The 123,320-nt window shown below is 43.6% G+C and overlaps 14 protein-coding genes and 1 long non-coding RNA gene across 26 annotated transcripts; 9 read left to right on the top strand and 6 right to left on the bottom strand.

The window, feature by feature from the left end:
* Positions 1-11,513: 11,513 nt before the first annotated feature.
* On the bottom strand, positions 11,514-16,194 carry ido1 (indoleamine 2,3-dioxygenase 1). 2 transcript variants are annotated; one of them, XM_076164691.1, is made up of 10 exons: positions 16,041-16,194; positions 14,858-14,953; positions 14,657-14,776; positions 13,975-14,093; positions 13,847-13,861; positions 13,659-13,758; positions 13,433-13,550; positions 13,287-13,338; positions 12,785-12,933; positions 11,514-12,696 (listed from the first exon to the last, which is right to left on the bottom strand). In XM_076164691.1, exons 1-10 carry the CDS (start codon positions 16,110-16,112, stop codon positions 12,299-12,301), a joined length of 1,239 nt encoding a protein of 412 aa, XP_076020806.1. In that variant the 5' UTR covers positions 16,113-16,194; the 3' UTR covers positions 11,514-12,298. The 2 variants fall into 2 exon arrangements, with proteins under 2 accessions (XP_076020806.1, XP_076020807.1); XM_076164692.1 differs by having other exon boundaries at positions 14,858-14,949; positions 16,041-16,126.
* A 2,218-nt stretch (positions 16,195-18,412) lies between these two features.
* Positions 18,413-28,284, top strand: rhobtb2a (Rho related BTB domain containing 2a). Of its 2 annotated transcripts, none has more exons than XM_076164689.1 (10): positions 18,413-18,687; positions 20,623-20,824; positions 21,020-21,123; positions 21,222-21,407; positions 21,499-22,439; positions 22,528-22,646; positions 23,105-23,255; positions 23,378-23,466; positions 24,029-24,134; positions 24,648-28,284. In XM_076164689.1, exons 1-10 carry the CDS (start codon positions 18,638-18,640, stop codon positions 24,851-24,853), a joined length of 2,154 nt encoding a protein of 717 aa, XP_076020804.1. In that variant the 5' UTR covers positions 18,413-18,637; the 3' UTR covers positions 24,854-28,284. The 2 variants fall into 2 exon arrangements, with proteins under 2 accessions (XP_076020804.1, XP_076020805.1); XM_076164690.1 differs by having other exon boundaries at positions 18,413-18,894.
* A 246-nt stretch (positions 28,285-28,530) lies between these two features.
* LOC143011743 (phospholipase A2-like) lies at positions 28,531-30,285 on the bottom strand. The gene is made up of 4 exons (XM_076164732.1): positions 30,150-30,285; positions 29,611-29,764; positions 29,067-29,200; positions 28,531-28,739 (listed from the first exon to the last, which is right to left on the bottom strand). Exons 1-4 carry the CDS (start codon positions 30,205-30,207, stop codon positions 28,621-28,623), a joined length of 465 nt encoding a protein of 154 aa, XP_076020847.1. The 5' UTR covers positions 30,208-30,285; the 3' UTR covers positions 28,531-28,620.
* A 2,908-nt stretch (positions 30,286-33,193) lies between these two features.
* LOC143011744 (phospholipase A2-like) lies at positions 33,194-34,966 on the bottom strand. The gene is made up of 4 exons (XM_076164733.1): positions 34,799-34,966; positions 34,260-34,413; positions 33,716-33,849; positions 33,194-33,388 (listed from the first exon to the last, which is right to left on the bottom strand). The coding sequence occupies exons 1-4, from the start codon at positions 34,854-34,856 to the stop codon at positions 33,270-33,272; spliced, it is 465 nt and encodes a 154-aa protein (XP_076020848.1). The 5' UTR covers positions 34,857-34,966; the 3' UTR covers positions 33,194-33,269.
* Positions 34,967-37,761: 2,795 nt separating this feature from the next.
* Positions 37,762-39,743, top strand: pop5 (POP5 homolog, ribonuclease P/MRP subunit). The gene is made up of 5 exons (XM_076164709.1): positions 37,762-37,806; positions 37,888-38,030; positions 38,766-38,915; positions 39,252-39,335; positions 39,423-39,743. Exons 1-5 carry the CDS (start codon positions 37,787-37,789, stop codon positions 39,533-39,535), a joined length of 510 nt encoding a protein of 169 aa, XP_076020824.1. The 5' UTR covers positions 37,762-37,786; the 3' UTR covers positions 39,536-39,743.
* Positions 39,744-40,600: 857 nt separating this feature from the next.
* rnf10 (ring finger protein 10) lies at positions 40,601-48,043 on the top strand. Its single transcript, XM_076164675.1, has 17 exons — positions 40,601-41,163; positions 42,051-42,235; positions 42,357-42,562; positions 42,930-43,020; positions 43,230-43,414; positions 43,623-43,759; positions 44,049-44,203; positions 44,371-44,508; positions 44,622-44,856; positions 45,330-45,463; positions 45,751-45,868; positions 45,971-46,072; positions 46,178-46,318; positions 46,398-46,483; positions 46,623-46,680; positions 47,347-47,511; positions 47,598-48,043. Exons 1-17 carry the CDS (start codon positions 41,067-41,069, stop codon positions 47,669-47,671), a joined length of 2,307 nt encoding a protein of 768 aa, XP_076020790.1. The 5' UTR covers positions 40,601-41,066; the 3' UTR covers positions 47,672-48,043.
* A 1,564-nt stretch (positions 48,044-49,607) lies between these two features.
* On the top strand, positions 49,608-75,333 carry LOC143011701 (uncharacterized). 3 transcript variants are annotated; one of them, XM_076164673.1, is made up of 14 exons: positions 49,609-49,878; positions 49,999-50,149; positions 51,337-51,430; positions 53,160-54,463; positions 54,571-54,661; positions 55,953-59,063; positions 59,475-59,600; positions 69,144-69,250; positions 71,329-71,494; positions 71,733-71,892; positions 71,992-72,125; positions 72,256-72,401; positions 73,072-73,156; positions 73,258-75,333. In XM_076164673.1, exons 4-13 carry the CDS (start codon positions 53,175-53,177, stop codon positions 73,145-73,147), a joined length of 5,406 nt encoding a protein of 1,801 aa, XP_076020788.1. In that variant the 5' UTR covers positions 49,609-49,878; positions 49,999-50,149; positions 51,337-51,430; positions 53,160-53,174; the 3' UTR covers positions 73,148-73,156; positions 73,258-75,333. The 3 variants fall into 3 exon arrangements, with proteins under 3 accessions (XP_076020789.1, XP_076020788.1, XP_076020787.1); XM_076164674.1 differs by having other exon boundaries at positions 49,608-50,149; positions 59,478-59,600; XM_076164672.1 differs by having other exon boundaries at positions 49,609-50,149.
* On the bottom strand, positions 72,273-77,418 carry LOC143011704 (uncharacterized). 2 transcript variants are annotated; one of them, XR_012964940.1, is made up of 4 exons: positions 77,284-77,399; positions 77,050-77,132; positions 76,756-76,869; positions 72,273-72,379 (listed from the first exon to the last, which is right to left on the bottom strand). It is a non-coding gene; the product is annotated as an uncharacterized LOC143011704 (long non-coding RNA). The 2 variants fall into 2 exon arrangements; XR_012964939.1 differs by lacking the exon at positions 77,050-77,132 and having other exon boundaries at positions 77,284-77,418.
* unc119b (unc-119 lipid binding chaperone B) lies at positions 77,394-81,362 on the top strand. The gene is made up of 5 exons (XM_076164676.1): positions 77,394-77,744; positions 79,219-79,332; positions 79,713-79,821; positions 79,928-80,100; positions 80,205-81,362. Exons 1-5 carry the CDS (start codon positions 77,495-77,497, stop codon positions 80,315-80,317), a joined length of 759 nt encoding a protein of 252 aa, XP_076020791.1. The 5' UTR covers positions 77,394-77,494; the 3' UTR covers positions 80,318-81,362.
* Positions 81,363-83,051: 1,689 nt separating this feature from the next.
* Positions 83,052-84,478, top strand: cunh12orf43 (chromosome unknown C12orf43 homolog). Its single transcript, XM_076164694.1, has 6 exons — positions 83,052-83,174; positions 83,396-83,423; positions 83,531-83,629; positions 83,719-83,804; positions 83,882-83,969; positions 84,056-84,478. The coding sequence occupies exons 1-6, from the start codon at positions 83,060-83,062 to the stop codon at positions 84,465-84,467; spliced, it is 828 nt and encodes a 275-aa protein (XP_076020809.1). The 5' UTR covers positions 83,052-83,059; the 3' UTR covers positions 84,468-84,478.
* Positions 83,719-89,357, bottom strand: hnf1a (HNF1 homeobox a). The gene is made up of 11 exons (XM_076164693.1): positions 88,744-89,357; positions 87,511-87,710; positions 87,237-87,417; positions 86,926-87,128; positions 86,664-86,803; positions 86,551-86,577; positions 86,164-86,305; positions 85,880-86,068; positions 85,693-85,805; positions 85,516-85,600; positions 83,719-85,233 (listed from the first exon to the last, which is right to left on the bottom strand). The coding sequence occupies exons 1-11, from the start codon at positions 89,040-89,042 to the stop codon at positions 85,103-85,105; spliced, it is 1,710 nt and encodes a 569-aa protein (XP_076020808.1). The 5' UTR covers positions 89,043-89,357; the 3' UTR covers positions 83,719-85,102.
* Positions 89,358-93,742: 4,385 nt separating this feature from the next.
* Positions 93,743-110,952, top strand: msi1b (musashi RNA binding protein 1b). 7 transcript variants are annotated; one of them, XM_076164730.1, is made up of 14 exons: positions 93,743-93,804; positions 94,028-94,068; positions 94,449-94,530; positions 94,684-94,768; positions 102,263-102,304; positions 102,588-102,680; positions 106,484-106,532; positions 107,006-107,088; positions 107,186-107,303; positions 108,462-108,542; positions 109,503-109,559; positions 110,272-110,334; positions 110,452-110,606; positions 110,911-110,952. In XM_076164730.1, the coding sequence occupies exons 1-14, from the start codon at positions 93,746-93,748 to the stop codon at positions 110,950-110,952; spliced, it is 1,050 nt and encodes a 349-aa protein (XP_076020845.1). In that variant the 5' UTR covers positions 93,743-93,745. The 7 variants fall into 7 exon arrangements, with proteins under 7 accessions (XP_076020845.1, XP_076020842.1, XP_076020840.1 ...); XM_076164727.1 differs by having other exon boundaries at positions 93,746-93,804; positions 110,473-110,606; XM_076164725.1 differs by having other exon boundaries at positions 93,746-93,804; positions 110,272-110,337; positions 110,449-110,606.
* Positions 110,953-115,502: 4,550 nt separating this feature from the next.
* Positions 115,503-117,101, top strand: crybb2 (crystallin, beta B2). Its single transcript, XM_076164735.1, has 5 exons — positions 115,503-115,583; positions 115,696-115,814; positions 116,341-116,473; positions 116,698-116,840; positions 116,933-117,101. The coding sequence occupies exons 1-5, from the start codon at positions 115,503-115,505 to the stop codon at positions 117,099-117,101; spliced, it is 645 nt and encodes a 214-aa protein (XP_076020850.1).
* A 412-nt stretch (positions 117,102-117,513) lies between these two features.
* Positions 117,514-120,378, top strand: ctu1 (cytosolic thiouridylase subunit 1 homolog (S. pombe)). Its single transcript, XM_076164644.1, has 3 exons — positions 117,514-117,682; positions 118,325-118,842; positions 119,509-120,378. Exons 2-3 carry the CDS (start codon positions 118,347-118,349, stop codon positions 120,042-120,044), a joined length of 1,032 nt encoding a protein of 343 aa, XP_076020759.1. The 5' UTR covers positions 117,514-117,682; positions 118,325-118,346; the 3' UTR covers positions 120,045-120,378.
* A 134-nt stretch (positions 120,379-120,512) lies between these two features.
* LOC143011748 (uncharacterized) lies at positions 120,513-122,507 on the bottom strand. Its single transcript, XM_076164737.1, has 2 exons — positions 122,206-122,507; positions 120,513-121,883 (listed from the first exon to the last, which is right to left on the bottom strand). Exons 1-2 carry the CDS (start codon positions 122,393-122,395, stop codon positions 120,862-120,864), a joined length of 1,212 nt encoding a protein of 403 aa, XP_076020852.1. The 5' UTR covers positions 122,396-122,507; the 3' UTR covers positions 120,513-120,861.
* Positions 122,508-123,320: the final 813 nt, after the last annotated feature.

Genomic DNA, 123,320 nt, shown 5'->3' with positions numbered 1-123,320 from the left:
AGAAGAGCGTTCTGTCACACAGATTATGCAGAAAACCAACAGCCCCAACCAAGCATTTGGTCAGTGTAACACAAGAGGGTATCAACCTACAGCTCCCCTGGTGGGACGTCATTCAAAACGTACTCCAAATTTCCAGGGGTTTATGTTAAATTTCTGGAGGGGTCATAGGAGTTCAACCATCCAGACTACATGTGCTTTGTTGATTTAGGCCTACGACAGTGTCCTTTGCAGTGCATTGTGGGAGTCGCTGAGGGAATATAGGGTACCAAGCCACCAGCTCCATATACATGTATGTGTCCGTATTGTTGGCAGCATGAGCGAAGGAGTTGAACCATCACGGGGTGCTGTTCTCTAGTGCGGGTAGGATGGAGCGTGAGGTCGATAGGTGGATTAGTGCTGCAGTCGATGTATGTTCCAACCAATGGTCACAAGTTCTGGGTAGCGACTGAAAGAATGAGATTATGGCTGAAATGCATTTTCTCTGCAGGGTGTCAGACTCGGCCTCGGGGACGGGGTGAAAAGCTCAGTGCTGCTTCGCATTGAAAGGAGCCGTCTCAGGTGGTTCAGGCATCTATTCAGGACGTCTCCTGGGCGCTTCCCCAGGGAGCTGTTCCAGGCACGTCGAACTGGGAGGAGACCAGCAGGCAGACCGAGAATAGACTGGAGGGATTATATAACCCATCTGGCCTGCCGACGTCTTGGGAAAACCTACTGAATGCTACATTATTGCTGACTTTCCATGATTACTTCAGATTTACTGTCATTCCCAACAGTTCATCTTTATTCCTGAACAATTGATGTTATTCTGTTATTCCCAATTTTTATGTTTTATATTTTGTGTTATTGTTATGTTAACGTGTTTTGGGATACTTCTTTCTTGACTTTTCTTAGTTATTCATGTATTATTTTTAGTATTATACCTGATATTTCTGGATTGTTACTGATATCATCATCATCATTAATTCCATATATTTGATCAATTTGTACCATTGCTTGAAAAAAAGAAAACAAAAGACAAACATGATCTCTCATGTTTCCTTCCACCTTCATCGCCAAGCACAGATTTCATGTGGGTGCTTCCTTGTACACGTCAGTGCGCGTTTGAGTGGTGTGTGTGTGTGTGTGTGTGTGTATGTGTGTGTGTGTGTCTGCTGAACCTGGACTGACTTGTTTGGACTGACATACACACACACACACACATGCTGTCTTCTGACTGGAGCAGCAATTTTTTATAATGTGACAAGTGTATCAGTGTTTTTTATAAATCATCTCTAGAAAGACACACTTAAACATTCTCTTGTTAAGTGGTTTTATTGATGTATGTCTTGATGTTTGAGTTTATGTGCTTTCTTCCATGATAGAGAACTAAATGTCATCATTAGCAGATTATTTGCTCAGTTTTCCTTTTTCATGTTTAGTTGACTGCGTTTAATGTAATGTAAAATATAACAAACCTCTGAGTCAAATATGAATTGAAATTGTTTCTTTAAAATCTACATACAACTACAGTATGTGCTCCACCTATACAAACACACACACACCACTACTAAATACAAGTTTGCAAACTTTTTTTAAGTTCCTTAGAGACTTTGGGAAGTGTAACACTAACTGAAGTAGACAAATAAGGTTAAGGAGCACAATATCCAAAACTTTGTTCTAATCCAGTAAAAACATTAATTGTAAAACCCAATCTCATTCCCTTGATGACTGATTTGAGCTGCTTATTGTGTTTACTTTGTATCATTTGTATGCAGCGCCGCTCTTTCTCTCCAGCTTGTGCTGCATCCACCCCGACAGCACATTACAAAGCCGTTAATTGGCTTCCAGCTTTGAAGCCTAAAATTTCAGACACAACAGGAGTGCGGTGCTTGTTTCCAAGGTCCTCCGTTAATGGAACCAACTCGCTTGCATGAGACCATCTAATTCAAGCTGCTGCCTGATCATCTGTGCTGCGCCCACCTGGTGCCGGGCCAGCAGGTGAGGGTGACACAGTCAGAGTATCCTGCCCATTACCCACCAAGGGCCTCAACTCTCACCCTCTCCCACTTTACTGTAATTAATTCACCTTCTCTCGACAAACACATGCACTTGACTTATGTTTGAGAACAAGCAGATGCGTTTGCTAGCCTCTTCCCTTCATAATGAGAACAGGCAGCCATTAAGTCTTGTTTGTATCTTGGTGACTTTTAGGCTCCCTGCAAGCTTTGTAGAAATCTAGCATGAAGCCTGGAAATGTTTTGTTATGAGAAATTGCTATGGGCTTCATGACCTCTCCTATCTAAACTGCAAAAGGGGGTAAATGACAAGAAAGCTGAAATTCAAGCTCTGCAGCAGCTGGGGGCTTAGAAACACAGTCAAATTGTGCTGAATGTAAATTTGGTAACGCTTTACAATAATCCAAGATACAGAAAAACAATAATGGCCTACAAAACAAAGTGCTAAAGTCTATGTGGCGAGGGTTGATTGATAAGTTCTGAGCCTGGTACAGAAAGTGGAAGTTGGAGGTGCTGTGGTTATTTATGTTTGAAAATATTCTCATAAGAGGTCAAACTAAAGCAAGCTAAAAGCCTATTTAGAAGAAAATGTATATTCGTTAAAGAATGGCTCAGGCTCAGAACTTTTCAATCAATCCTTGATCATCACCCTATGGGTTTTCATTTGGATGCTTAACAAATCTTTCTTTGTTCTTTGATTTCACTGTACAATTTGTGTACATGTGTGTTAGTGTTTGTGCATCTCACTCAGAAAATACAAGGCATTGATCATTACTTTACGAGCAGACACCACATTTTGTGTAAAGCTTGTAGGGTGTTGGGTGATGCAATACTTTACTCGGGGAGCTCATAGTGAGTCAAACTGGTGACCAAAAGGTTTTATATAACTTTAAGTTCACCTATTAATTCATAATAATATACACAGAGACCATTTTTGTTACTACAACTTTTATTTTTGTATCATGTTGTATTGTGTTAGTGCTTGTGTTACTGCAGTAGCGCTGTGGGCTTAGAGCAGTGCAGTACAACTAAAATGTATCATTATCATTATCATTATTACTTGCAGTTGTTGTAGTAGTAGTTCTGGGATGAGGAGTGGTAAAGGTGAAGGCCACTTTTACTTGCAAAGCGCCTATCGATCAACAGAAAGAACAGCAAATGGCAAATGATAAAGGTCACAAACTAGAATAACACAATACACAATATCACAGTACACTTCATGCTTCATGCTTCAACAGAGCTGAAGAAGGAAAACAAAATGTCTCGGACCCACGGTGCCAACGGTCTTTGGTGGAGTTGAGGGGCAAGTATCCCTCACAGCAGGACAACGTGCTGAAGGATAATTAGCTCAATAAAAGTACATCTGCCTTTCACAGGCTGTACACGGGGCTGTGCCGGGACACGACGTCCTGCATTTCATTCCATTTCTTTTTACAGCCGTAAACATTGACAAAACATTTCCTGCTGGGGGAAGAACATTCATTAGTGTTCTTGTCCATTTCATCCTCCGTAAAAATACGACATATTTTACTCTGTTATTCCCCTCATTTTTATAGTGTAATATAGTGGGGGAGTGTGCTGAAAATTGTCAAAGTTGCCAAACTTGCGGTTCACGTCTATTGAAATGGATCCAATAAGTTGCACACTGTGTTTTTTAATGAGTCCTTTACTTGTGTACATGAACACATTTGTCATTCATGTTTGTGTTTCTTTGAAAGAGCAGTTTACAGAGGCTATGGTCTGTTTCCACTCAGTGTGCACACTGGTGCTGCAGCAATTGGGAAACACAAATGGATAAGTGTGTGTTTTTGTACATGAAATTACATTGCAGGAATTACAATGTTTTGAAATAGGCCATAATATAGAAATCAACACATTTGAAGCTACTGAGTTTAGGAGAGGTTCTGAAAAAGGAAATAACTGGTGTAACTGGTGTAGTGTATATTTGTAGCTAAAGTAATGCACAGATGTACTATAACTGTGTGGAAATGTGGCCACTGACTAGATGTTGTAATCCGGTGCGCTGTCAATATAGTGATGCTGTCAATATAGTGGTAACTGTTCTTTGCATTACTACCTATTATGGACAGCGTATGTTTTAATAATAAATTGGAGGTAATGATTTTTTGTTGAATGTTTTGTGCAGATCACAGAGTACTGCTGTGTAAGAGTCTGTTCTGGGTAATTGCATTTTATAGACCTCTGTTGCTGGAAGACTGGTGCTGGAAAGTGAAGAAGCCCCTGCTGTGGAGGATTTGTGTGTGTGTGTGTGTGTGTGTGTGTGTGTGTGTGTGTGTGTGTGTACATGTGGGGTCTCTTCACTCTTCAATCCCTGTCTACTGTTGCTTGCAATGAAATACCAATGTCTCTCAATAAGGACAAAGGGGGACGTAGAAAGCACTGCAATTTGTCAACTACATTTTTACAATCAGCCTGTTTAGAGTTATTGAATTAGCTCTGGCCAGACACACTGTCTTGACACAGAGGAGAATCATTTTACTGAATTATTTTTGGAAGCAGGTTTCATTCAGTGGAGAACGTTCGGTGTGTGGAGCTGCAGAGGAGAAGGAAGATTGGAAATGCTGTATGGAGATGATGAAGATGTGGGAGGTCAGATGAAAACTCACTGATATCAGGCAGAAATCCATAAACAGGCTCTTGGACTGAGCGCCTCAGGCTACCAAAGTGCTGATTTTCTCTTAATCTGTGCCAGTTTATTTTTAGCATATAAAATGTGAGATGTATTGAAAGGACACATGAGCAGTTATTTGATTATACAGAAACAGAATGTATTTAATAATGACAGATTGAAATATAAAGTAAGTGCCTGCGTTAGTGTGTGTTTGCACTCCACACCAATAATCCTGAAGACACCATGGATAAGGTTTCCAGAGCTGGAACAGAATCTTGGAAGGTTTAAAGTGAGACATATTCTACTTCTCAGAAACTTTGACCATTCCAAAAGATGAACAAGTTTACTTTGCAATGATGTATTTACATGTTTTACGTTGAGCCCACTGGAGGAATTCAAAACATCATCGACTCACATTATCTTGTCAATGAGACCTGACGTCTAAATTTGGTTGACTTTGGCTTTAAGGGACATATTTTGGCAGAACAAATTGTAACAGTTAGTTCTTTGTGAAAACAAATCATGTCATGGTGCTTTGGGATCAATCAATAAGAAGAAACCTCAAGCTGTTCAGGTCAGAGACTACATGACACATAGATATAGATTTACTTAGATGAAATAAATGCACAGTCTTGATATAAGAGATTATTTACAGTGACAAACTGTGATAAAAGACAAGTACAATTTTAAAGATCAAATGGATTAAAAAACAAATTCAAAAAGCAAAAGTGTAAGGAATTATAAAATGGTAGCAGCGAGGCAGAAATGTGGCAACAAGTCTCTCATCAAGCAGTTGTTATGGTTGCTATGTAATTCTCATCAGGAGAATTGTTTCCATAGAGAGAAAGAGAGAAAGAAAAAAAGGTATCTTATTTTGTCACACATCCAGCCCAAACGGAGCTCAGTGTCTCACTAAGGGTTAAAAGATCTGTGTGTTAACATTCTGTGTTGCATAACCTGTCAGGGTGCCTGAGAATGTCACAGCCATGGATGAAGGAATTGGGGGCTTTCAAAATATCCATCCATCCGTCTCTATACCGGCTGTTCAGGGCCATAGGGGGGGGGCGGAGCCAATCCCTGCGGCCATCACGCCGTGGACGGGTCTCCTGTCCAGCACAGGGTTAACACCCGGCGACGGCCAAACTCATTCACACACCCATTCACACCTACGGGCAATTTAGAGTTTCCAATTCACCTAAACTGAAAGGATAAAATCTGGGTAAAGACACTGAATACACTAAGTGGTGAATGCGGATGCCTCTGTCATTGTTCTGTTAAAGTCTGAATGGAGCCTTTATATGAGCACTCATCCTGGATTACAGCTCAATGGCATCATATCCTGGATTTGATCAGCAGAAATTTAAGCTGAAAGAAACACTTATAAATCGGACAAAATGGTAAATATCTACAACAGAGCAGCACCACATCACCTCTTGAGCTGCATCTGGCCTTTCCTCCCATCCACATGACCCCGTCCGTCTCCAGGGTGTCCCCCTCCTCGGAGCGGGCCCACCCTTGTGCCTGCATGTGTGGAAGTGGAATGTTTTTACTGGGAAGTGTGGGATTAGAAGACCAATGCAGGATTTTCATTCCATCTCTCAGTAGCTTCACTCCAAAGGAAGTTTCCCAGTCCTTACATAATGAAGCCATTGCCAGTGCGGATTAATGAGCTTTATCCCATGTAGAAACTGTATTATGTGTCCAAAACCTGTAGTACAGAGTGTCCACGTCTGAACTTCGGCAGGGTCTGTCTGTTACTGGGAAGAAAGAGTCCATTCTCATCGCTGCCTATTGACTGACTGCAATGCAAGGATTGTGCAGTGAATTCAATAATTTATCTTTTCTCTGCTCTGAAGGCGTCATTAATCATGTAGATATGCAGCTGAAGCTTGTCCATCTCCAGCCGAACAAAGGTTGTGGCCTTCATAACCTTGTGTCATTTTGTTGAAGACATTTGGCTCTGAACGCTTGTCACTCAGCGCGGGACAGAGCTGACAGTGTGTCTGCATGTGGAGGATGGAGGCGTGTGTGTCCCGATGCTGATGTTATCTTTGGTTCCAGAGGCTTTGCAAATTCTCCCTCCTCTACCCCACAGAGGTTGCTGGTATTATCTTGGAATACCTGCTCTGTAATACTCCACCCCAAGGCATAATCCCATTATCATGCAAAGCCTCTCTTTCAGTTCTTTCAATACAAGACGGGCAGGCAAACACGCCAGCGATTATGAACTTGCTGGCCGATCGCGGCTTCCAACGAGTTCAGCAGAAACACTACTCGCCTGATTTGCCCTCTCAGACTTGTTACTCTTCGCAGTCATGAAAAAGACTCTCACGCCCTCCATTCTTCACCAGGCACCACATCTCCAGCCCTTTGCCATGTCACAAGCCTCTCTGCAGACGTGATCGCAGACACCTGTTGATCATTGCCCTCGATTATCAATCCATATAGATAGAGCAGAGTAACATCCCTCCTGCATCATTGGCAGAAATCAGAAAGGCAGAAAGACTAAGAACTTATCAATCAACCCTAACAAGTGTATAAACTGTGTATACCAGAGAGGAATTGTTGGCAGGGAAACGCGGAAACAGAAAACACAGCGAGTCAGAGATTTATTTTCCACGCACGAGACCCCCCAGGGAACTTCCTGTATTTCTTTTGACCCGGATGAGGAGGCGTTGATAACATGAGTGTGTGGGCGCCAACGAGGAAGGTGACATTAGTGACAATTCAGAGGAAGAGGAAGTCAATCAGCGGGAGCGAGAGGGAGGAGCTACAGGGGAAAGCCAAGTGGGAAAACGGGGAGGAAAACACACACACACACACAAGGTATCTCTGGCAGCAGGTCAGGCACAGTGCACAGAGTTTACATGTACATGCACGCATTCTGATTTGGGCATGACGTGTGTGTGTGTGTGCATTTGCATCTCTGTCTGTGTATGTGCGCAATGGTCTGTTTCGCACCTGATGAGGTCGGTAGTGAGTCAGCAGCTCCCAGTTGTGTTAACCTTTAAAACAAAAGGCTGTGACGTGTGTGGGCCATTGTTAATCCGGTGAGGAAAACCTTCTGAATGTCACATATTCTTCTTGCTGCCGTCAAAATCAGATTTAAAATAACACTGTGGGGTGAGACGAGCCAACCAATCACAGATGGTTGTGCAGTTTGACTGAAGGTTTGGGCCTTTTGCACTGCAGGATCTTTTTCAGGTGGGGAGCCTGTACTCATGAGGTCATTTAATACTTCAACAATCATAACATTTCAAACAGTATTCTGGAAATATCTGAACGTTCTTACAAATACTAATCAGAATTTTTGGGCCTTGTATTTCCTATTAGTCTCAGTATCAAATAAAAAAAAAAAAAGCTACAGTTTCTCTCAAAGTTAGTTATTGTTTATATAACTTTATATCTGCTGCCCTTGAATTCACTGTCTGGCTGAATGGACTTAACCATCTCATTTCTTATGTAAAAAGATAAAACAGCACAGATCTCTTGAGTGTTGTTGTGTGTACACACCCATGATGAGAAGAAGGAGGCCAACTTAGCATTCTCAGGAGGTTTTGTAGGACAGAATATCTATCATTTTCTCCTCAAGATGTGTTGCCGTTGTGCCTTTAAGTCTTTCTTAGCTGTCACAGTTAGTGCTCCATCAAAACAGGAGCGACAGGATGTGTACATTCATCCAGGAAAATGACAGAATTCACAGGACTGAGGAAATGAATCAAGGTGGATCACAGGGGGCAAAGTCTCACAAGTGAACTCTGATGAATAATGGCTGCATCTGGTTTGTAGATTTTGGCAGCAGCTGTAATTCTACACCTGAAAAAGCCTTTCATGCCCGTGGACAGGTTTTTTTTTTTTAATGTGGGCATGCAGTTTCAGAGGAGTCAGTTGGGAGGAAGTGATAAAGTCGCTGTAAGATGACTACATCAAAAGTCTCAACCTGCTCCAACAGACTACACGAATGATGCACACAGACACATGTATGACTGAAGCCTGATGTGTTCAATTGCGAGACAGAAATCTGGAAAACTGGATATCTTTAGAAAGGAGCTGTAGGCGGAAGCTGCTATATGAAGAATGAATCCCCACTATGGCACATAGGAGAAAAGGTTCCTTTACTCAGACCACACAGTGTGAATATCCGGTCGAAAGTATGCGAGTTCTCTGTCTCTCTGTTCTCTGTGTGTGGATAGAAGAGGCTGTATCACAGTGACCTTCATTATCCTCTTTCCTGCACTGCAGTAATGCTGATGTTGTCCTGCACCTGATTCCAGTTCAGTTTGGATGTGCGCAATATGTGCTCTCTCACAAAAGTGCCCCTTTGGTCCCACGAATAACATTTTCATGTCACACAAACCTGGTTGGGAAACATGATGTTGTAAACGTCAACTGCCACAAAACTTAACTTAACAAAAACGACCGATACAGCAACTTTTGCATGCAGGAGTAAATTGTAGAGCAAACCATCCTCCACATATCCCACAGCACCCCACTGTGTGATGATGTGTCTGACCTGTAGGTGTGTAGACAAAGATGTGTGTCAGACAGTAGATAGCAGCACTGTGGGGATGAGAAGGAAGAGGAGAGTCACCTCCTGTAGGTACGGCCAATGATCCCAGCCTACATCCGTAATGTGTGTGCCAAAGACAATCAGTCCTTAGCTGACGCCGGCTCAGTCACGGGGTGAGAAAAGGTCCTGCTCGAGGTAAACAGCGTCATAAATTGAATTTTAGAATAACAGAATGCAGGATATCCCGTGCACAACACGCCTTTAATCCCGTCCAGGATGGAATATGGATGTTCAGACACCTTTCTGCCTCCAGGAAAATGCTTTATTTAGCTTGTTGAGTTGTTTTTTGCTATCTATTGCTTCTGTTGTGTAATCTTTCTAAACAATTCCTTTCCTGAAGCAAAACATTTATGCCAAAATACCATAATATTAGGTTACACATTTGCACTTTACATGTTAGTACTTTGTAAAAACACAGGACATCATTGTCAATACAACACAATGGATTCACTTTGAACAACTTGACATGTGTAAGTGCAGCGCAGGGAAGGGTGTGTGCACGCGTAGGCTATGTGTGTGTGTGTGTGTGTGTGTGTGTGTGTGTGTGTGTGTGTGTGTGTGTCACGTTTTACACTGAAAGCAGCCACTGTTGTTTCGACGCAGTGAAACTTCATGCAGGCCCAACCCGACTACACAATGAAGACATCCTTAGAGATGGTGTGTGTTTACTGCCAGGTTGTCAGGGAGTCCTCCACAGCCCAGCAGTAAGGAAGGGGATTATTTGCTTTGGCTGTGGGAGAGGGCTCCTTTCAGATCACCATGACATGTGAACACAGTGTTTGTCTTCTTTGCCACCCAACTCTCCCTCCCCTGGGTATGTTCTGTTAACCTCTCACCTTCTCCTCCTGTGCCTTCCTGTCATTTTTTTACTCGCTTTTCTCAGACAATAAATCACCTCTGGGGTGTGCAGTGTACAGTGTGTGAACTTGCACCACATACTTGCACCACATACAAACAAATCGTTTACACGAGTAGATCAATAAAAGCTCAGAATTGCTCAGATATGTGCATTCATTTGGGTTTGGGTTTGTTTTAATGGCAATTATGACAATGCTTGATTTCTGAGCATGCAAGGTGTCATTTCATTCTGTCAAAAGAAAAATATAAAAACAGTTTTCTATTCTTTACACACATGATTGTGATTGTGCTAATGTAAACCGTATCAGAATGTATTAACAACTCAGGTTTGTCAGGATCCCATTGTTTGACTTTTATCATTGTTCTCTTTTTATATATAAAACATAGTCTCAAAGATGTTCCATGCTCATTGTTATGTCATCAGAAGGTCTTCTATGAAAATCTCTGGCAGAAAAAGAGACTCAGATTTAGTTTTTGTCTTATATTAAAAGATGCACTTATCAGTTAGAGGGTGATTACAGCTTCTAATCCTGTGTTTTATATATTTCATTGTCGCAGCAACACCTTGGTTTACTTTTGTATCAATTTAGCCAAGCAAGTGACTGAGTAACACTGAAATCACGACAGGCACCATGTGTAATTTGTACTCCCTCTCTCTCTCTCTCTCTCTCTCTCTCTCTCTCTCTCTCTCTCTCTCTCTCTCTCTCTCTCTCTCTCTCTTCCTCCTATTTGCTCTTTCATTGTTTTTCATGATATCCTGTATATGGGAAGACAGAGGACAAGATACAGTAGATCGCTCAGGTTTGGGAGAATTGGATTGTCATGTCAAATTGCCACATCATCTGTCTTATCTGATCTGGCGAGGCTGTTATCGTAACGAAACACCAGTGGAGACGAGCCAGGAAAGGTGAAGATGATACAGCACAAGCCATTCATGGCACAATCCAGCCCTTCATGTCTCTGGGTTTTCCACACTCTATCAGTCCAGGAAGTGGAGGGGCATGTGAGGGCTGGATGTGGGCTGGAGGATGGCAGGAGTGCTGAGGTAACCACTCTGATAAATGATGCATCTTTCCACTGCATTGTGCATTGTGCTCCGAAATGACTACCTGCAACAAAGAAGCTCCAAAGAATCAAGAAGCAACAAAGGATGGTTATTGTGGTAGGTGTAAAGGTCGAGATCCAGCCATTGTACTTAGATTGCATATTTGTCATTATATACAGTGTATTTCAATTGGTGTGGATATGAACAAATCGCCCAATTTTAATGTATGAAACCAGTTTGTGGCGGTCGATTGATAAGTTCTGAGCAACAAAGATGTGTTGCAATCATATAATTTTGAACATAATCTCCCGACAGCGTGGAATTCAAAGGGTGTTTTTTATAGATTCCAGTTTCATATAGAAGCAATTTCCCCAAAATCCACCTCAGCTGATATGACATCATCAACCCACCATCATCAGTACGCCTGCTAATTTAATCACTTGTCTCAGTTGGTGCGTAGATGTGTAAAATCACCTAAGGAATCTTGTGACCTGCAGGAGAACAGTACAGGCAGTGCTGTTTTACATATGTGTCAGGTTCAGAACTTAGCAATCAATCAATGTAGCAGCCGCCCAAAAACGAGTGTCATCAGTGAACTGAATGTCCACTCAGGTAAAAGCCACTGAGCTGTAAAACCTTAGTCAAACCGAATGCCTCGGTCTGAATTATGACGCTGCCCTTTACTGCCCTTCAATGGTTTCACCTGGTATTGCAGTATTTTGTTTCACTCACTTAAAATCATATCAACAACATACAGTATGTTATACAGTATATCAATTATGTGTACAATATATGTGAGGTTACAGAAGTTTACAAGATGCAACTCCTCTTTGTTCTGTCTTCACTACATTTCTGAATCTGAAAAGTGCTTTCTGATGAGCAAAGGGGTTGAGTAATGACCGTTTTGGTGTCTAATGTCCACAAATCATCTAGAAGCGCTGGCTTGGAATACATATATGATGCGATTTTTACATTCCAGTGTAGATTAAAGATGAAATTAGTGGTTGAATTTAATGGGAGGCAACAGCAGTGATTTGAATTATGGTTTTGGACGAAACGATGGATCTCACTCATGTCTATCAAGTTGAGGTTTGTTTATGGGCACAGAAAAGCTACATGTACAATTACAAATTTGGTAAGTCATCCATTTAATGGTATATAAATTAGTGTAGGCTATGCTCAGCGTCCTCACTGAGAGTTCATGTCAGATTTCCTCCGTCCTTGCTTTTCTCAGACAGGTTGGCGTCTCTTGTTCGGTCTCTCACAGTCTTTAGAAAGCTCATGATCCCCGAGCCACCGGTGCCCGTCTCCTCCAGACCTCTGGGTGCTTTGCTGACAGTGTCACGCTCTGAGAATTGGCCCTTGGTGCGAAGTTGGCGGGCACGGGCAGTAGGCACAATGATGTATCGGCTGACTATGTTGATGTGGTAGCTCCGCAGGGCCACTACTTTTGCGACACAGAGTTGAAATGCCTGGTTCAGCTTCTGGTTGTCTTGTTGCTGGACAAAATCCCTCAGGGACGGTTGCAGCGAGATGTCGTGGATCATTTGCCTGTGTGCTGGTGGCATGTAATCCCTCATGCGGGTTAAAAATGCATCTAAGAGGACAGAATCATGACAGTGACCCCTCTCATTCTGCACCAGCAATGTGAAAACCATTAATAGGGAAAGAAATGGCCCATTTACCGCTTTGTGCTTCATGTTTGACTCCCAAAAGTTGATCAAAGCAGTGGAACATGCTGCTCTGAGCAGCACTCCCTCCTGAATACTCCAGTGGTTCTGTGAGGACCCCTTCGTAAACCAAACCCTTTGGCATGCAGGGGTTGTCTTTCCATCTATTCAAGTATATATAGATTATGAACATACAAACTTGCATTATTACTCAAATTATTTTGACTTGAATTGACATTAATAACCACAACTACTACATGCCTAACCCACAGCCTCCTTTAACTTTGACCCTGAAACCAAGTCTTAATACTGGAAGGAATGGTTAAAGTTATTTTTGTCCCCAGATGGAAGTTGAGTCCCCACATGTGACTGTATAACTACTACAGATTTTTTTACCCACAAAGTAATGAATACATTGCAACAACCACACGTACATGGCAAATACAGGTTTGACTTTCCAAAAGTCATATAACGCCAATGGAAACAAACTGTTTTTGTATAAAAGAGGTTTAAGTACCCAGACAGATAGATCCTCAAAACTCCATAGAAGGCTGATGGCTCCACATACTCTAAAAAAAAGAAGACATTTGCACAAAAATGCTATTTAATAGTAATAAGATGTGTACATCAAAGTAATGCAGCATATTTAAGTCACAATAGTACCGTGCATGAGCTTCAATCTGTCAGTCATTTCCTGTATAGACTGACTGATGTCCTCCAGGCCTTTAGCCACAGCATCAGCCTGACCACACCTGACACCATTGATCACCACTGGAATGCTCTGCAACACATTTACTGTCATCTACTGTACATTTATTTCACATTTGTGCAAACTCATACACACAGGTGCAATTTGTGTGAATGAGGTTGTTTCTGACTAGATGTTTACCCTCAGTGCTGGGGCTGCTGCCAGCTCCACCAGGAGCGTGACCATGAAGAAACCACGGACACTGTCTCCTCCCGGGAAGGTGAAAAGCAGCTCCAGGTTACTGAACAACATAAGTGCAACAGCCTTTGACATGATGGACAAACATCAAAATGCAATGTAATGGGTGAAGGAGTATGGGGGAAACTTACTCCATGTTGAAAGGTCTGGCACGGGAGACGTAAACACCAAGAACAAGATGATCAGGAAAAAAAGAATGGGCAGGTTTTTGCTTGTTTTGGATACAACCAAACCATGTATAGTGGGTAGTGGGCCTCACCGATCTGGGTCCCTCTTCCTCCAGTTTGCCAAAACAAGGTCTGCATGGGTCGCGATTGGGGGGAGTCCCAAGCGTTGTGACACCTCCCACAGTGGAACAGCAAGGTTATGGGGGAGCGTCTGTGAGAGAAATTGTACTCATGCATGAACAATTAACACGTACATATTCTGGTGCAACTCTGACATTCTCCACTTCTGTGTGCTCAGACTAGCTAAACAGACTCTTGTCAGAACTGTTTAATTCCCTTTACTATGTTGTAAGCAACCACTGGAACTGTGAAAATACTGAGAGACCATACACATGCTAATAGTATGTGCAAGGTTATACGAAGATAAGAAGATGTGACACCTCAACTTGGTTCTAAGTGGATAGTCTTGGAAAGTGGGTTCAGTGAGCGTTGGATTAAAGGACATGACTCCAACAAGAGTGTTTCATTGGCATCATAATTTCTCCTACAGAACCAATCTAACAAGATTATGAGCCCCTCCACTGTGGACATCGGTGGAGTCACTGTGGACATCAGTCATCAACTAAGAGAACCGGCAACGTTGGCCTTTGTCCGAACCCAAATCAGTAGTCGGAAAGCTCATATGTTTGAAAGGTGTTGGGTGCTGAATGGAACTGTAGGCAGAGAGGGAATGAAGCATAACAAAGAATTGGACAAATAGAATTACAGAAAGACCTCAACGGGGTCGTTCTCTCCCTCCTGCCAGACGTAGCCCATAGTCATGATGCTGAGGCTGAGGTGGGCCAGCCTCAGTTCCCGGTGTCTCTTCAGAAACTGGCTGCTCAGGAGCGGCATCTGGAAGCAGGGAGCAGGCAAACTGAACAGTGACCTCATAAAGAATGTTAAATATCATTGTAGTTCACTGGACCCACTTACGTTATGAATATGGGAACGCAACATGTGAGAGTCTACAAGCTCTGGGACACGCAGGGCAGCATCCATCCATGGCTGGTAGTACGGTGGAAGCTCTTCCTTGAAAGTTAAGTTAGAAATGAAACATCGGGTGCCATACTGAAGTCTTAACCCTCGTAATGCCCTTGGGGATAAATTGACCCCAAGGACACTACAATACTAAAAAAGATGATAAAATGTGTTTTCTTACATCAAATGGTCTGAAATTTATAGGGGTTGTTTGATACCATGCTCTACATGATTAGAAGAAATTTGGGGTGTTTTATTGAATTTTATAACTCCTTTGCTCCTGGGGTCAAAATGGTCCCGAAGCACAAAGTGGTGTAATGGGGCAAAAAGTCACACCAGACTGCTCTCCAACACATCTATTATCTTGGATGTTTGATGTGTGTGGTGAAGCAATGGTTATTCGATAATAGGACAACAACAGGAGGTATGGACAGCATGCAATGCCAGGTCCATTTTACATGCATTTTTTGGGCCTGCAGAAGCCCAAATCCCTGCCTTACTTTACCTACTTTTATTTAAACAAGCGCTATTGGCCCTAAATTCTAAAATTTGGACTGGAGTTAGACTAAAGGTGTTACACGAAAATTATTGAAAATGTATACTTTATGCTTCAAATAAACAAATAACACAATTTGGGGTCAACTTGACCCCAGAGGGCCTTATGTGTATGTAAGACGGGAGGGCATTACAAGGGTTAAGTCCAGGCCTACGATTAAACATTAAAAATGTTGTTAATGTGTGACAAAGTTAAATTTCAAATATTTGCTTACTCTTTTGTATTTTGTTTAAATCCATTCAATAATGTTTAATTCATAAATTGATTAATTATTTAATAAAAAATAATAATCAGCAGGAACCAGTTCCGTTTCATGACTGCCAAATAATAAAGAGATATTAATTTAATGACAAAAAAGGTAGTTTTAAAGGTAAAAATCCATCAATAAATACTATGAAACAAGTGTATGCATAAGAGTCGTCACACCACCAACAGAGATCAATGCACAGAGAAAAATCTGCTATACTTACAATGATTAACAGTTGTTATCATATACAAACAACTAAATCTGAGTCATTAATTACAGCAATGTAAGATTTGTTCAAATAAAATATTAAGCATGATGTATAAAGCTTCACCTACCAGAGGTTCGGGAAGGAGGAATCCCAGCTCCTCTGAGACGTGGTAAGAGTCCAGTGAGAGAGGAGATGCCATAGAGAAAACAAAGCAAACAAAGCCCCCACACTGCAGCCGCTCTATCTGACTACCAGACCGTTGGATGTAAGAATGTATATATATGAACTTTGACTCGCTTCTGCAAATGCTATTGCGTCATTGGGGGAAAAAAATCATTTACTAGTCACGTCTACACTGTTAAGGTCAATTACACAAATTCAGAAACTGAAAAAAGTATGTATAGATATATATGAATAGACTGAAACTCCCACTTGAAGTCTTAGTTTGTGTTTATTTTTTTTGGTCACATACTGAAGTGAATCCGTGGGATCGATTCAGGATTTGGTTCAGCTTGAGACACGATGGCGACATCGTGACTTTTGATATGAACAACAACAACTGGTATGACGCTGATTACACTGAGCACAACCACACACCTTTGCAAGGCACAAACAGTTTTAACACAGCTCAACTTTCATGTCTATTAGCTCTTTGTAAAGTTATTCCACAACATGGTTTTGCTGTAAGTGTATAATCGAACAGCGAATTTACTTTGAAAACCCCTAATGCATTTTGGTACAACCTTGTGCCAAAAGTCCAGTAACCCTTCCATTATTTTGTTCACTAGTAACTAGGGTTACAATCAGACTGTCAGCAACATCTAGTGGAGCAGAATGAACATTGCAGAATTCCATCAGGCAACTGAGAATTAGCAATTTATCATCCTGATGTAATGTTGTCATTGAGGCATCCAGAGAGGAATGAGTGAGAAGTTAATGATCTATTATTCCAGAAGGCAAAAGGTTAACATGCTGCATTAACCTTTCACACGATTCATTCACTTAAATATGCTTATATCACTCAGATGAGGTCAGTCATATGGCCTAAAGTGCAAATGTCATTCAACTGTATCTCTCTCTGTTGAGTCATTTATTTTTAGGTCTTAGCCTCTAAGTCTCTCTCTCTCACACACACACACACACACACACACACACACACAGATAAATGGGCTAGCATATCAGTATAAACATAAATCAGCCAGTGCTATAGGTCATAACTTACTGAGTAAAAATTAACATGTGGTCTATTGTTGCTTTAGGGCTGAACACCAACAAATGTTTCATTCAAAGTAACAACTTTGTTTTTTGTCGGCTTCCCGCCATCCTTGCACCATGGCTTTCTGTACCTATGAGTGGTAAGTAGCTGTTACAAAGTGAATTCACAAACTAGCACTTGTGGGCCTCAAAAAGCATCACTACACAGTGTTGTAATTATGTTTAGTAATTAATATGTATTCATTTATGTTGCCTAACCTTCCCTGATGGTAAGCACTATTTCTTTGCTTACTACATTACACAGACTGTTCAGTAACGTCCTTGTGCGCTTTTTGAAGTTTACTTATCACAATGAACACAAGTGCTGAACAATGAGCAAACATGCTGCTGACAAGAGCCACTGCTGCTTGTGTCAACACTATCCATGCCAAGAGATGAGCCATTCCTGAACTCATTAACGCTGTGCAAATAACCTCCTTTGAAACACACCAATCTAAGAAGATGCTAACTCACTAGCTTGTTCAATATTATCACCTTGTTATGTAACCTCGATTGACCTCTGGAGCCAAATAAATCAGTCTTAGCTAGAACGCCTCAATCAGTTATCATAAAAGTCAGTTAACTCACAAAACAGTGTGGGGTCAACCAGTTCCACATTACTGTATTTGTAATTGCCACTCACCTAACAGCAGCACTCTGCAGTTTAAGTAGTAGGCTGGAAATCTGGTGTGTGGGTGAAACGTCACCTGCTGCACCCTCACACTCCTGTGAGCCAGGACATGAGACATGAGTGACAACTGAGGTGTAGCTTCCCTTTGTGCCAAATGGTGGGACTATTTTGTGATTTTCCCAAATCAGATTCTTTCAGTAGGAGGTGCTACAGATAAACATATATTACTACATGTGTGGCTTCAATTAGTATTTCAACAAGTTATACAAAATGAAAGTTCTTGGAAGTTGTATACACAATGAGATCCGTGCCACGAAATGTACATGTCCATCACACCTGGATGAAAAATGACATTATTATTATATTTACACACAAACGAATTAAATATTTATTTAACATAGGGGGCACACACACGCACGCACACACACATAGGGACATAAACATGTTGAACTGTTCAAAAGTTAAATCCCAAAGTAGCCTCTAATAAAAGAATGAGCCTGTGTGGTGGGCGGGGTGAGGAGGCGGCCTATCCGCGCTGCCGGATGAGATTTATGCGACTTTAAAGTGGATCAGTGTTTTGTAATGAATGGGCTTTTTTTTGGTCCTATTATTAGCCGCGGAGGCCTTCCAGTAAGGTGACTGGCGGCTCCATGACGGTCCGGGCTGCAGCTCTGCGCCGAGCCGACACGCTTCACGCCCGCAGCGTCCGCGTCCCGCGCGTCCAGTCCGCGATCCCCGCCGACCCGGACGACTTGTCCCCCACCGTTTTCCGACCGTCGCTCACTTCGCCTCGAAGATGAAGCTCAATACGCGCTGCCTTCAGGTGCCAGACGCCTCCGATGGAGCCCTGCTCGCCCCGTTTACCGATGCAGCACTTCCTCATGTTGCGGTAAGAGGAGCACGACGCGTTTCCTGCGATGGAATCTATGAAACGGCTTTGATTTCCTCGCCGCTGCTTGTTTTTTGGTGATACGAACGCGGACCCGGATAAACAGGCTCGGTGGTCGGTGACGGAGTGTTACATAACGCCTGATGCAGCAGCTGAGCCTCTGGACTCGAGTGGCGGCGGAGGGACTGTTCGGTCTCGGTCCTTCTGGTAGGCTATTTGATCTGCACTATTCTGTCATCTTTGGCTCCGGCTGTAACTGCTAACATGTCGGCGATGTGTCTGTGAGCTTAGCGTGGATGCGAATAGACCCCCGGACATATCAGAATAAGGTGAATTAATTCGGGCATTGCGCAGTGTGGACATGCAGGGAAGGGCAGACGAATGAGTAATATGAGGCTGTGCATGTATAGGAGTCATACACGCCCTGCCTAAGGTCATACTGCTGCTTGGCTTAAGATGCTCTGATGGAGAGAAAGCAGATTGTCAGTGAAATACAAATCGGAACCATAAACCCCGTTTAGTCCATTGTTAATATCCTGTTAAGCAAGTATCCATGTATGACTCATGGGCGATGCTCTCTGCTTCGAGGTCCTCAAGAGACCTTGGATGAGGGGCCATGAGGAGCTCACCTTCATCTTTGTTTCCCATGCAGTGTACAGTGTAGGTTACACAATATGTGGTGTACTTTAGGAAGGCATTGTGAAGAGGTGACTGCACTGGGCTCCGGAGCCCCCCGTGGGTCCTGCAGGGATTGGGAGGGGGGACATCAGGAGTAGCCTAGTTTATCATCTCATTCATAAGACTTTGGCACTACTGGAGGATCGAAAATATGAATGACTTGTACGTTTGGAGGTTTCATTCATCCTCAGTGTCCCAGCGTGAACAAAGGAGCGAGATGTGGGGACAAAAGTTTTATCAAATGCCTGCGCGGGGCTGAACATGAATGAAGATTGGGTTTGAGATTGGGTCGAGCTTGATAGGAAGAAGTTTAGGAGCCCTGCAGAGCCGATATTCTGTATAACCTGATGTGTTATGGTGGCAAATGTTAAATTTAAGATATATAGACAACCACACCAGCAAAACATTACCATAGCACTTCGTAGTGGTAAGAGTAATTGTAGTAGTATTGCAAGCTAAATCTGTTAAAAAGTATAAATATTACTGGGCCTGTGATATGTTTAGGATGCTCTCATATACTGTAGACTGTAGCAGACAGACACGAAGGCTCCAGTTCCCTTGGAAACCAGTTTGGGTACCTAAGCCTCCATTTTCAAGAGATGAAGTATAATAGTCTGTTTACATATTCCCTCCATTTCCCATTTTCAGCCTTTACTGTATTTGTGGATTTCACTTTTCCATTACTGACTCATGAATATTGGATCTGTGATGATTAAAGGTAAGTCCAGTCAGGGTTGTAATGAGGTAACCGTAAATTCTGTCATATATAAAAGGTATATTTGGCTTTTAGATGGTTGATATGATTCCAGGTGTCTCCACTCTGCAGATGATTTTGCTTTGAATTCTTTCTTTTGATCACGAATTTAAATGTTATTTGTCACTTTTATGTCGCCTCTTTATTCCTTCTTTCTATTTCATGGGATAGCCGGTGTGAGCAGTGCTTGTCTGTACCTTTTGTTTACGTGGTTATAAATCCTCCTCTTTGTCCAAGCTTGACTCTTTAAATCCGTTTCTATATCTGGAACGAGGACAGGAAACTTCTGAATGGGCACAGGCGAGTCACAAGACTGCTCATTGATAGCTCTGCAGGCAGAATGAGCAATGCAGATGAGGAGTAGTCACACGGTCTGATTACCATATTGATCCATGTTCCCGTACTGTGCCAAGTGAATAGTTTAGGGTTGCAGGGTGCCGCTGCAGTTTTGTGCAAGCAGCTATTTGGCTGAAGCTTATCTGTGCTCCTTTGTGCTTCTTCAGGTCACAGCTGATAGATTCTGATATGGACTATGAGAGGCCAAACGTTGAAACTATCAAGTGCGTGGTGGTGGGAGACAATGCCGTTGGAAAGACCCGCCTTATCTGCGCCCGGGCCTGCAATGCCACGCTGACTCAGTACCAATTACTTGCTACACACGTGCCGACAGTCTGGGCAATCGACCAGTACAGAGTATGCCAGGAGGTAAGCATGCATGCCTTACTGAAGAGTTGTGCATGTTTTGTGAAGAAATGTGTTTGAGGATGACATAAACTAAATCTGTGCATGAATCTGAAAGCTGTTTATCGCGTGTAGTTACAGAGACTGGCACATCCAGACATTATTCAAGTTTAATTCTGTATTGATTTTGGTAAATATTTGTTAATGTGATATGTTTAGGTGCTGGAACGCTCCAGGGATGTGGTAGATGATGTCAGTGTGTCCCTTCGCCTCTGGGATACTTTTGGAGATCATCACAAGGACCGGCGTTTTGCATATGGCAGGCAAGATACTACAGACTGAATTTCACTGTTGTCCAGAAACACTCCTCCTCCTCCAGTGCCGCTTAAATTACGAGAATGTGCCTCTGTTCTCCGTTCAGGTCCGACGTGGTGGTGCTGTGCTTTTCCATCGCCAACCCCAACTCTCTGTACCACGTGAAGACCATGTGGTATCCTGAGATCAAGCACTTCTGCCCCCGTGCTCCTGTCATCTTGGTGGGCTGTCAGCTTGACCTTCGCTACGCTGACTTGGAGGCGGTGAACCGTGCACGAAGGCCTTTAGCCAGGTACCAAGCTTTATGTTTGGACACAAAGATATTTTTTGTTATTTACTCTTTCATGGCTCCATGAACTTTTATCCATTTTCCTATTTTTCAGACCTATTAAGTCAAATGAGATTCTTCCTCCAGAAAAGGGTCGTGAGGTGGCCAAGGAGCTGGGTGTGCCATATTTTGAGACCAGTGTTGTCGCTCAGTTTGGTGTCAAGGATGTCTTTGATAACGCCATCCGAGCCGCGCTCATCTCCCGCCGCCACCTGCAGTTTTGGAAGTCTCACCTCAGAAACGTGCAGAGGCCTCTCCTCCAGGCGCCCTTCCTGCCACCCAAACCTCCCCCACCTATCATCACTGTGCCTCCTCCCCCGACGACCACAGAGGAGCATCCGGTTGGCCTGCTGGAGGACCCGCACTGTGCCGACGTCATCCTGGTCCTGCAGGAGCGACAGAAAATCTTTGCACACAAGATATACTTGGCGACATCCTCTTCAAAGTTCTATGACCTCTTTATTATGGACACCCAATCTGAGGAGACTGAGAGGCCCCTGCGCGGCCCTCTCTCCGGGCGAGAGCTGCTGATGCGCGCTGCCAGCTTTGACGTGTGTGAGAGCAGCGATGACGGAGACCGGGCCAACCTGCGGGCCTGCACGAGCGACGGAACCTTAAAGGACTCTGAGGGTGGCCGACGGGGCAGACTGCTTTCCTCATGGAGCCGAGCCTTCGTCAGCATACAGGAGGAGCTGGTGGACAACCCGGTCACATACAGCCCCAGGCCCATGACTGTTGTGCACATGGACCAGTCCATGCAGCTGGGTCCTTTTCGAGCAGTGCTGCGCTACCTGTACACCGGTCAGCTTGACGAGAACGAAAAGGAGTTAATGCACATTGCACACATTGCTGAGCTGCTGGAGGTCTTTGACCTGCGGATGATGGTGGCAAACATACTGAACAATGAAGCCTTCATGAACCAGGAAATCACCAAAGCCTTCCACGTACGCCGCACAAACAGAGTCAAAGAGTGCTTGGCCAAAGGCACCTTCTCTGGTGTGTAGATATCATTTTTCCTCATTGTATTGATTTGTTCTGTAATAGAGATCCAGTTGCGATAATAATTCCATCTTTGGTACTTCAGATGTAGTGTTCAAGCTGGATGATGGAACGATCATGGCCCATAAGCCCTTGCTCATCTCCAGTTGTGACTGGATGGCAGCTATGTTTGGGGGACCTTTTGTGGAGAGCTGCACCAAAGAGGTAAGACAGCCTGGGATACAGACCAAAGTCCAGAGCAGGTCAGCCAAGAGTTAACTGCTGAAATGTAAAACTGTGCCATTTGAAAAATTAATTGTGTAAATGTGTATAGCATAGGAGCTGGCAGAGATCAATAAATGTACTCTATTGTGTTGCAAAACCATGCGGTCGGTTTACAAAGTACAATTTAATTACGGATTAACAATCTGTTGTAATTATATCATAATTATATACAATTATTCCTACCCTTTGTGATTCTAATACAGCTGTCTTAGCAACTCTGCTGGAAAATGTTCTTTCATTTTACTGTCACATCACAATATAACAACAAAAAATGCAAAACAGATGAAATGCTGTTTGTCGGGTCAGAACTCGCCCTTGTGTGAAATGCTATAGTCAGCACAGGCTCGGTCCCATAAGTGATGACTCGCCGCGCTGTGTCACGTGTTCTCGTTTCTAAGGTGCTGTTTCCCAACACGACTCGCAGCTGTATGAGGGCTGTGCTAGAATATCTCTACACGGGCCGCTTTTGTTCGCGACCTGACCTGGATGCAATGGAGCTCATTGTTCTTGCCAATCGTCTTTGCCTCCCCCACCTGGTTGCCCTTACAGGTGAGATGTTCTCTGTAGTTGTCACCCCTTTCTCTGTGAAATGGTCAGGATTGCGTCACGTGAATCCTTCACATGTTTTCGAGCCTCAGTTAGTTACCCTAATTTTTTTTTCTTCCTCTCAGAACTCTACACAGTGACGGTGTTTACGGAGGCAGCGATGATGGGGACTGACATTGACGGAGATGTTCTGGTGTATTTGGATATGGCTCAGGTAGTGTTACCTGTCAGTCGTGACAAAGGGTTTATTTATGAGAGAATTTCTCTCTTAAAGATCAGTTGATGAAACACAAAAAGCACACTTTGAAGGGTACAATTCAATTAATTGGAGAGTTAATTACCAAAGAATGAGCCCTTGTACCCTGGCTTATTACAGTGTCCATCACACTCAGCTACAGTGCTTAAGGTTCAGCTGTACTTCATCACTTTCAGCTTCCACCGTGTCAGCTACAATAATGCTTAAATGCTTGAACTCTTCAACGCTTGAACTTTTAGCACAGCTGCATCTAGATGAACCTGAGTAATTACAGCAGCTGATTTTAATAAATATTGAGTCAAACCTATAACACCCGAGTACAGCTTGGACGGAGAGGCTTAGAGTAAAGTTAACGCAGAGCTGAGCCTGAGATTAGTTTAAATGGTCACTGTGTTCCGATGAACCGATGAGATTTCTGAGCAACTTTGCCTCTTTTTTATTTTTCGCAGTAAGAAAACATCAAAGCATCACCACTTCTCACAAATTAAAAAATGACAAATTGCTGTTGTACCTTTTACAGTTCCACGGTGCCCAGCAGCTCACTGGCTGGTGCCTTCACCACATCTGTACTAATTACAACAGTGTGTGTCGCAAGTTCCCCCGAGACATGAAGGCCAAGTCTACAGGTAACACAGGTTATGTGGTCGAACCACTGGAAACACTGGAAATGTAACCGCGATGTGGCTCCGAAACCTCCCGGGCGCTCACGGTACTCAAAGCACAAGGCTGATTTGTGTTTGAAACGTCCTTAATAGGCTTTAAGGAAGTCAACCTATATTAAACCTTAAAACGCAGATTAAGGTCACTGTGTGCGCTCCACCTCAAGGAGCCTCCTACTTAGTATCACAAGTCACTGTGTTGTATAATCAAGGACTTGTAAAGTTAGATGTTTTTCTTTATGAGCACCATTAACCTTTATGGTGATATGAACTGATTATGAAAGGTTTTATATGTAGGATATCCTTTGTATACTACCACAGGAATACTATGAGTGTACAGTCGCTGTCTGTGGCGCTGGTCACCATGGCAACGTAAACAATGTGACACATGCATGCATAAAAACATATCAATTAATCAATCAATCATGAAAATCTTACACAGGTTGGTCCAAGTTTCTAACACTGCGTATTCTGATGCAGAGAACCAGGAATACTTTGAGAAGCACCGCTGGCCTCCGGTGTGGTTCCTGAAGGAGGACGACCACTACCAAAGAGCACGCAAGGAGCGTGACAAGGAAGACTACCTGTACCAGAGACGGCAATGCAAGCGCAAGTGGCTTTTCTGGAACCTCCCCTCCTCCCCCTCCTCGAACTCTCCTTCCTCCGGTTCATCTGCCATCATCTGACGCAGTGGTAAGGCCGGCGCTGCTGCACGCCATGCAGCAGACAAAAGCACTGCTGGCTAGGTAAGCCCAATTATTCAGGCACACCAGTTCCTCCCGCCGTCTGTCCGCCTCTGCAGTCCCACACTATTCCTTCAGGTGTGCACGGTTAAAGTTAACAGCTTTGCTTGTTGGAGTTTGATGTCGGTGTGCTGTATCCAAACCTCAGTGATTCAAACCTTACTGACAAATGGCACAGTATAACTGGCGCAAATAACAACAACTCACTGATTGTTATATGTTTCACTACCTGAGTTACATTTTTTTAAATAGAACTCTGCTGGCACAGAACTATGATCATATTTATCATCAGTTAACCTGAACTAACTACTAAGTGCTGCTTATCAGCTGCAATGACCAGCAATCCAACACAGAACACAAGTCTCAGAGATTTAACACTTTGCCCTTAAGTGTTTGTACTATCTATGAATCTGTACAGCATGATCTCATCAACAGAATAATCGGTACGCCAGAATGGTACCAGAAATCCAAGGTTTAAGTCAGTGACATGAACCATTATGATTAGCAAATGACATCTCTGTATGCATTCATTGATACTGGCATGGTTTGTAGAGTCATTCTGTTCTTGGATGTTTGTGTGCAGCTTGCAGTCTGGACACATTCAGCGTTTATGTATTGTTGTGATTTGTGGCCTCATGTCACAAAAGGGCTTTAGTTCAGTGTCCCGCGACACAACAGATCCCCAAATCAAGAAAATCTCTATTTTCTGTCAAATGCCAGCAACAGCAAACCAGATGATTTTTGTTAGTATTCCACATGTGATGCCTGATGGGACTCGTCTTATTAGCACATGTATATCCTGACTCGTTTGGAATTACAATGAATGTTTCAATCAGCTTGAACAGTGTTCTCCAGGAAAGTAACATCATGTCTCTGATGCATCTCAGAACTGATAGCAGCCTTTACAGAGCAGGAGTGAGCGCTCGTCCCCTCTGCGTCAGGCTTCATACGGTTGTCACTGGTGGGATTTTGGCCTTTACAGAGTCATTACAGTGATCATAGCGCCCCTCCCCATTGACTGCAGCTGGCTATGTAAGACTTGTACATGCAGGAGGCCTCCTCATGCCTGTGTGAAGTCATCCATCTTATTCTACACACCTCCAGCCCTTTCTGGACTCCACAAGAACCTCCAGTCGTAGCATTGTGGTGAAAGACTCTTAACTAAGTATGTTGTCCTGACACATGCTGCGGACACGTTCAGAAGGACCGGAGAGGCCACAAGATGATGACATGTAAAGTGTTTCACAACATTTTTTAAGAGGCTAAGAGGAAAAAAGTCTCTTCTCAATTTGTTTTGCACATTTCACTGAATATTCTGATTATTATTATCTGCTTATATACTTGATTGAAAGATGGACTACAGCATTGTTTTGATTTCGAAGCATGGTGCTCAGTGAAGATGGTAGTATTGTAAATTGTACTATATATCAAATAGACTGCAAGTAATTTGCGACACTCTTGCGTGCAGTTACCTTATATTGTGCACTGCAGGCAGTGAGCACATTAGTACAGTATTACTGAGTAATACATACACTGAATATTGACTTGACTTATCTGACTTGCATTTAGTTACTGTGCAGCTACACACTGTTGTTGACAAATAGCTGAATATTCAATGTGTTGGCCTCCAGTTACACCTACTACACTATATACAGTATACATGCAACCTACAGGTGGGTCAGATTAACAGCTGACTTATAGTACAATTGGAACTCGTTTGTATAGAGAAAATGAGTTTTCATGTTACACTCATTAGACAAACCATTGTTATCGAAGGTAAATAGAGTTTGCAGCACATGTTTAAGAAATGCTTGCTTCAGTCCTGCATAACATTGGCTAGACCTTATTTTCCAATTTTATCTTAGTTTCCTAAGAACAAAAAAAAAGATGAAGTGGTTTGAATCGATTCAAATTGAGTCAAAACCAACTTCTTATTCGTACTAAGTCCTAAACTAATAAGTACTCTGCATGATCGGGGCTCACTGATACAAAGATGTAGATGTAAGATGTAGGATATAGATAAGAGGTTGTGGTGGTGCCAGTGATCTAAGCAGCAGCTTTAAATTGTACTCAATCATGTTACATTAATCTTTCTCACCTTTCATTAATGAAATATAGGAAATGTCACAGCTGTTCTCATCTTTTTGCACACATAGTAAGAAATAAAGCAGAGGGACGAACCTACAGGAGCGTCATTCTCTTTCAGACACCTGTGAATGATGAATGTTTTGTTTCATCAGATCATTGACTAATAAATAATGTCCAGTTTTTCTACGATGCACTATTTATTATTGTAATGGTTTTACTGCAGGAGGTTCTAATGGCTTATTTGCCTGTGTAGTGTCTCATTCAGTCCTCAGTGTTGCATTGCATTTTTTTGTGAACCTTCTGCTGATGTTCTCCATCACGGACACCTCATGCCTTAATGTACAGTGCTGTGTATAGTACTGAATGTAAAGTAGTATTACTGTGGTTACTTGTTTGTTTGCTGTATGTTAAGTTACCATGGCACTCTAAGATGTTTATGTGTTTGTAAGTGTTGCTATTCTGTAAGTCATTGGCGTGTGATTTTGGGAGCCCTGTGAGTGTGCTGTGACTTGTCTGGATGCTGCTTAGGTTTTACTTCCTTTAGCCGTAAATACAAAGCGTATAATGATTCTGATCATTAGACTAACATAACAACATTATCCATCAAAATTAATGCAGGGATTTCAAATTAGCCTCATCAATTCAAAATTTGCTTTATATATAAATAAGCTCCAATTTTGGAGTTGGCAGAATTGGGCCATTACAAGTTAGATTGTAACAAAAAAAATGTATATAAACATTGTGTGGTGACTCGTGATTCAAACATAGCATAGTGATCAATCCAGGCTATCGCATAGTTCAACATAGATCCTGTTTTTGTACTATGCATATAGAAACTTGCACTGCTTTGTAGCACCACGTGATTCTGTTCCGATTGCATTAGATGATATAGCAACATTGTTAGATCAATAGACAACATCAGGTAAAACGATTAGATCATAAATGACAAAGACGTCGTCACTGAGGCCCTTTTCCGTATGTGTGGGTGCTAATTTCACCGCTGCAGAGAAGCACAAACCAAAGGGAGCTTTAGCAGCACCAGGAATATATACATATATGCTGCACAATCACTACTGCATAGATTAAGAGGCCTTGTTCAGAAATGGTTGATTATGAAATTTAGAAAATGAAAAGTGTTCTCAGTGTTTAAAGCCTAGATGACGTTTTCCCTTGACATCGGCTGTTTTCGTTCTCGAGAGCTGTTTTTATTGTTTAAGAGCTGTAAATCTGAGATTCTGTAGCATGTGTTCTTGAAAATGTGTACATAATGTTTAATAAATAAACAAAAGAAGCAACACGTAGTTTGCGCCTGGTGTCGTGTTTTCTTAAGGCAGCAGGCTTCACCTGCATCATGGGAGCACCGAGACACAATAAGCCCCCTCTCACAAACACACACACACACACACACAAGTCAGAAACAACCCGATTGCAAAGTTAAGAGTGTTAGGCTCTGCGGCTGAAAGTTGCTTCATGATCTGAGTCAACATTGCAAACAGATTTCATGGGAAATGAAACAATAATCATGCAAACCATGTTATTTGCTCTGCTTTATTGATTTTGTGTGTTTATATGTGTTTAATGTGGCCCCTATGGCCGACTGTCATGCATCTTCCTGCATGAGATTACTTGCAGCTAGAACTGGGAATGTTACGGTGATCAATGATATAAGGTGCCTTCTCGAAACACATGGCAGCTTTCCTGTCACACTCACAGATGAACATCCCACATGCGCTGTTGTCATCTGAAAGACAAAGACAGAAGAGAGCAACATGACACAAGGAAAACAACAGAGAGGAGATGACACACAGTTAAGCCCTGTGATAGACAGGTGACCTGCCTCAGGACCGGCTCCAGACCCCATGGTCAGGTATAGAGAATGGATGGATGGATGCAAGGATTGAGCTAGTTATCTAAAATATTGTATTTTCTGTCAATATAGATAAGATCCACACAGCACACACAATCATCATTTGGCTTCTCAATGTGTTCAAGAACATTCCAGGCTGGGTCGACGGCTGAAACAATGTGGGACAGTTCATTGTAGGACTCCTTGTTGTTGATCACTCACCCAGACAGGTAACAGCTCTGTTGGTCTTGTCACATTTGTAGTTGTAGTTCTTTATGTATGGACTGTCGAAAAATGGCCTACAGTCAGGATTCTTCTTGGCATCACCATAGCATCCGTCATGGACCTGACAGCATCTGCAATATGCACAAAACACAAAGAAGCTTATTAATTCAGGGTTGGGTTCAGATGACTCAAGGTGATTTATGCTAACATCTTATAAAAACAATGGGCTTGGCACACATCTAGTAGACTGAGAGCTAGATCTAGTTTTAATCAGTTCAAAACTTTGTAAAAACTGTCGCTATTCTCCTGCAGTAGCCAGGCCTCACCGGGAGGCTATAACGTACAGGAGGCTCACGCCATCCTGACGTCATCACTATTACCAAGCATTTCACATTACAATTACATTACAAGGAAATGCACCCTTTCAAAACTGGGGTCTGTTTTCGATGATGCCTCATGAAGGATCCAGCTTGTAAAGCACACTGTAGATCAGAAAGGAAAATGAAACAATCAGTCTATATTTCCATTGACAGTTCCTTACCTGTCGAGCTCATCAACAGGTGTTCCAGACCCTCCATAACCGCAGTAGCAGCCATAGTTGGCGTAATCTAGCAGCGGCCTGCTCTTAGGTATGTTGCAGAGGATAATTTTCCTGAAATTAAGCAGCGAATTGACCTCATCCTCGATGGCTTTACCTGTGCGACACAAATGAGACATTACGGTTATTTAGCAGACGCTTTTATCCAAAGCCACTTACATTACATTACCACCCATTACAGAGGGGGGAGCAGTTGGGGGTTAGGTGCCTTGCTCAGGGGCACCTTGGGACTCAAACTCGGACCGGCGACTCTCCGGTTCCCAAGCGGAAGCCCTACCAACGGAGCTACTGCCTCCCCAGACAGGGGAGTCATGTTCACCAAACACATAATAGGCAGAGATAAATAAAGTTGACTTGACATTCATCATAAAAAAATATGACTTTGGTTGCTTCTCTCGAATGCACGTTGTCGTGAGAGAGATGCAGCCAGGTAGAATTCCTGTAAAAGTAGGTGAATCAAAATGAAGTGAAAGCTGACTCACCGGAGTGTGACGAGGTGAAGCAGAAGAGCAAGATGAGAAGAGAGCGAGACGGCGTCATCTTGGTGCTGAAGATGTGCAGGACACCAAAGGCTTATATGGAGTCATGACCTTAAGAGGGCGGAGCTTCTTGACCAGCCTCCAACTGTCACCTCCAGGTGCAGCAAGAATTCTGTGGAACTTTGGTGTTTTATAGACACACCTGTGTCCTGTGTTCAGAGTAATGAGGAGGACAAATAATAAACGTACATATTTGTTGATGAAGAGTTCATACATCCGCCTCCTAGACCAAGAATAAATAGTGCCAGAACTGAGAGTATTTGACTAAGGAGCACCTCATACTGCATAACAATCTGGTCTCAAGCGAGTCTCACATCAATGAAACCACTTCATAAGCTCTACAAACAGATTTAAAGTTTAATAGTTAAAGAGCAAACAATAATTGATCATGAACTACCACAACACATCCGAACAAGATATGATCACAGTGCAGGGTCCAAGTCATAGACCTACATGACATCAACATTAGCTGACTTGGTAATGAGGTCATCCACAGTGACTGTTCAAGTTGGAATTCATTTAGAATTTGAAAATATACAGAGATTGATTTTTTCATATAAACAGAGAATTGTTAACTTTAACGCCGTTTTCTTTTCTTTCTTTTTCAATAAAGGCTGATGTCTGATGTGTACAGAGAGAAACAACTCCAATATGCATATTCTTATTCCAGGATATGTTACTTTTCAAAATAATCGTAATAATTGTATCCTTACTGTTGTTAGTATTATATATCATGATGATTATTTATATGACTTTTCTGGGTGGTAGGCTCTCTATGCATTGCCTGAACAGGTTTTCCTTTCACCATCCATGTGAATCTTTTTCATATAGCTAAAGAGACAAACACTTCAGCCAATGTTCTGTTAGTGTTTCCATGGAACTTTCGTGTGTGTTAATTACACATCTGTCTGAAGCCAAATAAAGCAGAGGTGTGTCCTATGTGCAGGCATCTGCTGTGTGAGGTGAACGTGTCGGACCGGAGCTGCCTCCTGCATACATGGAGACTCCGGAGCCGCTCTGATTCAGATTCTCCGGTATAATCACCACCTGCACGAAGTCAGAAAGAGTATGCGGAACCTGTGTTGAAGTGCCATTAGGCAGCACAGACACAGTTGGAGCTGCATATATTCGTATTTGTAGAAACCATGCAGTAATAAATAGTGTAAATATTAGACAGTGTACTTTCTGGTGACATTAGATACACATTTCTTGTAATATCGTTGTGTGTATTATCTGTATGTCTTTAAAACACTCAGTAGCTTGTAATATGACCATAGGCTGGATATTTTAACGGGGGTTTTGAGTGACGTCTCTGCCAGATTAAAAAGCGCGTACCTCCGCCAAAACCGAGTAATCGTCCGATTATGACTGATGGCATTGAACAGGTTATAGAATAGATCCCAATCACCATCGCTCCAATTACATACAACAAGTGTATGGTTGTAAAATCATAGAAAAATGTACAGTGAACCATGAAGTTTTGGCGCCACTATCAGGTCGATTGACTTTTCATTTTTTGCACACGTAGTGAGTACACACGTCCATCAAGTTTGGTTATGTAAGACTTATTTGTTCACTCGGCTTTGCCAGTCAATTCAGCAAATAAATAAGAAACATTTAAGTGCAAAGAATAAAATATTATATTCAATAGTCACCCTACCTGAAAATAATCTACATGTAGAAAATGGACTGTAGCAAAGTCACTAATCACATGATATGTTAATGTTACTGTGCTGTTGACTGAGTTCTCTGTACTGTCTGTTCCTTTTTAGTGAAATATCTGAATGCTTACACTGGAATCGTGATGCTGCGCTTCCCTAAAAGTTGTTACAAGCTCCTCTGGTCTGCATTACCTTTTATATTGAAAATCAGTTGCAGAAGATTCCATGTTTTCTGAACTGTTTGCATATAGGAGGTAAGGGAAACATGAGCTGAATCAAGCCTTCAGAATTGTCATTGTTCAATTAGATTTTTTTGGCGCATTGTTAATTTCAGAAGAGTTTGTCTACAACAGTTATCTTTTGTTAATTTCTATGCATTTTCTTCTACTGACGGCCTCTTTCTCCTGTGCTCCTTCAACTACTGATCCCAATATGTAATAAGTTAGTTGTTTGGTGACTGTTAACCATGAACAAACACAAAAAAAATGTATATAAACATTGTGTGGTGACTCGTGATTCAAACATAGCATAGTGATCAATCCAGGCTATCGCATAGTTCAACATAGATCCTGTTTTTGTACTATGCATATAGAAATGTTGACTTTCAAACTACAAACTTGCACTGCTTTGTAGCACCACGTGATTCTGTTCCGATTGCATTAGATGATATAGCAACATTCTTAGATCAATAGACAACATCAGGTAAAACGATTAGATCATAAATGACAAAGACGTCGTCACTGAGGCCCTTTTCCGTATGTGTGGGTGCTAATTTCACCGCTGCAGAGAAGCACAAACCAAAGGGAGCTTTAGCAGCACCAGGAATATATACATATATGCTGCACAATCACTACTGCATAGATTAAGAGGCCTTGTTCAGAAATGGTTGATTATGTAATTTAGAAAATGAAAAGTGTTCTCAGTGTTTAAAGCCTAGATGACGTTTTCCCTTGACATCGGCTGTTTTCGTTCTCGAGAGCTGTTTTTATTGTTTAAGAGCTGTAAATCTGAGATTCTGTAGCATGTGTTCTTGAAAATGTGTACATAATGTTTAATAAATAAACAAAAGAAGCAACACGTAGTTTGCGCCTGGTGTCGTGTTTTCTTAAGGCAGCAGGCTTCACCTGCATCATGGGAGCACCGAGACACAATAAGCCCCCTCTCACAAACACACACACACACACACACAAGTCAGAAACAACCCGATTGCAAAGTTAAGAGTGTTAGGCTCTGCGGCTGAAAGTTGCTTCATGATCTGAGTCAACATTGCAAACAGATTTCATGGGAAATTAAACAATAATCATGCAAACCATGTTATTTGCTCTGCTTTATTGATTTTGTGTGTTTATATGTGTTTAATGTGGCCCCTATGGCCGACTGTCATGCATCTTCCTGCATGAGATTACTTGCAGCGAGAACTGGGAATGTTACGGTGTTCAATGATATAAGGTGCCTTCTCGAAACACATGGCAGCTTTCCTGTCACACTCACAGATGAACATCCCACATGCGCTGTTGTCATCTGAAAGACAAAGACAGAAGAGAGCAACATGACACAAGGAAAACAACAGAGAGGAGATGACACACAGTTAAGCCCTGTGATAGACAGGTGACCTGCCTCAGGACCGGCTCCAGACCCCATGGTCAGGTATAGAGAATGGATGGATGGATGCAAGGATTGAGCTAGTTATCTAAAATATTGTATTTTCTGTCAATATAGATAAGATCCACACAGCACACACAATCATCATTTGGCTTCTCAATGTGTTCAAGAACATTCCAGGCTGGGTCGACGGCTGAAACAATGTGGGACAGTTCATTGTAGGACTCCTTGTTGTTGATCACTCACCCAGACAGGTAACAGCTCTGTTGGTCTTGTCACATTTGTAGTTGTAGTTCTTTATGTATGGACTGTCGAAAAATGACCTACAGTCAGGATTCTTCTGGGCATCACCATAGCATCCGTCATGGACCTGACAGCATCTGCAATATGCACAAAACACAAAGAAGCTTATTAATTCAGGGTTGGGTTCAGATGACTCAAGGTGATTTATGCTAACATCTTATAAAAACAATGGGCTTGGCACACATCTAGTAGACTGAGAGCTAGATCTAGTTTTAATCAGTTCAAAACTTTGTAAAAACTGTCGCTATTCTCCTGCAGTAGCCAGGCCTCACCAGGAGGCTGTAACGTACAGGAGGCTCACGCCATCCTGACGTCATCACTATTACCAAGCATTTCACATTACAATTACATTACAAGGAAATGCACCCTTTCAAAACTGGGGTCTGTTTTCGATGATGCCTCATGAAGGATCCAGCTTGTAAAGCACACTGTAGATCAGAAAGGAAAATGAAACAATCAGTCTATATTTCCATTGACAGTTCCTTACCTGTCGAGCTCATCAACAGGTGTTCCAGACCCTCCATAACCGCAGTAGCAGCCATAGTTGGCGTAATCTAGCAGCGGCCTGCTCGTAGGTATGTTGCAGAGGATCATTTTCCTGAAATTATACAGCGAATTGACCTCATCCTCGATGGCTTTACCTGTGCGACACAAATGAGACATTACGGTTATTTAGCAGACGCTTTTATCCAAAGCCACTTACATTACATTACCACCCATTACAGAGGGGGGAGCAGTTGGGGGTTAGGTGCCTTGCTCAGGGGCACCTTGGGACTCAAACTCGGACCGGCGACTCTCCGGTTCCCAAGCGGAAGCCCTACCAACGGAGCTACTGCCTCCCCAGACAGGGGAGTCATGTTCACCAAACACATAATAGGCAGAGATAAATAAAGTTGACTTGACATTCATCATAAAAAAATATGACTTTGGTTGCTTCTCTCGAATGCACGTTGTCGTGAGAGAGATGCAGCCAGGTAGAATTCCTGTAAAAGTAGGTGAATCAAAATGAAGTGAAAGCTGACTCACCGGAGTGTGACGAGGTGAAGCAGAAGAGCAAGATGAGAAGAGAGCGAGACGGCGTCATCTTGGTGCTGAAGATGTGCAGGACACCAAAGGCTTATATGGAGTCATGACCTTAAGAGGGCGGAGCTTCTTGACCAGTCTCCATCTGTCACCTCCAGGTGCAGCAAGAATTCTGTGGAACTTTGGTGTTTTATAGACACATCTGTGTCCTGTGTTCAGAGTAATGAGGAGGACAAATAATAAACGTACATATTTGTTGATGAAGAGTTCATACATCCGCCTCCTGGACCAAGAATAAATGGTGCCAGAACTGAGAGTATTTGACTAAGGAGCACCTCATACTGCATAACAATCTAGTCTCAAGCGAGTCTCACATCAATGAAACCACTTCATAAACTCTACAAACAGATTTAAAGTTTAATAGTTAAAGAGCAAACAATAATTGATCATGAACTACCACAACACATCCGAACAAGATATGATCACAGTGCAGGGTCCAAGTCATAGACCTACATGACATCAACATTAGCTGACTTGGTAATGAGGTCATCCACAGTGACTGTTCAAGTTGGAATTCATTTAGAATTTGAAAATATACAGAGATTGATTTTTTCATATAAACAGAGAATTGTTAACTTTAACGCCGTTTTCTTTTCTTTCTTTTTCAATAAAGGCTGATGTCTGATGTGTACAGAGAGAAACAACTCCAATATGCATATTCTTATTCCAGGATATGTTACTTTTCAAAATAATCGTAATAATTGTATCCTTACTGTTGTTAGTATTATATATCATGATGATTATTTATATGACTTTTCTGGGTGGTAGGCTCTCTATGCATTGCCTGAACAGGTTTTCCTTTCACCATCCATGTGAATCTTTTTCATATAGCTAAAGAGACAAACACTTCAGCCAATGTTCTGTTAGTGTTTCCATGGAACTTTCGTGTGTGTTAATTACACATCTGTCTGAAGCCAAATAAAGCAGAGGTGTGTCCTATGTGCAGGCATCTGCTGTGTGAGGTGAACGTGTCGGACCGGAGCTGCCTCCTGCATACATGGAGACTCCGGAGCCGCTCTGATTCAGATTCTCCGGTATAATCACCACCTGCACGAAGTCAGAAAGAGTATGCGGAACCTGTGTTGAAGTGCCATTAGGCAGCACAGACACAGTTGGAGCTGCATATATTCGTATTTGTAGAAACCATGCAGTAATAAATAGTGTAAATATTAGACAGTGTACTTTCTGGTGACATTAGATACACATTTCTTGTAATATCGTTGTGTGTATTATCTGTATGTCTTTAAAACACTCAGTAGCTTGTAATATGACCATAGGCTGGATATTTTAACGGGGGTTTTGAGTGACGTCTCTGCCAGATTAAAAAGCGCGTACCTCCGCCAAAACCGAGTAATCGTCCGATTATGACTGATGGCATTGAACAGGTTATAGAATAGATCCCAATCACCATCGCTCCAATTACATACAACAAGTGTATGGTTGTAAAATCATAGAAAAATGTACAGTGAACCATGAAGTTTTGGCGCCACTATCAGGTCGATTGACTTTTCATTTTTTGCACACGTAGTGAGTACACACGTCCATCAAGTTTGGTTATGTAAGACTTATTTGTTCACTCGGCTTTGCCAGTCAATTCAGCAAATAAATAAGAAACATTTAAGTGCAAAGATAAAATATTCAATAGTCACCCTACCTGAAAATAATCTACATGTAGAAAATGGACTGTAGCAAAGTCACTAATCACATGATATGTTAATGTTACTGTGCTGTTGACTGAGTTCTCTGTACTGTCTGTTCCTTTTTAGTGAAATATCTGAATGCTTACACTGGAATCGTGATGCTGCGCTTCCCTAAAAGTTGTTACAAGCTCCTCTGGTCTGCATTACCTTTTATATTGAAAATCAGTTGCAGAAGATTCCATGTTTTCTGAACTGTTTGCATATAGGAGGTAAGGGAAACATGAGCTGAATCAAGCCTTCAGAATTGTCATTGTTCAATTAGATTTTTTTGGCGCATTGTTAATTTCAGAAGAGTTTGGCTACAACAGTTATCTTTTGTTAATTTCTATGCATTTTCTTCTACTGACGGCCTCTTTCTCCAGTGCTCCTACCACTTGACATTCAACATAAAAAAATATGACTTTGGTTGCTTCTTTCGGATGCACGTTGTTGTGAGAGAGATGCAGCCAGGTAGAATTCCTGTAAAAGTAGGAGAATCAAATTGAAGTGAAAGCAGACTCACCAGAGTGTGACGAGGTGAAGCAGAAGAGCAAGATGAGAAGAGAGCGAGACGGCGTCATCTTGGTGCTGAAGATGTGCGCATCCTGATAAAAGGTGAAGTACAGGAGGTGGTTTGATTGTGTTTACAGGCATCAGTTCTAAATCAAACTCACTGTTGATATTCCGCCTGCCCGAGTCCTTGTGTGTGTTTGCTAGTTTATGTTGCAGTTTCCAGCTGTACTGGTCACACTGGCTTCCATCTCCAAGTTCAATGATCATATAAAGACACAAAACTGGCAAACAACTGAAACGGTTAAGTGTCAGTTCAGCACCTAAGCACTTCAGTTGGAGCTTGTTTGGCTATTTCTTTGGCTGCATTTAAGTTAATGAAAGGATAAGTTGATATGGATACATATTGCCACACAACTTTAGACAAAGTGCTTTTCACATTTGTTTATTACTATATTATTTAGAGCAGTGTATTGTGGTTTATCATTTTGTGTAGCTGGGTCCTTATTCTAACTCTCCCAGTTGTGTTCGGGGCTTTATTTCTTCCCCTTTTTTTTTTTAGCTTTTCCATGTTTTTATTTCATGTAGCTGAGTTTGTTCGGTTTGACAGTGGACAATAAGAGGCGCAACTGACCTGTGTTGTCGTTTCACGCTTTCTCCTGTGCGTGTCGCTGTTGCAATTTTCGGCGACTGTTGCTTTTTTTTGTTGCCGGAAGTTTTGAGGGAAGCAGAAGCAGCAAGGATGGTGCGAGTGAAGTCGAGGTAGGATGAGCCGTGTGTGTGACATGTATGTGTGCGCGCGGTGTCCGCTGCTCTCTGAGCGCAGTTACTCTGTCTGTGCAGGTATCTGCTGTGTGAGGTCAACGTGTCGGACCGGAGCAGCCTGCTGCTGCTCAATGACCGCGCCGTCAGAGAGGCGGTGAAGGCGGCAGTGGCCCGCATACATGGAGACTACGGAGCCGCTCTGTGCAGCATCAGATTCTCCGGTATGATCACCACCTGCACGAAGTCAGAAAGAAAGAGTATGAGGAACCTGTGTTGAACTGCCATTAGGCAACACAGACACAGTTGGAGCTGCATATAATCGTATTTGTAGAAACCATGCAGTAATAAATAGTGTAAATGGTAGACAGTGTACTTTGTGGTGACATTGGATACACATTTCTTGTAATATCGTTGTTTGTATTATCTGTTTGTCTTTAAAACACTCAGTAAAATGTCTGAAGTTTGTAATATAATTATAGGATGGATATTTTAACGGTTTTTTTTAGTGACGTCTCTGCCAGATTAAAAAGCGTGTACCTCCGCCAAAGCCGAGTAATCGTCCGATTATGACTGATGGCATTGAATAGATCCCGGTCACCATCGCCCCAATTAAATGCCAACAAATGTATGGTTGTAAAATTATAGAAAAATGTACAGTGACTCATGATGTTTTGGCGCCACCATCAGGTCGATTGATTTTTCATTTTTGCACAGGTAGTGAGTACACACGTCCATCAAGCTTGGTTATGTAAGACTTATTTGTTCACTCGGCTTTGCCAGTCAATTGAGCAAATAAATAAGAAACATTTAAGTGCAAAGATAAAATATTCAATAGTCACCCTACCTGAAAATAATCTACATGTAGAAAATGGACTGTAGCAAAGTCACTAATCACATGATATGTTAATGTTACTGTGCTGTTGACTGAGTTCTCTGTACTGTCTGTTCCTTTTTAGTGAAATATCTGAATGCTTACACTGGAATCGTGATGCTGCGCTTCCCTAAAAGTTGTTACAAGCTCCTCTGGTCTGCATTACCTTTTATAACCAGTATTGAAAATCAGTGGCAGAAGATTCCATGTTTTCTGAACTGTTTGCATATAGGAGGTAAGGGAAACATGAGCTGAATCAAGCCTTCAGAATTGTCATTGTTCAATTTAAATTTTATGGCGCATTGTTAATTTCCAAGTTTGTCTACAACAGTTATCTTTTGTTAATTTCCATGCATTTTCTTCTACTGACGGCCTCTTTCTCCAGTGCTCTTACAACTACTGATCCCAATATGTAATAAGTTAGTTGTTTGGTTACTAATAACCAAACAACTGATGGTGATTTTGTTTAACTGGAGGGGAATCTAATTCATAATGGCTGATATCTTAATTATCTTAACTATTCATGTAACTGAATATTGTTTATTCATATTTTTTTTCTCCTTTATTTTAGGAACTATTAGAACATGCCAGAAATTTCTGATCCGATACAACACCAAGCAGCTCCAAAGAATGCTCCCTAAATGTAAAAATGAAGGTAAAATAATCAAGTCTTAGTCTTAATTCGTAGAAGTCTGACACAGAAATTCGACAGGTGAATAATGTTCTCTTTCTCTATTTGCAGAAGAAAGAATAGAGATTCGCAGATCAATTCTCAACTGCACCCTGATAGAAGGAAAAAAGGGAGCACATGAAGATGATGATGATGAAGAAGAGAGTGGAGAAGAAGAACAGTGATGTCATCATTAATCTAAATTCTAGAGTAACAAAGTGGTGTTCTTTGACCAGAATGTCTTGAAGGTAGACATTCACAGGCAATCTGTCTACAAGCTTAGTACATAATTAATGTTATTCTAAGGGTAATATAGGATTATCTCCTAATAGTGTAGAAACACATATTTTGTTATTTCACTTACTGTATATATCTTGTGACACGTTAACTTGTGCTTTGTTCAAAAAATAAAGTCTTATTTTTGAAGATGTCATGGTGTTATCCTGAAAACAGGTGCTGTACACATTCAATGTAAGATAAATATTAGTAAATGAATTGTATACATTCAGTATACGATACCTTATATGCAACAATATCACTGATATTGATAATCCCAAAAAAAAAAGCATTTGTACTGCTACTGTGAAATATAGTTTATTGGTTGCACAGATATCAAAAGTCTTTAATAATTGTCTGAATTTCTACAAAGTCAAACAATTTCACTGCAGGTATTTGTCTAATTATAGATATCTCAATTTATTTGATTATAAGTAGTATGTCATTAATGCTAAAGAAAAGGTTGAGTTTGCACAATCGTAAACATATCTCCCATACCACACCACACCTCAAACCACACCTACCTGAATATAAGTTTAGTAATAAGCTAATATTAATAATAATATACATATGACATCAACATTGTAACTTTGTTAGTTTGATGACATCACAGTTGTGTATTTAAGTAGCTTTTGAGCCACATTGGGAAGCAAGTTTAATTACCGTACGTTTGACATAGTCATTTTGTGTTTTCTAATTATATTATTATACCACAACATTGAAAAGGAAAGTCACCTCGTCTTGTTGTGTGTGCGCGTCAGATTTACCCCAAGAAGTACATTTGCGGTGAAGAGGAAACGAGTGAGAACAAGATACAAGTTTCACTACACTGATATAATGTACACTGATCTCTGTTTTTATGTATTTATGCTCTTTCTAATTTGATAGTTTGTGAGTTAGAAAAATAATCAAGAACTTCATTTCCCACAATTCATAGCAGTCCTCAGTCCTAAACATATTTGCAGACGGTAGAAGAAACATCCGGGTCTCTCAGGTTCCTGTCTGGCGACCCGTCGCCATTTGTGCAAGTTCTTTTTATCGGACATCTATTTTGGACAAATTCTTAGCATTGCCGCGTTTTTACGCTTATAGGAAACATTCGTCGCCTTGTTCGGGCCATATTGTTTTTCGTAGCGAGGGAAAAAGCCTACTCTTTGGGGGTGTTGGCCCCGCGTGGCGAGCCTTCGTCCTCTCTTTCAACAGCCTGCTTTAGTTGAGACGCCGATATCGTGTCTCTTATTTTTCTTGGGTTATTTTGTTGTCAGGATGTCGCCGTGATGGGGTTTCCGCGTTTGATAGAAATGAATCAGGGCCTTCGTCGCCTGAGCCGCACTCACCGCAGCCCATTTCCCACAGTCGTTGTTCAGTTTGACGCTAGAGAGCTCGGCGGCTCTTCTGCCGTCCCTCGGCCTCAGCACCGCTCATTGCACGGATACAAAAATGGAGAAAAACCCCAACAGCAGCAGCAGCAGCACCAAGGTTCCGCCCCGCGCCAGCTCCGCAGGCCCGATACCTGGAGAATCTAAACCTAAAACAGGTAAGAAACACCACCAAGACAACAACATTGTTGAGAGTGAAGGTTACTAAACAGCAGCACGGAGCCCGGGGACAGAGCCTGCGGCCTGCTTAGGCCTGCCAGTAGCTCACTGTTTGTTTTTCTGGTCCGGCTGACGTCGCTATGAAACAATTCGACCCCGAACTGCCTGAACAAAAGCTGCAGTTTGCTCTCACTGCTGCCGGAACACTCGCACTAAGGCCTGCATGTCACTGACGCTCCTCAGCATTCCATTTATGGACTTCTCCGTTCAAAAACGGATAATTCTCGTAGTTTTCTGAATTCGTTATGGTCCAAAACTTACATTATCAACTCCACTGAAGTTCTGCAAGCTCAGATTCTGACATTCAAGAGTATTTAAAGGGTTTATAACAAGCATTAACAGCGGTAACCTATTTTATTTAAATGCATTGAATTTTGATTCAGAGCTAAAATATTAATTAATATAAAAAGTGGAGTTATATGTAATCTACTCCCAAATATATGCAGTAAACAAAGAAAGGTGGTAACTTAGTGCCCAAATTAATATTGAACCTTGAGCTAGTTCTTCACAAAGTTATTTGTATAAGTAGTTTAACGTGCTAAGTGCTTATCATATGGGTGAAGCCCAGTGAAGTACATTATCTAAACATGTGTAGGAGTTGTTTCTAGCATGATCAGATGTAAACAGCTCAACCATATGGCTACAGTTATGCATAATACAAGCTGGACTTTATTTTTGTGGGCCTGTACCAGGCATGATTATCACAACTGGCTCTGAAATCACTTTTTCACCATCATGCACATAAATTACAGTTACAGTTCTGCAAACATGAGTAGTGAGTAAATGTCAGTAATAAGACAATTCTTGGTTTTCCTTGTCATTTCAGAAAATAAGAGTAATGGAGGTTCTAAGCGCTACAACCGGAAGCGTGAGCCCTCCTTTCCTAAAGCAGACGGTCTCCAAGGCCCTCGTCGCACCAATTCACAGAAAAGCAAGAATTTTGACAAGAGACCCCCTCAGAGAGGTGGGGGGAGGCAGTATGGAGTTACAGGTGGAGGACGACGTGAGGAGGTGCGTTTTGGTTTCTATTTTTAAAGAAAGAACTATATATGGGTTGAAAACGTGTATCTTATAATCACCTTATCATAGACTGCACCAGTTTCACATGATTCATGTTTCTCTGCCCTTCCAGGTAGCAGAGTCGCACCGGGCAGAGTTTAGCCCGGCTCAATTTTCTGGACCTAAGAAAATAAATCTCAACCACCTGTTGAACTTCACCTTTGAACCCCGTGGAGGTAATGGTGGCACTGGAGACGGGGGCTACTCCTGCTGGGGCCGCCGGAACAAGTGGGGCCACAAGCACAAGCCCTTCAACAAGGAGCTTTTCCTGCAGGCCAAGTAAGAAGCGCCTCAACATAGTATTTACTTTCTCTAGAACAATACAATTAATACTGTTATGGTCAAGCTGTAGCCACCCCATCATAGCATGTTTCCCACACTCATCCAGTGTCCATGGCTCATTTCATTGTGTAAATGACAGAATGCATGTAAGCAGCCAAATGTACTTGATATTGGCCACATTTCAAGAGCTCTTTTGAGTGGAGCTGTGAGCAGACGTGTTCAGTACTCAAGTAGAAAACCAACAGGAGCTGATATTGAGCCACACATAGAGTCAAGCTAATACAAGCAGATCGTGGTAGCTGTGCAAAGGGAAACCTCCAATGGCAGAGTAAGAAGTAATCTTGCTAAAATGTCTTTGTTTCAGTTGCCAGTTTGTGGTGACTGATGACCAGGACTACAAGGCTCACTTCACCGACCCAGACACACTGGTCAACTGGGACTGTGTGCAACAAGTGGTGAGTGCAGGCCATGTTTACGTGCACATCACAACACATCATTACCAAAGCAGCAACGAGCACAACGTATTAAAACAACAACCACAAAATTAACGACCTGATTGTAGCAGTAATAAAATATGTATACTATGACATCATATGGACACAAAACAAATATAAAACCAACCTGCAGTTCTTCTTGTTGACCATCTATTTGTGTTTGTCTCCAGCGCATCTACAGCCACGAGGTGCCATCCTGCCCGATCTGTCTGTACCCTCCTGTGGCCGCACGCATCACACGCTGTGGACACATCTTCTGCTGGCCATGCATGCTGCACTACCTCTCACTCAGTGACAAGAACTGGTCCAAGTGTCCCATCTGCTACGAGGCTGTGAATAGCGCTGACCTGAAGAGGTGAGCGAGATGTGACCAGAACTCCTGCTTCAACTGCCCCTTTTCCATTTCCTCTCATTGCAGATGTCTCTGAACTACATTAAATTGTTGAAAATTAAATTTAAAGGAGTAAGGGAAGCACTGAAGGCTTCAGAGGCAGCTCGGCCTATTTTCATTCTGCTGTACATCTGTGACAGGAGTCTCTTGTGACACTGGTTTCTTGTTGCAGTGTGGTTGCAATGGAGACCAGGCAGTATGCAGTGGGTGATGTCGTCACCATGCGGCTGATGCGTAGGGAGAAAGGCGCTCTGGTGGCCATGCCCAGCTCTCAGTGGGTTAAAGTGGAGGAACCTGTTCGCTTTGGAGGTGAGGGACTAGAACATGAAATTTCAGAAGTAATTCATATTTGTGCCTTAAAAAGAATTAAGTCTACGTTAAAGAAAATGTATTGTTTGTCTTTCAAAAGAGCTCACATTGATTTTGTGAGCACAAACACATCAACTCAGAAACAAAAGAACTCAGTGACGCTACAAAGATTGATTCTACTCCATCATCCACTGTACTGTAGAGCACTATGCTGTTTTGTAGACTCTAATAAAAGATCACATTAAACTTCCCTTGTATTGCAGTTGTAATGTGTAATGTGTTTTTGTAGACACGCGTCTCAGCCAATACTCCAAGCTGCTGCTGGCCTCCCCTGCCCAGATCCAGAGCCTTGTGGCAGAGGAAAAGGCCATCCTGCAAGTTCAGCTGAGCCTGGAAGAGGATTCCCAAACCTGCTTCATCCAGAGCTCCCTCTGTCTCCTGCAGGTAAGCAAGGTTACTCGACTCTCATTGGAACTCTCACCAACATGCTTTTGTCTGTGCAGTGGGAAAACATCTGGCAGACATTTCATTGCTATGTAATCAGCTGCAGCATCAATTTAGAGTAATCTCGAGTTTTGTGTGTAGACTGACTGTGGCTTGCTCTTTGTTAGGAGCAAGAAGAAGTGCTGTTGAAGCAACAGAAGACTAATGATGGGAAAATCCCTGACCTGGCCAGGACTCTGAGGGATATGACTTTTGAGGAACCTGCCACGCCTGTGGAGGAAGTGGTGACCTATACCAGCTCCAAGGTTAGTTGCAGGAGGAGCTGCTGTTAGTATGCATTCATGTGAAATCTGTATTGGTCATACAGAAGACTGTTGACCTGTTGACTAAGAGGTGCTCTGACCTCTATCCATGTTAGCCTGTGCTGCAGTATGCCTCTGCATTTGATGATGAGGTAGAAGAGGAAAAGGCCACTGGAGAGCAGTCCGAGGTCCCTGAGGGTGCTCTGGACTGTGTGCCTGAGGAGCCTCCTGAAGCTGCGGCCGATGTGGCCTCAGGACCGTGGCCCAATGAGGAGAGCCCCGCCAACCTGGCAGAACCAGGCCGCCCCTCCGCCAGTGTGGTGCACGGACCTTACTACTACTTCTACCAAGGTAGGAGATTTCCTGAGGTTCTACCTGTATGATGCAGAGAATCTGTGTCGACGCAAAATGCTGACAATTCTAAACGTCTGTTAATTGGTTTTCAAAATGTTTTAAGTGATTTGATTTCTTCAAAAATCAGTGTTCTGAGTGTAAACATCTGGGTTCATTTTAAATTGCCATTTACTGCGGAAAACTATTGTGACTACTTATAATGTTCACATCACCATGACCAGTTATGTATATCAAGAATACATCCACTCATACTCACAAATAATTTGAAGCACATGCAATGAAAATCCCAAACTCATATTGTGTAAAGCACAGTAAAGTTTGAGTTGTGAAAGCAGCACAGCGTCTCTGGAAGCTGGTCGGTCTCGTTCCACTTGGTTTCCTCTGTTTTTCTCCCCCAATGCTTAATTTCCAGCACTGATGTAAAGTCTTTTCTTGTCTTCCTTCCTTCCCTCCTCTTCTTCGCTCTACAGCTGAGGACTGCGTGCAGATGTTCCTGCATCCTGTGAATGTGCGTTGTCTGCTGCGCGAGTACGGCAGCCTGGAGGCCAGTCCAGACTCCATCACTGGCAAAGTGGTGGAGATAGAAGGACAGACGGTCACTGAGGTCAGAAAACATGGAGATGCAGTGCAGATCCAAATGATTAATATAATTGAATTGAGCTGTTTGTTGCCTTACATATTATTTAAATTATTTAAAATATTATTTATTTGTTTTTTTTTATTTAATTGTATATTGAGTAAGTAATATAATAGGACTGCCACTTGCTGCAATAGTTTCTTAATTCACTAGAAAGGGTATTCACACACATGTCCTTCTGAAGTCAAGTCATGTAGCTAATTGAAAATGTGGAATTACTCAGACTTGATTTCTGGCGTCTGGCTTGGTTGCAGGAGATCCGTCGTCGCCATCGCTATCTGGCCCATCTGCCGCTCACGTGCGAGTTCAGCATCTGCGAGTTGGCCCTGCAGCCGCCCGTCCTGTCCAAAGAAACCATGGATACTTTTGCAGGTCAGAATGCTTTGCCTGAATTTAACTTATTAGCTCCACGCTTGAGCAAACACCTCTGGTGGATTGTACACTGAATGTGCAAATCTTCTTCCAAAAACAAAGATGACCTCGAGAAAAGAAAGCGCCTGAGGCAAAAGAAAGCAAGAGACGAGAAACGCAGGGAAAGGCGCATTGAAATTGAGGAGAACAAGAAGCAGGGGAAGTGTAAGTACAGCCAAGTTCACAAACCACCCGAAAACAGTATATTTATAAATTCATATATTCATAGATCTGGGAAATTACAAAGTTAGGCTCCCTGCGTTTCTGCAGATCCCGAGGTTCATATTGGACTTGAGAACCTTCAGCACTTCCCAGCATTCGGGTCTCCGCCCTACAACAGCAGCAGCCCCCCGATCCAGCCCGACTTCATGTTCAACCCGCCCTCCCCCTTGAGCTGCAGCCCCTCCTCTGGTGAGTCCGAGTCCTGTTCCATTATTACTCGGTGACCAAGCATCTCTGTGTTTTGATATAAGTGTTCTCTTTGTTTTAGATGGGATGAGGTTCCTGACTGGACAGTCCCCCTCACCCACTGTGGGTAGTGTGGAGGACGACTCTCACTGCATGTCCTTTGCACAGGTTTGTACTTGAAACTCAAACATTCCTCAACAATGCACGTTTGAAACAGACTAATTGATATGATGAATATGTCACATAACTGAGATGCCTTTACCTTAGTTTTTTACACGTCATGGTCCTGATTTTCTGTCTTGTTTAGATGCTTAGAGATGGAAAGGCCAGAGTTGATGCAGGACCCAGGATCACTCTTAAGACAGGTACAAGTGTGCTCATGTGACACATTATCTGAATGGGATTCTCTTGATAGAACTGCACAGTATACTAGCTCTATTTCAATGTTCATGTCTGACAGCCTGGTGTGCTGTCAGGCTGAAGGTTGGTTGATTCTATCTGATGGTCCCCTTGGCGTAACTTTCATCAGCTGGTTACTTCAGTGATGCCCACCTAAAAGCACCGACCATATTTATTGAAGTTCAAAATTATTCCAATTTAACATTTTTAGACCACAAAACCATTCAGACTCCTTGTCCTGTGTTTACACTGGATTACCACTAGATGGTAGCAGAGAGAAAGAAGGATTTGGCCAGTTTTTCAGATCAATAAAATTGTAATAAACACAGAAATGCGCGCTTTGAAAGTTTTGGAAAGTTGGATAAAAGTGCCTTCTGTTCTCTTCTCATGATGCCAGGCTGTAGTTTGAAACAGTTTCTTACTGTAATCTAACCAATTTATTAACTTGTGGTTTGGTGTGTTCTGTGGTTGAACATGTCAGTCGGTAAAGTGACATGCACTGATGAGTGTGGGTGAAATTACAGCAGGTTAGTGTGATCTGCATTACCGGGTTAACCAGTTTCTACTGAATGCAGAAAAGTGGAATTCCCTGAAGGCATCCATGAGTCTTGATTGTGTTTTGCACCACACAGACAAGCTGCTGGCGACTCCAGCAGCAGACAGCGATGGAGAGAGCGACGGGTCAGACCGAGTCCCAGTACCCAGCTTCCAGAACTCCTTCAGCCAGGCCTTTGAGAAGGCTCTTCTGCAGCTGGACAGTGGTCCAACTCCTTCTCCACAGCCTGTGGTTGAAACAGGTCTGTTTTAACTGCACTGTTGTAACTGAGCAGAGTACACAAGAGTGTTTCAGACTTACACTCATCATTTGTTTGGTTTCTTTCAGATGAGAAAGGAGGAAAGAAGAAAAAGAAGAAACAAAAGCTTCTGTTCAGTACTTCCATGGTTCACACAAAGTAGACATCACTGAAGTTCGTGTCATTTAGCCCAGTGTTTAAGTTGATCCTTTCATTGCGTGTGTTTTACTCCCACACAGACCTTTTGTAGGACTATAAAATAAGGAAATAAGGTTTTGGTTTATTGCCAAACTTCATGCTGCAGGTCCACAATCATGCTATCTGGTTTTGGAGTGAAACTAAGTCGAAGCTTTGCAGCCACAGCAGTCTCACAGAAGGCTTTAGGGATGACATTTAACTCAGACTAGGTACATAACTGTCTGCCAGCTCAAGTATTGTTTGTGCTCCAGGCTTCTTGTGGCTTCCGTATCTGAAAATAACCCTGGATGCCTAATTTGCATTGATTATTACAGTTTCCTGACTCCAGTTGACTCTACTGCATCGCAAAAAGGAATCCATGAGTAATGGGGAGATACATATTTAGGGTGTTGTATTATAAAGAAGCAGTCAGCCAGCTGCAGGTACATTGCACCCACTAAATCTTGACAATAAACTCTTACCCAGTGCTCACACGCTCGGCATGGAGCTCAGTTTGGATGGGAAAAGCCACATTTCATGTATTCAGTGTTCATTGGAGATCACTACTAGGTGAGCACATCATTGCCCTCCACAAGAACAAGTTTTGGGGATTGCTGCTTGAAGGCCAAAGCCCCAGTGTTTTGTAACAGAACATGGATCAGACATGTTCTTATACTGTTCTGAGGAAGTGAAAACAGTGTTGCATTATTCAAAATGTTGTCATGGTTTAATAGAACTCAAGTAAATACTGCCTGGTGAAACCATAATATGCACTTTCTGCTCACAGCTTCCCCTCTTTCCCGTTTCATATTCTCTTAACATTGCTCCCTGTAGTTAAACTTCAGTGTTGAAACTGTGTGACGATGGAGAACTGCTGAAATTTATGCTTGTTATACAAAGAGGTGAAAAGGTGTTTGTTTTAGGGTTCTTTTGTTCACCTTTGATTTTGAGCAGGTTTGTAGGCTAGTGAACATAGCTGGTCTGTTAAAAACAAATAAAACAATCATGCACAAGAAAGAGTCCACTGATTCTGTCAACAAGGTTTTTGATGTTACAGCACTTGAAAGAAACGACAATCATTCTTCTAACCAGATGCATGTTTAATTGTGACATTGCTACATTTGTGAAATTAATCAGAACTGTAGAGCTGAATACACCCACAGTGCTGCAAAGTGGGATATGAGGGTCAGAATGTTTTTACACCTGTGAAGTTTTAGCCGCATGGTTCACAAACCACACCAACTTGTAGCAATAAACTCAGATCAAAAGTTGGTTGGTTGGTTGTCGAGCTACGCAGATCATTATTCCATGTTTTATCTTTTCGTCATCTTTTCACAATCAGGACATTCTGTTCAGAGCTATTAAAACATTCTGGTCTCATCTGGAGGGGCTTTAAATAAATAAGTATTAATAGGTCAAACCATTAACTGTAAAAAACAACAACTTCTCTCTCTACACCGGGAAAAGTATAAAAGTGCTATGGGATAAATGTCACGGAATCAAAATATTAATCCCATATCTGTCGCGCTGTAGTTAAGTGAGCCAAGACCGGAAACGAGACCAGTTTCCGTTCAAAATAGTAGCGATCCAGCAGTCGCACATTTGTTTGCGTTTACAACCGTGACATTGATTAATGTTTAAAAGTTATTCTGTCCCTGCTGCCGTGATTGAACCCCAGACCATGTTAGTAGGTACCCTCTCATATAGCTAGATGCTTATATTTTGATGTGGCCTTTGCAGGGTGCCGCTTTTGGCAGAGATAATCAGCAATGCTAAATTTCATTCAACAAACACACTTAATTCGTTTACAATTGCTCCTATGAATACATTGATCTAATAAAAAATAGATCTAACAGACCATTATTGCAACTAAGTCCTCACAAATCTTCCATTCGGTTTGTTTTAAGCGTTATATGTTTTATTTTGAAATCATTGGCCGGAAGTGAAATTTAGCCCAATTAGCTTGACGATGCCAGCGGCTAACCAGCCAGGCGGCTTGTTCAGCGCTCATCAACAACACTGCAACCTGACACGGGATAGCCAGCCACTTGGCTAGCTAACAAAACCAGATAAGTTAGCCACTCTGCTAGCCAACGTCCTAGCCAACTGCCACGACTCGTAATTTAATAGTTTCGCTTACTAAATGTGTTGTGTTGTTGTTGCGAAAAACAAAAAAACGGACTTTCTGCGTTGGTAAGTTGCGTCAAGTTTCGGCTCCGGTCCAGTCAGTGTTTCCATTTTGCGAGTTCGGCTCCTGGAGTCGTTAGCTCAGGGCTGTTAGCCTGAAAGCTGTTGATGCATTTGTTTCTGAAGACACTTTTCGGCGTCTCCGGGACTATCACACGGTTTGGACTCGGCGGTGTGGACATTTGACGCCTGGATGTAGTCTTTTTCCTGCTTTACTTCATCACTGACCTGAGCGGATAACCGAGTATTCTGGACCAGGCTGCGTCCATCATACGAGGTGGGTGATGACACTTGTTGCGAAGCCCAGAAAGAACAGGAAAACGACCTAATGATCAATAAATCAAGCTTGGTTTGTATCAAGTTTACTGGTCGACGGTAAGGATTAGGTCCATTGGTCCAACAGGGAATCTAAATTTAAAAGAACTCGACCTTAATCTGCTTGGCTGAGACGTCATTAGTACCAGGAAACCATGGCCGGACTCTTGTCTTGGTGTTGACTGATTTCTGATTTGTAAGTGTGGACTCGGTGACTGTGGAAAAGCACAACTATGCTGCAGTTGTGAGAGAAGTGAGCGCGTTTCCCTCTGTGTGAGTGTGTGAGGACATTTCCTCTGTATAACTGGCTCAACCAGGTGAATGACTATCATTTTATTATCGGGCTCTGAGCCAAGACAAAACACTGTGCTTTGTTATTCCCCTCTGTTCTGCCTTATGGTTGTCGATTAATCTTGTTACTAATCCTAGAAATCTACATTAGCAAGTCATGAGTCACATCTGCTACCTGAAGGGGCAAAAGCTGAGGTTATTAGATATAATGAGTATTGCTCCCACACATATACAAACCCAGCTGTGCTGCTGGACTACCATCACAGGGAATGTTTAGCATTCCATCTTGAGAAAAGCCACTTCCTGTCAACATCTTGCGCTGTAAGTTTCCAATTTGTTCTCCAAGCGCAACTCACTCTTTGCTTACAATTGTTCTGCCTCTCTTTCCTTTTGTTTTCCAACTTTTGATAGAGGGACTTAAGGGAATTAACTGGAAGGAATTGGAAGTCAGTTGATGTACAGAACACAAGGTCTGCAGGAAAAGAGCTGACATATGAATACAAGACCCTCCTATAGAAACGCCAGAGCAGCACCCTGATGATGCTTTATGGTCACAATATCCATAGATTGAATATACATAGCTTAAGTATTTCAAATAAAAGAGAGCTAAAAGATGAATGATGAGTGCAAATCTGAGATAAGGGAAACATTTACTAGCGTTCACTTAATTACTTTCCTTGTGACTGTATAGGTTGGTGTCACTGCAAACATACTGTGTTTGCCTTCGTATGGAGGCGGGTGAACAGTGCCGTTGAAGCGCCGGGCCACGTCTGTAGTCGCCCTGCTTTGATTTGTGTACTGCAGTCTTGACAAACAGAAGTCTGTGTGCTTTGTTGATACAAAGTGTTTTCATCTCAGGACCCTTTCCCGCCGCCCGCCTGTGTGATATGACATCGTTGCACGGTTGTAACAGAAGCCAGAGCTCTCCTGCAGACGGTTGACATCTGGTCAGGTGAGTTATGTTAGGATTCTCCTCAGAGGTTTTAGGCAGGCCAACTTCTCTCTCTAAATCAAAATAGTTGCCTCAGCATGTGGCTCTGTATCTTCAGTGGCATACGAACATTCGCCATTATGAAGTATCTCCAAACAGGAACATGTGGAACACATTATCAGATCTTAAGAGGGAGTGTCTTAAAGGGACACTGAAACAACTAAAGCACTTCAGTTGTTACACAACAGGCACAAATGATAGAACAAACTATCTTAGCAGGCTATCTGAGGATAAGCAACACCTCTTAGGCTGATATCATATTCATCTCTATACTTCCATCAGATTGAAGCTCAAGCGGTTTTTAAGATAAAGCTGTGAAAGTTCATTAGAGGAGGAGCTGAATATTCATTCAGGGTCCATTGAAAACTCAAACCAGTTGGGTTTGAGTTTTCAATGGACCCTTCCTATTCATAGCTGATATGCCTGTGTTACGACATGATGGAAAAGAAAACAATTCTATTGTACGGTCGTCCAGCTCCTCCCTGTCTGAGGATCCACCTGAAAGGTACACAGACAGCGTCATTTCTGCACCATTCACTCAGCTTAGTGATGATTGGTCATGACAAATTAACAATTGATCATGAAAGGGGACAGTTCTAATATAGGACATCCTCATAAACACAAATTGGTGGCAGTACTTCTGTTGACTCGGGACTTGATTGTAATTGTTTATTTCCCTTCATTGCTAACTAATTAGGATAAAGTAAGTGCCACAATATGAAAGCATATGAATCAGATTTTCTTTCATACATAATGTATAAACCGTATTGCTATTGTTATCTGCATAAATCAAAGTACTTACTCTGAGCAACAGGCCCTACATTATGTGATTGTCGATTCATTCAGGCATGTTAATATCCTGCTTGCAGTAAGGCGACTATGCAACGCACTGCTATGTACTGTATACTTGGAGAGCGGTGAAATGCTATTGATTGTGTTAGTTAATGAATGTTTGTATGCATTTATGCCTTAATGTCAGTACAGACAACTAGTCAGTCTATTGAGTGCATGTAAACGTAGTGAGTGTATACTGTAGCTCTTGTTACATGTTACACTTTTGGGGCCACGACATGTGGAAAGTTACAGATTTCAGCTTTTAAGGACCCACAGTGACACTTGATTGTTTGAACGGTCCTGCTTCATTGATCCACATGTCAGCCTTTACTGAGACTGAAGGCCAAACATGAATAAAACCTATACAATAGGGGTAAACTGTTCTCTGAGTTTACCACATGAAGTGATACGCCATTGCAATATGGGGCGAGTCTGTCCTTTGAGGACATGCAGAAAGAGCCAACGTACTCTGATGAAGACATTTACATGCCTGAGTAAATGAATTTACAATAGCAGAATCTGCGTTTGTTCCTGTGTGTAAGTAGACTTTGCTTCGTGGCAATGTCAGTCACATTAAGGTTTATTCATGACATTTGAAAAGGACAATTTCTTGCCTTAATCGCACTATACCCTAAGTGTCTGTAAAGTTACTGACTGATGCAAATGATTATTAAAATGACTGATAACCTTGCTCAATTAAATCCTATTTGAGTGGAGACATTTTACAGCAGAGTATGACACTCCTAAGACAAAGTCCAAAGCTGACAGTGCAGTGCATTACATAACGCATCAAAAGTGCTTTAGCTATTAATCAGCTTTCATACACTGGTCCTAAAATGCTTTCTGTTATCTACAGATCCTGTTGAAGAGGATGGCTGCTCAGGTGGAGCTTCCGACAGGGGAGGTGGGGAGAGCGGGGGTAGGAGGACGGCTACACCTTAGTCCCCTGACTAACTCCAGCAACAAGGGCCCTGTTGAGAGCCCCTCCAGCAACCAGTCCCTTATTCTCACTCCAGGACCTAGTAAACCTGTCCTGTCCACCAAACCACGGCTCACTCCTAAACCATTTGCCTTGGAGAGAAACACCACTATTAAACCCATACTTGCCCCGAAGCCGCAAACCAGACCGCGACCGGAGTCCACGCGCCTAGCTGGATACAAACCCAGCCTTCCAAACACTCCCAAACCACTTGTTACTGGTAAACCCAAGCCAGCGCCAAATCGCCCCTCACCTACCTCCTTTAAATCTCCTGCTAAGAACCCCGGGCAAACAACCAAACCTGTGGTCCAACCATTTAAACCAGCCCCTCCTCTTGACCTTAGAGATGTCAGCAAACCTCGACCAGCACAGAGGAAGAAGCCTGTTGAGTCAAACGTGGCTTATTCCTGGAGCCCTGCAAAATCCCCTGCAGCAGAGTGGTCTGGAACCACTAAAAATGAAGAGGAGAAGGCCCAGACAACCTCCAGCACATCCATTATAAGAGCTAAGTCCATGGGTTTCCTCAGTCACATAGGGCAAGAGGAAGAAGAGAAAGAAAAGCATAGACCTGAGGCAACTGTGCCACTCCGGTCCCAGTCCAGGGGCTCGAGGCCGAGACCTGTATCAGCAATATACCTTGAATCTCCCACCAAAGCAGAGTCACCAACTCCTGCCCCCCGATGGACTGTGAGACGCCCCCTTTCAGCTGATCTCACGTCCAAGTTCGAGTCCATCGGCCTTTCATTGCACCGTAAATCCGCCGACACAAGCACCAAGGAGAACACACCAGAGGATGGGGTGCAAGTGCAGAGGAGGGAGCAAGACAAAAACCCAAAGGGTACCACAGCACAAGCTGTAGAGGGTGTGGCTAAGCCTGCTGCCTCAGAGCAAGGCAGCAACAAGACAGAGTCGCGCGATAAGGAGATGGATGAGGAGAAGGGTGGGGTTAGCATCAAGAGAAGGATCAGTCTCCTCCTCGATTCGTCTGCCTCTCCTGGGGCAGCTTCCACTGGCCAAGGGTTAGATCTTCTCCCTCCAGTACAGCCAGTCCCAGAGGGTGAACCACCACTGGGTGTTAAACAGCGAATCAAGCAGCTGACAGAGGACATAGCACCAAATCTAAGTCCCATTGTAAAGCCACCACTGAAGCCCCGCCCTTTACCCCTGGACCTGACCAAAAGGTGAGAGCTGTTCTCGACGTCGCCTTCCTCTGTTTTTGTCCCGACCCTTTGTCCAGGAGTTGACTGTCATGCATGTCGTGTCTATTGTGTTTTGTGTTCTTCATCAGGTTTAACTCTGAAAGGTCAGCCGACCTCGACAGTCCCTCCCCCAGTGAGGTGACAGAGCGCAGTGAGAGCAGCAAAGATCCTCAGAAGAGGGTAAGACAGGGTTTAAAAATTCTGGGAGTTGGTTTGTGCTTTAACTCCACGACTTGCATGCAAATAAGAGCAAACGTGAAGACATGTTCGAGGTCAGCCAGTCTCTTTAAGTTACATGCTGGTACATGTTTTGTCTCGTGACAAATCGATAATATTATCAAAACATGTACAGTTAGTGACTTCTTCATGAGGTACACCTTTTGAATCCAATGTAACAGCCAAAAATGACATCCTCCTTTTGGGAATGTTTGGAGAACTCCATGGTCAATTTTGAAGCTGCAGTGTTTCTCATTTTATCCCCCCATATTATATCCAAAACAACTTTTCCAGTGTTGTTATGAATACAATGTCTTTTAGTTTTTAATGTGTTTGTAATGTAACGTATTTGTATATGTCTTGTATACTAACAATTGATCAAGAGAGGGGAAATATTCATCTTAATAATGCTTATACAGTTTGTTTGTCTGAATGTATATATGTTTATATAAATTGTATATATAAATGTTAGAGACAGAGCAACATGGGCAAGTGTAAAAGATTTAAGGCATCTTCCTTCATCTACAAAGGCTCTGGATATTAACATGAATAATACAGCCTTTAGTATACAGTACAGTCAAATGATAAGATCTGTTCCAGTCTGCTCACAACAGGCTACAGCCCTGGAGGTGACAGGTCTCACACCATCTGTGTGTTTTTGTGCTTAAAAAATCAAACATAGGTCTTTACCACTTATATTGCTAGTTGCCACATTTTGTTAGGGCTGAGCCAAACAACCTCCAGGCCTTGAACATGGCGGTGACGTATGCTTTGTAAAGAAAGGGGTATTAACATTTGCATTGCCCTTCTTTCTGAGTGAAATTTCCCTCGTGGAAATGGAGCACAGCGGTACAAAAAGAAAGTCTCTGCCGTAGACACACAAAGCTCTGAAACTGAATATGGCAGGCACATTAATCATCCCTGGTGGCTGTTGGTTATGAAACGTACAGAGAGCAGATCAGTGGGAAAAGGTCAACACAGAGAGGCTTTGATTACCACCTCTGCACCACACCCTCTGTGCTGAGGCCAACATGTAACAAGGGGGAGAACATTTCCATGCTGACAGCTGACACTTCTTCCCTTAATCACTTTCACTCCTTTGTACACTGTTGTCTGACGCATATGCTCTCATCTCAAGGATTTCATCTCTGAGTCGTTTTTATTTATATCAAGTAGGTTGTTGTGTTTAAAAAAAACTGGATAAGACATTATTACCAAGATTCTGGAAGCTCATAAAATCTCTGAATTTTCTTAGATTGAAGAGTCGATGATCATCCCCGGTGACCAAAGTAAGACAGTGGACATGAAAGATTCCCAGGAGCAGCTGAAACAAGCCTCTGCTTTTGGAGGGTGCGAGGAAGGACAGATGTTCAGCGACGCGTCTAAAGAAAGTGGCCCCAGCCGTGACGTACATACAGTGCGAGCATCCCTGTTTGAAAATGTTATAGAGCGGCACAGTGTGTTGATGCTGGACGATGGTAAGACTGACAGCACTGCGAATGACGTTCTTACCATGTCACCCAAAAGAGGGGATTTTATGGATGATGGAAGTCTGGTCACTGCAGCCTACAAGGAACCTGTGTCCCCATCAAATTCCCTGCGAGTGTTTCATTCCTTTGACACTGTGCAGGCAGTGGAAGAGAACAGAGCCGTGAGCGAGAGCATCCCGTCAGCTTATCGGGAGGATAAGGCCATGACCCTACGCTCAAGACACTCGGAAGGGAACAGACCAGTGGCCGAGAGGACCAGTGCCGCACAAAGGGAAGCTGCTGTGGCCCTGATGTCAGAGCAGCAGCAGCAGCAGCCGCGATACCTGCGAGTCGGAGCTTTGCACAAGTGGACTCCTTCAGATCTCAACCAGCAGGCAGCTACAGAGCAAGGGATGCAGAGAGAGTTGGAAAGGGACAGAGAGATGGCTTTAGAGAAGGAAAGTGAAAGGTGGAGAGAGGCAGAGCAGGAGGAAGCAGCTGCAGCAGCTCCTAAACGTTTTAAAATGCTACAGGCAGAGGAACAGCAAAAGCCCAGAGCCACCTACTTTGCTTTGACCGGACAGATACAGGAGCCTGTCTCAAATGTGGATTCGGGAGCAGACTTCCAGGATGTGGCAGTGCCTTCTGATGACTTTTCTGTGAGGCCTGGTCAGTGGGGCTCTCCAGGAAAGGTTCTTTCGGCCAGGAGAAATCCCTCATTCGAGGAAGCTTTTGGGAATGTGCAAACTCACCATCAAGGTGAGGAGCTGTCAGGAAGAGGTCAGATACCTGAGAGGGGATTGGACAGACAGACAGCCGACGAAATGATGGAAGTGGAAAAGAAAAGAGAACCAAAAAAGGAGACGGACGGACAAAACACAAGGATGGGAGAGCTTGAGAGGGAAAAACAGAGACAGCTAGAAAAGGGGAGGCAAGATCTTTTAGAATTTGCACGGATGAAAGAGAGAGAAATGCAAAGAGAGTTTGAAAGACAAAGGCAAAAAGATTTTGAGAGAGAAAAGCAAGAGATGCAGGATGCACAACATGCATTGGAACTGAAGAGATGGCTCGAAAAGCAGAAACAGCAAGAATTGGAGAGAGAGTACCAACAGCAGCGACAAGAGAAGGAAAGGGAGAGCCTGCTAGAGCTGGAAAGAGAGAAACATCAGCAGCTTGAGAGGGAAAGACGACAAGAGAAGGAAAGGGAGAGACAGAGGGAGCTTGAAAGAGAGAGCCTGCTAGAGCTGGAAAGAGAGAAACATCAGCAGCTTGAGAGGGAAAGACGACAAGAGAAGGAAAGGGAGAGACAGAGGGAGCTTGAAAGAGAGAGCCTGCTAGAGCTGGAAAGAGAGAAACATCAGCAGCTTGAGAGGGAAAGACGACAAGAGAAGGAAAGGGAGAGACAGAGGGAGCTTGAGCTGGAAACAGAGAGGCAACAGCAGCTTGAGAGGGAAAGACGACTAGAGCAGGAAGGGGAGAGACAGAGGGAGATAGAAAGAGAGAGACTTCTAGAGCTGAAAATAGAGAGGCAACAGCAGCTTGAGAGAGAAAGACGACAAGAGAAGGAAAGAGAGAGACAGAGGGAGATTGAAAGAGAGAAACAACATGAGCTGGAAATTGAGAGACAGTGTGAACAGCAGAGGCAAAGACAGAGGGAGCAAGAGAGGCAGAGAGAGCTGGACAAGGAGAGACAGCTGCTGGATAACCAAATGGAGAGACAGAGACAAAGAGAAAAAGAGAGGCAAGAGCTTGAGAAACAGAGACTCAGGGAGAAGATGGAGAAAGAGCAGGCAGAGAAATTTAGAGTGATGGCCCTACAGCAGGAAATGGAGAGACTGAAAGAGCTGGACAAAGAAAGAGAACAAAGGGAGAGGGAGCGCCTGAAAGAGATTGAGAGGGAAAAGCAGAGAGAGCTGGAGAGACAGAGGCAAAGAGAATTAGAGAGGGAGAGACAGAAACAACTGGACTTGGATAGGCAGGAAATGGAACATCAGAGACTTAAAGAGATGGAGAGAATGCAAATCTTGGAGTTTGAAAAGCAAAAGCAGGCTGAGAGGGAAAGGCAGCAGATTGCAGAGCTCGAGAAAGCGAGACTGAGGGAGAGGATAGAAAGGGAGGAGGCAGAGAAAATGAGGACGGTGGCTAAACAGCAGGAATCTGAGAGACAGCGGCTAAAAGAGAAGCAAAGAAAAGAGGAGCACGAGAGGATGATGGCAGACTCGTTGCTTCTGAAGCCCAAAGTGTTGGATCTAGACTCAGTGGTCAGAGATGACCCGTTTTCCCAAGCCACCCCTCACCGCGGCGACCCCTCTGCAACGCGATGGAAGCAGGCATCTCCCAGAGCAGAGGAGGCCTACAAACCTGCCATTCTTGACATAGACTCTTTCTTGTCTCAAACTCAGCACTCTCCCAGTAAAGACACACTTCCTGTCTCTGGCATTCAGGCTGTGGGTCTCGGGGATGGGGCTAGATTACAGCCTCATACACCCGAGTGGGATATTAGCCGAAAGCCCGCACCGCAAACATCAGTAGGTTTATCTGTCCCGATGTGGGCGCCATCCCCTCAGGACCCTTGGGACCTGAGCCCCGGCGAGGCGTCTGTGGACACACCCGCGGCTGCACCTGAACCACCTCGAAAACACGGCAACAAAGTCAGCGTGGAACAACTCCTCCTCAGGCAGGGAGCGCGGCTCCTGGCTCCCGAGAGGCGTCGGTCTGGAATGCCGGATGAGACATTCAACTTGGCCCCTTTCCCTGGGACAGAAGCCAAAGTTGGTAGCCCTCCTGGCAGAGTCTCGGGCAGCACGTCTATGGAGCAGCTGTGGTTGCCAAGGGACCCGGAGCCTCGCAACAATACAAGGGAGGTCCTGACCCCGCGACGATTACCGGCATCCCAGGTGAGGAAGAAACAAGATGATGTGGAATATTATGTGCAGACAAAATAAATCCTTTAATAAGTTATTGTTTACATTTAGTCTGACACATCTGGAGATCGGTGAAGTAAAAGAGTAAACATGGCTCTATGATCAACCACATGTATCTGGAGATGAAATGTCTATTACATCCTTCCATCATTTAAAATGTAATCTGCAGAATAATGGATTTTTGTTTCATGGCTACACAAGTGCTGCTGTGTGTGAGAAATAGAAGTCAAGATTGAAAGTTGTGAAAATCCTAGTGACAATGCCTTAATCCAGTTATAAAGTGGGTCATTTAACATTATTAGACTTTCTATTTGGTGGACCAGAGACCACAGATGTATGGTGAAGATGAGGAGTTGACTGTTGTCCCCTTGTGTGTGTGCTCAGCAGCTGAACAGGATGCGGTCTCGCAGTGTGTCGCGCCGGTCTGCCCCGTCTAAGATCGACGTGGAAGGAAGCCTCTCCAGGATGAGGAGCCGCAGCGCTCACAGAGAGGAGGACCTCCAAAACTGGGTAAGTCGGGCTGCGGCGCCGCCTGTCAACAGCAACAAAGACCTGTTACAGGAAAGCTGCGACAAAAAAAACACACTGCCCCAGGCTCTGCTTCAGCGAAATGGCCAGCTTGGAGCCCTTCATCATAGCCAGCTGTTCTTACCCAGTACTAGAAACAGCGAAGGTATTCTGTGTATTTCAGTGTGTGCTGTCACTATGTATTGTGTGTGTTAATAGCTATTTGAGTTTTGTATTTGTGCGGTATGGCATGTGCAAATGCAGGAATGAAGTTAGTTCACTGGAAGACGAAGGCAGGGAATATGGCAGCGCGCAGGTTAGTTACAAGCTGGTGACTAATGTAAAAGGAATAACACCTTAAAGTCACCTCCACCACACACGCCTCGTTCCAGGGAGCTATGTGACTAAACACCTTCTCAGGCCTGTAATTCAGGGTGGCATTATGTCAGATGGCTCAGGGAAAGCTGTTCTGTAATGACAATAATGTGTCCTGCAGCCAAGCAGACGCATATCTCATCTATGATCAGGGGAACACTGTTTTTGTCAGCCTGGTACTGGAAGGAGTACCTGTAGATTTATGATGGCACAGACTTTCTTTTACTGGCACATGCTAATTATCACCTTCTGCTGCTGCAGTGTGAGCTAGATGCACTGCAAAATAAGTTTCCAATGTGAACGTATTGGAAAGAAACCCCCTTTCAGCTTTCTAAAGGAGATTCCTGCTCAGTCGTTATCTCCTTGTCTCATTGTTTGCTGCCCTATTTTGCTGCCAGTGCGAGAGAGCACACACACACACACTCATACACACACACCCAAGCTTGTCTAGAGTACTTAGTGTCTGCTTCAACACCTGCAGCAGCTATGTCCTCTCTGCTCCTGTTAGTAAACACAGGATGGAGAAAGTTCTCAGCTCCTGTGAAATTTCACAGTGAATTCAATTAATAATTTGCAATCAAACATGAAAGTGAGAGCGCCCTCTCTTGCTCTCTCTGACACACTCTCTCTATGGGACTCTCTGATTTCTTGACTTAATGTTAAAGCTATTTATTGATTTGATACACAGCCTGACTGAGTATGTTTGATTTGGGGATGTAATCATATATTCATTTAGAGGATCAATTTCCTTGCCTAGTTGTTGCTTTATGTTTTGTTGCTTCAATCAAATCGTGGATGACATCACCATGTATAAATCTATCTCTTCAACACATCGGCAGCAAAATCCCTGCAAAATGTGCTTTAGTATTACGTCGACCATTTTACAATCAGGATACACTAAAATAATAAAAGACATGGTGGAAAGCTTAAACTCTGTATTAGCAGAAGTCGGATATCATTGATATTCAGCGGGGTAAGAGTCTTCAGGCACATGATGCTGGGTGACATCACTGGCATAAGTCAGAGGGTCTGAGGCTGCCGAGCGAGACAGAGCAGCGATGGGTATCGGGCTGAGAGCTTTGTTATACACGTGGGCGTGCTGCCCGACGCCACGCGGTCTCTGGGTAAGTGACAGCACTCTTGTGTTCCTGATGTTTACGCCTGTGAGGCACACTTATATATAAAAAAATATATATACAATATTGAATCTGTGTCCAGATGCTCTGTACGTTTTCTTAGCTCTGTCCGCTATGTGTGGTTGTCGGTTGAGCATCTGGCTGACGCTGCTCCCTGCCTGATGATGTCAGCAGGATGGGGAAAGTGGTGAACTGCTGTGAGTCACTTCCAAGTGGCTGATATATAAGTGTTTGGATCACTGCTTAAAAACCTGCTCAAAAAATATTATTATTATTATTATTGGAAGCATAACATTACTGAAATAATACTCAATTTATGACACTTGGGGGAAAAATCCCTTTAACACCACTTCAGTACTCTCAGGCTCAGTTGTCTTTGTCTTTTATAGGCGTCCATCTCAGCTTCGAGTAGACAGTATGACGAGTGTGTGTGGGTGAAAGGGCAGTCGGGAACAGAGAACCTTGTCGCCGGCTTGATTGGCTTTGATGATGCATTTCAAATAACTGCTAATCATATTACCAGTAGGGGGCATATGTGGACAACTATTTAGTGGACATGAATCTCTGTAAACTCTGTGTGTCTGGAGTTGGTTGAGTTAAGCACTTGTGCAGCTAAGAAGTGATAAGCTGTGTAGCTTTCTGCTCTCTGCCCATGTTTGTTCAAGGCTGAAGCTAGAGATTTGTTTAAACCAAAACATTCTCTCTTGGCTGTGCGGTGCTGACAGGTGAACGAGCTCACAGTCTGTGTGTATTTGTACAGCCACACCTGTGTTACCCTCCCTTCTATTTTCTCTCTTATGTGTTATCGACCTATTTATAGTCTCCCCCTTGACATGAACATGCACTTGTGCTCCCTTACTGCTCTGATCATACTTTATCATCCTCTCTTGCTTTTCTGTTGTTACCTCCATACAAACACGTTAAGCTCTCTGCTCTCTGTGCCTCCTGTATTTGTTTCCGCCTCCCTCCTCAGTGTGTCGGCCGTAATAGTTCACTGACTTGCCTGCAACAGAAGCAGATGGGAGCGACACAGCACTGCAGAACATATATCACCCTCCTCCTCCCCGCTCGCTCCCTTCTGCACTGAATCAGGGACCTCCCATTCTCGCTCTCTCTCTCTCCCTCCCTCCCTCTCCCTCCCTCTGATTCTGTTCCACACTCTCTCTCTCCCCACCCAGTTTCTCCTTGACAGGGAGTCTGGTAGAGCTGGATACAGAGAGCACAGCTGCTGACGCATATGCGCTTACCTGCCTGTACCTGCAGGAAAAGGCAAACAGAAAACATTTCCCACCATTCCTTTGGGCTCCTCTGGATGCGACTCCCCCACAGTACTCTCTTGTTCTCTCTCTCTTTGGCATGACGTTGATTGTCCTCTGGTTTTCCTTATGGAATAGGAATGCTGCCAGCGTTACTGCACCATTCCTCCTTGCATGTTTGTGACAGACGAACAGCCCTAAAGGCACTGAGGAAATGTAGCCGTCCTGGATGTGGTTTTTCTACTTTTAATGCGGGCCCTGCTTTGGGAGGGACGTAACTACGCAGACTGTACAAGAGCTGTCAGGTTGGTTCATATCGAGGCTTTGGTCAGGACAGATTCTTTCACACTTTGGCAGAGCTGTCATTGAGGATTGGCGCTAATTGAAATTAGTATTATAGCTCTTAATGCAGGCAGGCTGTGTGATGAGAGTGTAGCCCTGATTGCTGTCACATGTAAATGGTATGTTATCAGTGTTGACAGTATTGCCTTCTAGAGGTGATGTTAGTTTGTCTACTTGAAGCCAAAGGAAGATGATTGAGCTGCTGTAGCAAGTTTTTCATAAAATCCCGTGGAGTGTTGCTCTGCATACCTTGCAGTAAGTGTCCGTTATAGAACAACTTTATATAGCCTTTTACATGCCCAGTTGGTTAGTGTGGCAGGCGTAACATATCAAGCATATCTTGTGCGTATTGAAATAGACGGCCGAAAGCTTAACAGTTCACTTGAGGCCGGCAGCCTGGAGCCTTGACAGTGATGAGCTGAAACAGTCCTGATGGCTCAAGTGGGACTGCACTGCATTTAAAAGTGAACCGAGAGAGGCTCAAGACTGCAACAGTGGAGGACCTGCTGCTGGTCTTGATGCTGCATTGCCGTACACAGCAGAAGCTACCATCACTATCACCAGCACATCTGACTGGCTGAGCTGTTGTCATTCTCTTACCACCACTGCACTGCTGCAGCATTGACCTAGCGGCGCACTTCAGTGGATACCTAGGACACTGTCCCCGGACTGGCACCTCCTCAGCTCCACCCCCCCCTGCACCTGAATGATTCCCTGCTGCTGTGAAGCCAAGAGTCTTAGCTCCTCTCAGAGACTCTATTCTGACACAGCAGGTCGTGCTTGCGCCGGGTTGTGATGGAGTATCTGGGGGACAAGCTGTCAGTGGCCCACTCTCAGGTGACTGGATGGGTGGGAAACGTGCGTCGCTCCTTTCACGGCGCACTCAGCTTCATATCCAGTTCGGTAGAGAGGGGAGACAGAGGGGAGGACGGGACTGGGGATTTCAAGAGGACCAACTCCCTGCGCTCCCTGGCCTCTCGCAGCAGGGAGTCCTTCCGCAGGTTCTCACTGCGCAGCCAGCAACGTCTGTCCTTACGCAGGCGCACCGCACCCAACACCCCCACTGCTGTAAGCACACACACACATACACGCGCGCACACACACTGCCAACTCACACCAAGGATATACAAATACCATCTTCAGCTGCTGATGCAAATTACCAGCTGTAATCAAAGTATAGAGAGTAATTGGCACAGGCAACCATGGTGATGATTGCCACATGATTTATTAGAGAATCAAGTATTTGTAACTATTGACCATAATATCACCAGATGGTACTGTTAGAAAATTCCCATGTTGAAGAGGAGTGACATCATTGTTTAGGAAAAACCTCAAATGTTGCCTTGTAAATACCTTTATTTAACCCCCTTAAAATTGATAGAAATCATGTTGTTTTGCTGCAAAGTTGAGCATTGCAGTTCTGTAATGTTACTGTGCTAACAGCTGGTCCTTCATCAACCACTTGGCTTCGGGCCAAACATCTCCAACATGTCAAGAACGTGCCCATCTGCCGCACTTTGCCCCTCCTGACTCCCTCACGGCCCTTGCGGCCTCATGCCCGTCTCTGTCCTCTCACCACTCGCTCCTATTGCCGCAGTGTTAACCTTTGTTTGTCTGTGTTTAGACAAGTTGCCGTTGATGGTTCCTCACTCCTTTCCTTTGGCTAGTGTTGGCCTCACATCAAAACGTCACAGTGGTGACTGAAAGAGGGAGGAAACCATATGAAAGTTCTGTCAGAAGTGCTTAGAATAAACTAAAATGGCATTTGTGGTTCAATATCCAATCTGAATTGACTACAAGATCCATACAGAGTTAATGTCGACAACGTATTTGTTGAATGTTTAAAGGATTGATAAAAGCTTTATTTTATGGCGAAGGTGCATAACATCCAACGTGTCTCAAAATCTAAACTCCCCTCCCGGACATGAGATCAGGTTCAGACTGTATGGAAAGGACACATTTAGAAGAAAACAGAGAGGTTGAGACAGACATTGCACTGGAGTTAAGTCCATCATTAGCCGATTCCTGCTGCACTCCAATGCCTCATGAGTCACAGCGTTTAAAGATGAGAGGCATTTTCATGACGCCTGTGTGGCTGTCAGTTGTGTTGACGTGTCTTAGTCCAGATGAAATGTAGTATGTAATAGCGGTCAAAGAAGCGTTGGTTGGGATTGAGGGTAACACGCTAGCCAGTAAATGGGCGAGAGAAGGACGGGATGTGGAATCTGGGACGACCTACCATACGCTTCAGAGGCGAAATATGTGGTGCCAACTGTGAACTATGTGGAGTCATAGATGATAAATCACTGAATTTATGAAGTACTAACACTTTCTAAATGAGGATTTGTGCTTTTATCACTTTCACATTTTGTTAAATCAAGTATAGCTTTGGCTAGATTGACTGAACAACTATTTCAACATAAGGTGTGAAGGCGTCCCGTTGGCGTCCCAATTTTGGGCAGCAAACATAATGTAATCAATATATTGCTTGATGATTTAATGAAGCAATTCGTATTTGCAGCTCTAGTTTTGTTTTGGATATTAATACTGTCCCCTCTCCTGTTTGTTGTTGCCCCTTATGTATTGGATTGCCTAAAAAGATTTAAATACATTTTCAGCATGATTGAATGCTCCCTATAAGAGTCTTGATTGCTTGTAGTCTATAAATTATGTATATACAATATATTTTGGACAAGCCTGTGTCAAGTGGTAATGTAGATGGAGACGGACTGTGACTGATCTGATAGCAAGAAGCTACTCAAACTGTGAGGTGACTTACCAATAAAAATCTATATTTAATTTGGTGATGCTGGTCATGCAATCACAATAAAGGCATTCTATTCTATTCTGTTCTAATCACTCAACTGCTCTGTTGTGGCATTCACGTTATATCAGGCGTAAATATAAAAAATGTAACTATAAACTGTCAACCAGACTCCCGATTCACCAAGGAAGAAGGCAAAGGGAGGCCGGAAGCAAAATAAACATCCATGTCATGTCACTTAGCATGGATGTTTTCACTTGACATGGAGAATCCCTTCATTAATATGTGTAATTAAAGCTATTTTACACATTTTATGAAACAGCTGTACTGAAGGACACCTCAGAGAATACATGAAGCTCTACCGTCGAGTAAAAGAGACAATCTAAAAACCAATCGATCAAGAAAGCGACTCCCAAGTTGAAAGTAACCATGACTAAAACCTTTAAGTTGCTGCTCTGCCCACATCATCACGGCGGGGGATCAGGTTTCTGGCGGCGTTCTTAAGCCCAGTCAGGCTCTGTTCTAACCAGCTACTTTGTATGTCTGTATGTTCATTTACGTAACGAAAGCAAACAAAGCGCTCTTCAGTTGTTCTAGCCGCGTGTGTCTTAGTGTAAGCCGCCCTGACATGCGGGTGGAATGGCCATTCGTTGACATGAGATTAGTGCTCATGGGAGCGGTTTGTTTTGAATCTCTCTTGGATATGGGAGATATTGATTTCTTCTATGTTGTGTGTGAGAGAGAGAGTGCACGTCGTATATATTCCCACTCCACCCTGGTCAGATTGACCAGAGCACTGCTGGGATTGATTGAATGTGGCTTCATAGAGGGCTTTTTTTTTCATAGTCTGATAGTAATTGAGATGCTCACAGCAGATCAGATTCCATTTCCCATAAGCTGCATTGCCTCATATCATGATCACTGCTCTATGGTGATGTCGGCTCCAGTATTGGTAAACATTTCATCTTATGAACTGGAGCTCAGCACTCTGCTTCTTCATCAGCTGCAGCTTATTTTCATTGAAAGTGTCGCAACTGGGCTATAGGGAGTGTGTGTTTGTGTTGGTGTGTGTCCTGCTGTTGGAGAAGAGTCACCTCCCAATTCCACCTGCAGCAGAACACAAAGCAGCCTCAGAGAGATACATAAATCTACTATCACACTTACTACATTAGATTATATGCACGTGTAACAGCAAACGTGCCCCGTGTTCACAGCCGTGCAGCGCTACATCTCAGCCGCTGGCTTCTGTTTATCTGTCAGAACTTTCCGTGGCCTCGTACAAGCCACTTCCTCAGTCAGATTCTGTCAGTCCACTTAGGTGATCGGCCCTTTCTCTCCTTCATCCTTCCATTCATCCGTTCTTTGTTACGCCGTTTCCCCAGACACGCCCTTCCTGGCTGTTGCTAATGTTATGGAGGAAAAGTCTGCCTCCTGATAGCTCTGAACCCTTGCCTTAAGACCTGTTGGCTCTTACAGGCCTCTTTCTTCATCCTTATCATCCATGTTAATGTGTGCTAGCAGAACCTGCTCTCCAAGGCTCACCAAAGGTTTTGTCTGCCATTGTTTGGTCGTCAATAAACGTGTCTGAACGTGGGAGCGTCCCGAGATGAATGCAGGCTGACTTACAAGAGAAAGAAGAAAAATGCTAAATGCTGCCTCATTGCCAACATTTGGGCTATTAAAAGCCCTCATTTTACTGCATAATAAATGCTGGTAGATAACAAAGAGCCACTAAAGGCTTTCAGCTTCTGCTTTGAGCAGACGGGTTCCATAAGTCTTTTCTTTATGCTGCTGTGTCAGGCGCCTCTTCTCAACATGTTCCAGCCAAAGCAATGTTCTCTATGGTGATCAAATCAGGGTGTGTTCAGGGTGTGGCAAACACACACACAGGAAATCCAGATAGGTTTTTTATTGAGCTTGTTTAGTTTCTTATTACACACTTAATCCCACGTACGTAATGTTGTCAATTATTTTCTACACATCAGTTATTCTCTGTTCTAGTGTGGCTGCTGTTTTTGGAATTGAGTTCTGAGCCAACAACGGGGGGGGGGGGTCAAAGGGTTTAAAAGATGTGTTGTCCAGGCCAGGAAATGTTTTGAAAAATATAATTATGACCGTATACTTGTCGAGTCAAGCTTGAACCTGAGAAGGGAAGATGATTATCATCCTTACATTTCCTGGCAGCAGATGTGTCAGTGTATTGTGATGTGGCTGACATCAACCACGGCCTCCGCTGAATGTCTGTGTACTCTACCATAAGTTTGTTTTTGCAGCACTTGCAACACTCTTGTTACTAATTGTATCTTATCGGAGCCATTCAGCTTGTTAAGCATGTTTAGTCAGATTTTGGTGTTTTCTCCTCTGATAGGCTGTTCAGCCTTTTGAGGCTGTTGCTTATGAGTGTGTGTGAGGTGAAGCAAACCTTTGATCAGTTGTTTTTGTGTGGTCTGCTTGGTGCTACACTTTGATTTGGACTTGGGGGGGGGCGCAGGCTGGAGCCATGTGCAATTGAGGGCAGGTGATGTCATCCTGAGAAGCAGTGTGAGCTCTGAAGCCTCGAGAGGAGGATGTACTTGAGCCCAAGTGCTTTCTCATACAGGCAGAAGTATCGCATGCCGCGCTCACTGCTCTCTGTTGTCTCTTTTCCTGTCAGGAACATCAAAGCTGATGAACGACATGCTACATTGTTGTTGTTGTTTTTCTCTCTTTCTTCAGTTATATCATTGCTCTCCATTTCTCACTTTCACTCTCCGCCTCAAGTGTTCTCTCCTCATGGCCTCTCCTGTACCGGTTTCCTCCCCCTGCGCACACAAAGGAAACAGGGCCGGCATTCATGGAGCTCTAAGAATGAGAGCTCTGATCTGCAATCACCGGCCATATAAAACATCACAAGTGAACGGCTTTCAGATAAGCTCTCATATTGGAGGAACCTGGACAATTAGAGAGCCAGGTGTATCGTGTTTCTCTGTCCAGCCCTCAGGCGGCGTCTGAGGACAGGCAGAGTTTCTATTGTGTTTTTCTATGTAGGCCAGTGTTATCGCTGCATGCGCAGGCGTGCCTCAGAGAGCAGTGTGTGTGGTTCGGGGACAGTATGTCCTCTCTAACAGCCTCATTAAAAGAGACATGGTTCAATAGCCAGCAAACACACTCTCAATCACCCACCCACACGTCTCCATCTCTGTCCCCACTCTGTACCTCCATCTCTGTCCATTAACTCGTCCAACGTGGTTGCTCAATTTTTTACAGGATACAGCATCGATCAGACACTAAGATGAGAATTAAGTAATAAGAATAAGAACTCTCATTGGAAACACCTGAATGTGCTCACTCTATACTATCACTCTTATTGAATACTCATCAGAATTTGGGGAGCGTTTGTTCAACTTCGTCTTCATCACACTTACGTATGTTTAAGACATCCTCTCTCTCTCTCTCTCTCTCTCTCTCTCTCTCTCTCTCTCTCTCTCTCTCTCTCTCTCTCTCTCTCTCTTCTCTCTCTCTCTCTCTCTCTCTCTCATCTCTCTCTCTCTCTCTCTCTCTCTCTCTCTCTCTCTCTCTCTCTCTCTCTCTCTCTCTCTCTCTCTCTCTCTCTCTCTCTCTCTCTCTCTCTCTCTCTCTCTCTCTCTCTCTCTCTCTCTCTCTCTCTCTCTCTCTCTCTCTCTGCCCCTTTCAGGTTCAAAGTGGCGGTGGTGAAGAGGAAGGGAAGGACTCAGACTCACCGATCCGTGACACCGACAGTCAGTATGGAACCTGGGACACAGGACTGCGCACAGACGACAGGTAAACATCAAACTCTCTCCACCACCCAGAAGATGGGATGTGTGTTTCTCCCCCCCCTTTTTTTTTTGCTGATATTATTTATTCTTATTCACTGTGATTACATACACGCAAAATAACTTGTGGAACATTTACGTGCAGCGTGAAAAAGGCAGAATGAAAGCCAGAGCGGTGTACATGACAGGAGTTTAGCGACGGACAAAAGGGCTTTCTCACCGCAGGCGTTTGGACTTGTCGCAGCAGGTAAAGCACAGGTGGAACTGGTGGCGCCGTTCACAATATGAGGCCCCGGCATTGTCCAACCTACACTGAATCCAGCTTTTATTCATATTAAACACAGGAGAGAACTCGGTAGCTCTTTAAAGGCTTGAAAGAACGTAAAAGATATAGAAGTTAATACATTAAGTAAACAGTATTCATTTTGAATATCCTGCTTGAAGATTAAACTGTTTCCCTGTCGAAGCTCAGACTTGGCCAGCCAATCCAAAGCACTTTTAAGGTGGTGGGAAATGTTCTGAATGATCTGGAATGCAGCATAACGAATATTAAGGGTCTCTGATGTTCATGGGCGCCGCAGTATTTAGATTCTGATGATCCGGGGGAAAAAGTGGTGAAATCAAGATGACTTTAACATAACCCCATCAAATAGTTATTATTCAGGAGCCTGCTGGGTCTGATGGAAACAGACTGAACAGTGCTGGAAGCTTCTGGTGGCTCCACTCACTCTGTTACTCAGATCAGCTGCCGTGAGAGCGTCCGCCCACAAAATGTCCACTCATGTCTTTTCAATGCTGTGGGCGTGAACAAACAGTGTCTGATTGACATTATCTTGAATCTTATCACACCTGTTAGGGTTGGACTCAAAGCTGTGTGATGCAGTATCAGCAAGAATGAATGTAAACAAACTGGTTCTGAAACAATCGTAGGTGTATTATTATACAGACAACAAACATTTGGTGCTTCCAAACTTGAGTATTAAGAGATCATTTCAACCCATGTTGACAATTTTACTGGCATTTTATATATTAAACAATAAATAAAAACATTATTCCAATCCAACATATTAACTGAACCACATACTTTGAATAAGCAAGTGCATTTAACCTGTCCATTGTAACTGTGCAGTGCACATTTAAATCAGATGAGTAGAGTCATAATATGTTTCATATGTATCATCATGCAATGATCTAAATGTACTTTTAAACTCCTTTAAAGAAACGTTCCAGTGCTGTGCTGTGATCAGCGCTGCTGCCCAGTAATGATGGTGACCTTGTCATGCTGCTGATTCATTCCTGTCCATAAATGAAGCTTGGGCAGCTTAAATCTGCAATCTAACACCAGTCTGATCGATGAAGAGCAGCACACAGGCGCAGAGAGAATAAGACACGCTCTGTCACGTGTCGTCCTGAAGGACACAGGACAGGGAGGCTGAAATGATGGCGGCTTCTTAGTCTGTCAGAGAGACGTTCACACTGCAGATTCCACTAAGATCTGGTGTCATCTTTTGTCGTCTTTCTGCCTCGTCCAGAGTGGAGCCGACCTCCAGCTCTGCTTACTGATCCTCCACTGTTCACACTGTGAAATGATGTATTAACTAATTCATTCATAAAGCACAACTCTCAACATAAAGTGAGGAACATTAAGTTATATAGCTCCTATCAAACACAAAGGCAATTTAGAGTGCTTTACCAATCAAAAGATGATTAAAAGGAAAGCTTAACTTCAGAATTTATAAAATGCAATAAAAGACTTCAAATTAAAAGGTTACAGTTCAGTGGAAGAACCCATGATTTATATATAAAGCTGCAACAAATAAGGTCTGAAGGCTGGATTTAAACCAGCTGAGAGTCGAACTGTGTGCGGAACTGTTTGAGCTATCACTGCCCCCCTGTGGCCACAACATCATATAACACTACTAACCAGCGCTGAAGAGCAACTCATCTTCTGTTCAAGATTGTGTTTCTTGAATGTGTTTTATAGTCTTATAGGCGTGATGACTGGATTCTTTTATGGTGTGTTTGTGTCTCCAAACCAGGTCATTGTATTATTATTGTTGTAATTATTATTATTATTACTTTCAGCCTCACTCCTGCCACTCCCAGCTCAGACAGCAACCTCAGCCCCTCACCGAGGAAGCCCACTACACCCCACACACCCGGTGCACACACGTCACCCATGTACCAGGACAGCCTGGACGGCCTTGGCCCCTCCACTCCACCTGAGAACCAGCTGCTTCCTTTCCCTGACGTAAGCATTGTCTCTCCTAAACCTTCAAGATTTAACCTGCGACCTGTATGCAAACTAAAGCGCTCTCACTCACCACCAAACTTCAGAGCAGAGAAGCTGCTGTCGCTCTCAAATTGATGAATAGGTCCTCTAACCAATGAGTAAACTGAAGTTATTTGTGTTTTCTGATGTCCTTAGAGGTTTTCATGCATAATGTACTTATAAAAAGTATTACTTCCAATTCTCTATGGACCTCTAGGCCCCAACCGCTCTGTTGGACACGAGCGCACTCCGCTCCAGAGCCCAGCTGGGGAAGAAAAGAGCGCCGCGGTCACGTCCCTCCAGAGCGGCCCGTCAGACTCTGCTCACAGAGGCAGAGGGAGGAGCCACTGAGGACTGGCGTTACCGCGATTCCACAGGTAAGAGCTGCACTGAGACCTCAAGATGGCATCTGAAGTTTGTTGGTCTGTTTTCTTTTTTTTTTCCCATTAATTTGAATCTGAATTGTCCTGTGACAGAGGAGAAGTTTGAGAGTAAGAAGGAGTCTGACTCTGAGGAGCAGGTGAGAGGAGCCGACGGCGGCCCTGCTGCTACCTCCTCTCAGCCACAGAGGGTCCCCCTTTTCCCCGGGATCGACCCCTCAGCTTTAAAGGTGAGCCAGCAACTGTGCATCTGTGTCTTCAGGAAATGGGATCCACTGCAAACATCCACCAACAAGACATAAGTTGCGTGTTCAGTCTGGTATCTGCTTATGAGCGTCTTTGTCTGGTTATTACTCTCAGGCGCAGCTGAAGAGGAGGGGCGACTCTGACCATCAGACGGACGGAGCTGCTCCCACCTCCTCCCAGCTTTCCCACGCTCCAAAGTCGCCCTTTCTTCCACATGCAGCGCGTGTGCTGCCCCCGCCTGGTGGAAAAGAAAATGGCGGGTAAGCAACACTAGTTTGAAGGGAAACGGGAAGAGCACTTTTTGAGCCATTATTATTGACACGGACCATGGAGACGAGCACAGCTGGTGCTCGTCTCCATCGTCGTCTTCATCAAAAGTGTTTCTGTGTGGGTTGTCTGAGTCACATGCCTCTGCCATGTCTGAAACTTGTTTATTCAAATTACCAACTATAATTCAGGACACGCAGAGGTCATGTGACCGTATCCATGCAAATCAGCGTCTCTGTACTCTTCCTCCATACTTTCCTCTGCACCTTCGTCCGGCGATAGGCAAGGCTGCTGAGTTGTGTTGATGTTGAATTTCTGTGAAAATGACTCGTCTAGAGTGAAGATGGTGATCTTAGAGATTTGATCTGTGAATTCAAGGGATATACAGCGCTCACCTTGTTCATTTAGTGCAGCTGTGCTCACGATACACAGATCTGGGAGGCCAATTCCTAAAACACGTGGTTCCATGCAAATTGCTTTGTTGTATTAGTTTAAACACACACAGGTGTTAAAGGCCCCTAATTATCTGTTAGTCAGTCACAGTAAATCCACGGGTTAAAGGTTATACTCTGTAGCCCGGGTCTTCTCTCTGCACTCAGGACGTGTTTAATGATTGTTTTAAACTTTCTAATTGTCTTTGCTGCCCGTCTGTTCTCTTTGCAGTGAGGAGAAATCACCCCAGTGGTTAAAAGAGCTAAAGTCCAAGAAGCGCTTGAGTCAGTATGAAAATGAGAATTAAGTAAATGAGGTGAGTTTTATTTCTTTTCCCTCTCCTCCTTAACCACAAGCTCCTATTTGTTTCCAGTTTGTTTCAGTTGATAAATGTTTCCCTCCTCTTCTCCCTGTCAGGTTGCCTTAACAGATGAATGTGTGTGAATCTGAAGCCTTAATGCTGGACCCAGAGAGAGGGAGGGAGGCCCAACCTGCCGCTGCTCACATATGTTCTGTTTTTCTTGTCTTTTTGTTTCTTCCCGTCTGGGTCTTTAAATGTGCATGGTGCCTTTTTTCACGGAGAGTCTCTGTCTTAACGCAAAAAGAAAACAAGCCAGGTGAGAAAGTGTCCCGCCGCTCTGCTCGCTCCTGTGGAAGGAGAGACTTCACCGGGACCAGAAGAGTGGGACTCAGATCAGGGTCAGGATACGGTTCACTTGTGGGACCAAAGACACCGCTTACATGGCAGGTGCTTCATCCTACGCTGAAGGAAGATCCAAGTCCTCTACAGACCGTTTGTATTTAGTCTACTCACTACACTAACATGTACAGGTTGGTGTCTGTGTGTCACATAGGGTAACATTTCAGACCGAGAACAAAACACAGCTGACCTAAGCATTAGCAGGAATGTATATCATGTTAGTAACTGTAAACAGAAATGTTATATTTGTACATCATTGATATAAGAAAGACGATAGTTTTTGAAAATATAGAAACACATCTTGAGGCGCCGAAGCCTTTTTACTTTACACTCCAAAACGTAATGTCTCCATTACTGCATAGATGTTGTTTGGTTGTGTTTATGGGAGAAGGAAGGGGGACGTTTGGCCAGGTGACGCTTTACCAGACACGCACACTCTTTACCAGAGCTCGACCGATATTAGAGAGGCCCGTAATAACATTTGGAGAAATGCGTCCTGCAATCTCTGCAGTAATCTCTGCAATAACAGTCAGTACAGCTGCACGCACTTTAATACAGCTTCTCCCCAGATCAAGGCCACAGATCAAACATCATGAATACACGCCGGCCAGCTCAAACTGAAGTATGCTGACTCAGCGTAACGGATGATTCAGACATGTTAATCTCTTAATCAGAGGGAGATGCCTCCTCACGCACAGGGAGGATCAGTGAATTATATACTGTAGATGAAACTATTAAATGATAGCAATCCATAAAATGAGAGATAACACTAATCAAAATAAGAGTTAACTACTGTATACATGTAACCAGGTGCAGCCAGGATAGAAATGAGCTACAACTGGCCGTTTCTTTGTTACGCCTATGGTGACTTCCATGGTTCAACAGCATTCCCCTGCCTGTATTTCACAGGGTACAGTGAAACAAAGATGCTGAAATGCTGTTAACAGAAATCCGGACGACCTTTTCCTCCTGCTGATCACCAAAATCATGTTAACTGACATTTCCTTTTGCACAAAACGGCACAAAGCAAGACTGATTATGTGTAAATATCGGTCGGGCTCAGTCTCATCAGCAGTCTTTCCCTGAAAACACTAATCAGTGTCTTCCCTCCTTTCTGCCTTTCATCCCTTAAACGTGTTGAATGACTGTGAACCAGAGTGACTGTGAGAAGTGTAAGGACAATGTAGCTGTATGCATCTCTAATCATGCCACGCCTTCATCATGGACCCCTCAGACTTCCTGCGTTATTGTTTGACTGCATGTATGTTTGTTTAAATTTTCCAACAAATGTGCAATTTTTCCCCCTCATTCGTCCCCATTCTGTGCATGAACAATCTTCGTTCCCCCGCCGCCCCAAGGCTCGTCTCACATGACTCCAGTGTTCATCACGCCTCAGCGTCTCTCTCCATACACACGTCGCTGGTTGCACCTGCTCCGTAGCCTCAACCCCACCGTGATCTTCCTCTTCAGTCTGTCATCCAACTCTGCGCTTTAGTCGAGCACTTTGTCACTTGATGCACTACAGCACTGACCTCTGACCCCTCCTGTTAGCCACGTCTCGCCTCCTGTAGACTAGTCGAGATGCTCATGCAATGCAAGTGAATGTGTTTTTGGAGTCCTTGTCCCTGGTTTCTCTGTAAATGAGATTTTACTTTGTCATAAATTTGAGGGTTTTGTTTTGTATGTCTTTCTTTGTCTTTTTTTTTATTTGAAAGTCAAATGTATATTGCACTGTGTTGTACTGGCCAGTGTCTAAAAGTGAATAAATTCTTAATAAAATTTACTTTACATGAGCTACAGTCTGGAGTAACAATGGAACATTAGCAGCTGTAAACACACACGTGATTGCTGTGTTTGTTGTTATTGTTGTCTGTGAACTATGACGAGAACCAGCTAACTGCAGACCATAAATACTACTAATGAACGTCGGCGAACCCAAACGACGACGTCACGCCGGGTTGACTCGCGCGTGTCGGTCCGGTCCATTATGTCATCGTCATTCGTGAGTTGTTACGCCACCAATAAGTGACAAACGCTCTATAAGTGCCAAGAGCACACGGTTACAGAGAGCTGAATGAATTGTTCATACGCTTTAGAGGAGGACAAGTTGACCACAGAGGCCCAGGAGGCTCTGATCGGACACTGGCACCATGAGGAGGAGGGATGCTGCTTTGAAACGGAAGATAGTGTGAATTCCTTCTTTATGTCCAAACACCCCGAGCAGGAGATGAGCTGCCCCCTGGTGGCGAGCAGTGAAACGCATCACTCTGCAGATGTGGATCTGCAGGTGGAGATGGGTGCTGACATGATGGGGCTCAGTGGATATGTGGACCCTCATTTGGATCTGCGGTTGAAGGACATCTCCCCTCCAACCAGATGCGATGCAGCTGGCGTAAACCAGGATTCTTGTGTGGAAGAGGTCGTATTTGTAGAGAAAAGACACACTTATCTATCTAAGATCAAGATTGAGAACGCCAAGCTGGAGGAGGAACACAAACTGACCGAACTCTCCAGAGCCCTGCATGAAGCCCAGGCCGAAAAGCTGGAGCTCCAGAGCAAATGCAGAGCCATGTTACAGACCATAGAAGATGTCGTGCAAGATTCCACCAAATCCCAAATCCGAGAACGTTTCCTCCAGAGGTGCAACGAGGCCAACAAGCAATCTGCCATGCAGGCACGGCAGAGTGAGATCAGGTACAAGACGCAGGTCAAAGTTCTGCAGTCACAGATGTGGAGGAATGAATTCATGATGAACTACTGGAGTGAGAAGTATCTGAGGCGAAGGTGGCTGTCAAGAGTTTGGGGAAGATTTGTGACGGAGTGCAGGAAAGTTGGCAAACAATTAAAACGTTCACTCTTCTAGAAACATTCTAGAAGCACAAATATGAACTATTTCCTACATTGTGGTGCGGCCGGTGGGCAATGAGCTACAAGCTTCTCCTCTGCACCGTCAGTCTGCTGGTGCTGTGGGTCGTATCCTGAAGGTTGTGTGTCCTTGTGACCTGACAAGGCTTTTACGTTGGCATGGAGAGTTTGAACTTAATTGTGTTGAACTGTTTTTATTTATAATGGACAAAGACATCACTGCTGTTAGGTGCAGTACCACCTTATTCACCAGTGTCTCAATCTATAGTCAACTTTATGGGTTGAGGGCCAATTCGCTGGCCAAAACAAACAAACATTTATTATTAAAACACCACATAAAACATTCCCACCTCTGTGCTCTGTGTAGGCTGTTAGTGGCCACACTTAGATGAGATGAGTCACTGCAAACGGTCTGTGAGTCTATGAGTCAATCTGGACTCAACATCTCTCTCTGCTCCATTTACCTGAAAAGTCGAGGAGAATCACTGAACACACTGCCACCTAGTGGAACATACATCACTCCGATTGGATCAATTACTACTGTATTGTCTTTGTTAAAAGTTTAATGGTCAAATTGAGCATAAATTGATCTTTAACAAACATAAATGACGTAAGCTATTTTAGCTTTAAAACGTGCCATGTACCTGACAGCTGAACAGGTATGTCCACTTCTTGTGCGGCTCTAGTCTTAGTCGAGTATAATTCTGTGTAAACGCTGAATGAATGGCTGCAGTAGAGAGAAAGTGTTTGCTGCTTCGGTCTGTAACTTCATGATATGATACGTGTACATCAGCAATTTATGGAACAACTGCGACAGAAAAAACAACTTAATACCGCTTACAATCTAACGCAAAAGATGAAAACACAAACAAACTCACCCTATTAATCTGAACCGGGAGGTCCCAGGGTGTAGATCATTCTTACCCCTTCGGTAACTATGACAACCACCATCGCTGTCAGCCAATCCCAACACTATTTTTTCGTCTCCCGTACACGTTTCACGCCATCTTGGAATTACACCCGCAGTTTGTCTCAAGTCGCCCAAAACAAGCGAGATACGCGGCTCCCTCCTGCGCCCCGCGGTGCGGCATGAGCGGCTCCCGAAACAAAACGGCCCCGGCGCTCAGCAAAGCGCAGACGGACGGGGACACCGGCGCGGCTCCCAACACCAAGGATCGCAAATCTGGCGGCAGTGGCAGCGTCGGTGGAATGCTAAAGAAGCTGAAATCGAGGCGCAGTCAGCCGGAGAAGTGGCCTGTGGTCACCGAGGACGAGCTCCGGGCGGCGGGACGAGACATCTGCCCGGATCACGTCCTGGGGCTCCGCGCTGTCACCGAGGGTGAGTGGGTTACTTTAGAACCATGTTTCCAGCAAGATAGTGTTTGGTGTCACATACGATCTAGTGCCCGGGCTATTTGGTGACCATCTTGAACGCGCCGCCTCTTAGTTAGTAGTGACGGATTTTTAGTCGTTTTCTTGAAAGAGTTAATTTCAAAGTCAATTTTAACATGTTTTTGAAATTAACGAAATTGTGTCACTATGAGGGTTATTGTGCGGTATTGATCTGAGACATTCCACCGCAACAGTTTGCTAATTTATATCAATTCCCACTTGACTGAGTATTTCTGCAAATGAATAATAGACATAATACAACATAAGGAAGACAACTCAAATGTACATTTATTCTAATGAACCACTAAATCTGTCTTCATGAGCTTAATATAGTTTTTTTTTTTAACCTAAATTGAATTTCAACAGGCAACCAGAGAAGCGTTCAAGAAGTCACCAGCTAACCCGGCCACTTGTTCATCTGTAACACTAAGACAATTATTTACGCTAAATGTAGCTCTTCACTGATTCTAGCTGCCTGAAGTCTGTCACTTACTAACCATTAACACCAGGCCACACGTGTAACATAATATGTCCTGACTTTAATGAGTTTGCGTGACCTAATTTCATGGTAATAATCAAAATGTCTTGGCTCTTGCTTGGTCTCAGGGACGTAACTATGAATTCAGTCCCTTCAGTGTGAACATGTCTTGAAGTATAATAATCCTAATGGTGTTGGGGGCATCTTCATCATGGGGCCCCTGCAGTCATCGTCCATCGTCATCCTCCAGTGACAGGGCTAAGCTCAGAAGGTTTAACAAATGCTGTGTATTGTCAGACACCCGGGGGTCTGCAGTGTAGCAGGTCACTTTTAATGCCTGTTATTGTTTTAAAGCTTTTTCCTGAACAGACAACAATGGCTCCACTTCCCCTCTTACTTACTTACTTACTTACACTGTGATGAAAAGGTACAAGCCGGCACTGTTGCATTTCACACACGTGGATGAGTCAGAAAAAAAAACTAATCGCTTATTCGGTTCAATCCAACTTCATGCTCCAAGACATTTGGTGATGAGCTTTATTCTGATTCACCCCTCAGGTGTTGGATGGAGGTTTTGGTCGGCGACTATGTGCAGGCTATCAAGTTAGTTTTTACGCTAAACTCAACTAACCATTTCTTTGTTGAGCTGATGTTGTCCTGCTGGAAGGACGCTAAGATATAACTGTGTGCTGTTACGTTGTGATTTCCCTCCATTGGAACTAAGGGGCCATTATACCGAACTTGATAACAGTAATGGCAACCCACTAATGTGCGTGCCGACATATCTACATTTGTGTGTATATTCAATAAAACATCAGCAGTTAGCTCACTATTGGACACACACACTCATGTCCAAACGGAGAACCTGCTGTCAGAAGATGGAAATGTCTCATTATATTGTAATTGGTTTAAAATGGATTTTCGCCTTTGTCTGGTATTACAGATTACCTCTGCAAACCTGAAGACAACATCTACAACATTGACTTCACACGTTTTAAAATCAGAGATCTTGAGACGGGGACTGTGCTGTTTGAGATCGCCAAGCCACCCAACAGTGGTAAGTAATGATGCTCTTGATAACCATGTAGCACACAGGTCAGGATGTCACAGGATGCACAAATCCTTACAAAGATTCTAAGGAACTCATTTGAGGGCGGAGGGGTCACGTGTCTCTTCCAGCCCCGTGTTTACCACGAATAATTGGGATCAAGACAACACAACTAGCAACAACTAGCAAAGCAAGGTCAGGTGTGATGTGTTTCAAAAGAGCGCGATGTCACTGGGCTGACGTTTGTGGGGCGTCCCACTTATTTGGCGAGGCCCTTTTCTTAATATCAGTATCTATTGCACGGATGAACCCACATTCACACTCGCATTTGAAAGCTACCAGGCCATCAGCAATAAGTCTCCAGTCAGCGGCTGTGTTTTGTGTTCCAGGTCCTGTGGAGAGTGAAGAGGAGACTGAAGATGCAGACACCAGCGCTGGGCGGTTTGTGCGTTATCAGTTCACACCAGCCTTCCTGAAACTGCAAACTGTTGGTGCCACGTACGTAATTAGATTGATCACTTATGAATGTCTGGGCAAGATATAGAGTTGATGTCATAATGATCATTTTTTAATGTAACTGGTGTCTTTGTTTGTTCTCTGTCAGTGTGGAGTTCACGGTGGGGGATCGGCCCATTAACAGCTTCCGTATGATCGAGAGACATTACTTCCAGGGACGCCTCCTCAAGAACTTTGACTTCGACTTTGGGTTCTGCATTCCGAACAGCCGCAACACATGCGAGCACATTTATGAATTCCCACAGCTCCCAGAGGACCTCAGTGAGTTTCTTGTCCGTCATGTGAATTCTGCTTCTTTCTCATTAGACATACAGTAAGATCACATTTGCAATCATGATTCTTATCTGTGCTGCATCTCTCCCCAGTTCGTCAGATGGTGGATCAGCCCTACGAGACCAGATCGGACAGTTTCTACTTTGTGGACAACAAACTGATCATGCACAACAAGGCAGACTATGCTTACGACGGCGGTCTGTAATACCTGAAGGGACATGTGTCCAATATGTCCCCAGACGTCCTGCAACTGTCCAAACTCTGCTTTTTGGGGGAACAGAATTGTTTTGTTTGGACATTCCTGTGAACCCAACAACACTCTTGAACAACAGACCACATCTGCCTTCATAAGTCAATGATTCTTTCATCAGTACCTCACAGAGGCCCGTCTGTCTCTGAGGACGCCTCTGTTAGATAATTCCACTGAAAACCTCTTTGTTCTCTCAGTTGGTTTGACATCCGAGTATCCCGTGTTATTGCTTGAAGATTTTTGCCTTATGTTTCTTGCCGTCTCTGCTGGGAAGGGACACGTTCAGTCACAGGCCTCCTGTGGCAAATGTTCTAAAGTCCTGGTAGTCGTAGTTTCTTTCACTTAGGTAAATAGATGTGATAAGTTGATGTTTATTTGAACTACCTGTTGCAAGTGACAATTGTGTTTCCCGAGAAATGCGAGCATTGACTAGAGATATTTTTTTGGGCTGAGCGATGTTTATGTTCAATTGGGGTGGAGGCATTGACAGTTGTGAGAGTTGTGACGTCCCCCTGCTAGGATGTGAGGGGACTGCAACAGGAGTGTGTCAGTGTAAAGCTCCATCACAGGCTGGGGAAGTCCATCCTCAGATGTGGCAAATAGTAAATTGAAAACTATTTTTGTATATTTGTAAGTCATGTATTTGCCAGATTAAACATTAGGTCATTCACAAAGGTGTTTGGGGTTTTATTAGATGATGTATTTATTATCTTCTTTTGGACGGTGCCAGATAAATACTTTATGCATTTGATTTCCAATTCATGGTGTGAAAATGTTGACATCTCTCAGCTCTTTGTTGTTATAGATATTCATGTAGCACAAGTAGTGACTTTGTTTGAGTTTCATTCTTTCCTTATACACGTGTATTTACTCAGTTTGGACAAACGGGAATGATCCAGTTCCATTTTTGTTTCCACAGCACAGATTTAAGGTTGGTGGCCAGTTTATTTGGGTAAATGTACAGAAATATAAGGAGTGAAACATCTTCAAATTCAAGCAGTACAGGTTGTCTTGGTTTAATGTTGTATAAATTACATTCGCCTGCAGGTTTTCGGAGGAAAGAATCTTTGATATAATTAAGTCTTCACATTTTCCTCATCTGTCAAGAAAAGTACAGAATGAGAACAATAGAATCGGTAGAATAGCAGAGTGACTTGGTTCCCCACTGTGCACGTTTAAGTGTTGAGTCACACAGCAATTAAGGTCTCGTCTTCCTGCGTAAATTGAGCCCCATTACACACACACTCTAAGCACCGAGCGTGTGTGTGTGTGAGATCTATGATAAACTGGTCACTGAGTTTATCTTCTGCTCTCAGATTCCCAGCTGGTCGATGATATTTGTAGCATAATGACACAACAAGACAGAGTCTGATGTAGCTGGATAGTTGATATAACTTTTAATTATAAGATAAGAGTTCATCTGTAATAGAACTCATAGAACCGTTACTGTTGCTCTTGAACAGTCACCAAACTCAACATATTTCAATTAAAGATAAATACTGCATATACAATGCCGCGACTTAAGATGTGCAACAAAATATCCTCACGAAGTCAGAGAGCTGTGAGTCACACATGGTCTTTGTACATAAATGAATACACCGTGTGGGCGTTTGTCATCGCTGTGCAAAGCTGTTTGATGGTAACGACATGTCAGGATAGAAGCTGGTTTGGGCCTCAGGCTTTAAAGGAACTTACTGCTGCTGCATGTTTTCACCCATAAACTTCTTTTTTTTTTTTTTAACTTCAAACCAGATTAATTGCTTCTTTTCTTTCCATGGAGCCACAACTTTGGCTTTCACATATAAATATACAGACAAAAAAGAGAGACATTGATCAGAACTGGATGAAACAAAAATGGAGGATATCAAAAACATTTAGTTACCTTTTCTAAAATAATTGGCAGTAATGTTGACAATATGTAAGTTGATATTTGTGGGTTAATATGTGCAAAAATGTCAGTAGTTAAGGTTTCCATGGTGAATCTGTGCTTCCTTTCATCCGTACTGTCACATCACTCATATGTGCCTTGGATCCATGTGGTCATGTGACTTCAGATCCTCTCTCTTTTGTTCCCTATAGAGCTCACAGTCCTTTATAACGCACACCGGGGGAAATATTTGGTTATTTCCCATTCGTGTCTGATTTTCCACAGCTCCATGTTTGAAAGTCAAAGTGAGAAATCCGCTTGTATTTGGTGTTTTATTTACCTCCACCAAGGAAGTTATAGGTTGTTTGTTTATTGTTTGTTACCAGATGAATCATAAAGTTCTGAAGCACTTTTGACCAAATGTCGGCGAAAGAGGGGGCGCGACCTCGGGAACAACGTTTTCAATTATTGTGGTGGGGTTGCAATTAAGTTAATAAATGATTCCATAACATATTTTTTTATACATTCAACAAAAGTAAATTACACCAATACGAAGGCATATTTTTCCTTTGATGATCAATTCTTGTATTTTTGTCCAGATCCAAAATAAAGCACTTGAGTCATTATATTCTTATAGTGTTTGTTTCCCTTCTTAGAACCTCTTCACTCTATGTCTCCGTTCAGCCTGACTGGTTCTTATTTGTTCCAAACTTTACACAAAAGGAATGTAAGTAAAAGCGCATGTCTCAAGAAGAATCATGACTTGGACTACGCTACCCAGACTCCTTTGCTCCACAACAGGAAACTCCAGCGGCGCACGTGTCCCCGTCATGGCCGCGCGCTGTGTGAAGATGGCGGCTGCCTGTGATGAGTCGAGCAGCGAGGATGAAGCGCTGCAGAGGTGCAGAGAGGCAGTGTGGGATGCACAGGCTCTCCGGAGGACAGGTAAACCATCGTATTTACCAGGCGATACATGAAGGGAGTGAATAGAAATAACAGAAACAATACATTCACCAGCTCAAAATCCACTTGAACTATTTCAGGTTTGGAGCATCTTCCAGCTGTTAATCCAATAGAATACAAAGTTGGCATGATACTTAAATAATAATAATAATAATACTCAAATAAATGATGACAAATGAAAGTACTGCTCCCCTTTATTTTAGATGAAAACGAGGAGAAACAGTCCAAACGGTGAGTTTGTTTATCAGAAGTTCCACTAATAGTACATTGTTTGCATTTTATCCGCTTTATGGCAGAATATATACATAATGCACATCTACTGTCCTGATATTTAACAGTTTAGTTGTTGCTGAACATGAACATGACGGCAACGAGCTCCAGGTCACTCAAGGGTTTCGTACCCACGTCTCCAAAAAGCTGGTGCATTTTCTTGACAGGTAAACTGGCTGCAGGTTGAATGAGACATTCTGATTAAATGATGCCATTATTGTGACTAATATCTGGCTATAACTTGTTTGGCTGTAAGTTACATTTCAGAGACGCAGCCTGAAACATCAGCCTGTGCAGAACCATCAAATGGTGGTGGTGATGATGATGTTGATGATGATGAAGGTAAAGGTCTCTCTTTATTCTATTACATAATTTTGATTTCATTTTTTCAAATGCATTGACTGTTTGTTTTCTTTTAGGTTTTCGGTTGTTTTCCACATCAGTACCAGGACAGATAGCAGAGGAGCCTGTGACCCCTGTAAGGCGCCGGCCTGCGCCCAGCTCCAGGTTCTACTTCCTGTTGTGTTTATGCAGAGTTGGTGATTTTTATTCACCTTAATGTATCACTCAAAGTTTCTGTGTTGCTCCCACAGTGACAGCGACAGTGAGATGGAGATGAGGCTGAAGGAGGCGGCGGTGTCCATCAAAGACCTCTTACCCTCATTGTCACTGCCTGAGTCATTAACCAAAGAGAAGAAGAAGAAGCAGCAAGCAGAGGGAGAGGAGAGTCCTGTTATCCAGAAAGAGAATGAAGAAGAGAGTGAGACAAAGGGTTTTGGTTCTGCTCCTCAGAGCAACGGCGCTCATAGGGACTCTGATCAGGAGGACACCCCACTGAGAGTAAAGAAGAAGAAGAAGAAAAAGAAGAAGCTGAATGAAGAAGAAACTGATCAGGTGTCAAAGTCTGAGTGTGCAGTTCCTCTTTCACAGAGAGGAGACCACAGGAACTCTGAATTGGAGAAAGTAAAGAAGAAAAAGAAAAAGAGGCAAGAAGCCTCAGACTGAAACTCTAAGCTCTCACTGTTTGTACATGTTTCTTTCTGTTCCCTCCTACGGTCGGATTTAATGCCTCCAACACACTTTCATCTCTACGGAAACATCGAATATGATTTATAGCTGAAAGCGGTTTGCCCTCAGACGATGCTATGGAGGGCTGTTATGGTCCCTGCCAGAGTTGGAGCTGTATATCCCAGGCTCAGGATTTATCAATCCACCGTCCCAGCTGTTCTTAACTGCAGCCTTATGAGAACATGTGTTGGAATGATGGGAAACATGACGCCCAGAACTAAACAATCATCTCTTGTACATATTGTGTAATTAAAGATCTTCACATCTGTGTCATCAGTAAACATATAATCACCACAACAGCTGCATTTGTCCCAATTTGTAAAACAAATGTTGTGAAATGCACAATTTATTCATAGTAAAAACTTTTCAATAAAAATACATTTGTGTTGATTTTTCCCTTGATTCTTTGTAGTATCAAAAGCAAATCTACTCTAATGTTGTTCCTTGTTCATACATGAGTTTGGGTCCAAAGGTCTGTCTCTGTGTCTCTGCTGTCCACTCCAGATGTCTCTGTCCGTCCTGAGTCTCCCTGCGGTCACCAGGACCGTGAGGCCCTGCTGCTGCTGCTGCTGCTATTGTGCGGTAGAGACGATCTGTGCAGGCATGTAGGAGCTGATGTCTGTGGGTGATGGTGACAGCATGTGAGACTGATGCCTTTCGGTCGTCTGGGAATCTGGATACAGATCCAGGCTCTCAGAGGAAGCTGCCGGAAAAAGGATCAGGACTTCAGGAGCGGAACCAATGTATTTTTAATGTTTCTGTATGGCACAAATGTATAGATAAAAGCCGAATCCTATAGATCCCTCAAATACTTCACTGTGCCTTTTAAAGCAGTAAAACCATCACATAAATCAAATCTCAATAACAATGTGTGATTTCAGGAATGTTCAACCTTGTATTTGAAAGCCTTGAATACAGTAATTCTGTCAATACCAGCTACACTTGCTCTGCTCGTATGCAGACATGTTTGTTGTGGCTCATCTACCTGGTACAGGTGTGGGTGACTGTAGGTGAAGAGAGTCTTCTTGTAAGGACGGATCCGTTTGTTCGTCTGGATCTGCTGCTAGAATCTATCCCCCCACACACACACACACACCCAACAATGTTTACACGTTTGACTGTATCTGAAGTTTTGAAAGTATTGACCGTGTGGCCCCTATACCTGTCTGACAGCAGTGAGGCTGGTCAGAGTCCCCAGACCGCTGCCGTCTGCAATGAGCATGGTTTGGGGCAGCAGGCTGGATGAATGGTACTGAGGTACTTCAGACTTATACACTGCAGTTAGGAACACATTAATGAACGGAGACTCAACATTATACAGTAACCTGATCCTATCTTAGTGGACTTACTGTGACATGGCAGCTGTGCCATCGTGGCCATGAAGGGACTGGCACTCATGTGACTGGGGAGATGCTGTGATATTTGCTGTTGGGATGAAGCGTGAAGCTGCTGCGGGAACGAGATCGGCTGCAGAGTGGTGAACCCGCCGCCCACGTTATTAATCACAGGTACGGTCTGGTGTTGAGCGGAGGTCAGACCTGTGGGTGAACAGGAAGACACTTCATTCAGTCTTTCCCAGGATTTTCCCATAAGGACAATCAGTCTCAGTGCAGAATGGGAACGGTAGGGATACCAATGAAAAGAGGCGACTCTCCCAGACTCATGACGCTGGGCAGTGAGGCCATGATGAGGCCCTGTGACGAGGCAGGGGAGGCAGACAGACTGTGCAGGGAGGTCAGAGTGCTTACAGGAGGCAGAGGACCACCACTGGATACCTTCAACCACAGAACAACAGTGTTATTATTCCTTCATGTAGTAGCAGAAATAGACATTTATTGTAGTAAAAATGTAGCAATTAATATAAACGTATAGCAGTGTGTCATCTGCATAGTGCACTGTGTTTACATGCACTCAGTACTTTGAGGATTTGTCCTGACTGCAATTAATAGAAAATTTGTTTAAGCTCTACCAATGGATGGAATTAATAGAAGTTTACCTGATGCATTGTAAGCATACTTACTGAGTGATAGTGTGTCTGGCGAGGAGACTGTAAAGAATAGAAAATAGAGTTGAGCCCAAACAGACCCTGAGGCACTCCACTTTTGCATTATGGACCATGATGTAAGCTCTTACGGATTTAGGGTTTTGTGTTTCCAGGAGTGTGTGGCTGGGCTCCAGTTGGACCGGACTGACCACCAGGCGTCCCATTCTCTCCCCAGCACCTCTGGCTGAGCCCAGGCTGTCACATGGGATTTGCTGACTGTATTTCACACCTGGAGACAAACAAAACCTTCACTGAATGGGTTTGTACTTGGACACTAGTTGTGGGTGATATGGCGTGTTTGATTTGATTGGGACTGGACACTGGGCTGATTCCTGGTTATTAGTTCATTACCGTGGTCTGGACTTGATGGGTGAGTGTGGTTAGAGGAGATGGCAGATTGGGGGGTATAGGTTGTATCCAGAGCCAGTTTGTGGCGGAAGGCCTCTTCTTTACGACGGTTGGCAAACCAGTTGTACACCCGCACCTCTGTGACCAGATTAGAGCCCAGACCAGCAAGCTGGGAGGGGGACACACCCCTCTGGATGCACTCTGCCCTGAGGGAGGAAGAGCAGACAGTATTAAAGACTAATACTGTCTATTAGGAGATTTGGCTAGTTGGTTCCATTTGTCAGTATTGTTTTGTTGCCATCTGTTTGTCATACCTGTTACACTCCTCCACCAGTCCCTCTCTCTCCTCCTTGCTGGGGTTCTTCTGTCGTTCGTAGGCGTGGAAGAGGATCTGCAGGGATGCTGGTCCCCATTTGAACCTGTTCCTGCGTCCCTTCCTGATCTCCTCTCCTTGGTCGTCAGTAGATGCCAGGCCATGTTTGGCGTTGGTGAATTCTGAATGGAAAAGCCAATGTGTTGTTTGTATTTTTTTTAAATAAGCAAGTGTTGAAAAACAGGATGCAGTTCTACATTAGATCATATACTCACGCTGGCTGATCTCACACTGCTTCTTGACATACCAGGTGTACAGAGCAGCTCTCTTCTGGTTCTTCATGGGTGTGCCTTTGTTGAGGTGCTGGGACAGATGTGACTGGTTCAGTCCTGTGGACTCCACCACCTCCCTCTGAGGGAGGTTGTGTTGCAGCATGTAGCTTTTCACCATTTTTGCAACATGCCAGGGGTCCTCCCTGCCAGGGACACAGTACAGAAACATGACGTTACACATTTTTACACAATTAGCATTTAGGAATTTACTGTTGTGAAGTGGTGCTTGTCTCGAATTATCTTTTCATTCAGCACATTTATTCTCATCTATTTAATTGTTGTTTTGCTCTTTTACTAGCTTTCCCTGCATTTCTGAAGAATCAACACAAAGTTGCCAGAGTGCACAGCACATGCAGCCATTATGCGCAGGTACTGAGAGGGAAGTAAAACCAGGCTTATTGACAGAAAGAGATAAGAGAGAGCACACCAGGGCAAAGTCCAGCCCTTTACTGCACAGGGAGAAAGAGTAAAGGATCACCAAGCCTTTACACTTCCATTTAGCTTGGATTAAATGAAATACCCTAAAATATAAAGAATCAACAACCCCAACCTTTTCAGCATACTGATTTAGCCCATGGGCAGGTTTAAATCAGTATTGCATATTGTGATGTAATAAATTCCTTTTAGATAGTTATTCAATGATTATCTTAAGCTTTTGTTTTACATTTCCGTAGCAATGTTTTGCATGAAAATATAATATGAAAATATAATAAATCCTAAAAGGTAAATACTGAGCTATCGCTCCAGCTTTAAGTAAACACAGCCTCACATGACCAGCCTGACTCCATTAATCTTCACCTATGCATGTAGCTTATTTATTAAGAAATGGCCAGAGAATAATGATGGGGGTGGGTAATTAGTAACTAGCAAAGGAGGAACCCTCTTTAAATTCGCCTCAGGTGCCAGATTGCAGAGAGAGAGAGACAGACAGACAGAGAGCAGGAGAATGAGGGAGGAATGAGATAGAGAGGCGAACAAGGCAGAGAAATGGCCCAAATAAAGGAATAGAGGGAATGTTCACAGGTAAACTTGGAAACTTGAGGGAAATGAATAAAAAGAGCAGGTGATTTAATACAGAATATCAGACACATCTGAATGGGAATAACAGTAACCGAGAGGTTAGGGTGATTTTGCTGTTGACCTGGACGCTCCAGAGAATTCCCGGTTTCTACTCACTGCAGCAGGTGGTCAACTTCAGCCCTCAGTCTCGCTGCCTTTTCTGGTGGAAACTTCTCCAACTCCCGGTATATCGGCGGTGGGAAATCCATTTCCCCTTCCTCTGAGCTCTCTCCGTCCCCCCTCTCTCCCTTCTCAGCACCGGCAGTGGCCCGGTCTCGCTCCAGTTCGCCCATGGCTTGGACCAGGACGTCCCGGGACAGTCCAGACCCCAGCAGGGCCCAGATCAGCTGCTCCTGAAGTGCCGTCAGACAGCTGGGCCTCGCCTTGGTCGCCCCGGTCCCCTCCTCTCCCTCCATTACGCTGATGTCTGATCCTTTCTTACCTCGCAAACAAACTCGCTGCTCTCATGTGCAGGTGCTGCTACAACCAGAAACACAACACCAGGCCTCATTAGACTTGTGGTCCCACTTTAGCTACGACTCGAAGAGGTGTACTTTCATTTTCCCTGTTTAAATTCCCTCTCGATGTGATCTGAGCTGCCTGTTTTTCCTCTCCACCTGCTGTTTTGCTTTCAAAGGTCAATTTTCCTTTTTCACCCTTCCTCCTCTTCACCCCCTCCTCCTTACATGCGCCCTGTGAACTTTGTCCCCGCTCCCTCAGTCCCCAACAGTGGACAAAGTGTGAACAATAAATACAAATGCAGGGGTGTCAAACCTGCATATGGACACGCCGAGGCATGAAAAAGCAAATAATAATGAGATCTTTTATATGCACTCTTATTATGTTTGATTTCACTGTCAAACTCACTTTAAGGATACAGAGATACGGAGATACAAAGTTAGCTCGCTCGCTAATGTGTTTGAACTGTGGATGCACTAATCTATTATGTTGAAAGATGTGGATCAAATAGTCTATTTTAGTCCAAATGTGAACGTAATGTTTAGAACTATTGAGCTGACTCATGATGTTGACTTGCCCTGCACGCCACTAGAGGGCAGTGCTGTGTAACAGGTTGCACAGTATGGCCTCTCTATCCCAAAGTTACTTTCTGTACACTTGTGTCTATTTGTCCACCTGTTGGTATCTTAAGTGACTTAACTAACTTTAACCTCACCAACATGGAAATTGCTTTAAATTTTTCTAGCTGACATCTTTTCCTTCCTTCCTTCCTTTCCTTAATTTTGTGTTATTTCAGGTTCGGCTTCTCTGATACCTTTAGATGCCTTTGCTGTTGTCAGTTAATGTTTTAAAGTCTCCCTGCCTTTGTTTCATGATGTAGAATGCTCGTTTTCTCCATTTTCCAACAGCCCCGGATGGTGGTTTAAAACTACTTGTATAAAATAGACTTCTTTGTGTAGTTATTTTCTATTTGTAGATCTAAATCTGTCTTTGATCCACCCTCTTGTCTTTCCCAAAGGAAGTTGGAAGAGGACTGGGAGGGAAAGAGAACAAACTGAATGGGAGAAAACCTCTGAGATTAATGCACTCCTTTATCCTTTTCCCCTCTTTCAGTGTTAAATGCTCACTTTCTCTGCTTCTCTCTCCCTCCCTGGATCACCTTATACCATTCTCAGGTTCGGCCTATCAGCACCTTTTTGTGTGCAGCTCTTGTTACCCCACCCCACCCTTGGGAAGATGGTATTATACTGTATTTGGAAGCGTAACAGAGCTTCCTCTATCTCCCTGAGACATGCCACTGACCTGTAATTAAGTCCCATTGTACTGATCGGGGGAAACTCCTCGCCAAAACGGACAGAGGGCAGTGTGTGGATTTCCAACAGTTCACATACTGCTGTGACTAATGCTCAGGCACACAGGCCGGGTTTATCAAAAAGGACCACATGCAGCACAGAAGAGCTTCACATTTTCTCTCTCCAAAGGATTCAAAGCTATGTTGATTGGTAATGAGATACAATCCACACTGTCCATCTCTCATTAGTGAGCAATTGCTGGCAGCCTCGATCTGTTTTCTCACCCTCCTTTCTCTCCTTCCCCCCTCTCTCCCTCAGCCAGTGTCCCTGACCATCAACCCCATTGATCATGCATGCAGAAATTTAACACACCCCTTAATTCTTGTCCAAATAGCCCCTGCATGTTCCACTTTCAGAGCTTCATTTGAGAGCAGGCCTGTGTGCAGGCAGGACGCTGGCTGCTGTAATCACACCAGCACAACATGGATAAACTGTGTGAGAATGACTGATCACAAATCCTAATCAGTCCCAGGAAAATGTGTGTTACACACTTTGTGTTATTCATTGTTGTGATTACAAATCATAGCAGTGTGTTCTCGTCTGCTCTCAAGGGCAGTGTAGTGTCTGTAACACCTTGAGTTCAAGATGTAACGGTCCACCGTTGGCATCAGTGTGTCACCTATGAGTACGACCACATTAATTTTATCTCCGGCATCGATCAAAGCCGCCATTGTCTGTGTTTGAATATTGGGCGGCACATCGATAGGCCTTAACATTGGTTACTAGGTCACATGTTGAGTCAGTGTTGAGAAGATTAGCTGGAGCTGCTTTGGTACTAATTAAATACTTAAACCCCTGCAATGAGCGAGTCCAGCACACAGACCTCCTGTTAGAGCACATTGCATAAGCAGGTTTATGGAATGGAAGGTGAACAAAGAAACGTTGTGTTGCTGGTGATAATAATGGTGCAGTAAACATAAATACAAATACAAATCAATTCCCACACCTGTGTGTGTGTGTGTGTGTGTGTGTGTGTGTGTGTGTATTTATTTGAAAGTAAATTATACAAATTGAAATTTGGGGAGGGTACACACCTTATCTTTTGGATCATTATCAGTTTAAAAGTTTATTTGATTGAGTTTAGAAGAAAGACATTCAATTGTTCAACAAGCTCAGGCCACAATAATCCAATCATCTCTTTGGTATTAAATACCATAACAGCAAAGCATCTAAACATCTAATATAAATGCATTTATATAAATATATATCTACAAACTTAACATGCTATATATACACACACTATATAGTACAGCCTGGCATATTTTGAATAATAGTTGAATTCTTAAATAAATAGTATGGCTGCAACTAAGTACTCTTTTCATTATCGATTCATCTGTTTTTATATGATCTGATTAATGTTTTAATGTCCATAATTTAAAAAAAGTATGTAGTTGACAATTCAATTGAATATTGACCTGACTATGAAAGGAAGTTTGGCAATCATACCATCACAATAAAAGCATCACTGCACTGCATCGAAGAAGCGTTTGTGTTATCATCACATTCAGCATATGGGGGTTTGTTATTGTACCGAGTCAGTGTGACACTTCAACTTATTTAAAAGATGTTTAAAAATTAATTAATTACACATTCACATGTCACCTTTGTGTTCTCTTCCTCCACTTGTAAAATTTCAAACTTAAGTCTTCTCCCAGGTATCTGTGAGTAAACCGCACATGTATGCAGGTGTGCTCCTACCCAGTCAGTGCCTAGAGTGCCTCCTCCCCCATGAAATAGAGTACTTTTCTAAATACTCTAACACTTTGCAAAGAAATAAAAGAGAGAATATAACAACGGTCCCAGCTAAATAACAGCATTGATAACAGTAACAGTCAAACTTAAAGTAACAATAAAACACAAGAAAAAAACATGAAGAGTGGCAACAAAAATTAAAGAGCTCCATTTTGCTTTTATTTTGACATTTTGACTTGGCAGAAATGTGGTCAGTCAATGCCAGAAATGACTGCGTTTCTTTATTTCGAAATAACATGACATGTATAGAGAACATAGAGAACTGTGCAGTCCCTAACAGCCCATCCAGCAGAGCTCTCAGTTCAACATGGCCATCGGGGGCTTGGGTGCGCTCCCCTCGTCTCACCCCCGTCACCCAGCACCACCCGTTACATCTAACAGGTCCACACGGCTGCCTCTTTCTCCTGCAGAAGGAGTCGGCTGTGAGTGAACACAGGTTAGGAACTGGCCAACTCGCTCACTATCTTCATCCTGACCTTTGTCAGTGGTTACTGCGGGAACATCTCTGCCTGGTTTGGAGGCACCCAGAGGGACGGTGCTCGCCGCAACTCCGAAGGAACAAATGTGAACACACACGCATACACACATGCTCTCCAATAATAGTAGAGTAAGCATAAGATATCCTGTGTGTGTGTTTGTACAGTGGTGTGGGGTATCAAGATGATTGAAAAGTTTGTTGGGTTGTGGGCCAAGAAGGACAATAGCAGATTTTCAAGTGGATCCGAACCATCGTTTTGAAGTTTTTACATTTTTAACATTATCTTTAGGCCATAGACATCCATTCATATTGCTTCTTCTGCATTTACCGCTAGAGGGCAGCAGAGAGTTATAAGGTCAACTAGCCATCAAGCCAGAACACTTGGATCACTGAATCTGGATCTGGGTGTGGTCAGAAATGTATTTCGTTTCTGAGTTAATTTATCTGAGCATATTCTTTAAATTACGATATATTTTACTTTTAGAATTTCATTTGCTTCTCTTTTTCGGCCACGCCCATTGGTGCCTGATTACATTTTCTACCATTTTGAATTTTTCCCGAAACAGTTTTTCCACATCGTCTCCTACAATCTCAAATCAGAAGTTTCAAACAACACATGGACCCACTGGTGAGATCAAAGGTTTAGTCTTTGTTCTTTGAGATTCTTTACTGTTTGGCCACAAGTTGCTGCTAAAGTTGAGCGGCACATATCGAGCTGGATCTCATGAATGAATCAGTCTAGTGTGATCACGTATTTTGCGCAAAAAGAGATCAACCGTCCAGTCTGATTTAGTTTATAACGCCATGCCACGATAAACCCGCCAAACCCGCGTGTTGCATCTTCCTGCAGCGGGATGAGAGAGACAGCAGGGGACATGAGGAGGAGGAGGAGGAGGAGGAGGGGGAGGAGGAGGAAGAGAAGGAGGAGGAGTCTGTCCCAGCCTGCATCTGCCCAGATCCCCTCTCTGTCACCCCGGGCCAAACCCGCCCAGCTCGTCTCCGCGCTCACCGCTCGTTTTTCCCGCACGGCTCGGCCTGGACGCAGCGCAGCACCGCACAGCGAGGACACGGACACGGAATGGAGACGGAAGGCAGCCAGAGCAGCCTGTCCCCCGCGGACTCCCCACACGACCCCTGGTAAGGAGACACTAACCTCCCCGGGAAACTTTGCGTGGCTTCTGTGGGACAAACCTGCACACATACACACGCACTTACACACGCTCTCTCTCTCTCTCTCTCACACTCACACGCACACTGGCTCCATTCAGGGCGCAGCAACAAGTCTGACAAACATCAATAAACTCACTCACACGCGTTTATGAATATGGAAATGTGAATATTTTCCCCCTTTTTTCCACAGTAAAATGTTCATAGGTGGACTCAGCTGGCAAACAACACAAGGTAAAGCGTCTCACACTAATATCACTGTCTAAACTTCATTCTAAAGCTTTAAAAAAAATGTTAATAACTCAATGACCCAGTTTACATTTTTCTATTAGTTTGTTGGTTTTCTTGTGTTCTTATAATTAAACCCACTGGTGAATGAAAACACTCATTCAGCAATTAAATCCAATGAATCCAAGTGAAAGAAGACGAGAAGTTAGTTTGAAATTATTGTGTCATTTTAATTTTTTTTTGGCTCCAGTCACACATTCACAACTGGTGACTGTGAGTGAGAAGCGTTGAAGTGTCGAATCTTAAATAGAAATCAGAAGTTTTCCTCTGGTCAGTCTGAGCTCTGTGTACTTGTGTTGATGTGTGTGTACTTCTCTGTGTTCCAGAGGGGCTGAAGGAGTACTTCTGCAAGTACGGCGAGGTGAAGGAGTGTATGGTGATGAGAGATCCGGTTACTAAGCGCTCGAGGTGAGGGAGCCGTGCACCCGTCAAGCTTGGCTTCTGTGCCGGAGCCTGAAAGTTTATCTGAGCGCCGCGATTCCTCAGCGCTCATAACATATCATTTCATTCCACGTCACCCTGCGCTCCTCTTTCATTAATACCTTCCCCTGATGTCTGCAGAGGCTTCGGATTCGTCACCTTTGTTGATCAGGCCGGCGTGGATAAAGTTTTGGCCCAAACCAGGCACGAGTTGGACTCCAAAACAGTGAGTTCTCTGTATTTACTTCCCACCACCAGCTAATCCCATCGCTCAGTGTTTGATTAGTGGATTTTCCCATAATCCCACAGTGAAGTGTAACACTGCTGCATGTTATTGTGTTCACAAAGTTTCCAGTAAACTTGTGTTTCTTACAAACCAACTCTGTTTTTGTTGTTGGTGTTAAAAATGCACCTTTCTGCTGCTGTGCCACATGTTTTAATACTGTATATCCTCCATAACGTGCTGTGGAGTCACATGGGAAAACCAGCGCCGTCTTTGCTTTGCTCTCCAGCCAAACAGCAAAGGAAATGTTACCCAGTGTCAATTTCCATAGAAACAGGGAAGTGGACAGGGTTCCTTTCACTGCTGGGCTCAGATTTGGTGTCTAGAAAGAGCGAACCAAAAGTTCCTTTCTGCTTTCCTTGTAAAGTTGCGTGTCCCAAGGGGCTGAAATGACCCCAAAAAGTGTTTCAGTGGAACAAGCGCTTGCAACATGAAACCCTGGAGATGTAAAAGCAGCACCTCAATGAAGTCGAGCTCATCTTCCTGCTAATCTGTGAACACGGTGATGGTTTAAAAAAAAAAATCAAACCATTGCCGTTTCACCTGTTTGTTGTAGCGTAGAATGTATTAATCATCAATGCTTTAGACTGTGACAGTGAGCGTCTTTTTGTCAGTAATGAATGTGGGCCAGTTGGGGAACAATGTGGCCCATTGGTCGCCATAGGGACCAGTGCCCCCGCCTCTCTCCTCAGAGGGAGTGGTGATGGCCGTGGGTTAGTGGCTGTATTGAAATGAGGAGAGGCTGTTTCTTCTCCCGCTTTTGTCCTCGGAGCGAGACACCTTCTCAAATCTGGGAAGATCAGTGTAGGTGAGAGACGAAGCAGCACAGGAAATGGAGGAGAAACAGAGGTTGTTTGCTTTCCAATAGTAAACAGCGATCAGGAAATGAGAGATTTTTCTTCTTATATAATTATCCAGTAGGAAGGAGTTGCGTGATAAGTGGGAATGAATGTTGGGTTTCATTTTTTTGGTTTCCCCAGCGTCTCACTGTTAGTGTCACTTGCAGGCACGACAGCTATGACAAGTAGAGGCATCATGGTTGGACGCCACCAACTCACCATGGGGTTTGTTTCCATAGTGACTACCCCCCCACCCCCCCGACGTTGAAGAATGACTCTGACACAAAAGAGAAAAGGAAGATAACAATGCAAATCATTTACAATCATTTCTTGGATACCAGAAATCAAGACGGCGTAAACACTCAGAGAGACGAGGTCACCAAACCAGACAGTTTAGTCTCACGTTACCTCTTTTCATAAGCAACTTATTAACTTTATTCATGGCAGACTGCAGGGATGAGCACATCATTTCCTCTCTATAATTTTTCCTGCTAGCGTTTATTACCTTTGCGGAGCTGCGCGGCCTGGCTGGCCGTGGCGGGGCCTCTTGTGGCTGGCAGTTGGGTGTGTCGGCGGTGTGGTGGGGGCTGCAGCGGTCTCACAGAGTGTGTGTTTGGCGTGGAGAGGGCTCAGTGATCAGCCACAGGGGTTGGATGGTGAGTAGAGTGGGCCTTTTTAGAACGCGCTCCCTGCCCCCCGCTCCCTCTCAGACAGGTTATCCTGTTAGAGAGGGAGAGAAAAGTTCTCCAGTGGCAACAGAAAGAATGTGCCATGCTGTGACCGACTGAACCGCTCCGGCACTGGAATTAACAGAGCTTAAGAGCAAATACAGTGTTGCAGAGGAATTTATTGGTGCTTATTGTGTTAAAGGACAGATGCAGCCTGGTTTGGACCCAGTGTAGGGCGGCAGGTTTACAGTGATTTATGTAGGTGCTGGCGTGTTAGTTGCCCCTCTGCGCGCCCTCAGAGCTTCCTGCTATCTGTAAAGTTAGTGGGGAGCGACGAGCGACGCAAACTGCAGGTTTTTGTGGAACAAAGTTTCCTTTCAAATGCTTTGCCAAGGTGCACGGCCACGGGTTTTACACACAAAATCTCTATTAACTCTGTGTGGAGCTGCCTCTGGGGGTGGGGTGGGTTGGAGGGGTTGTGGCGCTCCGTTAACCCTTTTTGAGCTGCTGGGGGATGAGAGGAGGGAGGGATAACCCCCCCATCTGCGATTAGTATGGCTTTCAAAACTAATAGGATTGGAATGAACGAGCTTGGGTTGTTCCTGGGAGTCACAGAGATGTTGAGCGCTGCCCGGTCAGCATGTTGCATTAAGTGTGTTCCTGTGTCAGGCACTGTGCTCGGCCAAATACTGCATAGCTGGGAAGTAATTGGTCAAAGAGGATTGCCCTGATTTGATAAACCTCTCTTTGTATTAACGCTCAGCTCCTCTTCTACCTGCACAGAGTGAGGAGACGTTTGTCGTCTCTCAGTTTCTTTACAATCGCTTACACACATTTGTAATAATATGTTCACTTTTTTTTCAAACTCTTCACGCAGCTCAGCACAGCAATTCATTTTTAAACTACCAAAGCACTTCACACATGCGTCAAACATGAGCACTCAATGAGCCAAACCCTAACAAAGGTGATATCTTTACACACACAGGATGACACACATGAAAGCATTGCACCATGTTGCATTTAGCCTTTCTTTGCACATAAATGATTACAAATAGCATCTTTACTTACTGTTTAGAAACTAAATCAGAAATGCTGCTAATCTCTTTACCACATCTCTGCACAAACTCATTTCAAATCAATTACGAATAGATGTAAATAAACTCCGGTCTGTTTCTACACTGAAGTCAAGCCTGCCAGCTGTATTTGAACTCGGCAGGAACATTTTCAGCAATCTTCATTTGTTGGACAAACATTTTACACCATGACATCACCTTACCGCTCAGACAGCCTTTAGCAGGTAGAACAGCACTTACAGCACTGAGGAGCTTATCATGTATTTATATACGGGCTAGAAACTCACCTTAGCACTCTCAAAATGTGTGTGTTTTTTTAACAAGTTTTCCTTCTGAACAATGAAATAAAAAAAAATGTAGTAACAGTGCTGCAAATGTCTGTCTTCAAATTTAAATTGCGGCTGCCACTTTCTCCATTTTGAAATGCATACCTTTACAAATAAAACAAATATGCTTAATATAATTATGCAGATAAGTGTGGCACTTCTTCAACTGTCTGACTTGTTTAATACATTTTAAGTTTAAGTTTTAAATGTAAAGCATAATACTGTGGTTTGCTCCTTAAGTGCTTAATCTCCCTCTCTCCCTGCCTGAAGCCGTCTGGACAGCAAAGTTGAACTCTGACCTCACGTGTCGGACGGAAACCTATATCTTATAAATTATAATGTAAAATAATATAAAATAATTCTAAATATTATCTTGTTTTTTAGCACTTGAATATATTTTCACAACGGCTTCACAATTACTTGAAATTGAAAGTGCAACTCGGCCACATGCGTTGACCAAATCGCGAGACTTTACTCAAATCTGTAACAGTGAGCCGAGCTCCACATCATGTCCGTGGCGACGCCCCTGAGGCGTCTCTGGGGTCATTACGTTGATCCCCCAGCTGCCACATGGGGACCCACGACACAGTCAGCGGCTCCAAAAGGCTGCGTGTTCAGGCAGAAGAGATCGTAGACGTGTTGTACAGTGTGAGCACAAAAATGCGTGCGTGCGTGTGTGTGAGCCAAACGTGCCGCTGTGAAGTTTGTTTTCCATTAAGACAGTCGTCTGACCTTCACATCACTGTTGTAGTGTTTTCATGTCTTTTCTGCTGACAAGGCACAAGCAGTCAGTACCACATCCTCATCAGTGTATAGACTGAACTGGCATCACTGCAGCTCGGTAATCCCTCAGTCACAGTTAGGGACCGTGGTGAAAGTGCAGTGCTCAGCAGATGACTTCAATATTTTCTGTATAAAAATCTACCCACCTTTTTAATACTTTGTTGCAACTGTGTTATCTGTGACACGGGCCAGCACATCGTGCAGCCCACATTTCAACCTGGTCTCACTGTACGTTTACTGCGGCATAGAATTCCTCTCTAATTCTGTCTTTTTGGTTGTGAAAACAGGAGGCATGTGAGAAATTCATTAAGTTTTGTCGGCGGTGGAAAGGAATTCACCAAATATGAACAATGTCGTCACTTTATCATCATCGTCATCATCCTCAGTCTGTGTGAAAGCAGTGAGAAATGATCCAGAGTTGAGCCTGTGTAGGCTGCTGCAGAGCTGAATGTGGGAAGAGCTTTGAGAATGTGAACTTAGTATTCAGTATTATGCATGTACGCGATTGTAAAAAACACTCAATGTATGATCTGCATTATTTTCTTATTTTCACTTTCTTTGTGTTGCATACGTCCCCAGATGGTTCTCAACATTTCTCCCAAGAAACAAACTGATTCCACGCACACAAGCACTGCAGTGTGTCTTTAATGTCCACAATTTCCTCCCCACGGATGTGTGCTGCTCTGTGTTGATTTTGTTTGTTTGTGTGTGTGTCTGTTTGTTTGTTTTTGAATGTGCACAGGAGTGTTGGACATCAGGAGGGTTGGTGACCGGAGGTGACTATCAGAGTAGTCTAGCGACCATAGAAACTAAACTGTAGATTCTGCATCTGATCCTACAGTCTAGCTTAGTCTTCTCACTCTGCTCTTTAGAAACACCTGAGGTGATGTCAACTCTTATATTCAAGTAGAATCGACATGGTGCCCAACTCTGGTAAACGCATGTGGTTTACCATAGAGGCTCTAGCTGTCTACTGTAGTTCAACTCTACCCTCTCATGGTTACGGACTAATCTTAGCGCTGTGCTGTCTCACCATCTGTAACAGCAGTACGGTGTGGAGTAGTCTAGCTCTTCTCTAGCTCTATCAGGCCGGGCATACACCACTACCATTTAACCGCTTACCGTTTTACCCCCAAAACGCAGACTAATATCAGGTTCCGTCGCTAGATCAGCTCGAGTGTTTGCATCGTCTCATAAATTCCTGCCTCCTGATTCGGCTGTTGCAATGTTCAGATAGAAATCAGAACTATTTAACAAATGTCAGGCAGTTTCAGTCGTCTATGCTTCTTCGCTCATTATGTTTACACGCACCAAATGCTCAGTGTTTCCAATTACATATAACAATGTGTGATCAAGCCGTATACATGCATGGAGCCAACAGGAGTCCACCCCTCTCACCAGGTGTTCCACAATCACACTACCTGTATGTATGCATGCAGAGGCAGAAACGAATTTAAACATTTACGTCCCTCAATAAATCTATTTACGATCGCATAATCTCCATCTGTTGCTTTGATTCAATGGCATTAAGGTGTATACATGGCATTGGAAAAGGATGATTTATCGTCTCACAGTAGAATCAAAGTTTTAAAGTTCCAGTAACTCAGCAACACCATCTGACCACAACAAAGTCAAAGATAAAGCAAAAAGAAGAGAACTTTTTTTACCTCTGTAGGACACCTATAAGTGATGGAATTTGTCAACAGGTAGATCAGGAGTAGGGCTCGTACAGCGTGAGCACATCTGTCGATTTGTAATTTTGCTGTGAACGTCGGCTATTAATTCCGTGCTAATAGCATGGCAGAGTGTATGCCCGGCCTCAGACCAGTATAGACTAATATAGAGATCTCAAATTCCAATTCCAGCCTGTCCTGATCCGTATGGCATGGTCTGCTGCTCTGGGGTGTATTGTAGTTTTAGTGTTAGGACTGTTGTCCTGCTATTGAAGGTGTTTCTTCTCCTTGGGTGTAAACATTTGTAAGTGCAGGTCAGAGGACGGTCCAGGTCACAGAGTGTCACTGTCATCTGGACCTGTAGGGGGCAAGATGTGGACCCCGTGACGTAGGTGGTTGTCAACATGTCCATGTAAAGCAGGGAGGCAAAAACAAACAAACACAAACAGAGTAAATGCAGCGGATGGGCTGTCAGTGTGTGTGATTGACAGCTATCTGCTCCCGTCCCCTCACGTCTCTCTGCCCGGCCCCCTCACTGTGTCACACTTCTGCTCTCGCTCTGCTTCTCCTCACCAAGGTGAGATGTGTTTGTGATTGTGGTGCCTGTGTGAGATTCCAGGAGATCACATGTCACATGTTAGTGACGAGAGGCAGGAGTTCGCTGGACATTCCCAGACATTCCACCTGAGCACAGCTACACACAGCTACACACACACACACACATGCATGCACACACGCTTCGACAAACATGGACAAAGGCTCATGCACACACCCTTCATGTACAATGAATTCAGACAAAAGCTTGCCGATGCGCTCAAATCTGTAGGAATAAAAGCTCACTCATGCACGAACACACGCAGACAGTGAAACAAACTTCCTTGCATATGTTTGAGTTTTCACCTGTCACCTGTTTGTCAGCAGAACGGAATAGACAGCAAGGTTGCACCGTTATTGAATCTTCACCAGCAGCGCGTGAGCCAATCACAATCACCGGGACAAGTCAGCAGAAATTATGACTGTGTCCTGAACACGGGGACATGTGGTTGCCCCAATGTGTGTCTCTACGATCCTCCATCCTCACCACTGCACTTAGAGTCTGAAAATAAATAATGTTAGACCTGACTCATATCCAAGACTTTGCCTATTTCGGAGCAGCACAGTCACATTCTGTGCATCGTATATGCAGACGGCGCGTCTCCACGTCTTGGAGAAGTCGTTCTGCATCCATAGTGTTATCTGTTGTCATGACGATGGGTAGGAAGTGAGCTTGGTTTGATCGGCCTACTTTGTGGGCGGGTACGAACATGCAAGATGCTGTTGAAATAGACACAGGTTGAGCAGTTTTTGGTACCAGAGCAACATCGCAATGTGGGTTTCCAGTCAGGATAATGCAATGGAAAGTTTTCTATTGATGTTTTTGGTGTGTTGCTCTGTCTGCAATAGAAGTTATAAAGTAAGAGATAGTTGGGAATAAAGTCTGAGGCAGATCTCAGTGCAGCAGTACTTTGATATCAGTTACTTCAACATCGTAAGAGGGCATTTCACACTTTGTATTATTTATTAGAAATCATAATGAAAATTTCAGCAAATCCAGTTATTGATCCAGACCTGGTGCATTCAGACATACTGTATGCTTGGACAGGGGTGACCTTCATGGCGTCGCTGTGAGTGAACTAGTTTATAAAGAAATTCCTTTATGTTGCAGTGAGGCAGACCTGCAGTTTGTTTCACTGCATTGAATCAGAAGAGGAATAGCTCTGAGGATCATCTGCGCAGAAACAGTACCTGCTATTATACCGTAACTGTGAATGATTTGAAGTCGTAGGATGTGGTAGGAAAATAACAGAAGACCAAGTAACGATCCCTGTGGTACTTACAACGGAAAGGAGCCGAGAAGTACTTGGAAATGACAAATGTAACAAGATTTTTACACGATCGATTGCTATGGTCTCCAAAACCACCCAGACTGGCCTTTTTCAGAAAACCCATCAGTGAAGACATCAGGAAGACATTTCCATTGGTGGCACATCACTAACCAGACGTCTCTGTCTCTGTCTCTGTATTCTCTCCTACAGATCGATCCTAAGGTTGCATTCCCTCGTCGCGCTCAGCCGAAGGTGAGTGGACTCTGGCCTTTATCCTGCACTGATGCTTCCACCCAAGTCGAGCTATGAATTGTACTTCTGGTTGTCAATAATGATCAATCACAGCATGTTTTCACTTTTCACAAAATCAAAAATAATCAAACAAAATGATGCAATAAGGTGGATATTTTTAGTTATTTCTGAAACTGAAATTATTTTTTGTTATAAAACCTGTAGGAACACTCATACAGTCATTCTGATTCATATTTAACTAAAAGAATTTGAATCGTCAAATCTTCTTTCACGTTTTTTACAGTTGGTGACCAGAACCAAGAAGATCTTTGTGGGCGGCCTGTCTGTGAACACAACCATAGAGGACGTCAAGCAGTACTTTGACCAGTTTGGGAAGGTGAGTTCAGCACAGACGAGCTTTTTGAAACATTCCTGCAGCTAAATCAAAGTCTCTAATTTATCACCAAGTGAACTGAAATAATTACACCTTAGATTTTACACATGATTTAACAATTTGTCTGACATTGAATTGTCGTTGTGGCACAAAAATTACGCAAAAAAATCAAAGTTCAGCATTATTATTACAATGTATGTTTTAGCTGAATAGTTTTCTTCATGTACAGACCTTCCATGTAGCGCTACTACAGTCTGAACGATTTGTTGGAAGTATCAAGAGTTTAGAAACACAACAGTCCAGACACGTTGCCATGGTCACACAAGCTCAGCCTGGACTGATTCACGACAAACTCTCTGAGAAAACTTTGCTTGGAACTGAAGGAGTTACACAGCAAGGAGGAGGAGGGTGAGGGGGAAAAAAGGCTCGGACGGGAAAAATAAGGAGGCTGAGAGGCTCTGGGAGGCGCGGGCCGAGCTGGAGCAGCAGGCGAAGTTTGGGATGAGAGGGGGAGCAGAAGGGGGGGAGAACAAAGTTTTGTAGTGAGTGTGGGGTGATGGTGAGGAAGGAGGAGGGATTATCAGAATCTGAATTAATCTGATGTAACAGCTGCTCCTACCCACAACCCCCTCCTGGCTCGTTACCGTGGTGACCTGGCTTGCCCATTGTCCCTAAGTAATTCTGCGGGTAAGGGGTTTTTGTGCTGAAGGAGGAGGGAAGAGGTGGTGTTTGGGGGTGTTAGTATGAGTGTGTGGGGGCCACTTTAGAAGACGGGTAACAATGTAGTTGCCTAACACTCCGAAACGGCAAAATGATTCCTCGGCTTGTCCGACATCGGCCATTTTCTTAATGCAGACTCTTGTGCGTATGTTGTTCCTTGAAATATCTGCACGTAAACTGAAGTTTTTATGTTGTGAAAGGGCAGAGAATAGATGACGGGCTGACAAAGGCCTCCGACAAGAGAGGGAGGGCCCTAGTGAAAGAGAAGGGGAGAGGGAGAGAGAGGGAGACAGAGAGAGAGAGAGAGAGAGAGAACTGGGGCAAAGATGGGGTGTGTGTGTGTGTGTGGGGAGGGGGGGTTATGAGACCTATTATGCCTCTGTACAAAGCTAAAGACAAATATTTTGTTAGTTTGCACAGAAGTTGGTCATCTGCATACTGGGAGTCTCTGGATTACCCACAATCCTAAGTGTCTCTCTGTCGACATTGTATGTGTGATTCCAGCCGCCAACCAGTTTCAGCTGATGGTATGAGATGAAATGAGCGTTACAGGAAAAGCTTAAAACTTTTTCCTAAAGTGCCACAGGTGGGCGGGACACGTTCAGAATCAGAAACTTTGGGCCTCTGCATCTCCAGGCGTTCGGAGCTCCTATTTCCCGCTGTCGCCCTCGGTTACTCGGCGCTCCCTTCCCAATCATAAGTCTAGATGAATTTTGCCAAGAGAGATATCGAGGGATGGACAGCGAAATGTACGCTCCAGCCATCCATGGAAGTTCCTGATTAGACTGCCTCACTGGACCTTTTGTCTCCTGTCCTGGCGAGGACAAAGGGGCTGCAGAGAGGGACGGACAGAGGATAACCGGGAAGATGAGAGGTGGAAAACAGGGATGAGGGGGAATGTTGTCCAGCAGCGCTCCATTAGAATACACACTGTTTGAATTATGGAGCAATGATGCACAATTAAGTCACTTTGCAGCAGATCTCTAACCTCTTCCCCTCCCTCCTGTCTTATCTGTAAACTAACAGCCTTCTTACTTTCTCACAGACAATATGACCTTGTGTGTGCGTGTGTGTGTGTGTGCACTGCCCCCACTTCCTCCCTGTCTTTGTATATCAAGCAGCTTCGAGTTTAGAAGAATCAAACATCGTCCGAGCCTCAGAAACTCATTCTATCGGAATATTTCCCGATTTTCCTTTTCACCTTGTGCGCTGGGAGAAAATGGTGAAAGTGGTTAATAAACCTGAAAGAGAATGATATACTGATGCGTTTCTGTTCTTTTTCTCACAGAACAGAGAAAACCTGATGTATTTCTTTGTATTTTTGTACGTGAAACGACAAAAGCAGCATCACGATGGTCTGCACCTCCATGTTTGCACTTCGTCTGTACATCGTTCATGTCCTATTTTACCAGTTTATACATACCAATTTCGGAGGAGCACTTGAACGCAGCATTAGCTTTGCTGTTGATCGCAATTGATTGAAACTCAACATTTCAATGAAGCTCCCTGATTTCTAATTCGGTCCAATTTTACACACATTTCTCCCAATTACGTGTCATGGATGCGCTCCCTCACTCGTCCTGAATGTCCTCACTTCTGTTCTCACAAACGTCTCCTCCGTTAGGCATCGAGCGTTCTCACACGTTCCAGACAAAAGCGGGAAAATCTTCCTGCTTGGAGTGCGTGTGAGTGAAAGAGGCGACACAGATTTCTTTATGTATGTGTGTGACAGATGAGTGACACGATGGCTAAAACGAGGAGCCGATGAGCAAATGTCAGAGTGGAGGGAACAAGTGACCAACAGGTCTCCTTTCACGCTGACAGACTCCTCGCTCACCCTTGACCTTTCTGCAAGCAAACTGCCCTAGGGGGTCCACACCAGTGCACGCACACACACACACACACAGACCATGTGCCAGAGTGTAAGTGTATGTCCACTCTGGCTGCCAGTGAACTTATTATAGAACATGAGCATAGATTAATTTCCCAAATGTTTATCTGGACCTGAAGTTTAAACACGTCAGCTTGCAGCACGGAGAGAAAAACAGAGAGGAAGAAAGAGGGTCAGCTCTGACACAAGAAACTCTGGGTGTGCGTGTGTGTGTATAGAATAGACACCTGTGACTTTGCTTTATAAAGGGAGGCCGGGCCAGAGGGAGAGGTCAAAGGGAGAAGAGGAGGAGGAATTACGGCTGACTGTGCCAACAAACAAAGCCTCCAGGCCTCTTTGTTCTCTCTCTCCCTCTGCCTTTGTCTCCTCTTTCTCCTCCCTTTTCACTTTGACCCAATCTTTTTTTTTCCTGTCCTCCTCCTTTCACCGCTCTCTCTCTCTCTCTCTCTCTCTCTCTCTCTCTCTCTCTCTCTCTCTCTCTCTCTCTCTCTCTCTCTCTCTCTCTCTCTCACACACACACACAGTCTCTCTCTCCCCCACTCTTCCCTCTCCTACACTGTGCTGTGTCTCACCATATCTCCACCTGTCACTATCGGCTCTCCCCTCTCATCGAGTCTCCACCTGCCCACAGGATTCACCTTTCTGCCTTGTGACTGGCCACTTTGTGTGTGTTTGTGTGTATGTTTGTGTGTGTGTGTGTGTGTGTGTATCAGTGTTTCTCTCTTTGCAGCCCTTCTTTGTCTCTTTGGCTCTCTCCCACTATTCATAAACCATATTTGATGTTGGCTCAAGCCTCTTTTATGAGGACTTTTTGTAGAGTTGCCATGGGAATGTCAAACTTTGCAGGGGTAGAAAGGGGCTGGATTATGGGCTCTGTGTGAGACGGATTGTGATCAGGCAGTTTAGCAGCAAGCACAACTTCCAGCTTCTCTCGGCAGCCATTGTGTATAAGCCAGTAACACCAAGACCCTCCTTGTATTTCTTCATATTTCTCTGTCCTCACCCCCTCCATCTCCCCTTTTCCAACCTGTCGCTCGTCCTCGGGCCTTCCTCTCCTCCCTCCCTCCCTCCCCCCTTTCCGTCCATCTGTTGCTGAGCCTCCCCGCAGAACTTGAGAAGGGCTGAGGTCAGGCAATATGCCGCGTGGCAAGAGAGAGCCCGGCGTAATACTGTGTCGTTTGTCTCTCCCCCCCAGGTCGACGATGCCATGCTCATGTTTGACAAGACCACCAACAGACACAGAGGTGAGACGGAGTGACCCTCCATCTAAACTGCGGCGTTCCATTCCCACAGCCTCCCTCTGCTCCAATCTCGCGTGCTATTCCTCCCTTCCTGGTTGGATATGTATCGATCCCCCTCCACCCCGCTGGCCTCCTGCGCGCTGAGCTGGAGGAGGCCAACAGGGCTAGTCTAATTAGCCAGTCCGTTAATCGGGATCAGGATAAGACCTCCTTAAGCACCTCCTCCCCACCCTGGGACTGATCGATTATGACAGCCTACCAGCTTGGCCTGGACCTTCTGGACAGGAAGGGAGGGAAGAAAGGATGAGCGGGGGATAGCAGTGTTGAGGCCGAGGAGGGGGGGTAGGGGGGCGAGGGCGGCAAATGTGTTAAGCAGCTATTACAGTGCTGATTACTGGAGACTATTCATGGTACTGCAGCACATTAAGGCCTTCTGTCTAATGCTGACTGAAGTTCTCTGGCCTTGTCCTCATCAGGTTTCGGGTTTGTGACTTTTGAGAATGAGGATGTGGTGGAGAAAGTCTGCGAGATCCATTTCCATGAGATCAACAACAAAATGGTGAGCCTCCGTCAGACAGCAATCCAGTTTCCAATGACCCGCTTAGTTTCTGCAAAATTCAGCAACAAGTTCTCTGCTCGTCTTTTGCCCGAAACAGGTGGAGTGCAAGAAAGCTCAGCCCAAGGAGGTGATGTCTCCCACAGGCTCAGCCAGGGGGCGCTCCCGGGTGATGCCCTATGGAATGGATGCCTTCATGCTGGGCATTGGTATGCTGGGTAAGTTGGTATTGATCAGGAGAGGAAGGATGTTGTTTCTGATCATAAGAAGGCAGAGCTGCCTTAAAGGGACAGATCACTATTTTGTGCACAAGCTTGTATAATTTGCTGATCTTCCAAGTTTGACCCATTGACTCCCATTGGCTTCCATGAGCGCACATGTTTAAGCCATGTCCACTATGGCAGCGACTTTGAATTAAATGGTTAACAATATATAAGAACACAAATATTGAGATATGCTTCAAACAAAGTTTCAGCGCCACCATGAGGCTGACAGATATTCACATGGTCTTCCCTCAAACATGTGCAACCGACCTTGTTTTGATCTCCTGTTGTAGAAAGTTTGTATGTAATGATTATGAATGTGAATGTTTACTGTGTAGTATTTACCAGTCCCTTGTAAGGAGAGTTAATACATTTATTTACTCTGATGCACTGTGGCTCAAACTTGGTGACCATAATCACTGTGGGTAAGATCTGTGCAATGCTGTCATCTAGTGTCCAGCCCGATAACTTCTGTACTGTATGTTCTGTGCCCATTTGTAACAAGTGAGGTTTTAGGTTCAAGACATCTTAGATGTGCAAACAGAACAGTGACCAGTGTGTGATTGGCGCTCACTACAACAAATTAAAGTACTTAGTAGAATTAAAGAACTATCTCGCAGTTTAGAAACGCTAAAATGGAAGTACTGCAGCATTGAGTTTAAGAAGGTTATATGTATAAATATATACAGATACAGTACAGAGGATAATTGTGGTACTAGCATTTTTCATGTTATATTTGATTGGTTTTCTTAGATTGTTATGCAGCAGTGTAATCATCCTTTAGAATGTTGTCTGTCATTGAGTTTCCCCCGGTGGAAGCTTTTAGACAAAGGGAATCTCAGCCCAGTGACAACAGGGCGGATAGTGAAACGGAAGATGGTGAGCGGCCTCGGAAGTGTTATCATGAGGAAATCCAGGCCTCCAGGTGTAGGATGTCACCCACCTGCATTCTCACAGGCGGTACCGGTGTCTGACGTTAGGGGGCAGCATTGCTCCGTCTGTAAATCTTCTCAGTGGGAAACTTTTCCTGTCATTGCCCCTGATCGCAGGTTGTCTCAGTCTGTGTCACATTCTGCAGTGATCCAGGTGTTGACGGCGTCTTTGTCCCTGCAGGTTATCCAGGTTTCCAGACGACCACCTACACCAGCCGCAGCTACGCCGGCCTCACCCCCGGATACACCTACCAGTTCCCCGGTAATCACACCACACGCTGCTCACCATACACTGTGGAGCCACTTCAGTCAGTCACTTCAGTGTACATTTTTGGAGATCCACAGCGATTATCTCTCCAGTGTTTACATGGAAATCAGGGTTGTGAGTAAATTGTTACAGAAATTGATAAATAAATCTTTTCATTTCTGTGTTAGCGTTTTTCCCCACAATTTCCAACCATTTCCCACTGTTAACCAGATGATTAATCAAAGAAAACATGTAGATATGTATAAATATTTTACAGATTTCCGGTCATTATGTTTACCTGCACTTTAGATTAATTATTAGATATTTTTGTTTTCAAACGCAGAAATGTAATTGACATCGGCACAAACTCCAAGTAAACAGACTTTAATTCAACTGTAAATTGATGTTCAGGCATGTTAACGTTTTAGTCGCAGTGTCAACAAGTAATTAAAGTAGTAAGTGCACGTAAACATAGTGAGTGAAGGATGCAGGATGCCTCCTCTCTCCTCACTCGTCTGAGCTGAATGAAGGGATTTGGGAAGAAGGATGCAGAGATGTGGGACAAACCCAGAGTCACAAATACAAACATGTTTCCACAGAAGCAGAGGCACTCAGTGTCACTGGCTGCTTGTAAATATCAGAGTGGAACCACATCAGCTTCACTTGTGTATATGTACAAATGTCATGTCAGCATATTTCACTTGAGTGTGTGACGTCGGTTTGGGTAGTACAAAATTGAATATATACATTAACTCTACTACACAGTTTCTGGAGCGACTGCAATTATTTTACTTTCAATTATTAAGTAATTCTAAAAGCTATAATTCACTTTGGGCATTCCTAAAAAGTGTCCCCAATTTGTTTCCCAGCTCCACACTGCCCAGACCTCTGTCCTCTCTCAAGTGTTCTCCCTGTGTGTATTTGTGTGTGTGTGTGTGTGTGTAACTCAACAGCACTCTGATGTTTCTGTTTTAGAGTTCCACTTAGAGAGGACCCCCCTTCTGACTTCACCCCACCCCCCTGAGCTCACAGGTCAGTCCCGTCCCTCCTCTGGACTTTACAAGCAGCATGTTGTCAGTCTGCTACACGTGAACGCTGGGCTGTAATCCAGAAAGCCGGTCGAGCAAAAACCCAAACCTGAGCTGGCTGAGCAGCGGTCAGAAACAGCATGTAATGAATGTATATGAATGAATGTATAATAGAGGGTAGCTGCTAGCTACTAAACAAGCGTCTCCTGCACAAGGTTAAACTGGAAAGGCCCAGAAAACAGCACTTCAAGTCCTCCGAGGCCTCGTCTGTTGTTACAAGTCAATAAGGCAATATGTCGTAGCAGACGAAAGACAAATTCAAGCAAAAGTAAAAAAGCAAAGACAACTTTAGACGACTCAAGGTTCAGACGCTTTCTGACCCTCGCTTTCTGGAATATTCCCCACTCACTCTTTGCTTTGCATGTTTGCTTTCGTCCATGCTTGGTTTGTGCCTGGAGGCTAGTTTGGCAGAGATGAAGATGCAGTGACCTCCTCAGCTGCTCAGGCATTTGTCTGATTGGTGAACACACACGTGATGACCTGGTGCAGCGGGTCTGTGTGGCTCCGTGTCTGCTCCCTCGCAGTCGCTCAGCTTGGTCCAATGTTTCACAATGTTTCTGTGCTCAGCTGGAGGATTTTTAGTGCTGTTGGTTTGCAGATCTCTGTTATGTGTTGGAACGTTTTGAAGTTGAGCCTCTTCTTCTCCTTCTCTTTAGCCATTCCTCTCACAGCATACGGACCAATGGCTGCGGCGGCGGCGGCAGCAGCAGTCGTTAGAGGTATGTTTATCAGACCTTCATCTCATTAACAGTGTGCCGCCTGGTGTGAGGATGAAACCCTCCACCCTGGTGTTTCACACAGGCCACAGTCAAATCTGATGCTGCTGGTAATTGCAGGTTCCACCCCGTCTCGCGCAGCTGGATTTTTGGGTACGAGCAGCCCGGGGCCGATGGCCGACCTGTATGGGGCAGCCAGCCAGGACTCTGCCGTCAGCAGTTACCTCAGTGCGGCGAGTCCTGCCCCGAGCACTGGATTCAGCCACAGTCTGGGGGTAAGAACACAAACTCAGTCGTTTCTCTTTCTGTCCCTGCTTCTTAACAGTCACATGACGAAGTCCTTCCAGAGTCTGTGGACCCCCAGTTCAATGGATTCCTAAATCAAAATCTAAATGAAATTGAATAAAATTGTTCCCCGTTTTACAAAACTTTGTCAACAAACTAGAATTTTGTGTTGTGTGTCGCGGTCGGTGCCCCCCAGTAACGGATGATGGTTACGTACAGCGCCAGCAGGAGAAATCAGCTGTATGTTTGGAATAACAAAATGAACTCTAACCTTTGATGATCTTCCCCTCACAGGGCCCTTTGATCGCCACAGCCTTCACTAACGGCTACCACTGAGGAAGTGAGTCGAACCTCTTTATCACTCTTATTTTGAAAGCTGAACACATCAGGCTGCTTTAGTTTGAGGAACCTTTCAATAACTCGCCGTGTTTCCGTGTCAGAGCTGTGCTGACTGAGAGCTGGAAGGAGTGGAGCGTCCAGTCCGCCTCTTCGGCTCAGGCGGCCAAACCTTCCCCCTTCTCACACCCGGCTGACCCCCCCACTGATGACCTAGTGATGCTACGGCGCCTCGGAAAAAACACCTCCACAGGAAAAAAAATTGAATTAGCTTATGAACAGGAAAAAAATGTTTTTGACCACATGTAATAGAAAAGAAAAATGTTCACGTTCCTCTGTTACTTTTCACCTTTGCTGTTTTTCGTGATGACTGTGTTCTCTGTTTTTATTTGGTTTATTTGAAGCGGATCGCTTTGAGTCAGAGGAGGAAATCTCCACGTGAAGCCTGTTTGCAGGCGTCGAGCTGTAATCCGTACTGAAAACGTGTATATTTGTCTCTAGTTCATACTGAATTTTAACGAAACACTTTTGCGATTAATACTATTTTTTGAAAACGTGTCAGAAAAATGTATATCTTGGTAGGATTTAACAAAAGAATTCTCACTAATAATGATGAGATGACAGCGGCCATCAGTCACAGTCTCATAACAGGCCCACATGTGCTGTACAATTTTGTAAAATATTGTAAATAGGACTGGTTTTCGGGGAGGGCGGGGGGGGTTAACACATTTTTTGTGTGGGAGGAAATGCTTTCATGAATCCTTGGCTGTGACATATCATAATTTGACATGGAGATCACCTTCATTTTTGTGTGTGGCAAACGTCAGAGCGGCTGCTTTGTTCCTCTCCACAGTTAAAGGGGGTTTGTAATGTATCTGAAGCTGCGTTGCCTCCGGGTTCAAACGCTTTGACCCCCTCAGCCAGCAGGAGAGAGGCTGCGTCTGCTAGAAGGCGTTATAATGGGGATATATGGTGTTTTCTTACTTTGTCATGTTGTTACTATGAACTGTGATTTTTCATTGCACGACGATTGTTAAGGAAGATGAAGGACTGGCGTGCAGGTGTGGTCGTGAAAAGGGTTGATTCAGGCGTTGTGATGCTGATCCGCATTAGATGTTAGTCGCTGTAATCTTCCTCCTGGCTGTGATAAGTTTCATCTACAGACATTTTCAAAAACATTTACGTCTTCCAGTTGTCGATTGTTGATTAATCGACATCCCACAACTTAATTGGTCAGTAATTGATTAAATCGTTAGTCGAATCATGATGGTTTTGTAAAATCGTTGGGAACTTGTATTTTTAATATCTCCTTCTTGTCTCTCTTCTTATGGTAAGAACTGGAATAGACCACATTATCAGGTTAATCAATTTTGACAGTGATGGCCCTCGTTTTGTCTGGATGTTCCAAATTTTCCTCTCCATCTAAACGTGTGTTAGGCTCCTGCCATTGCCCTTGACCAAGGCACTAGGCTGTAGACCTGGAGTTGGTGACCAAGCGTTGTACTGTGGCTGCAAAACAGAATAGGCTAACTGCCATGGTAACCACAAAGAGGACAATTTTATATTTTCAGCTCTGTCTGAAATTCATGAGGCACTTTTGCACAGAATGAGGACTTGATTCTTAAGAGTGTGGCATCGATGAAGAAGCTAAACTTTTACCACAACCAGATGATGGATCACAAAGACTGATGTCTCCTCTGACGTTCTAATGGGCAATTATATCTACGCCAACCTTTGACATGACCGGTTTACCCTGCAGGTTGTGTTCATGTGTGTGTGTTTGTGTGTGGGGTGGGTGGGTTGGGGGTATCTCATCTACAAATGTGAAATTTTAATCTGATTTTTTTATTTTTATTTCATTAACATCATTGTCTTTGTCAAAGTGTGGCTGTATAAAGTCTTCAGCTCCATCACTGCGTATCCACTGGATGTCACAGACTGTAGCAATGTGACTGTTATTTTTAGACCAAATTAATTCTGTTCAGAGCTACTAGAACGTTGCACTGGTCGATCACCATGTTTTTCCTTTGAATGTTAAGCAAAAGAACAAAGCACATCAATGGACAAGATACCAAGTTTTAGGTTTTGATACACTTTATCACACCGCTGTGGGCGACCACGGCGGTTCATACTTTTAATGCTGTTTTCACTGAAAGATAACAATCTCGCCAACACTGTAACCTTTTCTGAAGTCTTTTACCTGTCATGTTTATTCCTTGAAAAAAAAACTTTTTAAAATTCTTAATAAATTATTTTAAAGCATTCCACTTATGTGCCATGTTTGACTGTTTGAGCACAGTCCTTTACAATCGCTCCATACGTGTGTGTGTGTGTGTGTTGGAATCAAAGTTTCTTACAGTTGAACAAAGATGAAACATAACACTAGATGGCCATGATAACCCCCCACATACAGACACACACACCACACACCTCCAGGGAAGAACCCATTCAATTTTGTAGCCTGTTATAACCACTTTTATGTTGTCTTCTGAACTGTGAGTTGCAGAATTAAAGTCTTCAGCTGTAGTCACGCCTATTAACACCAAACCACATTTTCCACCTTTTAGGATTTTTTTCTCATAACATTTTTAAAATCTCTATCAACTTTGGATCAATTGGCAACTAATCTTATATGTCCAATATCTAGACCAAGTTGGACAAAAGTGTTATGTTTGTTTTTGGCGTGGCTTATCCTTCAAAAAGTGCCAAGAATGAAAAATCTGCCCTAACCAGATATGGTGGACATGAGCATTCAATACTTGAAAAGTGCAAAAACTGAAACATCAATTTATATGAAAGCCCTTTCATTGATTTGGCTCTGTGTCTGAAGGTTGCCATAGAAACAGACATAGCACTGTATCAGATTTTTTTGGCCAAAAAACAGGGAAAGAAGTTGAGGAACATTATCCTTCATCAGCATTAGATGACGCTGTTGTTCATTTTGACAATGAAGTCAAAGTGCTGCCTTCTGCCATTTACATATGAAGACAGAAAACACAAAACCACATTTTAAAACACTGAACAAACACACATCATATGTTGAAAAGGAAGTTAATAATGAACTTCTGAAATCTAATGTAATCTTCAGAAATGTAGAGCTACAATTCTCCTCTAATATTCATCCGAAAGGTCAAAAACGTCTCTTTGTCAAATGGGGTTGACCTTGACAGTGCTGTGTCAAAATAAATACACACACACACACACACACACACACACACACACACACAGTTTATGAGTCTCTGGGATCAGTTGAGATTAACAAGCTGTTATTTATTCAGACAAATGAAAAATTCAGAGCACAAGATTTATTCAGAGAAGAGACTCACATATGTTGCAAATCAGTGCAAATGATGTCATGTTTGCTCTTTAAGTCCACTGCATTCCCCTCTGATGTGATCAATGTGCTTTTAATGGTTTATTTAGTTTGAAATAGTCATCAGGTAAATAATGATAATAAACTTGAATAGAATGCCTAAAACCTCATTAATCAAGATTTCATTCATTCCATTTGCATAAATTGCTTATTTAAAATGATATAAAGTTGAGCCTGCAAGCTGTTATTTAGCAGTTGATGAAACATGCAAAAGTAGAAGTTTTGCGGTGAAGCCTTGAGGAAGCAGAGTCATGGTCTCAGGGCCAAGAACCATCTGATGCTTAAGTGAGTCAAGGCCTAGAGGCTGACCTTGATCCTGTATGGTTGCTATGGCGTGACCCCTGCAGGGCTGCTCGTGCCAGAAATCCGAGAAATATTGAAGTCTCTGCCGGCAGCAACGGTCTAAAATTCTTCCTCTCTGTTGTTGAGCTGAGATTGAGCACCGCCTCTCTCTCTCTTTCTCTCTTTCGATCTCTTGGCACTGATTTTTGCTGAATGCGAGGACGCCGAACAATGTCTGGCTGAACAAAACTGACAACTAATGAAATAACTGTGCGGCCTGTGTGACACCAACCATGATGGGGTGTGTGCAACGGGAGCCAAATGTTGACCCCTCTGTTCTGTCTGTGGGGCTAATCTGCAGACTGGCTGTTGGCAGGGTTTCCAGCCCCTGGGTGTCCTGTATATATTGAGCTCTGCTTGCCATCGTAAACACACTGGCACAGACACTCACTGGTAAGAGTTCCATGTCTGTCACCGTCTACTCTGTTTTTAATGTGCATTTAGCAGTTTGGGTAGAATTTGTTTCAACCGTAGCACAACAATGCAGGTTGTCAGTCTATCAACCTTGTTGATGTTGATTATGCCTCAGTTTGTGCGTGTTAGCAGGATAACTCCAAACGTTTTTTCAGGCGGATCCGGATAAAAGCTGTAATGATGAGTCCCATTATTAAAGCGAAATATACACACAATGCAGCTTTTTGTTGGCCTTGGTGGAGGTCTGGGCTCTCTAGGTGCTTTTCTTGTTGTTCAAGCGGTTGGTTTTTACATCCTTATGAGAAATTAACAGAAAACTAAACATGTCAGATTGTCATGGACCTCACAGATAATCTCCAGTATCAATGGTTGTGTCTTTTGTCTGCTTCCTTTCAGTTCCCTCCTTGCTCATCTGTTCACAATGGCCACAGACCCGCAGAATCCAGCGTCCAAGCAGCAGCAGCAGCTGCAGCAGCCGCCGCCAGGAACCAGCACTCTTAAGGTCAGACTAAATGCAACAGGCAAGCCAACGCTGACTTTACAAATTCCATCTCTACTGCACACTGCAGTGACGAGCACTCAGGGTCGTTTTCTTTCCTCCCATTGTTCAACAGCTGGTTATCTTCGAGCAGGAAAACTTCCAAGGACGCCAACATGAGCTAACTGCTCTCTGCAACAACCTGGTGGAGGCAGGCGTGGAGAAAGTGGGATCAATACTGGTGCCGTGTGGACCGTGAGTGTGGGGCAGTGACAGAGACACAGGCAGTGACAGAGAGAGACAGTGACGGTGTATGAGCCTTAAATCTGAGAGGAACACTATGGATTGATGTTTCTATTCCTTCAACAACACATAGATAGAAGTTATGTGAACCACAATAAAGGCTATAAGTATCTTGAAGATTCCTAGATAGAACTATGTCATATTATGGCTATTATGACGGTGACGCCTTGTAAAATCTTTATTCTTTGGGTAATTCTTTTTGCTCACGAGCAGCCAAACGACTACAGGAAAGCAAAACAGAGAGAGAGATGTTTCAAAATGTCACAGGAAAAAAACTTGAAGATATTTCAACTCAGAACTCCAGTTACAGCAGGAAGCAACAATATGGAGACCACACTCAAGTCATTTGGAAGAAAAAGGTCAGTGATGATGATGATGATGATCTTCCTCAGTTCCAACAGAACAATTCTCTCTCTCTCTCTCTCTCTCTCTCTCTCTCTCTCCCTCTCTCCCTCTCTCTCCCACCCTCCTGTGTCAGATGGGTGGGATATGAGCAGGACAACTGTAAGGGGGAGCAGTATGTGTTTGAGAAGGGGGAGTATCCTCGCTGGGACTCATGGACCAACAACAGGCGCAGCAACGCCATTTCTGCTTTTCGTCCCATCAAAGTGGTAAGAAATTCAGTGTACAGGAAATTGGAAAACAGTAATTACAATTATTTTGTGTAAAGATTGTAAAAATAAACTTGTAGTTGCTGCTTTGTACAAGATTACACAAAGACTTCATTGTACTTTAATTCATTTAGACAGGATAGGCCAGCTTCTAAGATTTGATTTTCTTTGGGGTCTAACTGCTCTTCCATCGTCCATCTCTTATTCCTTTGTCCATTTCTCAGGATGGTCAGGAGCACAAGATCATCCTGTTCGAAAACCCGAGCTTTGCAGGGAAGAAGATTGAGATCATTGATGATGATGTCCCCAGCTTTAACGCACATGGTTATAAGGAGCAGGTCTCCTCTGTCCGGGTTCAGAGTGGCATGTAAGTCCCTCCTCTCAGCAGATGTTGCTTGACACTGAAAACAGCTGTCTTTTCATATCTGACTCTCTTTTTCATCTACTCCACCCTCACAGCTGGGTGGCCTATCAGTATCCAGGCTACAGAGGCTGTCAGTACCTGTTCGAAAAGGGGGAGTATAAGGACAACTCTGACTTTGGAGCCCAGATTCCTCAGATCCAGTCTGTTCGGCGCATCAGAGACATGCAGTGGCATCGGAAGGGCATTTTCCACCCAGTCAACTAAAGGACGCTTCTGCAGCCGGGCTCCTGTCCAGCAGCACAATTCTTATTCATCTAACTGCGTTCTGATACCATTTGCAGTTACTGCAATACTGACATAATTTGAAGCAAACCAATAAATCCATGTTGCTCAGATTTCACTTGGTCATGTGATTCACTCTGCTCATGTTCATCACTAAACTGCCGCTTCAGACAACACAATCACTCCAGCAGGATTTAACATTATGTCATATGTTTTGTATGACATTCAACTTCAGTAGTTTGTTTTGGTGATCATTATCTAAGAGTACAAAAATGTAAAACACTGTATTGTGAAAAAGACACAGGCAGTGATTTAGCGGAGGTCGTGATCACTCTGGTCGATAGGGGCGCTGCCGCGGGTTTTACTAGTCTTCACTTCCGGTTTTCAGTGTCGTTCGGAGAAGAAGTAATAGGACAAGATGAAGCTACATGCGCCTCTATCGTGATCACATCTCTAGTACTGTTATGGCAAAAACAAGCGTCTTCATAGCTCACATAGTTGCGTGCTAAGTCAATAAAGGGAATTTCTTCACCTCACAATCCGACCCTTTACCGGAAACTTTGGTAAGAAAACTAAAATGTAACGGTTAGCTTAGCAGGCTAACACGTCTCATGTTGATCTACTGGAGTTTGACTTTCGTAACATCAAAGCTGAATATGAAATTCGTTTCGTGCGTTCTGATAATAGTAAACGTCAGATTTAATAGTTTCAGTAGGAAAAAGTCTGTGTGCCAGCATCCAAATTAATTCAAACCTAGTTAAATTATAGTTTGCAAACAATTTGTGAAATTGTCTAAAGCAACAGCTACACGTCACCTAGACTATAAAATATTAACTTCCAATACATTTACACATTTTTCCCAATATTGTCATTGTGTGAATATAAGTCATATGCAATTTACTGTTGCATCATTTGTCATTATTAGAAGTATTTTATACTTGTTACTGCAGTTCTGACTATATCTTTGTGTATATGTATATCTATCTTTCTTTATATCTGTATTTCTGTCAAACAACTACTCAGTAATTGGTTTTGGTGTGTCAGCTGGAAACGGTTTCACCTTCTAGTAGAAGTAGTAGTAGAACTAATAGTAATACATACATACAGAAAATACACATCAAAAATCCTATAAATTGTGGCTTTGTCACCTTGTGTGCATCTATTTCTATAGCATTCATATCAAACATAATCACTTGTGTGTCCAGCAAACTCCCCCAGGCGGTCAAGATGCCTGTCCTGTGCAGCAGCTGTGCGGGGAAGCGAGCCGTGCTGAAGCGTCCAAAGACCGGCCACTCGCTGTGTAAGGAGTGCTTCTTCTGGGCCTTTGAGGAGGAGGTGCACCAGACTATAGTTGCAGCTCAGCTCTTCAAGTCTGGAGAGTCTGTAGGCATCGCTGCTTCGGGTGGAAAGGACTCCACAGTGCTCGCACACGTCATGAAGCTCTTAAATGAGCGATACAGCTATGGACTTGAACTTACGCTGCTCTCGGTCGACGAGGGAATCACAGGTTACAGAGACGACTCCTTGGAGACGGTGAAGAGGAACCAGCAACAGTACGAGCTGCCGCTAAAGATCGTGTCTTATGAGGAGCTGTACGGCTGGACCATGGATGCTATAGTGAAGCAAGTGGGACTGAAAAACAACTGCACGTTCTGTGGCGTGTTCAGGCGGCAGGCACTGGACAGAGGAGCCCTCATGCTTAAAGTGGACAAGATATGCACAGGTAACAACAAATAACAATTGCATATATGAATGCCAGCCTAACACCTGATGAGAAAGCCTCGGCTTTTAACATCAAAAGAGACTGTAGGTGACGTAGTTTCATGCTAATGATAACAGTAGCAAGGTTCTATCAAGTAAAAGTTAAAGCTATATCTGGCACGCTGGTGATGTAGATACTATGTTGCTACACACAAAGTGATGTTGACCTACCAGAATTCAGTGATTCTCAGATAAGTCGGTTACTGGTGTTTGAAGTTCATATAAAGAACTAAGAGGAATAGACAAAGGTAGCTTCTGCCATGTATGGTGCCTACTTGAGGTTAATGATAAAGAAGAAGGGTGTTGAGTCACTTTCCAGTATTGTTGTACTTCCCGCCTGCAAACTCAGGTTGGAGAGGTAGCCAGTCTATGTCTCTGCATCACCGACTTCTTGCATGGAGGGATTGTATGAGCCCCTCACCCGTCCGACTCCCACGGGTGAGAAGAGTCGAGTGGTGACATCACATGTCACGATAGTAGCATTTGCCTGTCTGCTGACAGTGGGAGACGGGCAATGACGAAGACTGCAAGCAAATGAGGAATCGGGCGTCCACAGGTGGAGAAAAGGGGGAATTTTGTACTGATTTGTTATCCCTGATTGTGCTTATGCGTTTCTTCTTTTGCGCAGGTCACAATGCTGACGACGTGGCAGAAACTGTGTTGATGAACATCTTGCGAGGGGACATAGCCCGTCTTCGCCGCTGCACTGCCATCTCCACAGCCAGTGAGGGAGACGGGGTCGTGCCACGCTGCAAGCCGCTCAAATACGCATACGAGAAAGAGATAGTTCTGTACGCTTATTTCAAAAAGCTGGACTACTTCTCCACAGAATGCATTTACTCTCCAAATGCCTATCGTGGCTACGCGCGCACCTTTCTAAAGGACCTGGAGAGCGTGCGGCCCAGCTCCATCATAGACGTCATCCACTCGGGGGAGAACCTGTCAGTGCGCGATGGGGTGAGGATGCCAGTGCAGGGGACCTGTGCCCGCTGCGGCTACATCTCCAGCCAGGCACTGTGCAAGTCCTGTGTCCTGCTGGAGGGGCTGAACCGGGGGCTGCCGAAGCTGGGGATAGGCAAACACCACCGCCTGCACCACAAAATCCTCTCCCAGGAGCCTCTCACTGAAAAGGAGGAGAGGAAGTTGAAAGCCGTGGAATTTTAAGATTAATCAACAGCTGTACCATCGTGTTTTATTCTCATTTCATTTAGGATTGATTGAATATTTATTTAGAAGTGGTATAGTACTAATGTATTTTTTGTACAAGCATTACATACATTAATAAATGTGTATCTATTGAAATATGTTTTTCTGAACGCCATCTGTACTTTAGGAATCCCCATTTTATTTGAGTCACTGTCATACTTGGATTCACAGGTACAGCATATTTTAACTGTATTGTCTTCACATTGTGCCTATCTGGAGAGGATACCTACCCTGTTTAGTTCAGAGTACAAGTTGTTTTATGAACTAAAATTGAATAAATATACATCCTATATGTGCCTGTGTGATTCCTGATTCTGAGGAGCAGAATGTGATGTGATAAGCAAGTTAAAACAAAATTAAAACAAGTATGAAAGAAATTCCAGAAGAAACCATGTGCAGCATCCCAAAGATGCAATTCAAGGCCAATTTATTTATATAGCACAGTTAAAAACCAAAGGAAAGTGTTTTATGCAAAACACATTAAAACACAGCATGTGAATGTTTTCTGTATAGACTGACACGTCTTCCCATATTATATTTTGTGTTCATCTTTCCCAACATTCTGAAATACTTAAGTTTCACCCTAGTGTGGATTTTCACGTGGAGCTTCAAAGTATCTGCTTTAAGTAAAGGTTTACACAAAATGTGCAACCAAATGGTTTCCCTCTTGTATGGATTCTCATGTGGAGCTTCTGTATTCCAAGTTGTGGGAAGTTTTAACGACAAGATTAGTAACTGGGTGGTTTCTCTCCTGAATGGAGTTTCTCGTGGAAACTCAGCTATTTGTTGGCAGTGAAGGTGTCTCTCTTGTATGGATTCTCATGTGGCTCTTCAGGCTTGCCTCATGTGTGTAAGCTTTACTGCACACTGAACAACTAAACGGTTTCTCTCCTTTATGGATTCGCATATGGCATTTCAGAACCTGCTTTTGAATGAAGGCTTCACCACAAACAGAGCAACTAAATGGTCTCTCTCCTTTATGGGTTTTCGTGTGCTGCTTCAACTGTCCCTTTAAAGTGAAGGCGTTGCCATAAACTGGGCAACTAAATGGTCTCTCTCCTGTGTGGGTTCTCATGTGGCATTTCAGCTTTTCATATTGAGAGAAGGATTTGGGACAAACTGAGCAACTAAATCGTCTCTCATCTGTATGGATTCTCATATGGCTCTTCAGCGCCGTCCTTTGACTGAAGGATTTGCCACAAACTGAGCAACTAAATGGTTTCTCTCCTGTGTGGATTCTCATGTGGCGTTTCAGCCTATCAGGTCGAGTGAAGGCTTTAGAACAAACTGCGCAACTAAATGGTCTCTCTCCTGTATGGGTTCTCATGTGGAATTTCAACGCTTCATTTCGAGTGAAGGTTTTAGGACAAACTGAGCAGCGAAACAGCTTCTCTCCTTTGTGGATTCGCATGTGGATGTTCAGACGGTCTTTTTGAGTCAGGTTTTTAGGTGGCATGGTCTCTATCCACTCATCCTCGCTGTATTCTGTTGCAGTTTCAGAGGTGTACGAGGCCTTGTCATCACTCGCTGCCTGTCCTTCGCAGGCCTCTCCAACAGCTTCTGCTCTTATCATTTCAGCTATGAAGCTAAATGGAGGCTCTGCCACTGTGTTGTCATCACTTTGACTTTCATTAAGCTGTGAGAACTGAACTTCCTCATCACTCTTGACAGACTCCTTCAGAACATGAAGCCACTCTCCATCCTGACTGATCTGGAGTTCCTCCCATTCCTCTTTAATGTGTGGGGGCTCTCGCTCCTCCTTGACCAGACCTGGGCTCCACTTTTGCTGCTGGATGTCTGCATGTAATGATGAAATACATAAACACATTACATTATTTATATTCACCCCACCCAGCCCCTCCCCAAACTCCTCTCTTAGAACTTCTATTCATGTGACAAAACTGTCTATCAGAAGAAATAAATTGGTAATACAAATGACAGGATGCCAGTTATACCATTGTTTACACGTGAAAATAAACAATAAATCACAGAAAGACACAACATCAACAGAGGACAGGGAGTAAATATCAATTAAGGATATTCATTATAATTTGCATTACTGGTGTGCGTCTGAGTGCAGTTATGTGAGGTTACACATTAGGGAGAAGGGAGAACAAACCTGCTCTGTGTAACCGAACCTCCGGGTTGAAAGCAGAACGCAGGTGTTTGTGTTGATGCTCATTCTGCTGTGAGCGACAAAGTTCCTCCTCGAACTCTACAATCGTCCTTTCAATCAGCCCGAGGATCTCACGCACTGCCGCCGTGAGCTGCTCATTTACCTGCACTCGCAGCGTTTGGAAAATAGACATTATTGCACCACCACGGAACCCTGTTGTCCCACTAACGCCCTTACGAATCTCTGGGTCGCTCTTTGTTGTGTTTCTGTCCGTTACATTTTATCAATGCTGCTCTGGACCACAAATGCGCAAAATGGCGTCTACGTTTCAAGACGTCGCCAGCCACCCGAGTCCAGTGATCATCCGGGAACTTCTCGCCAGCATCACTTGGATTTCAACTCACTATGGCAACGCCAAATGATAGTGTTCAGAATAGGAAAAAACGATACAGGCAGATGTGGATTCTGTGGACAACAAGAAACAGTCGAGCATGTTCACTGTTAGAAGTATGAGGGAGAAAGAAGAAACATCATTCATACGTTGAGAAAACAAAAATAATGCAATTTCATTTAAGAGATATTTTACAAAAACTGCTCAAGAAGTATAATCTAATTTTGTTATCCAAGAACAATGAACAATTGTTTGAGAGGATATACGTTTGTTTTTTTAATTAAATGTACGGTACTATTCATTAGATAACCTGATCCATACTCCATACCAGTTGGTGGCGGTAAAGCAGCAATACGTTGTTTGCCAACCGCCAATAAGCAGCAAGAAAAAGAACAAACAACTTGTCACTAGTGTTTGTGTGTATGTTATCGTTTGTAGTTTCGTGCTTCAGTTTCAGTTTTACTTGAATGTGCAGCTTCTTTCATATTTGTACAGTTTATTGTGCGTCAGTTTCTGCTGCTACATAAAACTCATTGATACATTTTTCTCTACTTGTATGATGTTTATGATCTTGTATAAGAAGCTGCAGCCTCCAGTTGCTCGTTACCTATAAAAGTAAACAATGGAACCTTTAAATCCATTACATCCATATTATTTAAGCAATATAAATAAGGATATGTGGGATTATGTAGAAGACAAAAAGAATACAATATGTACTCTGGTCACA

The sequence above is a fragment of the Genypterus blacodes genome, unplaced genomic scaffold (genome assembly GCF_046128005.1).
Source record: "Genypterus blacodes isolate CSIRO-AG114 ecotype Tasmania unplaced genomic scaffold, CSIRO-AGI_Gbla_v1 ptg000138l_1, whole genome shotgun sequence".
Taxonomy (NCBI): Eukaryota; Metazoa; Chordata; class Actinopteri; order Ophidiiformes; family Ophidiidae; genus Genypterus; species Genypterus blacodes.
Note: the sequence above shows the minus strand (reverse complement) of the source record. Positions and strands in the feature narration are given on the sequence as shown.

Excerpts from the sequence above, each read along its gene's own strand:
- ido1 (XM_076164691.1), bottom strand. The coding sequence starts at position 16,112 with ATGGCATCTCCTCTCTCACTGGACTCTTACCACGTCTCAGAGGAGCTG. Across the intron at positions 14,954-16,040 it reads TCCTCCTTCCCGAACCTCTG|GAAGAGCTTCCACCGTACTA; the intron begins GTAGGTGAAGCT and ends TTAACTTTCAAG. Across the intron at positions 13,551-13,658 it reads CAGCAGCCCCAGCACTGAGG|AGCATTCCAGTGGTGATCAA; the intron begins GTAAACATCTAG and ends AATGTGTTGCAG.
- rhobtb2a (XM_076164689.1), top strand. The coding sequence starts at position 18,638 with ATGGAGCCCTGCTCGCCCCGTTTACCGATGCAGCACTTCCTCATGTTG. Across the intron at positions 21,124-21,221 it reads CGGCGTTTTGCATATGGCAG|GTCCGACGTGGTGGTGCTGT; the intron begins GCAAGATACTAC and ends TTCTCCGTTCAG. Across the intron at positions 22,440-22,527 it reads GGCCAAAGGCACCTTCTCTG|ATGTAGTGTTCAAGCTGGAT; the intron begins GTGTGTAGATAT and ends TTGGTACTTCAG.
- LOC143011743 (XM_076164732.1), bottom strand. The coding sequence starts at position 30,207 with ATGACGCCGTCTCGCTCTCTTCTCATCTTGCTCTTCTGCTTCACCTCG. Across the intron at positions 29,765-30,149 it reads CTTCACCTCGTCACACTCCG|GTAAAGCCATCGAGGATGAG; the intron begins GTGAGTCAGCTT and ends TGTGTCGCACAG. Across the intron at positions 28,740-29,066 it reads CAGAGCTGTTACCTGTCTGG|ATGACAACAGCGCATGTGGG; the intron begins GTGAGTGATCAA and ends TTTGTCTTTCAG.
- LOC143011744 (XM_076164733.1), bottom strand. The coding sequence starts at position 34,856 with ATGACGCCGTCTCGCTCTCTTCTCATCTTGCTCTTCTGCTTCACCTCG. Across the intron at positions 33,850-34,259 it reads CCTGTTGATGAGCTCGACAG|ATGCTGTCAGGTCCATGACG; the intron begins GTAAGGAACTGT and ends TGCATATTGCAG. Across the intron at positions 33,389-33,715 it reads CAGAGCTGTTACCTGTCTGG|ATGACAACAGCGCATGTGGG; the intron begins GTGAGTGATCAA and ends TTTGTCTTTCAG.
- pop5 (XM_076164709.1), top strand. The coding sequence starts at position 37,787 with ATGGTGCGAGTGAAGTCGAG. Across the intron at positions 38,031-38,765 it reads GTGCAGCATCAGATTCTCCG|TGAAATATCTGAATGCTTAC; the intron begins GTATGATCACCA and ends GTTCCTTTTTAG. Across the intron at positions 39,336-39,422 it reads CCCTAAATGTAAAAATGAAG|AAGAAAGAATAGAGATTCGC; the intron begins GTAAAATAATCA and ends CTCTATTTGCAG.
- rnf10 (XM_076164675.1), top strand. The coding sequence starts at position 41,067 with ATGGAGAAAAACCCCAACAGCAGCAGCAGCAGCACCAAGGTTCCGCCC. Across the intron at positions 43,760-44,048 it reads GGAACCTGTTCGCTTTGGAG|ACACGCGTCTCAGCCAATAC; the intron begins GTGAGGGACTAG and ends GTGTTTTTGTAG. Across the intron at positions 44,509-44,621 it reads TGACCTATACCAGCTCCAAG|CCTGTGCTGCAGTATGCCTC; the intron begins GTTAGTTGCAGG and ends TATCCATGTTAG.
- LOC143011701 (XM_076164673.1), top strand. The coding sequence starts at position 53,175 with ATGGCTGCTCAGGTGGAGCTTCCGACAGGGGAGGTGGGGAGAGCGGGG. Across the intron at positions 71,495-71,732 it reads AGCTGCTTCCTTTCCCTGAC|GCCCCAACCGCTCTGTTGGA; the intron begins GTAAGCATTGTC and ends ATGGACCTCTAG. Across the intron at positions 71,893-71,991 it reads GCGTTACCGCGATTCCACAG|AGGAGAAGTTTGAGAGTAAG; the intron begins GTAAGAGCTGCA and ends GTCCTGTGACAG.
- unc119b (XM_076164676.1), top strand. The coding sequence starts at position 77,495 with ATGAGCGGCTCCCGAAACAAAACGGCCCCGGCGCTCAGCAAAGCGCAG. Across the intron at positions 79,333-79,712 it reads CGCCAAGCCACCCAACAGTG|GTCCTGTGGAGAGTGAAGAG; the intron begins GTAAGTAATGAT and ends TTTGTGTTCCAG. Across the intron at positions 79,822-79,927 it reads CTGCAAACTGTTGGTGCCAC|TGTGGAGTTCACGGTGGGGG; the intron begins GTACGTAATTAG and ends GTTCTCTGTCAG.
- cunh12orf43 (XM_076164694.1), top strand. The coding sequence starts at position 83,060 with ATGGCCGCGCGCTGTGTGAAGATGGCGGCTGCCTGTGATGAGTCGAGC. Across the intron at positions 83,175-83,395 it reads ACAGGCTCTCCGGAGGACAG|ATGAAAACGAGGAGAAACAG; the intron begins GTAAACCATCGT and ends CCTTTATTTTAG. Across the intron at positions 83,630-83,718 it reads CTGGTGCATTTTCTTGACAG|TTACATTTCAGAGACGCAGC; the intron begins GTAAACTGGCTG and ends TTTGGCTGTAAG.
- hnf1a (XM_076164693.1), bottom strand. The coding sequence starts at position 89,042 with ATGGAGGGAGAGGAGGGGACCGGGGCGACCAAGGCGAGGCCCAGCTGT. Across the intron at positions 87,129-87,236 it reads CTGGTGGAGGAGTGTAACAG|GGCAGAGTGCATCCAGAGGG; the intron begins GTATGACAAACA and ends TTCCTCCCTCAG. Across the intron at positions 86,578-86,663 it reads AAACACAAAACCCTAAATCC|TCTCCTCGCCAGACACACTA; the intron begins GTAAGAGCTTAC and ends TATTCTTTACAG.
- msi1b (XM_076164724.1), top strand. The coding sequence starts at position 93,746 with ATGGAGACGGAAGGCAGCCAGAGCAGCCTGTCCCCCGCGGACTCCCCA. Across the intron at positions 106,533-107,005 it reads GACCACCAACAGACACAGAG|GTTTCGGGTTTGTGACTTTT; the intron begins GTGAGACGGAGT and ends TGTCCTCATCAG. Across the intron at positions 110,339-110,416 it reads GCAGCAGTCGTTAGAGGTAT|GCCACAGTCAAATCTGATGC; the intron begins GTTTATCAGACC and ends TGTTTCACACAG.
- crybb2 (XM_076164735.1), top strand. The coding sequence starts at position 115,503 with ATGGCCACAGACCCGCAGAATCCAGCGTCCAAGCAGCAGCAGCAGCTG. Across the intron at positions 115,815-116,340 it reads ATACTGGTGCCGTGTGGACC|ATGGGTGGGATATGAGCAGG; the intron begins GTGAGTGTGGGG and ends CTCCTGTGTCAG. Across the intron at positions 116,474-116,697 it reads CTTTTCGTCCCATCAAAGTG|GATGGTCAGGAGCACAAGAT; the intron begins GTAAGAAATTCA and ends TCCATTTCTCAG.
- ctu1 (XM_076164644.1), top strand. The coding sequence starts at position 118,347 with ATGCCTGTCCTGTGCAGCAGCTGTGCGGGGAAGCGAGCCGTGCTGAAG. Across the intron at positions 118,843-119,508 it reads AGTGGACAAGATATGCACAG|GTCACAATGCTGACGACGTG; the intron begins GTAACAACAAAT and ends TCTTTTGCGCAG.
- LOC143011748 (XM_076164737.1), bottom strand. The coding sequence starts at position 122,395 with ATGTCTATTTTCCAAACGCTGCGAGTGCAGGTAAATGAGCAGCTCACG. Across the intron at positions 121,884-122,205 it reads GGTTCGGTTACACAGAGCAG|ACATCCAGCAGCAAAAGTGG; the intron begins GTTTGTTCTCCC and ends CATTACATGCAG.